The 144,179-nt window shown below is 41.0% G+C and overlaps 2 protein-coding genes across 5 annotated transcripts; one reads left to right on the plus strand and one right to left on the minus strand.

Annotated features, from left to right (window-relative positions):
- Positions 1-6,182: 6,182 nt before the first annotated feature.
- TAF4B (TATA-box binding protein associated factor 4b) lies at positions 6,183-75,946 on the minus strand. 2 transcript variants are annotated; one of them, XM_068671838.1, is made up of 15 exons: positions 75,485-75,945; positions 61,188-61,336; positions 60,333-60,440; positions 56,117-56,284; positions 55,892-56,014; positions 53,703-53,792; positions 50,471-51,043; positions 45,653-45,788; positions 45,005-45,110; positions 39,880-40,049; positions 37,085-37,215; positions 31,355-31,480; positions 30,269-30,325; positions 18,783-18,902; positions 6,183-8,105 (listed from the first exon to the last, which is right to left on the minus strand). In XM_068671838.1, the coding sequence occupies exons 1-15, from the start codon at positions 75,750-75,752 to the stop codon at positions 7,938-7,940; spliced, it is 2,493 nt and encodes an 830-aa protein (XP_068527939.1). In that variant the 5' UTR covers positions 75,753-75,945; the 3' UTR covers positions 6,183-7,937. The 2 variants fall into 2 exon arrangements, with proteins under 2 accessions (XP_068527939.1, XP_068527940.1); XM_068671839.1 differs by lacking the exons at positions 6,183-8,105; positions 18,783-18,902 and adding an exon at positions 25,949-26,861 and having other exon boundaries at positions 75,485-75,946.
- A 25,557-nt stretch (positions 75,947-101,503) lies between these two features.
- SS18 (SS18 subunit of BAF chromatin remodeling complex) lies at positions 101,504-140,169 on the plus strand. 3 transcript variants are annotated; one of them, XM_068671840.1, is made up of 11 exons: positions 101,504-101,662; positions 102,246-102,322; positions 103,501-103,585; positions 115,543-115,696; positions 121,032-121,253; positions 129,749-129,916; positions 130,609-130,713; positions 132,852-132,944; positions 133,663-133,785; positions 136,253-136,386; positions 138,494-140,169. In XM_068671840.1, exons 1-11 carry the CDS (start codon positions 101,594-101,596, stop codon positions 138,518-138,520), a joined length of 1,257 nt encoding a protein of 418 aa, XP_068527941.1. In that variant the 5' UTR covers positions 101,504-101,593; the 3' UTR covers positions 138,521-140,169. The 3 variants fall into 3 exon arrangements, with proteins under 3 accessions (XP_068527941.1, XP_068527942.1, XP_068527943.1); XM_068671841.1 differs by lacking the exon at positions 132,852-132,944 and having other exon boundaries at positions 101,505-101,662; XM_068671842.1 differs by lacking the exons at positions 130,609-130,713; positions 132,852-132,944 and having other exon boundaries at positions 101,505-101,662.
- Positions 140,170-144,179: the final 4,010 nt, after the last annotated feature.

The raw sequence follows: 144,179 nt of genomic DNA on the forward strand, positions 1-144,179 counted from the left end.
CCGCTACCGCTAGCCATGTGCTAAGGAGATCCCCAAAACGTGGCACACTGGGAGGTGAAACTACCAAAACTACCTGCGGGGAAATCCCCGACGTAGGGACGTAGGTGCCGGGCTGCTGAGAAGTGCTTCCTTCTTGCGGTGTTCATTGCAATGCCGCAGAAGCCTAACAATAGCAAGTTTTTGTTGGCAGTACAGCAAAGCACAACTTGAAGGAGACATCCGAGAGAAAACAGCTCGACAGCTTAAAATAGCTACAGCCGCGTGAGACAGCCTTCCTCCTGCTCCTTGCTTTTTATCCATAGAGGGGTCTGGGGAAGGAAAACTGTTCCACCCGTGTTGTCCTCCTCGGGGGGGAAAGGGAGTCCACGTCCCTGACACCTCGGGAGGGCTGGAGGGTGGGGGACACCGAGCTGATGGCGCAGAACATTGCAGCCTCAAGGCCCTCCAGATGTCACATCCCAGATTTGTAAGCTCTCGAGAGGGAAAGTGTGACAGGAGCAACACCGCCTAATAATTAACAAGGATCATGGGAAGAGGAAGTAACTGAAGCCTGGTTTAGCTCTGTTGAATCTTAGTTACCGTTTCAACACATATGGAGGGTATCCAAGAGCTCGCTGTTTCTGTCTGCACAGAGGACATCAGGCCTGCCGTAGAGATCTGTGGTCCTGCAACCCAGGCAACTGGCAGCTGAAGAGTTGTGTGTGCAGATGTCCTCCTATGGAAGGAAACCCAAGTGCTGAGCCTAAAGAAAGCTGGGATAGGATGGTCGTCATCCAAAGGAAACAAATAATTTCAGGGATGGGGAGGTGAACGAGAGCAGCTGTGGAGGTTGGAGGGGAAGACAAGGTTTTGGGAAGAGCAGAAGTGCAAGAAGTGCCTGTAAAGCTGCGCAAGATGAGGGTGGGAACACCCATTCCAGCAATTGCATGGCCCTGAGAGCATCGTTTGGGTCACTGCACCCCGACCTCAGCCACATCTAGGGCTCTTAGCTCAAAAAGCCACAGAGTATTTGTGCCACATCTCCAAATCCCCCAGGGCTCAAGCCCCTTACGTGTTGCTTAATGCCCACAAGAGAACCTGGCTCATCCAGGAGACCTCTTCAATGTCCAGAAGCCAAGGGGCAGGGCAGTCCTGTGGCCCCAGGCTGGCTGTGCTAGGCTGGGCTATCATCAGAAACTCAGCTTTTAATTCCCAAAACTTCATCCTGTTACAGAGAAAAAGCCCCAAAAGGCAGCCATCTACCCCAGGAGGTGAAGAAGCCTCACCCACATGTAGCAAGATCTGGAAGAGTTGGATCCCTGTAAACTTTTCGTAAGTTTTGACTTGATCAAGACTATAGAGACATTTAAAAGAAAAAAAAAAAAAAAAAAAAAAAAAGCTTCTTGACTCACCCTCTTCCCAAGACTGCCCTAGCCCAGGGCATTCTCCCTGCCTTGGGAAGTGTTGCAAAATTTGAGCTTGCCCTGGAGGTATCTCACTAATTACTGGATATCCTGGTTTTGTGTAAGGACACAGTCAGAACCTTCCCACAGGTTCTTCTTTACGGCATGGGAAAAAAAACTAGAAACACTGATTTCTGTTTCAGCATCCACAGCAGACTACTGTGAAGGGCTGATTAAACACTCAAGGGGATCTCTTTCTGGAGCCATCCTCCCCAGCTCCAGGGCATCACTCACCAGCAGTCTCTAAGAAGCAAGGAATTTCAAAGGGAAAAACCACCTCGCTTTTAATACTTGCCCTCTGTGCCTGAAGTTTGGGTCACTTTCAAATTTTTTCCTCTGTAATAAAGGCGGCTAAAACTTTCAGATGAGAAGCAAGGACTGAGAGCACTGTGAGACGAGGCCCGACTGCGTTTGCACCACCTTCCAGCCGTGTTGCAAAGGGATAATGAACCGGCTGGTGAAAGGCAGAGTGCAGACAATTACAGCCCCAGCCCTGACAAGAGGCAGCACGGCCCTGATTACTGTGTCAGCTCCATGCTTAGGCAGATGCTTACATGGGCTGCAAGCCTCTGTCCGTGTTTTCTTTTCACGTCGGTACAGGAAAACTGCTTCACCTTCAAGACGTTGAATAGATCGTGCCGTATCTACACGTCTCCTGCAAGTTCCAGCCTCTCTTTCAGCATCAGTCAGGCCACCGTGTCCTGTGAAGAGAGCACGTTCCCCACATCTGGCAGTGTTCCAGCCGTGCGGCTGGAGCGCGGCACCGGGCTGAAGCTGGAGATCATCTCTCTTGCTGCTCCTAATAGCAGCAGTAAGAGGATTACACGGGATCTCGCCAATTTTTAAGAAACACCAAGTTAAAGAGTGAAAGCCGCATTGGACAGGAAGTAACAATTTAAGGATTTCTTCCCAAGTAATAATTATGCAATATGTTTGCTTCACTAAATACACAGCCTGCGTACACATACCCACCTACTTTGATGCATCCTTTTCCTTCTTTTTTTTTTTTTTTTTTTTTTTCATTCTTCTTCCCCTACCTTCCTCCTTGAGGACTCCAGCTGATTAGCTCTTCAAGGGAGTCTTTATTCTCTGCCCAATTTTGCACCAAGGTATCAGAGGACTTTTAAGGATTACCTCTTGCAACCTCTTCAAGAATTCATCTCCTTCCCCTCCTGCTCCTTGCTGCTGGAGCTTCAGACCTGGGAGCTGTTACAACGCAGTCCCTACAAGTTGTAGGGTATTTCTTTTGAAAAGTTACTTACCCATCCTTGTACACACAATACATGTATATTTGCACATAATTACTTGAAAAAAAAATACTCCTCCTTCCAGCCTCTAAAGACATAAATAAAGAAACACCTTCAAATAACTGTAAATAATAAACCCGGTCACGCTGAACACTTCAAAGTATAAGTGCAAATATTTCAGCGAGCTTGGGGAACTACACATAATTACGAATTAGCTCTCAAAACCAGATGCAGAAGATCTGTCAGATAATTTTTCACTCCAGATAAACTTTGGAGTGCTATTCTCTGTGACCTGCTAGGGAGAATTGTTTACCGATAACTGCAGTTCTTCAAAGGAAAGCCTGCAGAGCATGAGTCCCCATGCCAAGCTGTTGAGGCGAGGGTGACTTTTCAGTGTTGGGACTACCCACTCCCACAGTGTGGGGAAGAGAACGGGTGAGCAGCTCTGGTGGGTTCGTAAGCATGAACTTTAGGTGGCTCTGAAGAAAGATATCCACCAGGGAAGAACAGCCTTTGAAAGGGGAGCAGTACCTACTGCTACAAGGACCTGTAGAAAACCCTTGACCAACGCAGGGACTAATGGTAGTTCTTGGCCACCATGAAACATACAAGAATGAAAAGAAGGCTCCAGGGAGACCTTACAGCAGCTTTACAGTACTTGAATGGGGCCTAAAGAAAAGATGGGGAGGGACTTTTTACAGGGGCATAGGATAAGTTTGAAACTGAAAGAGGTTTGATTTAGATTTAACATAAGGAAGAAATTACTTAGAGTGTGATGAGGCATTAGAATATGTTCCACACAGAAGCTGTGGATGCCCCATCCCTGGAGGTGCTCAAGGCCAGGCTGGATGGGGCTTTGGGCAACCTGGTCTGGGGGGAGGTGTCCCTGCCCATGGCAGGGGGTTGGAACAAGGTGAGCTTTAAGGTCCCTTCCAACCCAGACCATCCTACAATTCTACAGACACTGCAAAGAAAGGAGCAGACTCAGGGCTGATGTGAGCTGATCCACACCACCACCTCCTTCCACTTCAGAGCAGTCATCGACTTTAAAGTCTAGAATAGAAACCAGCCTTTTCCTTCCTCCCTCCCTGCAAAAACCCTTTCAAAAGCAGGTTTCCTGGGAGTGACCTGGGAACTGGGAAGCAGAGGACCTTGAGAGTGGACAGGGTGGCAAAGTTAGTAGCTAACATGCCAGAATAGCTATAGATAGCACACAAGGAGCGATCAGCTCCTGCCTACCACAGAAAAGAAAAAGTGGTAGGAACAATGACTGATATAACTTGGAAGGAAAAGTCTGGGTTTTGTGCTTACACCTTCAAAATAAGGAAAAAAATCAAAATGGGCACTTGCCCAGCTTGCAAAGGGCCTGCACCAAGTGAAACACTGGCATTGGGACTTGCAGCCTGGCTGCCTTCCTACCAGGTGTAGGTGGGACAAACCACTGTGATACATTCTTCAACTTTTATGCTAAATTTTATGCCCACCAGAGTAAAGCCTGCGCTGCAGATTTCAGTTATCTCCAGAGCTGCAGGCTCCAGCCACGGGGCTGTGGGTAACAGCCTCAGAAGACGTGTGGGCATCACGTGTGGTGCGCGCAGAGATTGAGCGCGTGCAGCACTTGGCCTCAGAAAGCCAGCAGCCCTCATTTGGAAAGTTGAAAAGTTGCCGAGAGCGAGTCCAATCGCTTGGGCTGCCTGCCCCCCCTTAGGACAGCCTCATTTGCTTTTGTCTTTCCTTCTTAATCCCGGTGATCACAAATGAAGAGGAAAGCAAAGAACGCAGCAAACAGACGGACCTGGAGAAGAGCTGACGGCGTTTTTTCCCAAGCAAAGTGCACTCACGTGGCAGGGCGCAGGTGCCTACGAGAGAGCAGGCCTAGAACAACTCGATGCAAACAGTAGCCTTAAGCTACTCGTGTCAAAGTGTCCAAGAGAGCGCCATGGCTTTGAGGAATCATCTAGCCAAGCCTCACGGGCCCCCGCTACCTTCCTCATTAAACCTAGAACAAGGCTGCAGGGTGTGTTCGTGTACTTCAGCTCGTCCTTCCCAGGGGGAGACGGGAAGAGCTGCAGTCAAAGACAGTGCAAAGGGCTGGCAAGTGGATTCAGCGTTAAGACTCAAAAATGGCAGGAAAGGGAAAAAGCAACAGCAAGAGGAGAAAGTACAAGGTCCCTTTTGTTCCCACGTAACACACAAAATCCAGTGCAATGCTGTGTTGCTGAAACGGTATCAGTCAAGAGCCAGCAACAACAGCTTTCCCCTCCACACAACCAGACACGCTGTTTTCTCTGAAGGCAAAATACTTGAATGCCACAGATAGTTCCCTGGACAGCTCGGTGCATCAGAAATAGGCACTAGACTGACAGACCATCTGGACAGCAAGAAGTGCCTGCAGTAAGCTTTAGACCCCTTGCAGCATCCGTGGCATAGATGGCTCTGCTGCTAAGTGCTGGAGCTTGAACACAAGCTTCCCAACAAGAAGCATGGGAGCACGATGGCACTGAGCTTTTTAGTATTTGCAAAAAGAGGGGACAAACCCGTGAATGCATGGTCACTCCTCCTTTCACTCCTGGTGTGGCTGGCCAAAGCTCAAGCGTCTCTTAAGTTCCACTTTGGAAGACACTTGGCTCTTCTCAGATGCTGACCTTGAATAAAGCACAGGCTGAATGCCTGGGAAGGAGACAAGTAATTCTGAACCTGCAAAAGGCTTTGTCTGCTCCTGTCTGAAATTAGGCCTAAGGACCGGCTGAAAAGCTTTTTGAAAATGCCTGCTCTTCCTCACAGCCTGAAATTTTGAGGTTTCTTTGGAGGTGGGAAGGGAGAAAGGAACTACCAAACAGAGCAAACTTGCTGTGACAGCAGTAATGAAAACATGTGACCTGCACTGCAGGCAGGCAAGCCCTAAAAGCAGTTGAATTACCTGTCATGCTTTATTACACATATCTATTAATCAATTCTTTTCTCTGGTATCTCTCATTTCAAGTGTCTCCTTGGTTTGAAGAAGAGGCAGAGCCCATATGCAGATGCTCATCTTTGTTTTCCAACCTGCGCTTAATTAGCTGCGAGTTGCTTCAAGAACAATTTAGGACAATGCTTCCACTGCACATTGTTGAGGTCTGAGAAGCTTCCCGTGTTGCTGCTTTCCCAGACACGTGCAAAGTGTTTACCTCTGCTCAGCTGTGAAAAAAAAAAAAAAAAAACAGCCTCTGTACCAACTGACAGGGGGAAATCAGACAAATGAGGGGTTGCTTTTACTCCCTGTCCCCCTCTCCGCCCCCCACCTTCGAGCAATTCCTTTCTCCGTCACCTAGTTCTGCTAAAAACCTTGGAAGACAGATGTTTATCGTTAACACTCCGAGTTGGGCAACCGTGCCAATCACTGTGATGGGCAGATAGCTGGGGCTTGCTCTCCGAACCACGCCATTAGTCACAGCGATGACAGCCTCAGACGCTGAGTATCTCAGGCTAGGAAACAGACAAAGGGAACTATTGCTTATTTTTAATAAAATAATTGCTTTAATGCAGTATTTAAAATAATTTTAAACATCTGATCAATAAGATACAGTACACAAATATGGAAAATGCTGCACTTTACATAAAAAGTAAAGCTAAGCATTTAATTATACAAAACAATTTTGCCTGACGCTATCAATATCTTGCAAACTATAGCTTAGTCAAAGTACTGCTTTTCTTTTATATATATATATATGCCATATATACATATATAAATAATTTACAGCATTCATTTGCTAGATTTATTATTCACTACTGTTTCAACACAAAAAACGTAACTGACTCAAAACTTACTGAATTTGGTAACTACCTGCAGTGGTTCTGATGGCAGAGGGCGTTTGAGTTATCTATCACTTTAAAGTTTTAAAGTTGCATGCCAAATAACCATAGGAAGCTTGTTCCTTAAAAGAAAAAAAGTTTTAGCAGGAAGCCATTCAATACAGTCAGTGCCTTTCCCACTGCTCCTGGGAAACAGCCATGCTATGCAGCACTGTGCCACGGGAGGCAAAATATTTGGAGGCTGGGGAGAAAGGTGACCAGGAGGCTTTCCCTTCTACCACAAGGCAGTCTTTACCAGCAGAGGAGATTTTTGAATCTATCCTAGCAGTCTTAATAATTTGGAGTCCTCCTCCTCATTGAACAGAAACCAGGCAACTGGCTGAACTAACTACTTTCTACTTGAAAAGTTTCCCTGTTATACCATATTAAGGTACTATAAACATTAAGATGACAACTAAATCAATACTCTCAATAAAGCAGTGAATCCTGTGCTTTCCAAATATTACTCTTCTCCTTAAGACTCTCCAGCTGTAAAGTTTCAGAACATTTACTAGATCTCAAGTTTTCATTTTTATATTTTTTTTTTCAGTCAGCACAGGTTGTTTTGGTTCATTTCTTTCTAAATCTATACTTAGGCTCATTGCTATTTTTTGATATCTACATAAAGAAAAACATAAGGGATCAGTTTAATGTGTTTTCTCTTCCTTTTTAGGCTCTATCACTCCCTGTATTCAAGTTTAGTAACTGCATATTTTCCCAAACATCCAAGTATGCCCTGCCTACACCATTTGATGTACTTTAACCACAGGAACGACCAATTTGTTCACCTTCCCTCAGTCACTTTGTCAGCGAAAAGGGGAGGGCAGTTGAGGTGATGTAGGGAAGAGAAAGTGTCCCTTGTTCCTTTCACTTGCTACTCTGCTCTCCACAAAGTAGCACTCAGTAGTAATTCTAAACCCAGAAAACCGAGGGAGATGCTGAGTCAGACAGGCAATACATTAGCATGTTGACTGACTGCTGGTTCATGAATAAATACAGTTGTCATGCTATGCAGTGCCTTTAAAATGTTACTTGTTTCCCTAGATAAGGTTGGATTAGAAGAAGGCACTACAGACAGAACAGATGTTGCAGACTCTGGAATACTGAAGCAAGTGACACACATAAACGAGGTACACATATCAAGCCCTCAGAGCCTGCAAGACAGTTAAATGCAAGCAGGTAGTCAGGTGCTTGTGTGTGCAGCTCAGTGTTTTCACTGGTTTACAGACTGGGTTAAACCAAGTATTATTAAAAACCCTACAGGTGCTAAGTTAGGTATTTAATAAAAATGTTTATCTGTAAACAAGAGTTATCCTTACAACGGATCATTTTCCAGAAATTGGAATTTCAAGACAGTGCAACAATGCTTCAGTGTTTTCTTTGGCAGTAGACAGCAAGTTGAAATGTAAAATTCAAATCACTTCAGAAGAGCACGGTACAAGGTAAGAGAGTGCTTCATCTCCCTCTCTTGCTCCATGCAGAATATCAAGTCCCTGAGACAGACACGGGTTATTCTTGGACGAAGCAACTGCTTTGTAAGGCTAAAATTTGACGATCCAGGAGCAACTCCATTGCCATTCAAACCCTAAAAGTGGGAAGAGAGAAAAAAAAAATCATGTCAACACAAGTTTTTAAATCAAACTGGTTGGGTTGTACTGCCTGCTTGCATCAAAGTAACCTGTTGATGTTCAGCTTTACATGTCAGAAACCAGCCATCCAGATGTCCTTGTACATTAGATACTTCAAAAGACAAAGCAAATACCTGCCAGTTAATGGTTTACTTTAGTCAAAGCAATGAAATGACTTATTAGAAAACAATCCTTCACTTTTTTTTTTAAACTATACTACTGTAAGATAAATCACTGCTGTTTCACCGAAGCCATACCACGAACACCTGCACTGAGAAAGGACAAGCTCACTGTGAAAGTCGTACCACCGCAGCTCCTGCGCAGAGCCCCAGGTTGTGCAAGGCTCTTGCTCCCAACTGCAAGCACCCAGGCTCCAGATGTTTGCACCTCTCCTTGAAGAAAACCACAGCTGAGAACAGGTACTAGCCTTGAAACATGGCCAGGAGACACTCTTATCCCAGCCATCACCTGTGAAACGTCCTTTAAGGAAGCAACAAATGCGCGCAGTCAAAGCGTCGGGTGTTCAGAGCGCTGTATCTAAGCCTATCCATCTCAGTCAGCTGCCTCACTTGGTTATGAAAGCACAGTCGGTGTGGAGATGATGTTTAGTAGTTGTACATTCAGGCTATTGGAATGAGCAACCCCCATGCATTCCAAAATGCCCCGAGATTTATTATTAGGGGTGGGGACGAGGAAGATTACCATGAGCTGCACAATAGACTGGCTACTTATCTTGGAGCCAATCTATGCTACACAGCCAGTCTCTTATCACTACTGGAGGGTTCTTGGTAATGAATGCAATTTGTACAAATACAAGTGCTCAGTCTCTGTAACTTCAGCAAGGCGATGCCTGCCAGCATCAACACCGCTTGGAGATGGTGCTGCTTGGATGCTGTGTTAACTATATCAATTCTTACCCTAACACTCTCTGCAAGACTTCAGCAAAATGACTTTGCCCACTTTGCTTAGAGAAATCTGGTTAAAAAAATATATATTAAAAACAAATACCAGTGGTGGTCTATCTATAGTAGCGAACGCTACTGTTGTTAGGGGGAAAGCATTGAAATTTATTAAAAAAATAAAGATTCACCAGAGAGCACATACTAACCACAGAAAACCCAGGGCATATTGCAGAAATGGAAGCTGTATTTCTTACTAGCAGCATGCAGGGTATTCAGCACCATTTCATTTGCTTTACAGTCGATACTATTAAACACTATGAAATGCCATCATTTGAAGCTTTCAGTTTGTTAAATGGCTTGGAACAAATGCTTGTGTGGGGAAGACTGCTGGCCACGCAGCACAGAGAGGGCACTGCTGTCCTGGTAAGACACAAAAGGGTCACAGTTCAAGTTTGTCATATGACAACCCCGAAGGATCCAGGGAAAAGATAGCTCTGCAATGCAGCTGCCAGCACGGGTTGAAAAGGAGGTCAATCCAACAGGATGCAGCAGAAGGCCTCAGGCAATGTTATAAATGAAACAAACCCCAAGGGTTTTCAGTAACCCAACAGCAATGTCCTTTATAATTCAAAGAACTTTATGGAGGTGAAAGTATTTTCTCTCTAAATAGTCATTAGACCAGAAGCCTTACCTTTAAAAATATGCAAAACAAAGCCACCTCGATCCACTTATCTCCCTTACAAAAAAGGAGGCAGACATCACAGATCCCCGAGCCTGCCCGGGAAGCTATCAGAGCTGCAAGATGTTACAGCAGAGCAGAAGCTCCGAGCCACCCATGTTTGAGACAGAGCTATGGATTTATTTATTCTTAAATTCTTACCCATCATACCAGGGCAGAGCCACGGAGCCACATTGTGCTGTAAAATCACCTCCAAGGCCAAAGCTTATGTGGGACTTCTGTTTGCTGGACGCAGCGCGTATTTGCAGCTCGTATTTTTATATTTCATGCAGCAAATGGGCTGATCAGAGCCGAGTACAGCATTTCAAAGGCTCTTCAACTAGTTACTGAGCACATCCAAAGCAATGGCAACCACATCCAAGCCAAAAGAAAAGACCCTTCTCTCGAGGTACGGGATGGTTTAAAAATCAAACAAGTCTGGCAGCATAGCCAACTCCAGTCCAGACTGGGACTGCAACTGGGCTTTGCCTGGTCAGGAAATTCACCCAACACGTTATGATAGGTTGCACAAAGCCTCCTGCACGTCTCTGAACACAGCTTACACAGGGATGATCACTAACCAACTGCATCAAAGTTCTGGCCTTTCATGGTTTTGTTCTGAACAAATGGCAGAGGGTGATATACCTGTCTCTATAACAAATCATTTAAAGAACCTAATGGAAAAACATTTGAAGCTATGGTGCCATCTGCACACCAAAATGAACCATCACACGTGCTTCAGTGTCCAGGACTTTAAGAAGTGCCCAGCTCTGAGCTCTTCAGCTGACACAAGGGAGGAGGCTTCAGGAGAGGGCCCTCTGCAGCTGCATGCTCAGAAGCCTCCTCTTCAGCAAGATCTGGCTGGGCAGCAGGTCAACAGCCCTGGGGTGCTATCAGTCCTTAAAAGAAAGGACTTATCTGGAGCATTAGCAGCCCTCCCCTTTCCATTTCACGTACTCCTTGCCCAGAAGCTGCCCCATGCTGCTGTTCAGACCTTAGGACCTGCGCTAGAACACCAGCCCATGCCTTGCTCCCAGATCTCTATTACATTCCTCCAGTCGGGCAGCAAACATCTTGCTAAGAAAAAAAATAAATATCTGCAGTCCTGTGTTTTGCTTATCCTCAGAGTCCAGTCAGATCAGCAACTCTGTCAGAGCAATACACTTTCATGATCCTCACAGCCTTCTGTATATTCCTAGCAGAGATGAGTGACTGTCACCAATTCTGGCAAAAGAAAGCACCAAGGAGCTCCTGCAGTCGCATACGTGTTTTGCAGCTAGCGTCAGGAGGTTGCTCCCAAAACGTGCCTTTAAGATCTTTAGAGCTCTCTCCAGTGGCTGGATGAAGAATTAAATACTGAATCTCTCTGGAAAGGCAAGAGTGAACCTGATTCAGAGCCACAGCTGTCATGAAAGGCAGCGAGACTTGCAGGACAGGAGTCGTCTTCCACCTGAGCTACCATCGTAGCCTGAATTCCTAGACTCCAAGGTATCTGGAGCACACGATCCAGAAGCCTGCATCTTGAGTACTGGCAGGAATATCAAAGTTGCTTGGAGATATCGGTTAGGACCTGAAACAACGCTCACGGAGGTCAGTAGAAACCTGCCTTCCCACCCACCTGGGCCAGGCCCAGTGACCTGTTCCTGGCAGAGCACACGTTTCCTTCTCAAGTTTCGTGGCTGCACACAAACTGCATGAAGAATTTCAGACTCTTACAGCAGAATTAGAGAGGGGCACTTTAAGGAAGCAAACTTCAGTCAGATGTTAAAAGTGAAGTTGAGAGCTCTCCTTTTAATTTCTGGTGAGGCATAAATACTTTTAAGTCTCCAAGCTAAGATCCCAAACAAGTGCATAACTGAGGCCAGAGAAAACAAAGTGAAAGAATTACTCCAGTGACAAGCCAAGTGCACCGATGCCGCCTATTCTACCAAGCCTCAGCTCAGTCTGCGAGAAATACTCCCACATTCATAATGCTAAAATACTGCATTAAACAGTGTTTATAAAAACATGAGTTGTTTTTTAAAAAGCTGTTGCATCTTTTTTTAAAATCTTATAGGCCATTAGGATAGATCAAGCTGATGTCAAGAAGGCTTAGATCTCTATTTCCAGGCTGCTTCTCACGCAGCTGAAAACAAACATGTATATTTATGATGTTAACTGTAGCCTACAAAGAAGCCTCCCTGAGCTGTCAGATCCATACCACAGAGGATGCCGTTCGACTGCACGTTTTTCCTCAGATTTCAGTGCAACATTCCTGCAAGTCCCTTCAAACTTAGGCAGCAGCACGCTTTACATACTGAAACAAATTCCTGCGAGTGCGCCGTCAGTTTGTTCACCGTTGTGCCCAAGATTCATGTCCGCACGTCACCGCGCATGGCTACATCAGATGCTTAATCTGTACCTGGAGGTAATGACTACTATACAAATATGTCATGTTAGTTAATAGACAATTATTAAGCTGAAATTTTCTGGCTCTTTGCCACATCATTTTAAGCAACGTATTGTCAACTAAATTATAAATCTCTTGACCCTTCACATGTCATCAACGTTTGCGCGTTACCAATATGTTCAGCCTAGAGCTACAACGCAATTAGTCATTTAAATTGCAGATATCCTTCACACATAAGAAGAATTAAGTTCATATCTAGCACAGAGAGAGCACGACACGGGCCGATGAACTGTACTTCTGAAGCTTATGACTGGCAGTCGAGAATATCTGTGCCTGTTTAAGAGGGGAAAGAATTCACGTCAAGTGTATGGCCTAGACTGACAGCAGCCAGGAAATTCGGAGCTGAAATTGAAACTCTCTAGCTGACAGGGGTGCGTGTGCTTAGGTCTTGCAGCACGTAAGATGCTGAATCCATATGTTATAATTAGAGCATGCTTTCAGCTCCCCTCTTCCCCAAAGGTACGACGATCCTTGTAGACTCTTCAGTTGTCCAACAGCTTGAATAAGAACTAGGAAGTGAAATCAAGGGTCTGCATACATGAAGTAGAAAAAAAGAAAAAAACTCTCCTGTATCACTTCAGACTGAAGTCTCAAAATGAGATGGGGAGGGGATAGTAGGGAGAGGAAGGCAGACACGTAAGAGAGAAAGAGAGAACAAAATCCCTCAAGTGTAGAAACAGATTTTGTAGCCTGGCTCCGAAGACCTACTTACATTCAAGTAGCCCAGGTCCAATTTAAAGTAATTGATTTCAAATTCATTTTCTGTACCTTTTAAGAAAATACCTTAGTAGACTATCAAGTACCAATGCCAAGCACCAGTCAGAAGCCTCTCTGTACCCCATGGATACACACAGGGCAGCAAGACCATCCTCATCCACTGTAGAGCCAAGTTTAAGTTCAATTAATTCATTCTGAGTCACTTCCTTTACACCAATAACAAAGCAGATGAATTATGCTAATGTATCCTCATTAGAGGAACTTAAGGTCAGAAGGGTGGCAGTAACTCCTAAAGCTACCACTTCCAGAAGTGCAAAGCCACTTATGTCCCTTCCCTTGACTATCATGCATCCCTCCCTCAAACATCAAAAAAAAAACCAGTGATTTGATTGTCACACAGTGGGAGAACAAAACGCTTCTCTTGCTCAATCATCTGTAAGGTGCAGGGTTTGCTTTCAGTTTGCAAAAAAAGGACTTGTTGCTCAATGGCTTAGTTCTTCCTGGGTCAGGGCCTTAAGATCATTCCCAGAAGCTTAAACCCACACCATACACAGAGTGTGTTTGATCCACACACATACTGGCATCCCCATCCATAAAACAAGCAGGATAAATTTAAGTTCTACTAAGAATGATGAGGTGTGGCACAGAGCTAGCCCTAAAAGAGAAGGTGACCAGCTTGCTTTCTCCACACACAACGGATATTAAAAGTAGAGCAATGACTAGCACAGAAAACAAGGTATTTCTTCCATTTCTTCTTGCCAAACTTTCCACTAGGAAAACACAAGCTTATTTGTGGCCCGCTGTATCGGAAGATGTGCATCACCCTGCAAGCATCACCTTATTTTATGCTTGTTGACTGGGATTTGAATGCTCAGAAAGCATTTGAGCAGCTAGGCGCTGACCCCAGGATACTACCTGCACCATTTACCAGAGCAGCGTGGAGGACCACAGGGCCTGCGGATCAGCTGAGGGCAACATTTTGAGAAATACCTGCACACCTGCCTCCCCAAGGCTGCCACTACAGCCAGATAGAGTGTCAGCATCTGGATACAGCTGCTTGGTGCACCTCTGCTTCCCATCCTTTCCACCAAGCAACTCAGCACAGCCACATTTACCCCAGAGAAACCTCCGGGACTCCCCAGGGGAAGGCTAAAAGATTATTTGTAAAATCATACTGATGACAGCCTACCGTATGGCAAGACCTACACTTATGGAGAGAGTAGCAGGCTGCAGACTGAAGAGCCACCCACAGTATCTGGAGGAAGAACACTTCCTTTGCCATTGGCTCATGCAAGAAGTAAGAAGAGACAGAAGATTTACCTGTGATTCTGTCAACACGAGCAACCTGGGAGAATGTAAATGAAGGATACAACACCAAGGGCACTTTGGGGCATGGCAGACTGCATCTCTTCCAATTGTTTAGGGTGTTATCGTTGAGCCAGGAAACAGGTGAGAAAAAGCACTTCCCCAAAAAGTCAGACTGACTGGGAGGCATCCAAGTAAGTTTTCCCTTAGAAAGTGAAAGAATGGTCCTACCACAGCCTTTAGGTGCTGACCACAAGAGTAACATTCGTCCTCCTAACTCAACTTTCAAAAATGTAGGTAGAGCTTTTTCCTCCCTACTGAGTGGTAACACACAAAAACACTGCTCTCTGCTCAAGGCGGATGACAAGCTGGGAAACAGAATACCTTCAGTTGAGGAAGAAAGTTTACACTCAGAGCTGCAGCCTGTTTCCTCACAGGAAAAAAAAAAAAAAAAAGAAAAAAAAAGCTGTAGATCATTTGCATGAGTTTTCAAACTTCTAAGACTCCAGTTATAGTGAGAACTAGACAAAGACATTCTGAAAATGGCTTTGTCATCAGAAAAGCAGAGAAACTTAAATCAAAAATAATCCTCAAATATTTCTCAATATTGGGAAGTGTTTAGGGGCATTGTACCAACCAATAAAGAATGATGAAACAGAATACAGAATCAGAAAAACCAATCTGTGGCTTCAAATTTACTTTTTCTGATTGTTTTTACAAGAAGCATTCTCCCTTTTCTTCAAGATGAGTTATGTTTGAAGTCTCCCCACCCTTTCATTCATTAGTATTCCCCACATGCACCCAAAATGGGGGAGATAACAAAGTGGGTAACAAATACACATACCCCAAAACACAAATTAATCAGATCTAAAAGACTGACTCATTTGTATCCAAAAGTGTCCAGAGGGACCAGAATGAGAGGGATGAAGATATTACCACCTCTGGAATACAAGTAGCACCAATTAGCACATTTTCACAATAGATGGATTTTCTTAGCAGGGTTCTTCTTAAATTATTCTCTCTGAACAATGCCATTCAAATGTTAAGTTGCAATAAAGTCAACAGGCAAAATAAAGACAATATGCAAAACTACCCCAACTAGTGTTTCAAGCAAGAAAGGCACAGGAATTCCCATTATAGTGTGGGTTTTTTTGTTTGTTTGCTTGCTTGCTTTCTAGGCTTACAGCAAGCCTTATTTTTTCTATTCCATGATCTTCATGGATTTGCCTCTACTGCTGTTTTAAGTGTAGCAATACATAGGCAATAACAAGGGCAGGATACATTTTACCCTTTTTTAGCCTTTTTTTTTTAATGCTTTAGGTCCAAAATAGTTGACAAACAAAGTCTCCTGGGCAAGAGCCTCTTTCTTCATTTGTCATCTGCCACTCTACAAAACGATGTGGCAGCTGGTAAGCAGGGTCTCAGTTGTAAAGCACATGTTTGTGCTATACCACATTTTAGTTCCCAGATTAAAATAATTTTTAACAGGTCATCTTAAGGGGCTACGTAAATAAACCATAATTTAAGAGAAGAAAGTGGGGTGACTGTGTAGGAATTAGATATTCAAATATGTGAGGAAAAAGACTTTCCAGAAGAGGTGCGAATCCAAGTGGTTGAGCGTGGAGGGAGCGGATACCTGAGGTGGGAAGAACCATTCCAAATAGACAATTGTTTGTGGAGAAAAGAAAGAGTATGCTAACAAAATGCTGGTTTTCCACCCTTCACACTTACTGTTACTGCAAGAGAAGGCATCAGATCCATTCTGACCCAGTCTGTTGAGCTGCAGTCTTCCAGTACCCATTACTTTTTGGTACTGGGCAAACACATATATGAAATAAATTTGCTTTCAGCATCTCGCTTTTTCAATACATAGTGTAACTGGTTATTTCTTCCCCGTCTCCCCAAATACCTTAGGGGTTCCAGTTTACATCAATAATGGCTTGAAACCATTCATTTCCTTTAATTATTATGGTAGGCAATTACAAAAAGCTGAACACACAACTTCGTTCTAACACAGACTTAAGAAATACAAACACTATACAAAGAACATTAGGTTAAGGCAAGCTGAAGAAGTCTTAGATTAAAAAAACTAATATGGGTAACATCAGTGATTTCATTCAATACTATCAAAGGATCCTTCACATTCAGGAATAATTCCTTCCATCACACCTGTCTGCCCAGATATTAGGCTTTAAAAAATGGTCACAGGAGTATTATGCACAGATTTACTCTTTGACATTGCACAGTCAGGAAGTTCTGACATTTAAGATTGCTTGTGAGTAAAGCTGTCTGTATTTGCAATTTGAAATGAGAAAGTACATCCTGCCTGCTTAAATTATTCTCAGACAGGTTGCCCAAAAAGATGATTTTAAAGATGCCCAAATGTGCATCAGCCTAAGGCCATATCGTACTTGCTTTCAGTTTCAAAGACCTCCTTTCATCTCTGAAGAATGGAATGTTGTTTACTGCTCAGAATGTTTTGCCATGTTATCATGAACGTATTACAAATGTTCTGCTTCTTGAAATATAGTGTTTGTCTAAACCATTTTTTATCCTACATGAGAAGTCTTAAGCCTTTTATAAATCTTGTTCAGATATATTGGGACACTTAAATGCTTAAGTCCAAACAGCCTTCACAAGTTTGTTATCCTGCATAATTTCACAAAATAAAAAAAAAAGAAAAAAAAGAAAGGTCCACAGAGAAGCAGAGAATTGCTTTCTGGTAGCACGAAGCCTAAGCACTAGGCACCGGAATGCAAAACGGCATGTGAGAAAAAGTAGTTTCACTAGCAGAATTACTTTCACCTACTGCCCTTACAACTCAGCCTAGTAAGGCAACCTATGGGAGAAGCATCTTAAAACACAGCAGGTAAATTTGTGACAACGAAGTGCTATCAAGGTTTACGGTCAGTTTTACAGATGTGGTCTAAAAACATGCTTTTTTAAATTGGCAGTGTAAATAATGGATCACCACCTTACCGTGTCAACACTGTTATGTTTCACTTTATTAAAGCTTTACAGACTTGTGCCAAAGTAGACACGTTGCAAATGATGAGAAATAACTGAAAAGCACCTAACAGGCTGCCTTGTTAAATATTCAGAAACAAACCCGGCATAATTACAGAAAACCACTACGAAGAACAGGAATAGTTACTCGATAGATGCTTATGGGAAGAAGAGAAAAGGACAAGGAAAACTGTTCTCATGATGAATTATTATTTTTTTTAATTTTCCAAGGGTATTACAAAAAAAAAAAATAACTGCACTTTCAGCTTCATGTGACAGTGCATTAAAAACATCAAAGTGAAGAGCAGCTACCGAAAAGCCTGGCATGCTGCTTTCTGTAGCTTGTTTAGATACTGATTCCTTCACTTCACTTGCTGTAAACAGTGAGCATTCAAGGAGTTGTTTGTGTCTGTGTCCATGTCAGAACAAAAATCAAAGAAACAAGTTGACCTTCTCTCCTCAGAGAGGAGTCTTGACACAGCCCAGGCTGAGGGGAAGCCTAAAGGCCAGGTGCCATTACTGTCCCTGTTATGTTACAGGCATTAGCTGAGCTTTATTAAAGGTCTTTACGGACTCCACCATGCAAAAATGCTAGAGTACTTTCATTTATATATATAGGCTTCCTAGGACACAGGGAGGGGGAAGGAAGCCTTAAGTTTTATTGGACAGGGAAACTTCACCACCATTTCCACCACTTCCCAAGGCTTTTCTGCTCGTTGTGCCTAGGTCACACACCAAGCACCCATTTGTTCACAGGCGTTGAGGCTTCCTGAGAAAGAATGGCAAAACTGGCAACAACACTTGTGGCAAGGCGTTTCTCCCATCTCCAGCCAAGATGATGATCTCCAACAGAAGCAGGCTGTCAGACTCCTTGTAAGGAACTTCTGCAGCCTCGTAAGCTACCCAGGTCCTGGAAACAGCTAATCTCCAGCACAACACTAAGAGGTTCAGAACAAAATTTGTTAAAAGCACCTTCAAGGCATTTTTGAAGTGCTGGATGAGCCAGAAAAGGAGAACTGACACACTGCAGGAACCGAATGGTCTAGCAGTATATACTTATTTATTTTTGGTGCTTTTTTGGCGATCCAGCCAAGGCGAACTCGCAGCATATTTGAAGAGTCCCTACACATTGCATGTGGAAAAAAGTACACAACCAAACGTGAAAGAGCTGTTTCAAAAAGCTATCCAAAACTTGCATCATGAGTTCAACTGCTGGTCCATTACAACCAGCTGCTGTGGAAGACCACCACAGCCATGTTACCCTTCCATCGCAGACAGAAGTTTTGAGCCACCATTTCATTTAATCCTTTACACACAGTGCTCTCACCCACAGTTCTTCATATAACACACAAACACACCCATTAAATTTACCAGAAATAACCTTTCCAAGCATCTAACCCATGGACCACTTCGCTTACAGCAGGTAACCGGTCATTTTGTCAAAAGTATTTTCATTTTTTCCTACAGGGAGGGATGAAAATAATTTTATATGAAGATACACCACCACCACGCAAGTCATTGCAAGACATCTCAGTACCTCCAGCCCAGATCCAGCATTTGATGAATCCAATGGCCTTTTCTTCCTCGGTCCAATGGCTGCCAAAGCTGTGAGGTTGGCTTCTCTTTGTTGCATTTGTGCTAACTCCAACTGTTGCATCTAGTTTAAAAAGAAAACACATTAATTACATTGCATAGTATCCTAAAGGGTTTGTTCTCTTTATCGCAGCTTCAGACAATTGCATTGTTGTACCAACACACTCAACAAAAAGAACCAGCCTCATTGCTGGTTCTTTAACTCCAAAGCCATTTCTGATTAATAGAAAATATTTCATCAGAACTGGTTTATGTAGCTGCATTAGTATTAAAAGTTGAAATCACCGAGCTCTGCAAACCAGTCATATTCTTAATTCACAACGTAAACTCACAACTGTACAAAAGCAAGACACTCTCAGCTTCTCCAAACTGTTTTATATGAACTCTGAAACTCAATATTACCGTTTTGAAACATATCCAACTGAACACTGCTGTCAGTTCACCAATGTTGTCCCCACATCTGCCCCAGAACATATTTGAATATTCAAATGCATCTGAAGTAAGTTAGAGATGCATTGCATACGCTTATTTTCACTCACCTCTAAAAATCCTCAACAAAAAGATATCCTCTTTGAGAGGCAGAGAACCTCTGCTTGGGTTAGGTAGACCTAAGGTGGGATTACTTACTTATTTATTTAAAGCCTGATAAATTAGCCAGCAAATCTCAACGATATTTTAATGAACTTCAAGTAGCACAACAAGGCTTCCTGTTCTTTTAAACATGTGGGGATAGGAAAAAGCCTCTAGATCAGAGGAGGAAAGAGAGAAATCCTTAGTCAAGAGCAAAAAATAAAGGTTTATATCTGTATTTTGAGATACATACTATGTCACTCTACTCAACTACAGATGCCAACCGCTCTGGAGGTTAACCCCAGGCAAGCCTGCTGAGAGTTACTGGCCTGGGCTGCCCTCTTGCTAACACAGCTACACTGCATTCAGATCCTTCATCTAGGAGCACAGGTGGAGGGGAGCGCTCCCTCTGTGCAAAAGGAAGCTTTTCTGTTTTGTCAGGCTGGGTTTGTCCTCCAGCACAACCTTTGGCTTTGATGTTAGTCCTTGGACGATCTGACACGCAACTGCACCAGCTCCTTGGCCAATGCTCTCCCCGCTCTCAGAACTTACAAAATGTATTTGGAGCGGAGCTCTCTGCATGCATGCACGTGTTTTTAGAAAAGAGCATATGGCCACATCATGGTAGTGAGTTATCCAATTCTCCTCCCTTCCTCCCCCCCAGTCATTAAAAACATTAATTGGAATTCCTCGTGCAGTCAGTACAGATACTTCACTTACTAAGCCTGCAATGCACCATGTCTTTGCTTGATTTTCTGCTGTCAGAGATCCTGCTTGAAGTAAAATTCAGCTTGTAAGAAGACCTTAGCTTGTAGCACCTACATACACATTGCACATCTTCTCTCCTTGCTGTTACTACTAAAATAAGAATCCACAATAAAGAAGTACTGCTGTTTGTTGGGGAGGAAGTTATCGCTGTGGTTTGTTGGTGGTGGTTGTGTTGTGTTTTTTTTTTTTTGTAAGTTGGCTAATTTTATTTGAGCAACCATTTTACTTCCGATAGGTAGGCTCATTCTTTCTTCAACCACACTGTCAGTTTCACATTGAGAATAGCATTAGCTAGGCTACTTTAAAAAAAAAAAAAAAAGTATTTCAGTGCAAGATCCCTAAAAGGACTTAATTCCATTTAAGACTCCATCAATATATATGCTTGGGATTTTTCAACAGAAACTGTGGAACGCAAGACTTTGATATACATATGTTATGAGGAGTTTTTCTTTTCTGATGATCAGACAAATCATTCAGTTACAAAATCACTACTTACAAGTCAGCTTTGATCACACTATGTAGGCTTTTGCTTAGAAAAACGTAGCAGCGATCCTGCAACGCTAGGCACCATCGTTCACCTACTGTACACACTACTCTTGCTATATATAAATATATAAATTGTTAGTTTAAAATGTATTGCATATTTATATGTGCAATAAACATACAGTGTATTTATTGTATTACAGCATACTTATTATTTACAGCATAATTATATTCAGCAACACATTGCAAATATGACTATGGGGGGATATGGGAGAAATACGATTAAAAATCGACTCTGGGGGCCGATTAAATTCCAAGCTTCAAGAAAAGGCTCCAGTGGAAAAGAAAACCAAGGGGAAAAGATGATTCCCTTTACTTCCAGGAATCACTGCACCTGAAGGACTTTAAGATGACTGAACTTAGACAAACAAAGCAGAAGCCTTCTATTAGCCCAAGCCTGTGCTTCCATCCTTGGGAGAGGCATTAGAAAGCACAGCACAGAACCATAGAATCACCCAGGTCAAAAGGGACCCACAAGGACCATTGAGTCCAACTCCTGGCTCCACACAGGACCACCCCAAAATCAGACCACGTGTCTGAGGAATTAGTTGAAGACTGGGTAAATGCCCAGGCATAAGCACTCCCCTGCCTTGCACGATTCCGGCTGAGAAAGAACACAGTCAACATGGGCTCCCTGAGGGGGCAAGTGCTGCTGCTGGAGGGCAGTGCTGGAAGAAAATCCAGCCCCACGAAGGGCAGGATGACGCTGGGAGGTATGAAAAGGATGCATTTTCTAGAAGCAGAACTGATGCATCTTTGACCACGTAATTCCCAAAACAATGCTGAAAACACATCAGAGCTATACCTACTCTTCCCAGCAAGTTTTCCACCTCGTAAAGAGTCAATTTTTTTCAAGTCAGTCAGAATCTGACCAAGGCTTCAGAGGAAAAGAAAAAAATAAAAATCACTCTTGTTCCATTCTAGACATCTCGGGGATTTTCTGAGAATATAATTAAGACAAATGAATTTAAACGCTCAATCTCTATAATGGACTCAACAGATCCCCATTAAGACACGTGGGCAGTCATCCAAATTACACTGCTGAAGCCAGCAAAATCATTTTTTCAACAAGTTTTGTTCCATTAAAAAGCATGGTATGAAGTGTCCAAACATCTTGTGAGCAGTTAAAGCAGAGAGGATAAGAAGAAGATAACATCAAGGGACACCTGGGGGATACTGGCTGGCTTGCTACTGTTGGATTTTCCTAAACAAGATTAGGAAAGAGTAAGAGGCAACTACACTGAGTCAAATCGGTTTTTAACAGGTATTTCTGTAGCACACAAGTTAGGGCAGAAAGATCATTGCAACAAGTGAGAGACATTAAAAGTAGTATATAAGCTGCATTGAAATATGAAGCAGAGAAGTTGTATCTAGCATTGTTTCCCTTCCAGGGGCTGCTTTTTTTAATATCAGTATCTGACTATAAAAAAGGGTATAAATAGAAACTATCACACTCAGGTATGTACCTTGAAAACAGATATTTTTTTTTCCCTCTTCAAGATAGAAGTGTTTAACAGCAATTCGAGAGGAGCAGGGCAAACCTGTCATACATTGACCCACAAACTAGCAGGTTTCCCCCTTCATCTCCCAACAGATGCTGTTGTTCCACCATGACACCGAAGTCGATTGCGTGTTCTGCCCCAAATTCATTCCTTGGGAACAGCACGAAGAGCAGACAGGCTACAGGCAAGAGGCAAATGAATGCTCCTGCTCTCGCTCCCCCTTTCTGATTTTTACATACACAAAGAACCACAGTACAAAGAGTTCTAAAAACCTGTGTATAAAGATCAAATTGCTATGGAAAACGTCTCAGAACTTGTAAAATAGTCTTTGTTGCTGCTGGCCTTTTTAATAATAAAAATAGGGTTTAAAGTCTGGTCTTGCAGCAAGCAGGAATCTCTAGGGTGACACAATAACCATTTTAGTTAATCTGACCTGCAGCATAAATCAAGAAGTAAGGTATGTTTGAAAGTCCTCCCTTATAGTCAAATGGCATTTGCAGCATGGCTGTAATCACACAAAATGAAAGGTTTTAAAATTGACCTCTCTGTTCTTCACTCAGTCCTCTACCGAGAAAAACATTGCCTTTTCTGCTCGCAGAAACTGTATCTCGCTTACGATGCCTCTCGTTCCACATTTCAGAAGATATGCATAATCTATTTTTACTATTACATCAATGGTGTTTTGGTGGCATTTTAATATTAAAAATTGAATTTCAAGTCGCATAAGGAAACAAGAAGAACTTCAGGTATGAGATGTGGAGACTTTTTAAAGCGATACTGCGTGTTGCTTTTGAGCTTTCTCAGTTAGTAAGTACATGATAAGCAATTGTTCAAGTAATCAGAGCTTCCTATCGAAGTCATGAAAATTTAGCAAGCTTTTCCCTAAACTCTGCAAGGAAGAATGCCTTAAACACAACAAATGAAGTCAACTCATTCACACTAACCAGTCTGTGAAGTGTATAGCAGCAGGTGACTGTAATATCAAGTGGGCCAAAGGGGTAACAAAAGCCCTTGTGCTTAGCCACAAAGCAGAACAGGACTGGTGTAAGACTTCACAGAAGGCAAAACACACAAAACCTTTACTCTCTAGGTCTTCAAGAACAGTTTTACCAGGAAAGGTTTCTGTAAAGCTAGAGACAAGATGTTAAGCATCACTATTAGTCAGCGTTCGTGAATCAATAACATGTCTGAGGTTAAAGAAAAGCCAAATAGATGGCACTTGTCCAGCATAATGCTGGCAAATGAGACGCACCTGAAGAAATTCATCCTGCTGCCCACATCTGCAGCAATTCCAATACACAAAGGTACTAGGAAAAACCTGGAGAAATATTTCTTTCATCCACTTCTCACGTTTAAGTGCTAGGAAGCTTTGTTTAGGAAAACAAAATAGTCTTAGCGATGCAATAGCAAATCAGTAGAGCCACGCAGATAGAAATGAGCTCACAAGAAATGCTTGTAAGACAGATACAGTGCTAAACACTGCAGTTGTGGATTTGGGTATAAATTATATAAAGGAAGAGACTGAAAAGCATACGTACATGATTCTGGGTTTAATATCAAGAAAAGAGAGCGGGGACTGGGATGTCTCCACATGTGATATTGTAGGCTGACAGAGTATGGGACAGATTAAATAAAATATTTAAAGTAACAGAAGAACTGGCAGGAGAGGAAAGCAGGGAAGGCTGCAGACAAGTTAATGTATGCCTAAGGGTTATGTGTGCTATCCAGCAATAAGTACATCAGGAGTAATAAAAGCACTAAAGTAGATGAACAAGAATTTGTATAAGACTTGCAGGGGGAATAAAGCAAGAACTGTAGGCATACAAAAGAGGTAGAAGCCCCCAATTCTTCCAGCTTCCACAGTGAAGAAATAATAAATTTATGAATATTGAAATATTACAGATAAATCAAAGCACCTGTCACATGTCAACATTTCCTTTTTACCAGCTTGCATCCACGAAAAGGGAACCTCAATGTGGGTATTTACTACAGCACTTTAGTATATATTTTAAAAGGTAACTTAACACTTAGTTCCTTAAAAGTGGGGCCACTTAGCACATGGAGTTCTCTCTCTCCTTTTTATCCATTCATTTTCCAACCACCTTCTTCAATTAAGTTTCACCATGTTTTAATGCATCCTCTATCTAATGTTCTGAAACTGTTCTCAGTTGCTTCTCTCCTCCTCTTCGTTGTCTTCTGAAGAAAGCACTCAATTTTTATTTTATTTTTTATTTTTTGCATTCCCTTTAAGCATTTTAAAGGAACTTGTGATGAAAATGAAAAATAAACCTTAACAATCTGTTTTCGGTTCTGAGCCTCTCACACTGGTTCTCATAAAGCTCAACGAGCACCACTGCCTCCAGCCTCTACCTTTTCCATAGGAAATTTTCTGCCCTACAGGTTGAGCGCGGCTGAATCGGAGTTCTCATATGGGGGGCATTCTCCGAGGAAAACTGACATTTGAAGGCTGCATATTTAAACACTTACCATCCTCTCCTCTTGCCTGTAATGCAATTTCTCTTCTCGCAATTGCTTCCTTTCAAACTGTTTTAATTAGCCATACGATTAGTTTCCAGTGACTTTTCCCTCCGTTGTAATTTAGATTTAAAACCAGAAAGGCAGAATAGCATGTGCCGAGCTGAAACGTAGCCTAACTCACAGAGTTGTACACCGTACTGTGGGTTTATTTCAGGTTGATATTCCCCACAGACGTTTCAGTGGGAGAAGTGCTTTTGTTTTATTTCTCCTTCAACCGATACTTGACATTTTCTAGTATATAAATAGCTAGGTAGCCACAAAACTTGAGAAAAAATCCAGGGTGTAGCAACTTCATGACTCCTGATTTTGCCCATTCTTGTAAGGATTTACTAGGTTTGGAGTGCATGTTTCCTTTTACCAGCTTTTTAACAATTACAGGTGCATTTTTGTGCACTCTAGATCAACTAGAGTGTGGTTTAGCCTGTACAGTCCCATCAGCTTGCCTTACTTGGAGGCCCAGAGAAGTTCCTGGGTGTCTAATATCCAGCACGAAGATCTCTTTATGCCTGTTTTTTTGACACAGCTTAGGCTACTTTTGTTGTGAAGCCAAGAAATAGGCTACAGCACCACATCAAAGCAATATATCCAGTAGTTTTTATCATTTCAGATGCTATCACTTTTGAGAAAACTGCTCCATCGCTGTCAGCAGACTTGCATTATCACAACAGGATTGTGTCCAGCCCTTGCAAGACATCACTTTAAAACCATCACAGCTCCGGCAAACCCACAATATCTTGAATGATTTTCAGCTGATGTAGCACTGTGTATTCTCCCATCCTCAAGGTCTCAAAACCAGAAAGTGCCTAAGACATCTTCCATGTGCAGGATCCTCCATATCACCACACTCTCCACCCAACATTTCTCGGTACAGAACTCTGGTTCTCAGCTCTCCATTATCGTATTTTTTTTTGTCATGTTTAGTGCTAACACATTTAGTGCTAACACTTCTTCTGTTAGCGTTTCTAATCCAAGGCCATAGACTTTCAGATGGCTACACGCTCATTACAGTTTCTTGGAGAAACTGCCAAAAGGCTATTTGAAAACCAAAGAACATGCTTAGTAGGGTGATGGGGGGCTTTTGTTTTTCAAAGATAAAGATAGTTGCTATCACTTCCCAGCCAGCTGGATTTAAAATATTATCTTCAAGGTACCCCAACTGTTCTTATCTTATCCTTCTTCATAATACCAGGATGAAGGCCACATAAATAGGGATTTGGTTCACTTTTCAGTTCATTTAATAATCTAACTTTTTACAGGATTTCCATTCTTAACGTTCTGGAAGACTCCTAACACGGCTTCTTAGGCCCTTTCTTATCAGTAGGACAACTCTGCAGAGTAACAAAACGTATGCCTGTTCAATGGTCATCTTTTTTTCAAATCATGCAGAAGCAGGTAAGAAACACTACAGAAAAACAAAGGTGATATAAATCAGTTAATTAAGCAGAAGCTCTCAGAATGTCACTGAAGGGTCATAAGAAGTCCATTGATCGTGATGAGAACTTCTTTACTTTTTTGGCAGGTTATGTTTCACGAGGGAGTTTCCTTTTTTCCCCTGCCACAGGAGTGGTCTTACAGAACTTGAACCATTAGGTTCAGAAGACTAAATACAGAAGCAGAAGAATTGGGGGCAGGAAAGGAAATAATTCAACAGCTTTAAAACTGAGGGCTGGGGACGGTAGGGAGAATTGGGTTACAGCTGCTTGTTACCCAAGAATGCATGTGGGAGAGAAGGGAAAGCTAGGATGGACACATGTAAAAGACTTCACTGTTTACTGAGAAGTTTTGTTGTAACAGAAAACTAAAGTTTTCATCCCAATCAGTTGATAAGTCTTCCTAACATCTCATCTGCTGCCATCTTGTGACATCCATGTCAAAAATCATAACAATAAAATGCACAAGTGTGTCCAGTATATACAAACAAGGGACTAAGAAGACCTGTGCAGTCATTAGTGACCTGCCAGAGCAGGAAGGGAGCAGGCAGGTTTGCTGCCTATCATCAAGTACTGCACATGCTCCTTCCCCTTCTTCAAGATGTGGCTGCTCGACTTTTTCGCTGATGAAGGCTGCAAGATGCATCAAGGTAAGAGCAGAGGTGAAGGCAGCTGTTAGGGAAATAAGCAAAGATACTATTGGTACAATACCTGTTTGCCTGCTCAACCCTGCAGGTATAATCTGAAAGGTACAAAAGATCAGAGTTTCTTTAAATTTACAGCACACTTGCATACTGCCGTTTTTACAGGTCCTCTTTGATGCACTGCTCACATCGCATGCTTGCTCATTTGATAGCATCCCACACCTATTCAATTTAAGTAAGCTCCTTTCAGGAAAGGAAGAAGTCTGCTGATAAGCTACAAATATAGCTGCAAGAATTATTGTATCAGCTTAACATTTTGTTTATAACTAGAGGTATAGGTGAAAGCAGAGCAGGACATAGCAGAAATCACCGAAGAAAATAAATTTTAAAAGGACAAGCATCAGGGACAACAGAGCAAGGACTGTATCCTCTCAGCCTGAAGTGGCAGATAAGGCTGAATGAAAAGCAGGGGCAATTTACCCAGGCTTTGGGAATGCTGCTACACAAAGAGCTGGCCTGTGAGGTGAGCAAGGACAAAATTCTTGAGTGGATAAAGGAGCAGCTTCGGGCAAGCCCAGCAGCTGTCTCAGAAGGAATGTGCACTTTCCGTAGGTATTAAAATTCGCTGAAACAGGTGAAAGGGGGAAGTAAGTACAGATTCAATTCATAGCAAACTACAGAGACTAAGAATATAGGGAAAACTGACTTATCACTGGGGAAGTATGAGGTAATAGGTTATGTGAAAAGGGACAAAAAAAGGTCACAGCAATTATGTACAGCCTGTTGGATAAAAGAATCCACTGCCACGTCTCTGGATGCACTTCCAGCAATTTCAAGAAGTTGCCTATGGCTACTGGATGACAGCACATCCTGGATTTGAAAGTATTCGTGGTCATCATGTACAGCTTGCATTCTGGGAAACAATCCTTTAGAACATGCTCGGGATGTCCAGTGGCATTACCCCACACCCTCTCCCTTCTCCTAGAAGGTTACCGTTAACATAGAGAAGACAGCTCTGAGGAAGAAAGACCCATATTTTTTAAGAACTATAAGGGGACAATCAGGTTAGGCTTTCCAGTGAATACTGGACCAGAATGGCCTGGAAGAGATCCATTTCCAGCTGACAGTGGTATCAAAATTCCCATCTCAGGTTTCTAGACGGTGAGCCTTTTCAGGCATTCACCCCAGTATACCCTGCACTTCTGAATTACCTGTTTCAGCCTCAGGATATTTGTTGATTTTTATTTTGATCTTATTCCAGTTCTACTCATGCTTGTACTTTTTTTATACAGATGTGAGCTGATCATTTACCTACAAACCACTGATGAAGTGTCAAGACTGACCAGCTGCATTTGGGCTCACTGCAACTCAGCCTTGAAGCAGACAGAAGAAAGCACTCATGGCACAGAAGGTGGGTGTCCTGCACATGAAACGTGGTGAGATTCTGGCTGCCTTGCGGTCAGGAAAGAAGAGGAAAAGGCAATACCAACACAAAGATCTGCATTGTCCAAAGAGGAAAATCTGCCTCCTTCTCTTCTGATGAAGCAGTTGGAGATGATCACTGTGAGCAGCACAGCACAGACAACAACGCAGGACAGATGTGAGGAAAGCTGTGATAACCTGGCACAAGATAAGGTATATGAAAGGATGCAAAGTAGAGAACTTAAAACAACACCGAGCACTAAGCTCAAGCAGCCTTCTCCATGCTGTTGGCTCCTTTTTTGTTTACCTGTAAGCCACTTTTAAAGAGATCTCATTAGCAGCACAAATCAGTCCAAAACCAAACCAAAACGCACACCTAGCTTTCTTCTATTCTGAATATCCACATCACAGAATATTTTTCAAGACCCTATACATTATTGTTCAGAGGAAAACAGGAAAGCAGCTGCAAAAATGAATGGCTTAAATGCAGAACTGCAGTGTTTTATTAAAAAGAAAAACACCTCCAGAAACAGTCAGATGATGCAGAGGTAAAGCCACCTACAAGACAAAACAAATCAGCGTTTACCCACTGATTGTTGATCCTGGTGGCACTAGAGGCAAACTGGAAAGGGCTTTAAGGCAACTTCTGTACTCACAGATTGGAAGCATGAAGGAGGAGTTGTAAGGAGGAAAAAGAAGTAAAAGACAGATAGTAAAAAGCAAGTTCCTTCTCTCCTCTTCTTTTACAAATTTCTTCTACTTTGGTATAAATCCAGAGCATTGATTTTAATACTATTTTACTGGATTTCCATTTGTTTTGCCTCAGCTCCTACATTAATCCAAACAATAAGGGCCTTTAAAGCATTCATAAATAACCTGCTGCTGCTGCTGGCACCTAGGAGCCAAGTGCAGCAATGTTAAGCAGCAACAAATTTCATAGTTCAAGAGGCACAGTTAAGGAAAAAGGTTGCTCAGAAAATCACTCTCATTTAGCACAAAGATCCTTAAAAATTGCATGAAATCAGTCAAGTAACTATAGAAACCAATTTCTTCAGCTCTGTATCACACGTCTCACACCTCAATTGTCTTTATTATCGTCTGCTGTCAGATCCTTAATCAGAAATGTGAACAGGCTTGATGATTTATTCAGCAGGGAAAAGAATCTGTAGGTCAAGTGAAAAATTTCACACACACATACACACGCACACACATCTTCAACCTTAGGTACTTTCATTTCATTCTGTTCCCAGTAGCTCTGGGGGCAACTCCAGTGAGATCCAATATTAAGGCTCAATTAAAATAAGCTCCAATTAGTGGAGCTTTTTTCTCTCGGGCTAGAAAAGTCAGGAAATGGATATTGGGAAATGTAAAAAGTCAGCTACTGAGAGAAGGCTGCAGACATAAATGAACTTATTTGTTGATTTCTACAGTTGCTATGCAGAGGCCTCTGGGAGTAAAAGCTTAACCAGTCTAAGCTATAAACTAAAACCCCTGCAGCTAAACATGAACTGTGTGAAACAAGGGCTCCATTCCAGAACAGAAAACTGCTGGGCCCAGAAAATTAAAAGCCAGAGGCATTTTCCATTTAAAACTAAATCCCAGTACCGCCTCCCAGCCAAAGAATTATAAGCAGTATCAGATTTACAAAACGAACAATTACCCTGGAAAAATGTAGCCTATTGTACAGTCCCAGATGCTAAATCTCAAAGTTTCTTTTTTTTTTTTTTTTTTTCTAATCCCACATTATATTCCTACCAAGTGTACTGCTGTAAGTTTACAAAGAGCCATTTCTAGACAGGACTGAAACTATGAAAATAAAATGTTAAAAAAGAGAGCTCATAACTCATTGACCTCATTTGAAGCACTGCCCTTGCCTGTAGCAGTTCCTGTCCTTCCCCAAGGCCTCGGCAAATGGTATGCAACAGCAAAATAAACCCTGACCTAATTGCCAGGACAGGGCTGCCAACCTTCTCTCAACACACAAAGGCAAGCATGGTAACTTGAAAGTCCTACCTCTTTTGCTTTCTGCTTCAAACGCAGATGCTCTGGATCTTCTTTATTGGAACGGCTCTACCAAAGGAAGAGGAAAAAGATTGAACAGAAATTACCAGCATCCAAACACTGCTGCATCCGTTAAATATTTAATAAATGACAATTTTCTCTTGTGATTGAAAGATTTCGCTCCAGGGGTGAATGCCTCCATCCAGACTGGCTCCCCTCCCCCTCCACACACATAACTCCCCCCTCCCTCATCTGGGCCGGCTGCCTCTGCTCTCGCCCGAAGCAAGATTAAGCTGAAAATGATGCTAACGCTGTCAGTCAGGTCCAGTCTAGGCATGATGCTGTTCATGTCAGCAGCAGACACTTACAAAGGACAGGAAGTGCAGGAAAGAAAAGGAGTCCTACTTGTGCAAGTACAACTCGATTCTTTCGAGTCTAGATTACACTTCCACCCAAGGGGCTCCAGAATCCAGCTCGAAACAGAAACAACAACAGGAAAGGATCAACTCCCGTCTGATGTTGCAACAGCTACAGATCTGTTATTTACTCCTCTGTTCTTCAGGGGAGGTATTGAGGAAGGATACTTATTCTGTACTGTCAGTGTCTTGAGCAGGGATTCTCAGATGCAGGGGTACCAGGCTTGAAGGTAAACACTCCGATCTGACTACAGCAAAGAAATACACCTGGCAGAGCAGTGGATCTCACCAGACACCAGCCTGGACAAGTATAGAGAATCTGTATTTTCTAACGATGCCAAGCGCAGCTATGGAGAAAGACAACAGTTTTGGAACCAAAAACTGAGCCAGAAATTAAGTTTATGGCTACGTAAATACTTATTTCATTTTGTCCAGTAGGAATAATCTTAAAAGAAGATTGAGATCTTCCCCTACCACTTATCTAGAAGAAGTCCTGTGATCTCTAGAAGGTAAAAAGCTAAAATCCTTTTCTGCACAGCCCAAGCTGTCCTAACCATTAAATTTCTCCAGTTATAAGGTTACTGGTTATTGTATCTAAAGCAGAAACTGGAGAAACCTATGGATGTTCACCAGTCTGAAGGACAATGCTACTTCCATGGAAAGCAAGGAATGATGTTCTTACCTTGGCTGCTCGTAGTAACATCTCACGTTCTTCTTCATCCTTTCTCTGTTTTTCTAGGTGATCAAGCTTCTCGAGAAATCTCAGCTGTGCTCTGGTATCACTAGATACGATGTACTTATCGCTCCCCTGGAAAGAGAATGTTGTTATAGACAATCAGATTTTTTTTTTATACACTACTAGAGATAACAAATGGAAACAGCCTGAAAAGAAGAATATTCTTTTTTATCAAAGCTGAAAAATTTAGGCTGTTCTAGGAAGATTTCAGGTGGCAAGTAGCCATTCACATATCTCCTCCCCACAGATCCATGCTTCTTTGGATCCATGACTAGTAAGAGGTTACGGAACAAGTGCCATTATCAAGATTTAGTTCTATTGTCGATTGATTATAACAACAATATTAGAATTGTAGTCTTTACTAAAAGGCTATGATAAATAGCATTTTCATATGCAGTAAACATATACACAAGATTGTGTTCTTGATGGGTTATTAGGAGGAGAAAAAGAAAGTAGACCATCATATCCTTTCTCCTTTAAGGAGAAAAAAAGATTCAAAATTTAAAAGTTTCTGACATTTAATCCTGAATTTGAAACAAGCCTCACCTGGTGGGGAACAGAACTAGTAACGATGAATCTTGGGGTAAGTAAAGTGAGGTGATTAATTACATATGGTTTACTGTAGCTTCAGGAATACACTATTCTGCATCAGTGTATGTTCTCAAGTCAGAGTGGTTTATTTTGGAAGGTAACCTGTGGAAGTCATCTGGTCCAACACTGTCCAAAGCTGGGCCAGAGAATACTAGCAACTGGTTCCAGCACTAACTGAACATGCATGCACTGAAGCAAGCCTGCAGTCATTTTAGTTTAGATTGAAAAAAGCAGCCATCAGTAGTTTGATTTTCTGATCATCATCGCCCTCTCTGGAACATCTGAGTGAAGTGTAACCTTAGTTTGCCTAGATAGGAACTAAGATGGCAAAAGGGAAGTTCTCAAGTGGTGTCAGCTGGCAGTGAAAACCTAGCTTTTAGTGCTTCTGCTCTTCCAGACAGGCCACTGAAGCCATAAATTAGTCAAACAGCACCAGACAAGACAAGGAGTCCATTCGAGAAGAGGCACATCTGTGCCACCTAGCTGAACCACTCTTTCAAATGCACATCACTCTTCTGCCTCTGTTACTTCGTCAACTTCTCTCTTCCTAAGAAATTTACCTTTAGGCTTTTACCAGCCAAACACACTGCACATTTTCAGCAACCCTTTTTCCTTCTACACTATCCCAGTCTCACACTTCAATGAAACAGCCCTGACATGCAATTATTCTGGAACAAGCACAACACGTTTTACAATCACATTTTAGGCAAGAATATATTTTACATATATAAACTATCAATGAATTCCATTTCCAAACAGTTTTCAAACACAGCATACTCGAACTGTTGTTCCCACACCAGTCATATATTTTTTAGAAGCTGGAAGGAAAGTAAAAGTCCTGTTGTGGGGTACTGCTGTTTCCCAAGCTGAATTCTCACAACGCAGCCAAAGCATGAAATCAATCCCTCTTCTTGTATGAAGTTTGGTCTTTTCAGTGAGCCACCACATTGTCACGTATCGCCAATTGTGGCTCAGACCACACCATGTGTTGCAACTAAGGAGACTTTGTCCTTCCCAAGAAGAGGCTGTGGTTCTGCAGAAGTCTGACAAGCCTTTTGCCCCGTCTTTTGTTACTGCTCTTGACTTTTTACTGCTCCCCACAAAACATACATTACTTCATGAGTCAGCCTCAGCACACCAGTACAATTTGTTTTGCAGGAGCAGTTTATAATGCACCACCATGCTGCAACACTTTTAATGGGACAAAGAAGAAAGCTGTATTACCAGAAGATTATTTTTCAAAGTTTAAAAGTGCTTCTCTAGAATACTGAAAGTCAGAGTTAGGTAATTAAGTTTTTAACATCAAATCAAAGAACCTATGCTAATTAGCAAAGCAAGTTGCCCAAACAGAAGCACCCCAAGGCTTCTTGTCCCCAACTTGTATGGGACAAAAGATATGAGCATTCTTTACACTATTTCCACTCAGGAAATACAGGTGTTTAAGATACCTGATTTCAGGTCTCCTAAGAACATCTGCAGTTACATTTTGTCCTACCTACCCACCTAACTTGCTCTCCCTGATCTTTTAGCACCGTAATTGCTCAGACAGAAAGTACCGTGTTGTGTGCCTGTGCATAACCCATTACCATTATGGTTACGAGGAAGCAAGCTGCATTCAGTTTTTGTTCATGTAACAGCTTAAATTTCTTCATGTAAGGCCAGGCGGTCCCCAGATACAACAGCACAACCGCCACAAAAACCAGAGTTACACAGTTAGTGATAGGTAATGCAGGTAACCCTAACACTAAGCATGGTTAGATTTGTACATGTCAAAGCTGAGCTTGCATATCTGACACTTTAGAAGTTGCTTTTACTTCAACAGAGCTAATTTAATCTGGAGTTCACTGTAAGTGAAAGTTTTCCCACTGTCCTGCAACAAGTTACTCCTTTCATACAATAGCACATCAGTGCATCTGTAGACTTACAAAATTAATTCCTCCACACCTTTTTCTTCAAGAGAAATGAATATATTTGAGACTTCTCCACAGATGTGCTTTAAAGTGCTGCCAACTTGTCCCAGAATTTGTACCTTAGGTTTTCACGTATTTGAAACACGCAGCATTGAGGCAAAACGTTCCCAGGTATGTCTTCAGTGAGAAGACCTGGCAACATTTTTGAAAAGAAGCTCTATGCCATGTTCATGATTTGCAGGTTCCTTCCTAGATTGTCATGTACTTGACAATGAATCTGAAAATCTAAGGCATTGGCAGTTTAGCACCAAGAATATACTGTATGCCATGGGGCACAGAAAAAATAACAGGTGTGAGAACTGCATGCTACTTCAGTCCACCTGGAAAGAAATTGGAAGAATCCCATACAGAACAGCTCTCCTACAAGAGCTCAACAACTTTAGTCATGCTGAAAAGCCTTGCTGAAGACAGAGTGTGGACACCAGATGGTACAGAGGCGAAGCTATTACATGGGAACCTACACAGCTTTGGCTTTCTACAAGCAGTTCCTGAACCAAGGTACAAACAGAAGTCTCTTAACCTCTGATGAGTTACTTTTGCACTCTACAGTTTGATGGCTTTGAGAAGAGAGCAGGCAGGAGGACAAGGGGAGGACGAGAAGAAAGGGAAGGCTGTTGGCTTTCACATCTAGGAGCATTTGCCCCTAAGCTATACTACAGTTTATTCCTTATGCCAATGGAGCTGCCACGTCATGTTGCCAGTACTGACAGTACAGTGCAGGGTTGCCTTGTTTTACTGCTACTGCACACTAGGAAAACATTGTCTTTGAGCCCTGTTGACAACACAGCACAGGATGCTCAAAGACAGGAGCTGAAGCCCCCAAGTACAGGGGCATATAACAGTAATCTCACGCTCTGCTGAGCCCAACCACAATAAGAATGTTTTTAATCACTGTACTGTGTAATTGTCACGGCTAATTCAGGTCTTGACCATCACATGATGTCCCAAGTCTCCAGATTATAGGAGAGGAGCAACTGAATCAGCTAGCTGATCGTCTTCATGGTCTTACCTGGCCTCTATACAGGCACTGCAACTAGGAGCTGCAGCACAGGCAGCAGCTCACAGCAATTTGCAAGGCTGTTCACTGCTTGGGATAGAAAGGCCATTGTAACAATTCTACCCTAATTAATATAGTAACGTCTAATTACATACATACCCATGTGTGCACATATATATATTTATTTATTTAACGAAAAAGGGCAAAAGTGAAAAAGTGTACATGGCAGCAAGCTATGACATAAAGCTTTTACCCTGCCCACTCTCTCTGAAGGGCCAGCCACCAGATGGAAGCTTCTAGGCAACAGCTGAACAAACTGGGAAAAGTTTTCTGAGCAATAGCCTATGAATTACTGGCTGCTTACACCAACTCCTACTTTTACAATAGCTACCTCAGTTGCACAACACTTGCCATACTGCTATCTTTTTGTAATGAAGGCACCCCCATGAAAAGCCTTGCAGGGCAACTAACCAATCCTCTTGGAAGGTCTCTGGATAATTCTCCAAAACATGAGTCCACACCACACACTGGTACCTGCTGATAGCCATGTGGTAAAAGAGCAGTAGCAAACACTGTGGGAGATGGAATACAGGAACACACAGATACGTAGCAGGGGGCTAAAAACCTGAAGTGTTCTGTTCTTGAAGACAGGTTTCCAAAAACCTGTTGGCATGCTTTGCAGTATTATTCATGTGGGAGTGTTCACCCATGTCATCTTCTAGAGCACTCCCCTGCACTGTAATACATCTTCCTGCCAAACGAGGGTACCTGTGCCTCTGAGATTATTATGTCCAGTACAGCCTTTTCCTCTCTCTCTTTTTGAGGAAAGGAAAAGCAAATAAGTGTATTGCAGCCTTACTATCTTATCTTGGCTTCTGGCAACTCAATCAGACCAAAACCTATCAGATTTCCCATCATTTTAGTTCAATGAGGAAAGTTAGCTGTAGCCATATCAAGCCCACTGTCCCAAAACACCCCCTTGCCACCTCTGGTGTTTGCAAGATGTTAAGTCCTACCAGTTCCTTAAGACTTCAGCTTCTACCTCATTTCTGTTCACAAACTTCAACAGATCTCCCACTTCAGAGAAAACGCAGAACACGCAGATTTCTGAAGACTTCTCATAGAAATTGTACGCTTCTGCATTTTTTTAAACTCTTCTGGCAAGGAACAGCATACTCCTGCTGCTCTAGACATCACTATAAATACTTCAAAGTTTCTAAATAGTTCCTGCCCTTTAATATTGCTTCTCCTCTGTTTAGAAGCCTATAAAAAACATTCTGTTCAAAAATAACTCCCACCCCATCAGTTGTTTATACTTTAATATATAACAAGAGCAAAGCTCCTATTAATCACAAAAATTCAAAGTTGACTGATTTATAACTTTTCTTTTCCTAATACAGTTTGATACTGAAAAAAAAAAAGATTCGTATTAACTTAGGTAGACAAAAAAAAAGGCTTTGATGCACTTCTTTGGCCACTATTAAGTTAGTGTTTCCCATTTGTACCACACAAACACCTTAAGGAAACCTGGCTCACTAGCACCTGATCTAGCTTATACTGAGTGGAGCTAATACCGCAGGGAGGGAGGTAAGTAGCATTGGTGGGACTAAAAATCTGGAGACTGTGATCAAAAGGGTCTCTGCCTTCACCATTCACATGAAGCACTATAAAAATAAACTGCTTGATTCAGTTTCTCAAGGCCTTTAATGGAGACAATACTGCAGTTCCACCCACAGGACATGCATAAAACAAATACAAGCCCCTAGAACAACCCAACCACCAACAACAGCTTTGTTGGTGTTTACCAACTTACACTGGAGGTTACCAATTTAACGTTACCATGTAAGAGAGATTTTATATGACAACCACCATCTCTACAGAACAAGAGAAATGCATTTACTCTTATGTTGGGTTTTAAAGAGCGCTTATCCAACAAGTCGAATAGCAAGCGTAAGGCATAGTTAGAGGCTATAAACAGTTAAAACAAAAATCAGCCTTTGGTAGATACTGGAAATGCACATATTGCGTGTGATGTACCTATGCTTGGAAGAGGTTTAGCTTCAAGGCTGTAAAGCAGGAAAACTTTGGTGCAAAACTTGCTTAATGATTTCCTTTTACCTTGTGGGTTGATACTCTGTGCTGAGCAATTACAGTTAGTTTTTCTAGGAGCCCTCGTAATCTCTCCTGTGTAGCATGGGAGATCAAGTTCACAACATCAGAGTTAAGTTCCATAATGTCATGCCTTTTACCTGTGGAAGCAGAGAAAATCCATTACGTGTTTTAGTAGTAGCTGATAATTGAAATAATTAGCACAGCAGGTATTCTGTTCCCCCTGGAAGTCATACCCATTATGAATAAAGGTTTGGAGATTATGATTTTCCTGGTAAAGTCACAACTTCAAAGATCTTAGACATTACATTAATAAAACTTAGCCCGGAGCTTCAGAAAATATAGACATTGTTTCACTTAGCCTCTAGAATCACTCTCCTTGCAAGGTCATTTATAGGACAAAGTTAATAAGAACACAAATCAAGCTTCATGTTCGGGGATGGGGAGAAGTGGTAGCTGTAGAAATTAGTGCCATATTCTGTTAATTTCAGTAATTAAAAAAAATAGAGAATTACATTTTGCCCTGCTTGACACCGTGCTTGTTAACAACTCATGACATTTATTCAATGAATAGGGATATTTTTCGCAGCGCTCTCTGGGTGTGCAAGACTCAGCCCTCCTCCCACCTACCTCGACCAAGCGGCACATGGCAGACTGACCCAAGCTGGCAACTTGGAAAATAAGAGATCTGATCCCATCGGGGCCATCATGCCATCGCCTCCAACCCATTCCCTGGCTGCCACTCTGCAACCTTCCTGCAGACTGCTGATGGAGAAGTGCTCCTGTGCTTGACGTGGTTGGTCACTCAACGTGGCTCCACCAGGACACCTGGACAGTGCTGACTTCTCCCTTATGGGCAAGGCAGGAGGCTGTTTCACCCACTTTATACGTAGCACCCATCAAAAGCTCTTTCCCTTGCCCCTCACTGCATTTACAGTGGCTGTAAGACTTTATGATGCAGTTCATAGCATGCATTCAAAATCCATTTTGGTATTTATTGCCCAGTGAAGTGTTCAGAATGGATAAACAGCACACTGTAAAAAACTAATCACCTATTTCATTTGCCTTTATTATACATTTTTAGTTGGCACAGCAATCTCACCAGACAGGGAAAATCTACAATGTTTTTCCAGATAAAATCAAAACGTTCTCGCTGTTTGATCTTGGCTGGTAAATATTAGGCTGCACTTTAGCTGAATGCAAAGTGCATTTTGCTCAAGCACCTTTCAACGCTTCCTCTGTAATTCACCACTAGACAATCAGGATACCTGAAACCTGAAACATCAACTTAAAAGCAAAATTAAGCCTCCCCAAACCTCAAGACCACCCTTCCACATGCAATTCCTGAACAGAAGAGGGCTCTCCGTTCAAGAACAGAAGCATTTGTTTTCTAAATTGGTGCACTCCCAGACAGCATTCGTTTCCTTGCTATCAAAACATTCTTTCAATAATAATAGTTTATGTCATAAATGTGGAACAGCTATCATGCAAGCCTTCAAAGAGCTCTGCCTGTATTTCCTATTTTTAAATAAACTGTCCAAACACCACAAAACAGTTATTCTAGAAGTACTTTCTCCTTCCACTTTTTTAGAGATCCATTATTTCCTTATACCTGCCTCCCATAGATGACTGGTTAACCATCTATCAAACTTTGAAAAAAGCTTCTAAGGACCAGGTCCAAGATGTCTTTTTCCCCTTTCAACTGGTGAGGGGGCACCGACGCCACTGAACCATGCCCTGTGCAGCCCAGATGGCACATCAACCAGGCTAACTAGTGTGGGGTGTGCAGAGGGAGCAGCTTACATACTCCTCACAAGCTAGCTGCTTTCCTTGGACTAGGAACAAGCTGCATGTAGAAACAGGAGGACTTTGTGATCGTGTGATTAGACCACTGCAAAAGAATTAGGGCTGCACACATGAACTTTCTTGAATGCTCAGCTGTGAGCTCACTGTTGCAGTGTGACACTGTACCAAGCAGTGAACATGAGCAAAGGATTGAGCAACATCCATCCAGCTTGCAGGAGATGGCAACGTGATGCTGCACCAATGCACACTCCCTGCTCAGACATCACACACCTTGCCAAGCAAGGGTTACAGTTTTGCTCAGAAACTAATGGCTGAAGCAACATATACAAAAAAAAAAAAACAAAAACCTTCCTATTACGTTTTAGGCTCAGACATTCAACGCTCATCCCACAGTAGTATTCACTGATACAGACAGATACCTTTAACATCTCTTTTGTATAAAATCAATGAAAGATTCTTCCGCAGAGGGAGTCATTAACAGAAGTCTACCCTGTGCATATTGGCAGTATGAAATTTCTTTCTAACCACATGTGCAGGATGTGAAACATTGGGTAGGAGAGTACATATACCTAAACGGGCTGGGGAATGCAAAAGCTGTTAAAAAAGCAAATTTAATATATCCAATCAGGAGCTGCAGGAATAGAAAAGCACAGTTTAGTGTTTGAAATTAACATCTCTTGTTTTTTATGTGTTCCAGTAAGTGTAAAAGTAGTCAAGTTGCTCACTTCATCGAATTCTTACATGTAGAAGTGGCACCATGGCACCAGCTTCTTTTTCCCCTATTGGGCTTCAGACTACTTTCACATAAAAAAAAAAAATGCTTATTTCTTGATTAGAGGGGAAGTAAAAACTCCGTATAGTTTGGTAGAAACTTGAATGGAGATAGCGGATCTTGGAGTTCCAGCTCCTTCTTCAAAGATCAGAGGTTGGCTGATAAAGGATGCAAGAATACAACATTATATCCACACACACGTTAGTTACATGTGCTTTGTTCTCACCAATGTTCAAGATCTTCTTCTGAAGTGCTTCTGAAGAGAGAAAAGGTTCATCTGCACAAGAGCGGATCACTGTACCAATGAGTTCAGAATTTGTTGCCAGAATGCACTCGCTCTCCTCACTCAGGTTGACCCCAGCCATAGAAGTCACATCATTTATGTCATCTTCATCTCTACCAAAGAGAAAACCAAAAATGTTTTATGTTTCATTCAGAATGCATACAAAGACAAAACCTCTTCTATCAACAAACAGCCATGTTCACGTATTTTGGAGGCTACCTCTACACAATACATTTTTGGTACGGGAGTGGACCCGGAAAAACAACTCCTATAAAGCTTTCACAATTCTCTCAAGTACCTCAAACATTAGCTTGATCGATGCCTCAGTTGCTAGGTACGCAAGTTGTGTAGAAGAAAGTCAAATTTTGAACAATCTTAGAAACAATGAGCGGAGGTAAACCTGGGTTAAAAACCCCCACAAGCTTCCCCTCCACCACTGATCTTCTAGCAGTGGAATTTATTAGCAATAGTATTCAGAAAGCAAAGTCAAAGTTACTGCTGGAGTCACAAAGTTAAAGTCACAAGTAAACTGAGAGTTGTTCTAGAAATCCAATTCACTGGGCAGCACCAAGTATAGAACAAAGTTGAAGATCGCCTCATGAAACTATGAACAACTCCATTTTCTAACAATGCCTATTCTATCAGCTGAAGCTTACCACAGAAGCATATTAACAGAAATGTGGTTAACTTTTCTTTCAGTGAGTTCCCTTAAAAATACGACCAATACTTCTTGTCTGTACACTACAACCAACCCAGACCTTACTCTTTGAATTGGTTGTGTTGTACAATACTTCTGCACATAGCAGGGAAGATGCTGTGCATCTGCAGAACAGCAGCAGAGGTCTAATTCTCAACATTCCTTCGTTAGCTGGATTCTGTTGCAGCAGCTTTGGACTACATGCTCAAAAATAAAAATCCAAGTCTGGCACAGCTTGTACTAGCAGTAACAGCCAGCTACCACCATTGCAAAGCTCATGTTAAGCAAATTCTGCTAGAATACTTAATAAATCTTGTATGGGAAGTTTTTGGAGGAATTTTACAATGAAACAGTTATTTTCAGAAAAGCTTAGATCACCAACAGAAAGCCTTTTTGCTTCATGAAGTGACAAAGGTCCTAATGTTGGCTTCAAGGGCTTAGGACCGATCCATAATAATAGAGGTCTGCAGTATTAGTACAGACAAGTGGAAGCACTCAATCTGAAAGTATTTTGATCTGGAATAAAAAAAAAGTCTTTGAAAAGGTGCTCTCTGGCAAGGTTCAACTATAGGAGTCACTGTATGGCCTAAATAACTCTTGAACAAGGGGCAGGTCAGAAACTTCCCATTCTCGGGTTAAATAGGATCTCTTGGAGGCTGTTTCCTGACTGGCATTAAGAAGCTAAAGTTATCAGAAGATGGCTTGGGCTTGAGAGATGCTCAAAAGACACAAGAAAGCACTGTGTTTTTGTGTGTGTGTGTTGTTTTTTTTTCCTTTAAGCTATAAATGGATTTTCTCCTTCAGACTTCAGTAGGTTTCCTTGGTGTAAAGACTTCTACCATAGCATTCTGAACAGGAGTCTGGCTAGGAAAGGAATCCAGGCATTCCCTACCCCTCCTGCCTTTTGTTTGTGTACTCTCATAGCAGGCAGCTTCTATATAATTTGTTTAGGGGAAAAGGAGACCCAATGGATTCTCAAACTGGCTTCGTTCATTATGTCTAACTAGACATAGCTTCCTGACTGTGCTTGTGCCCCAGATTTATCACATTAAGGAAAGCACTAAGTCCCAGCATTGTCAGAACAGTTGTATGATCACCCTTACAACTTAAAGTCACCACTGTCAGATTTTCCCACCATTTAACCCTTCAAAACTAGCAATTCAACTATTCCATGAGTACAGTCGTACTCTATCAGCTTCAGTTCTCTAAATTTATCCTTTATCGAGTTACTATTTTCTTTTATCTTTCCAACCACAGTCTCTCTTGTGAGTGCACACATAAGAACTTACAGGTAAGCACGTTTTTGCCAGTACTGGTTTTGAAGACCAATTCCAACTTCTTCACTGCTGGACATAAGATTGCATTAAGTCACAAAGTCACTAGCCTTGATGAAAGATTAATTTGCACAACAGTAAACAGTTCTGCTCTTATTTTATTTAACCCAAAGAACCTACCCCTAAATGTTCTTAATAGTAGTGCTGACTAGAGATTAACATAACTTTCAAAGGACCTGTGAAGTTTGCACTCTTCACTATTATTTTGTCCATGCTATTTGAATAAACCTCAATCATTGTAAGTATCACATTACGTATTTACAGTAAGTTATTAAAATCATTCTATTAAAGTGATACATTAAAAATATTCCCTGTATTTTGGCTGGATACTGACGTGCTTTCATTTTCAAACTCTCCACGAAGTCCCTCTTCTGCACTACCTCCATTAATACATTTTGCACGTTCCTATCACACCCAGAAACCAACAAGAAATACTCTCCTAGCTGTTACAAGCCTCCAGCAATTGAAGTTGTCAGTACAAAGGGGAAAACAGTGCACAGTTCTCTATGTTACCCTGTACAGAGTCAGATTTGACATGCAAATTGAATATTCAACTGGAAAAAGCAGCTCAAGCAATGCAGATGCACCTCGCATCTACGAATTTGGTTGTAGTGGCTGAAAAGCGAGTCTGTGGCACCCTCTGGTGTTGGAACAATGCACATGTTTGCTTCTCAACCCATTTATATTTACTACGTTTTAATCGTAGAACTGATAAAACTACATAGGTATCCTTAACCCAAAACTCTGTGCATTGTCACAAACAATGACACGGGACAGAACAATTTCAGCAGAGCAAGAGCCACCAGAGCTCTGCTCCCAGGCACCACAGGGCAGGAGACACAGCTGCCCAGATGTTCTCCACGCTGTCTCACTCCCGACTTGTCCGGTAGTTGTGATTTCTGGCACCTCCCAGACTAAATGCACTTTTGAAAATAAAAGTATTAAACAGAATAGATGCAAAAAATACGTCAGTATTTTAAGATGCAAATATGCGTCTTATTTTTTCCAGGGTGCTCTGGCATACACTTTACTTTTAGGTATATAAAGCCATTTACAAAAAATCTTGATGCTTTTACAGCAGACCGCCCTTTACAATGCATGCCATAGGACAACCAAATGCCAGCAATGCACAAACTTATGTTACCTTCCTATTTCTGGGAGGATTCCTTTTAACTGGAACAAGAAAATCATCTTCCCCCCCGCCCCATTCCTTATCTCTAGCAACAACAACAAAAAACATTAAAGAGCAAAAACAAGATCAAATTGCAGCTTAAGTAGAGTTTGGCAAGTATTATACTCCCAAATCCTAACCTAAATTAGGCATACAATGGCAAAGGGATTCAGGATTGACATTACGCTGCAGTGAGAGGCCACAGTTGTACATGGACACAAAATCACTTCAGGTATGAAGACATGCTCTCTGCCCATAACAAATTCCATCACAAAACCTGAAAGGGAGCCACAGTGTTCTCTGCCTCATACACGATCAGCTAGTTGACAGATCATAGGTCACAAAGAATAGCTTTGGTGAGAATATTAAAAGTTGGGATAGAAGAAAGAAAAACACTTCACAGTTTACTGGGGAATGTCTATTGCCCAGGCCAGAACAACACTACGTGGAGCTAGACCTCTTTGGTCACACTGGAATGTGGAAGCATCAGGGATGTATAAAGAGAAGTTCTTCAGAGACTAGAGACTTATAGAAAAACGTTAGGTAAGCTAGAGATTTCACATCTGAATTATCATGGACTTGAGCAACTTCAAAATTCCTAGTCCAAAAGTAGGAAGAGAAATCTATTTTGCATCACACTGGAGAAGCAGAGTTTTTCCTAAATAACTCCCTACAAACTTGGTAAATTGAAGAAATAAGCTTAATTCAAACTTTTTCATCCAAGGCAGTTGATATATTCTGACTGGAAGAGCACAGAAAAATCTTGTTTCTAGCAAGGTTTTTGTTATTTTTTATTTTTTAAATGATGATATTTGTAAAGTAAAGCTTGGTTTGTGTTGGTTTTTTTTTTTGAGGGATGTGTTTTTTTTCCCCAAACATCACTACACAAAATTACATCCCAACTTATATTCTGAAGTATATTTCATAAGAGCTTGAGGGAGCTAAACAGAGCAATTGCTTTAACATCTTTTTCTTTCAATTTCTGACTACCAATGCTTTAAGTATTTTGTACGAACTGTATGTTACTATAAATAACAACAGGTGTCTGTATCTGTGCACACCAAGCTGCAGCTTTCAAGAGAGAAGTCAATTGGTCAAAAAGAAACAGGTATAATAACTGCTTTTATCCCTGGAAGACTAACTTCAAGTCTGCCTTAAGGTCTTAAGACCAGTAACGCATACTCATGACAGTTTGCACTTCTGTCCTAACGTTAGATTTTAGAGCTACAAAAATCATTTCTCCTTTTGGAAAGTGAATCAGTTATCAGAACTATAAGTTTTCAGTGTTCTTCTAATCTGAAGGTCTAGAGAATATGCCAGAAGCTACAATTAGAGATGTAGTCAAAGACTTTTACCTCTACATACAGAAATGAGCTTGTACGAAGAACTAATAAAGATATTGTAATACAGCACACAGCTTTAAACAGGTTACTAGCCAGCCCAAATTACAGCTCAATGCTATCTGGCTGTCTGTTAAAAGCAGAAGTTGTATCTGATTCAATCCTGTGGAGAGCTTTTAATACAAGGTAACTTTATATTAGTTAATCGTATTCACAGGATCGAGATCAATATGCCTCCTCCACAAGTGAGAGACTGATAAATACCGATGCACACTGTTTGTGGAATTACATTTGTGTAAAATCACATGATGAAAACCCTAACTCATCAGGACAGTTTTCCTATACTAAGAGTAATTAAGATCTGCTATGAGGTCATAGTTTTTAGGTCCCCCTTGCCAATTCATATTATACATCAATTGTAAGTCTCTAGAGAAAGCTGCTTTCATCTGGGCTCTGTTCCCACCTCTACATGTGCTGTCTGTTTCTTTTGTTCCTTCCAACAGTAAACTATATTGTTCATTTTTACCTGAAGGATGTTGTTCCATTCTCTTTTATTTTAGTTTTCTGAACAGGAGATGCTTGAAGCGACAGAATTTTATTTCCTGGCAGGGTAACTTGTTTCAGGATGGAACCTAGAACAAAACAAAGAGCACACCATAATAGAACGCAAAATGCTCAGGCAACTGTTTAATCAGTTCATACATCTAACAAAGGCTACTGCAGACTCAGTAACAACTAATTAGGTCCATTTGAAAACCAGACACTCTAGAGTACTATGTTCTACATGTTCTGTATAGCCCAAACTCCTACACTCTCAAACACCCTCTGTGCTGATCAGCAGAAGGCTTTAGTGAGAACTGGCTGTTGAAGGAAAAAGTAAAGTCTGACGAAGTGATGCTCAAAAGCATGACAGTTCAAATAAAGTTTATTGCAAGGAGCAATAGTACTTTAAAATACCACAGTATTTTAAAAAGTAACAATACCATGGAGTGACATGTTCTTAACAGGCAATGGAGGCAGACATGGCACTGAGCTTACTCATCTGTACATCAGTAAATCACAATCTAAGTAAAATTAGTATAGAAATGTTTCTCTCGACAGACAGCCACCTTCCTACAATCTACCAAGAGCCTGTACTTATTTCTGCACCTCCATAATAAAGGCACCACCATACCTGCAGGAAATTTGTTGGTTTGAACAAGCGTATTCAGTGGCATCCTCTTCTCAGCAGATGTCTGGAGAGTCAGCGTTGAGGGCTGTGGGAGTGTGGATACTTGCTTTACAATGGCTCCTGACGGTTGTTGGACTACCTGCAAGTGGAATATCCAATATCAAGAGTGAGAAGAGCTAAATATACAGAGAAGAAAATAGTATCAACATGTTCATTCAGCCAGAAGTGCTGCAGGGCAGGCATGCATGTCTAGCTTTCAGTTTATAACAAACAGCATGCTCAAAAAAAAAAAAAAAAAAAAAAAAATCAACCATCACTGCTTCTGACTTTAGTGACAAGAAACAAAATCTTAGCAACTGGTGGTGAGCTAAAAGCTCCAGCTCATTCAGCAAACTCTAAGAGACATTTCACCCCTACTCTCTATTTATAGCTATACCAGAAAATTTTCACTGAATACTACGCGATCTGTTACACTAAGAGACTTTCCTCTCTAGGCCTCGTTTAACAGACTGCCAATTGAATATTGTGTCTGCCTGCCAACGAGTTCAAAAGGGTAGGTATCACATACATCTAGTTTAAAGAAAAATAAAATAATAATAAAAAAAGAAACAGCTAAAAGTCTTGCAATAAATTCTTTTCTTGTCATGAGGAATCCACCCTACGAAGTTCCTAATGCATTCGTGGAGCTGCAAGGTCAATCGTAAATTGAGATGCTGAGCTTCAAAGTGCTAAACAACAGAACACCGAGCATACCAGTCAGAGGGCGCACCAAGTGCTAACCAGCAGCACCTACACTGTGTAGAGCCTCTACACAAAAAGTGGTACACTGCTGAAGGGTGAAAAGGAAGAGGGTCGATAGTTTTGTTTAAAGAGGCTGTGGAGAGAAACAACACCAGCCAGCAGGGTGTCATCACAACAGACCTATAGGCACAGCCTGTAAGTACTGATTCTTCCTCTTCAGGGGCAGCCATTAAAATGCACGGAAGGAATAAAAATGCAGTATCCCCAAAAGCTTCATGCTCTAAGCCTCCTTGGAAAAGCAGAACGCGGACTGCAGCTTCTGATACCTCCTTTGCAAAATTCTTGATTACAAGGAGTAAAAAGACTTTTTACCAAACGCACAAAATTTATCAACATCTCCAGATTGAAACCCAGCTGGTTAGGGGCAAAAAAGCCAATACAATGAGTTTAAATGGTTGAGGAAAAGTTTTTCTCTAAAGTCTTGTAGTCTAACTTCAGGAAGTCAGAATATGCCCCCACAGTTATTACTGCTCACAGCATTATGGCTTGGCATCGCGGTGGTAATGCAGAACAGCCGAGCTGAAGGTGGTGTTCGAAAACCAGACAAAGAACAGACAACTCTTGAAGGGAAGAAAAAAAAAAGCACAGACAAGATCCATCTCTCCGAGTTTGCAGGCAGATGGAAGAACCACAGGAATACAGGCACTGATAGGGGACAGGGTCAGGTCTCACACATACAGCACTTCATCACAAACGAGTACAGGCACTAACATTTGCTTCTACTGGGATTTTAACCAAGACACAACTTGATCTTTCTGAAAGATCCAGCTTCCACAGGCTGGAAGTCCATGAACAACGTGGGGAGCACAGTTTGTACGTTCGGGTAAGTACTGAACCACCAAGCAGCTTGGACAAACTACTCACAGGATCTGCCAGCATCCATGCTGGCATGCACCTAGAGATCTTCCCTACTGCCAGTGAGAATGAGGCTTCATCTTCAGCACACAAAAAACTGAAACAGCACAGGAGGAAACGTAAGCATTCGAGAGCACTGAGTGGCAGACAAAAGAACAAGAGATAGGCAATGTAAAGTCAATAGCCTAGGTGGAGACTGGGAAATACGTCAAGTAACCAAGGACACCAGATCAAACAGGCGCAGAAAGGCAGATCAACCAGTAGCAGAAAGGAAGGGCTGGCAGTAAGGCTGATTTCTCTTTGCCATTCTAGCTGCTAGACTTACTAAAGCTGGACATCCCTGGTACTGGCAAAGGGCACGGTCCTAGCAATTTCAACAGGGGCCTAATGCCCCGAGAAATATTACAAAAACAGTATCTATGAGCGTTAGTTTCTATTACTTCTTGCTGCTAACCTGAAGAAGAAAGAAGAGGGACTGTTCCTTCAACCCCCTTGAGTAAGCTCATAAAGACATCAGCATAAAAAGCAGCAACACTTGAGCAAAAAAAGCACAGTGCAACGTCCAGCTGACAGCATGAAAGGCAGCTGCCTGGTGGAGATGTTGAATAGTGTGAATCTGTTGTACCTTCATAAAGCAAAGCTTGGAGATCAGCTGCGAGGTGTTAAAGTATCAGTGCGCACCAGAAGTGAAGCTTTATGAAGCCCTGGGAGCAAAAGCATGCACCCAGGACAAAGCACAGGCTTTTTCCTCTTGGTCTTCATGCTCAGCAAAACTAGAGCTTTGTAGCAGCATTATCACCATCAGAGACAGGGGCTGGTAATGTCATTTTTAATTTTATTATGCTTTACTACGGCAAGACACGCTTTATTTCTAAGGAGAAACTTCTCTGGAAGCCAATGCCCTTAAAGGAGTCCGTGTTAACAGTCACAGGGGGCACCCCACAGAATGTGCAGCTGCCAGGGAAGCCACGAGCAATGCTCACAACCCAAAACAGACCCCTCAGTGCCCACCACACAGACCCAGAGTTCCAATAACAGTGCCATAAAAAGAAATGGGTCACATGCAGCATCTCTCCCATCACATCACTTTTCATCCAAGACTGCTGCAGTGTTGCATTCTTAAGCATCACGGATAGAGCTAGCACATGAAAGCACAAAAGATGCTTCCTTTCCACTCCTCAAGCACAAGAGACAAATTAGGAACAGGCATGCAGAGGGAGTGTGTGGCATCAGGCAACCCCAAGGGCTGGAAAGGGAAAAAAAATTGCTGGCAGCACTGTACGGACAGATTTGCACAGCTGGCGTGTGCTTCCTTTCAGCTGGCAGCAGCACCCTGCTATTTAGGGAGGTGAGGTCCTGCTTTGTTTCCGTGTGGGAGCGGACAGGCCCCCTGTGCTTTTAAAAGGAAAGTCATTGGGGAAGCCCTAGAAGATGCAGCCTCTCCTACCAACTTGCTAACAGGCTGCCTGAACAAACACCAAGCCCCTGATACAGCTGAGCTGCCGGTGGTCAGCTCCGTCCCGCGACTACATCCAAGACCAAAATTAAACAGCAGCTCTGAAGAGCAAGAATTATAATCACTACGCCTGGGATCCACCCAAACGAGGATAAGACATGCTTTGTATGCAGGTCAATGTTTGTAACACACAGTAAAGAAAAGCATTGGGCTGCCACGCTGCCGTACTGGAGGAGGCAGAGGTCATTTCTTGAGCTCACCAAAATGCTATTCAAGAAGCATCTTGACTCCACAGCATAGAGTTAAGCTTCCTCATCTATTTGTACAGATGGTCAGTCTTTCCCCTGGATTACAAGGTTCGCTGTGGAGCCAACAAGCCGCTCTCCAGCTCTTGTACAACCTAAGCAGCCCTCATTTTCTTCTGGCTAGAAACTCAGATTTAGTCCTTGAAGGCAACAAGGGTGGCAACTCTTTTTCCAATTTGGCTGTAGCAACTACTATCAAAGTTTTAGTACATACGCAACAGCAGTTGTTTAAAAACCAAACCAAAACACAACAACAAACCCACTCATAAAAAGAAATCTCCCCATATAGTTCAGTGCTTTCTTTGTTTTAAAGAAGTCTGAAAAGGTGAAAAGCTGGCAGAATAAGCTCTTCACTTAGAAGACATTATTCTTGTACTACATCCACCTTATGTGCTTTGAAAAAAAAAACAAAAAAGGAAAAATGTGGAACACTGGTTGGTCTGAATACTGTTAAATCAAGTATACAAATAAAATACAAATGGAAGTTCACACACTCCAATAGCTGTGGAAAATGAATCTAGCTTCAGAGGAAGTCTCACATTTTCCCCTTGTTGGAAGGAACAAATCTTTACAACTCCACAAGTCTTTACAAGTCCTATTCAAGAAGAGTCATCTGCCAAAGGAGATAACTCTCCTGATAGTCCTGAGAGCACTACATACAGGTAGACACAGCACACCGCTCAGTACCTCAAACACCCATAAACCAAACCTAACTTATTTTACAGTGTTGCTCTGCTGGGTAACACTAGCATCAGTGAGAGATTAACCTGTGCCAAGACAAGAATGTTAACGCGATGCTTCTGAGGGTATTGTTTTAATGCAGCATTTATTCCTTCTGAAATCTGTTAGCTAATGAGGCCTGATAGAAAAAATTGACTTTTTGATGACTTCATAATTAACAGGTCTTTTTAAATCTGGAGGTCTGAGCTCTCCTCGAGCTCGTTAATACATTCCAGTTAGCGTATCACTACAGATCATCACACTACCTGTTCCTGCAAAGCATCCAGTGCGGGATCTATGAAGGTAAGGAGGCTGGAACCCCTGGGGGCCAGCTGAGGCACAGCCCTCACAGGGCATCTAACAGTCATTAACGTGAGCATCCCATCATCAATTTCTGACACAGGCATTTCCTGCCTTTTCCTTCACATACCAACCGAGCCCAGCTGCACACGCACCAGGAGTCCATGCACGTTCCCTCCTGTCTCTATCTGGGTGTTCAGGCTGGTTGAATGGTGGTCAGCTCATCTTGCAAGAGACCTAGCTTAATGTAACTGGTTAACTCATGATAGGGAGCTTCATATGACAAAAACACACCTAAGATGCAAACTGGTATCACCCTGACAAAATGTTTAGAGTCAAAGCAAAAGAAGCCCAGTTCCAGAGAAGGAGAGAAATTCATCTTACCAACTGTTTCACTTTTACCACCTGCTGAGCGCCCGCTGACTGCGCGACGATGGAGTTTGGCTGGGAGATTTTAATACTGATGGGGGTGCCGATGACTGGTTTCAAAGGCTGGAGAGGGGTTGCTGCTGAGGACGCCACCGCGGAGACGAGCACGGGCTTTACAGGCTGCAGAGAGGACGTTGCTACAGCAGAGGTGAAGACCGGCTTCACAGTTTGGATAGCAGTCAGCCCCGATGTCACTGTCGTCGTGGTGAGGACTGACGCTGCAGGACGGAGAGAGGCTGTCACCACTGCAGAGGCAGGAACAGGCTTCACAGCCTGCAGAGAGGCTGTCACCGGGGCACTGGGAAGGACTGGTTTTGTAACTGGAGAGGCTGTGACAGTTGCAGAGGCAGACGCTGGTTTTATAACTGGAAGAGAATTTGTTGCTACAGCTGAGGCTGCCACCGCTGCAGGAGTTGGTGCAGAGGTACAAGTTGAAACAGCTTCTTGGGTTGGGGCTGGCTGCTGCATACACTGCTGGATAAAGCTTTGGGCATTTGGCATCAGCTGCCGTAAGGCAAGCATGCTTTTCTAGAAGACAAGAAGAAAAAAAAGTAAGAAAAAGTGGCTGTAGCACCAGAACAGTCTCCCACAATACTAGATCTTATATTAGCAACTGAACCTTCTTCCTCAGGTTTTAATTCTTTTTTTTTTTTTTTTCCCATGAGGCAATAAGCTGGTCACTCCAAACAAGAAGTTCTGCTACAATTCAGGTAGCACGAATACAAGTGCTCTTAAACTGATGAAGGTTTAAGTTACGAATCACCAACACAGGCTGAGCAAAGATCAACAGTCACTGTGTCTTCCCTCCCTGGAGCAAACCCTATCTGTAGGGAAATTTACCCCAAAATTTGTTCTTTCATTTAGATTGTTTCAATGTGGAACTTATGCACCCAAGCAAGATCAGCTTAACTATGCTACTATCTCAATTTTTTTTTTTGTTTTGCCAAAAAAAACTGCTCTCTCATAACAGCTGTGTTTATTCCATTGAGCTCCTCCAACAGAGAACTACAAATTATCCAATAAAATCAGAAACAAGCTCTAAAGACGCATGCACTTGTACACCAATACAGCTGTACCTACACTAGGGGGGGATACCACTTTACTAATGTCTGAATCGCTGCAGCAGCACAGCTTAAGCCGGAGAAGTTCCCTGCAACAGGAGAACATTAGTAAAAGTATCTGGCAACATCTCATTTTTAGTACAGCTATGTTTGAGAAGGTTAATGGACAGAATAATCTTCAAGCCCTCTACAGATTTCCTCCTTGACTATTTGCAATCTGTTATGGCTCAGAACCAGGGGAAATCATTTCTGCAGCTACCAGTATATTCTCACAAAACTTTTTTCCCCTGACAGTTTTTGAAGTCTGTAAGAGCCTCCAGCATAGTGCTGTTGCTCTGGGCTTCATATGAAAAGGAACACGTTATCTCACTTGCTAATATATCGAGTGAACAAATCGTTTGTACATCTGGACTTGCCATGGCACTTCTATCTTTAATGTTACCTTCCCTTTCTTTCAAAAGGCTGCTTAGCTTTCCTCATGCTCTTGATGCAGTTTATTCACCAAAAGCATCCAGCAGATTTGAAAATAAAGTTGGCTTTACAGTGTGTGGGTTTTTTTTCCAATTTTTCTGTTGTTTTTTAGAATGTGTTTTGTTTTTTTTTTTTTTCAAGTTATTGGAATAGGCAAAACCAAAAACATGCAACAGCTCTGTCAAAAACCTGAAGCGCAAGAGATAAGAGCCAACTCCACCGAGAATCCTCCCTAAAACTCCACTTTACTAGCTAGAAATGTGTTGCTGCTTCAGGGTCTTTGCACCAAATCTACCAATTCTCTGTGTTGGGGGCCAACTTACGAACCCAGGCAGAGCACTTTCGCAACTTCTGAAGCCAAACTTGTCCTGGCAGCTAGCAGAGCTCGAAGACAAGCTCTGCCCATCGTGCTGACCCTGTGTGCACAGCATGGTCACTCTGCAGCCAGGATGAAACTGCCCACGAGTAACAGAGCTGCCCGTGCTGTGGTTGTTGCACAGGCTACTCTAGGAAGTAACATGAGAACTCTGAACTGCAATAGGCTGTAATAGGGCAGATTGGTTTTATTTTATTATTTTTTACTATTTTTTTTTCAGAGGCTTTTAAAAAACACCAGGAATTACATTTTCGAAAATACAACAAATACTGACATCTCAAGCCCTGCAGAGAAGACCCTGGTCTCCTGACAAACTTACTAGCAAAGCATTTAAAGGCTGTCACTGTAACAGAAATATTCATCCCATACTTGAAGGGATTAGCACCAGCTATCTAAAGCAATACCAGCATTATCAGATGTATTGTTACGTGGACTGTCAAATACAACGAAAGAGGGCAAACGCCCGGAAAACCTCTATCACAGCTTTACCACGTAACCATTCTTCCTTGATTCTCTGCTGTGCCTTTAACGAATGTCAGAGGAAAGTACAGATCTATCAGGTCTAACAACGCTGTGTGCATTGCAGTTAAGCAAATACAGCCAAGTTTTCCAAGTTTGCACTGGGATTTGGCGGTCGCTATATGACAAAGATGTTCATTTTTATTTTGACTGCCAATAAATTCTATTCTACAATATGCTTTCAAGAAAAAATTAAAGACAGCACTTTCTTATTTTCATGATTACTTCCTTGAACAGCGTGGAGTTATCCCGGGTTACTCTTCTTAAGTGGCAGGAGTCCCGTGGGACATTTTCTGGGGAAAGGGGTGGTTTTTAACCCTGCCTCCCGTTAAACAGAAGCCAGCAGATGAGTGAATATGAGCATTATGCAAATTCTTTAAGGTCAAGTACTGCATAAGCTGGGCACAGCCTCTGTTGTCACTCTTCTGTATTAGAATTCAAACCAGCTACAGTTTTGCTAAGGAAGTAAAAGGTCATCTTCGCGTAGCTGCTCTACAGTAGATGTACCAGCTTCCAAAAGATTTGTCTCCAGTAGTTACTGGAGAGTAATTATGCTCCAACATGAGAATACAACTGAAGTTAACTCCTCTGAAATCCCCCACAAAAGTCTCTCCCTCCATCCTTCCAAGAGCAGTAGTCAGACAGGGTCAGGCTAAGCACCATTTCCTCAACTGATCTGAGCAAACAACTACTTGAAAACTCTTTTCTGGTCCTTCTTCCCCCCATTAAATACCATATATATATACAATCAGACACTTACCTTAAGAAAAGGAACTAAATACGGCTGTGGAGAAGACTTGAGCTCTATGTACAGCTTCTTTGTAAATTCTTCTGGTTCAATTTTTGCTTCCTAAGAGGAAAATACAATTACAACAGCAATTTATAACTGAACCTATCTCCCTCCCTCCCCCCAGTATGTGTATTAACAATTCATGGAAGTTTACATTATCACGGTGTTATTCAATTTCAGTATTCTCAAATGCTTTTTTCCTCCTGTATATTTAAAGAACACGTTTTAGGATAGAATGATGTTATAATTTAGATACACTATTTTAAAATTAAACTCCTTTGTTCAACTACAGGCAGTTAATACACTTAAGGATATCTGTTCAAACACCCATTCACTGAAGTGAACTGATAGAAACAAATTTATAAGTAACACTGATCCTTTTGAATATCTCTTTTATGCAGAAATATTTTAAATCCATCAAGAGTACTTTATGCCGTAAAGGTAGTTTATCTGCATAAGGATCAAAATTTCAATAGATCGGAGACAAAAGACAACTCAGTGCTGTTTTTGTTAAACAATTCCAGTCTAATGCTCACTAAAGCATAATAAAGCAGCATACTTAACGCCTTCTTTCTAAAGCGGGAGAAGCCAAACATCAGAACATCACTTTTGCATGCCATCAGGGCAACACTCCTCTGGCTCACAGAGCACAGTCTCCTTGAAGGTTTTTGCTCTGCCCCACCACAAACACCTGTTTCAGGGGCCCGAGAGGGTTAGGAAGCCACAGCAGCCTTCTAGGACCTCCTTGCATCAGTGCCACAGCAGTGGGGCTGAGGGAGTGGGTAGCCCCAGACACTGCTGCCACTTCTCACCCTCCCAGGTGAGACCGTACCTTCTTCGGGAAGGTACAGAAACACATGAAGAACAGGGACCCTAGTGCCAGTCTCTCAATCAGCAGAAAAATGATGCCTTTCAACCTTATCCCCCCTGAGGACAGCTGTTCCAAAGAGCTCCGTGGTGAGAGGAGGGGGTTTAAGGACCAGATATTTCTTAGAAGAGAACTTTGGGCAGCTCTCCTTTTCAGTGGGAGCTGCAGATACCGGTTCCCCCTCACACAAAGGCAATGATTTGGTACACCACATCTCAGTGCAAATAAGGTGCTTGACACCCACTCCATGAAATGCTGCCTTAAGGACCACTTTGCTTCACAGCTGGTGTTTACTTGTTTCCCTCATGCATATGAAACATTAATTTATTTTGCATTTACATCATACACACACACTGAATGGCAGAAGAACAGCATTTTAAAAATACTGTAAAAAAAAGCAAAGAAATGCACAGTTAAACAATTTATTAATGGCTGTTAATTACTGTTCTTTTAAAAAAGCACTGTAAGCACAAGAAGGATTCATTCTCATATGTTCCCACGGAAGCATGGTGTATAGTCCAGCAGGGACACACAGGCAATAGAAGAGAAGGGGAATCAAGTATTTTTGCAAGCCTGCATCTTAAAACAATCTGTTCCCTGAAAGGATCCTGCTTTCTACACCTTGCTTTTCCAGACTAAAACATTCCTTTAGTAACACAAAGCTGTCCCCCTTCTGGCTGCACACAGCCTTCTGCTGAAGTGGAACAAAACTGCAGCAGTGGTCAAATGCCAAGACCAGGAGTGGCAGAAGAAACTATTACCAAGAAAACCCAGCTGTGCTGAGGTACACCACAAGGCAAGGAGAGAGACATTGGCAAGCCACCACATTATTTTCTCCATCCTGTTGTCTAACGACAGATAATTTCATGCTTGCTTCACTGGAGCTTCACCACCAACGTGCAACTTGGGAGTGAAGAAGTAAAATGGACTCAGTACTGTACTACAACCTCCAGAGTAAAACCCTTGCCACTGAGGACCCAAAACTACGCTAGCGTGAAAAAGCAGCTCAGACCCAAAAGCTATGTAAAACATATCAATGCCTCCTGTCATCAGATACCTGTGTGCATGAAATGAAATGGGAATGCGAGGGAGAAAATACAGTATGGGATCCAGCTAAAATGAGTGTTATAACGTAAGACTTAAGAGGCTCAGATGTATTCTGCCATAAATCCAGCTCTTTAGCTGCTAAAAAGAAAAAAAGCAGAAAGAAAAGGAACAGGTTTACAAGTCAATGTCAAAAACAATATACAAATGACAGGCACTGCTTTAAAAAAAAAAAAAAAAGTCTCACCAAAAGATTTTGCACCAGATTCTTCACATTCTGCCCCATCTCAGGAGCTTGAGGTCCACTAGATGCCAATTTTATCAGCGTAGCAAGGAAATTCTTGCATTTCTTCACATTCTCTAACATCTCCTAGCGCAGAAATAAAGAGAAGACTGTTAGGTGTTGCATTGGCTCTCCAACCTCTGATGAATATAGAGAATGTTAATTTTTAATTAATTTTTTTTTCCTTACTGCAGAAGCGCTGGTCTGTGCTACTGTTGTGCCCTCTGCTTTCACAGAGACTGCCTTCTGGGAGATGGATTGTGCAGGTGGTCCTGTAACTGGAAGTTTTACAGGTGTTCCAGTACTCGAAGGCTTTACAGCAGTAACTGTAGTAACACTAGCTGTTGCAGCTGCTGGCTGAATAGAAAAATTAACACTTTTTAAACCAAAGATTAATATGACAAACACATACTGTATTCTGCTAGCATACTAAGTAGCATCTTTCCTCCACACTCGAGATTACTATTTAAAACATAAATGAGCAAGTCTTCCGATTGTTTTTACAACTTCTGATTCATTTCCTTTGAGAGGCTCTATTTAATGCAGTAAGTGACAAAACCAGCACAGCCATCATTCTGTTTTTGAGTCAGTGGGTGATGGGGAAGGACAGAGGCTCACACAGTCCGAAGTCACTGCCTACAACTTCAAGTGAAAAGAGAAATGTAAAGCTGTCTTGAAGAAACCTGGGCCTTCACTTTGTCAAGCTTCTACAGTTTAAGACTAATCAATTTAATTCTAAGCCAAGTTATACTACTGTGAAGATCAAATATGACTTCAAGTGACTATTTATCTCACTTTTTTCCCCTGCAGCTCCTCTCTCAGTTGCAATACCCCTTACATTTTCCTATCCTGCATGCACCAGGTTAAAGATGTCTTCTGTCCACTCTACAAGGATGAATGTGCCAGTGAAAGCAGCCAGTCAAGCAGAAATACCCAAGTTGTTCCTGCTTTTTCCTTGTGGACACCGATTTGGATCTCTCTCAAATCAGCCCAGACACATAACCTTTCAAAATTCATTTATGGGACTTTCAGGTCTTTTTCAAACCTCTTTATCTATCAACAGATTCAGAAACTCCAGCAGCACAAGAGTTGTGAAGGTTTACAGAAAAAAACTAAACTACAATTACCCTGTGCAAAGCAGGATGAAAAATATTAGTTGCCAAAGAAAACCTACTAAACATGAGCATTAGTATTTCAGATACATTAAAAAACCGAACTGTTCTTCTGATATAATGGTACAAGTAGGAGATTTTGTCTCTAAAGAAAATGAAAAATATGTTTTTAAAAAAAAATAAAAAAGTGTTAACTAAAAAGCCATAGATTGACCCAACAGAAACAAGTAAAAATTCCAGTTCAGATTTGAAGCCTGAAAGTAGGTAGTTTTTTCCCCTCGCCCATTACTCATAAGGTGGTAATGCAAGAGCCCAGCTTACCCTGTCACAGATAAAACAATAACAAATCAGAACTGGATAGAGTTCATGTAGAATATCAAAGTGCTTTTAAATCCGTCAGAACAGAGAAAATTATCGAGCCAACCTTTAAAGCCAGAGCAAAACACTGGCACTTCTGTCAGGCTCTTTTTCCTGGGTGGATCCTTCTCCCCCACTACACCTCCCCAGGCTGCTGCCAGCTTGACATGAAAGAAGCAGGCAGCTACCAGAAAGCTTTCCAGCTTCAGCTCCCACTGTTGGTAACACTTTAATAGCTCTCTGCAGGATCTTTGCCACCACCACTGCCTCTTCCAAGGATGAGGCTCAACAGCTCGAAGACCACAGGGAGGCAAACTGGGCACGAGAATCCCACAAACAGATGGGAGGGAGGAAGACGGAAGGGGACAGAGTACAGAACTGTCAAGCTGCAATGCCTTGGGCTTTTAAAAACCGAAAGCATGAGGTTTGCTGGAGCTGCTCTCTTGCAAATTCCAGTGTGTTTACACATCAAGACCAGAACAGTATTTTATCAGCTGAGGGAGGGAACAACGGGAAGTCTGCTGGACCCTTTTCCCAGAAAGATGAATATATGGGAATTAACTTCTGTCATCTGCCCTCAACCTTTCTCGCTACTGACAATTCTCATTCTCACTTTGAGCAACAGAGAAACAGTCACCACACAAAAAAAAATGGCATTAATCCTGCATATTTTGAAGTCATTTCAAGAGAAGTGCTCTGCATCTAAATGAAAGCGCCCCAGCATGATGCTAATTAGATACTTTGCAACTCTGTTATCCCATCTGGGAAGAAGGTAAAAAGATTTTTTTAAAAAAGAAGTACAGGTATTTTGTCCAAGCTCTGAGCTCAAACACTCAGGAATGATGACTAACATATGCTTTTGTGGATGAGAAGAATAACCCTGCAGTCAGTGAAAGGAGAGAGTTTTGCATGCGGTAGTGTACCAAGTTACACTCAGCACAGGATAAGAGACACAATCAAGCCAAGTACTTTTTCCTCTCCACTGTCTCCCACTTTTTGTCATGACATTGTATCTCTACACCAACACTACTCTTCTGTTATCTCAAAAACCCTCAAGCCTAACACCATCAAGTTCTTTTAGGACTGACGAATGAGACAGCTGCCAAGGAAGCCAGGCCCAAGGGTTCTTCCTTTTCTTCCCCAGGCAGTTCCTGCAACCTGCCACATGGGCTCCCTTGTCAGACCTCTTTCATCTCACCTGCCCCAGGATGAGGACTGAAGCAGCCCTGTGCTAGCAGTACATATCCATACGAACCTATTTACTCTTTATTGTAAAAGAGACTTGTACAGAGGGGCTTGCAATAGTCTGCAAACAGGCAGGCTCAGAGGAAGCTGTTATGAACAAAACAGCAGTGTGCATTTTTCCTAGAGTCATCCTTCTGGCTACTCAAATCCAGCCCCACACTCATTAGAAGTGTTTAGGTTTTTACAGCCAAAAAAATAATTTTAAAAAATTGCCAAACAATACCCTACCTCTTTAAGTATCTCAGAAAAATCACAAGTTGAACTGATTATATCAAAACTGAACTAAGAAAGTACAGAAGAACCAAGTCAAAAATGAAAGTTAAAAACAGATGTTAATAGCATGATGATCCTCAACATTGATTCATATTAGACTGTGAGGATGCAGGCAGCTTCATCCATCAGATGAAAGAAAACTCTTTTTCCCAGGTAGTACAATAGATGACTATTATTTTTGTATCCTAAAAACTTCTTTCTATGTAGAGACCATGAACACATGGTTTGCAAGCTAGTAATCCAAAATAAAAATAGGTCAGGAATACATGCTACTGTTCTTGTTAGACAAGAAGCATGTGTTGTTTCCACTCTAAGTAAAACAGAAAAGGTATTAAGACATCTCTGGGTTTCCCCCTTTAAGCCCAACATTATCCATTTGTGGTGAGAAGGAAGAAAGAAAAGATCACAGACAGAGCTGCAAGTAATTTTCAGTTACTAATACAGAAAAACAGCAGGAGGACAAATCTGTAAGTCAAACTGTTAGTTACTGCTGTCAGCAAACTTATCTCCCCATCTTTCAAATACACTCAAGGTCAAGAACATGCATCCAACATGAGTTTGTTCGTTTTTTTTTGATCATTTTCTGAACGACTGGTCAACCACAACAGACCAGTCCCCTTCAAGCAATTCTATAAGGAAAAAAAAAAAAAGGTGAGTACAAGGAAAAAATTTTCCAGGGATAACAGTATACTTGAGCTGCAAAAAGAAGCATTTTCATCACACTGTGCATACCCAGAAATCTGGTGCCCAAGAACAGAGAAAGAACTGGACCTAGAACTCTCATGCTGTATAGGTAGAAAGGGCCTCTCCAGAAGAGTCCTACAGCATTTTCCTCTGGTAAAAAGAAATAAGTTGGAAAAAAAAAAAGAAAATAACGCGGCATTTCCAATCACTATCTACAGTCATATCTTTGGAATGTCTCCCAAATTCACGTAGAGAACAGAGGTTTTCAGCTATAATCTTCCTTCAGCCTTTAGTAAGAAAAACAAAAAGTATCAAAAGTGCAAACTTGAAAAACAGTGTGACTGGTGCAGCCAGCTCATCTTCCCCTCAGCAACATCTAAGTATACTTTTTCCCCCTAAGAAATTAGGGAACCTAAACAAGAAAGCGTTAGGAAGCCTCCATCCCCCAGAAAAAGCCTCATCTAGAGCTTGAAGGAGCTCAATCACAAGGCACAAATGCATTGAAAATAGTTCTTTGAACTATTTATTTTACACATTGTTCACTGACATTCTGCAAGTGTTTTCTACTGCAATAAGGGAAGACCTGATATGTGCTGGCAGAAGCATCATTAAATTAAGAACAAATGTTACAAGGTTAGTGAAAACCACAGAGTTAGAAATAACAAGAACATATCCATCCTTTTTCCAGTTCTCTCCATTACTTATTCCTTTGTGCAATGAAGCTTGCTACCTACCTGTATTACAGCAGGTGGCTGAACAGTAGAAACCACAGCATTTGTTGTTTGAGATAACGTTTTCACAGGAGTAACTACTGCTTTCTTTAGTAACTGGGTGCCAGAGTTCTTAAAAAAGAATAAATACATAAATAACAATTATGCACATGCAGAAAACACAGGCACTGAAGTTACTACCTGCTCTTGTTCGATATGAACCAAGACACCTGTTCTTACAGTAATGAGACAAGTATCATTCATATAACCCATATTGTGAAAACACTTTTCAACAAAGCTATTTGCCTAATAGTTTATGTGAGAACATACTCAGGGACATTTAGCCACAATGCCTAATCAGAATAAAATGGTTAAAGGATAAGCTTTTGGGGAGTATTATGCAGATGGTTACTTTCTGAACCTTTTACTTTGTGTGCTGACTACATAACAAAAGATGGAAGCAAAAAGCCAGCAGAGTTTAGGGAAGGAGAAGGAAAATCCTGGGGACCTGGGAAAGGTTCTCAACTTCATTTTGCTTCAGAGAAGTATCCCATAAGAAGATTGGAAGGTTGCAGTTATACTAGCTGTAACCATATAGGTAGTGTGGGTGTTTTTTTTTGTTTCATTTTGTTTTTTTTTTAAACAAACATCTTCTTTCTCATAATAGGGGAAATCCTTAAGTTGAACTATACCTTATGCAATGACTAGCAATTCGAAAAACCTAAAAAGCAAAGCACAATTATTATGTGCAAAACCCACCAACCATGATGCTCAGGAAACATTCAAATGCTTAGTTAACTCATAATAGCATATTTGCAAACCCAGTTATGACCATGTAATATACAGCTACATTAAATGTTTAATTAAGAGACACTTTACCTGTACAGCACATATTCTGACTGTAGGTGTGCTGCTAGGTACAGACGGTTGTATGCTTGTGTTATTTTGTGGCTGAGTCTGTGCTCGTGCTATTGCTTGTTGAGATACCAGCATTAGTTGACCGCTACTGCTTCTGATAAGAACAGTTCCTGTTGGAGAAAACATCCGCACTGTTAGAAATTCAGCGATATTATGGCTTTGCTATACATCTGTGGAAGAAATAGCTAGACCGCACTGATAAGCTAATGTAATATTTAGTTTCTTACTCCAAGGAACAATTGCCAAGAAATATAAGAACTAGAAAGCCTACATCAGCTTTACGCTGCATTTTATCATAGAAAGCAACTTCCGAAGTCAAGTGACAAACTTGACTAGACAGCCATATCAAAACGTTATGTGTGTACAAGATACAAATTGCAAAGCAATTCATTATTTGAGTCAAAAGATGTTTGGAACATGGGAAAAAAAAAAAAGACATTTCCCCAACCAGGACACACACGCTCTGGAATTATTTTAACTGTAGCCTCTTCACGCAGTCCTTCAGCGTGCAAAAAAACTTATTACCATTATTGCATGGACTTAGGCGTCTCTATGAACATTTTCCCTTTATGAGCATTCAGGCACAAGCTTAAAAGTGAAGATGCAGTTTAGAGGAAACCTGCAATGGGAACTGCAACCTGAGTAATACCAGCCTACACCAAGACCATGCCCCTCAGAGGGCAGTGTTCCCCACCAAAAGTCATTTCAGACATTTCCAGCTGTCCCTCTGTCAAGGATCTGTCCACAATCATTTGAATTCATGGATACAAGCAAAGTTGCTTACAGCCAAATAGGAAGATCCCCATGAAAAAGTAACTCTCCTGCCTTGTTTCCTTGGGTTTCATTTTTCTTTTTAAACATACAGCAATGTCAGCCCAGCACGATTGCTCCTACAGCCCTCCTCCTGACCCATCAGCTATAACGACTGACAATTAAACAGTTAACAAACAATGAGGTATTTTTACTCAAGCTTTCAAATTACAAGCACTCTGAGGGGAATCAGATACCACAACAGAGTCCCAGCTGCTTTGCATTTGGGAGCCATTCAGCTACCAGTGCCACCTCCTTCCTCCCCGTCCCCCCAAGGGCTGGACTCTGGAAATCCAGAAATTTCAGCACGGTCACAACTACAAAAAGCCAGCTGGGTTCCTGGCCTGGTCCCCTGCAGATCTTCCACAGGAGCTACAGATACAGAGCACCTTCCCTTCGGCCTCACCTCCTTTACCTTCAACAGCCACCAAGTCCACTGCTACCAGGCCCACCACTGCCCCTTGCACGCAGCTGGTTAATGAGGGCCTCATGCAGGAAAGGAGGAAATGTACAGAAGAATGCTAGATACGTAAATAAGAGTACTTCATTTTAAAATATATATTTTTTATTTATTTATTCTGAGGACCACACAGATCTGTCTTGCAGGTTAGCCAAGGTTTGAAGAACCCCAGTTCTTCTGCCACACTCGTGGCATTTGCCCGTGTGTAACAACTCTGTATCATGGAGTGGTCTTCACTGGCTGGTTCGTCTGGAAGCTCTCAAAATGTGCCACACAATCCAACCTAAGCCAATTTTAACCTGAGTTGAAATTAATAGAGGAGTTAGAGCCACCAGCTGTTAAAAAAAAAAAACAAGTTGATAAATGTGAAACTATAGCAAGGTGCTTAGAGGAAGCTTTTCATCCTTCACATCTAAAAGCATAAGGCAAGAAAAAACTTCATATAAAATCCTGTAAGACCAGCATCCTGCCATTTACACAGCACAAACCAAGGCTGCCAGGGCTGCATCTAGATGATTCCCCCCATTCTCAACCAGCCTTTACTTGGTGGGGTTGCATATCCAGAAAAACACTGATACTACATCCAGCAACTCAGCTTTCCCCTAATTCACTGAAATCTTGACTATAGTTACATTTAGGTACAGATGGATCTTTTAAATTAATCAGTGAATGCCTGGAATCACAGAAGATTTTCAGTTTTCTTCTCGTGATGTCTTATTTTGACAGCAATTCATAGCGTGCAACTTCTCATCAGTCAAAAAAATGCCCTTTTTTCCTTGTTCACATCACATGCTGATCATGCCACACATTTAGATAGCAAAAGCCTCTCTCTTTGCTCTACGTCTACAGTCAGGATTGGAGAAGCATTGCTGCTGGAGGTGTTGGGTTTACCTTTCTCAGCTTGCTGAAAAACATCATTGCTACCTCTACTCTTATAAGTTTATCATTTAATTCCTTTAGGTAACTGGAATGCGTTACATTTGTTTTCAAGTATTTGGGTATTTTTGTCACTACCCATTGTATTTGAGGTTGGTTTGTTTTTTAAGGTAACTGAGAGAAGCACAAATTGTACTTCACTGAATCATACTGTATACAAGACACGGGTTCATTACCAGCCAACCTAATAAATTATAAGGGTGGTTTTCATACTACTGTCCTGAAATTTCAGTAAAGCTCTGCCAGAAACAAAGACCATGCCTGAAGAACATTCCTTCTGCCAGTCACTTGAACAGGGAGGGCTTCCAGCAGGCTCCACTTGGTGGGAAATTAACTCAGATACAACACAGCTGGAGAGCTCGTGCAAATACAACAGGTTAATACTATTCAGGTTAATAGCTTTTTGTGACAGCTAGTGAAAGCAGAACTGTGAAACCAGCAAACCCAACATGATGGTAATCTGCTACAACTGCTCTTGCAGGAGCAACACTAGAAAAGACTGATACCAGCACAAATAAAGATGAAGACAAACTTGAAGCAGCCACTACTACAAATCGGTACAGTGAAAAGCCACAAGACATCACCTCAAAGCCTCAAACACAGAGTTCAGGCAGTTACAACCAGATATTGTGAAGTGACAGCAAACACATGGATAGTCTGAAATGATTTGAAAGCTGCTGAGAAGGGCATTTTCCACTTCTGGTTGTGGTAAGCTACACTTTTTCATAGCTGAAAACAAAAAAACACGAACTTTTCATACTTCCTTTCTGCCTCGAAAGGAATGCAATGGCCCAGTGACGAAGTCAATAGTGAAGGCTCCAAGAGACATAGGAGATAACTTCTGCCAGGGAAAAATTGCACAGCGCTCAGATCTTTGTGCACTGCATACAGCTGCAGGAGTGTGAAATGAAAGAAGAGCAGGCAATGGTATCCCTGAGGTTCTCCAGGGAAACTCACTACAGGCTTGTGCAGCTACCAAGATAATACTATTGGAACTGACAAGAAAAATATTGCTTATCAGGAGCTGTTTTCACATTCACTAGAAAGCAATTTCTTGCCAAACTACACAGATCAACTCTTGCAGTCAGTCACTACAATGTAACTCCACAGAAATAGAGGGGAAAAAAACTCTGAAGAGGTGAAACTCAGGTTTCAGTCTACCACCACCCAGAACTTTTAAAATCTGAAGAGGTACCTGTGATCTCTGCCCAAAATATTGAACGTACTTACTGGACAGTGCCAGGCATCTTCCTAACACCAAAAGGTGCCTCTTTTGGGCAGCACTGCCAAGACAGCAATGCTTACAAGAGATGCAGCTTGATAGTTTTACACAAGTTGCTTCAGTGAAGAGAGCTAAGACGTTCCTACACTTTAGTAGCCAGCCCAAGGCACAATCCCTTCAGGGTTGCAAGGCTGTTGTTCCTATTTTCAGATCCAAGGCAGAAAATGTAAGTGACCAGGTTACTGGCAGGGATGAGTTGTTCACGGGCTTCCTTGGAAGGCTCTGGTTCCTCTCTCAGATGAGAGGCCCTTTTTACAATTCACTGACTTCTGTCACTAGGAATGCTGCTTGCCCCTGCCAAAAACACCTTTTGGGAAGCTACTTATTTTTCCTGCCTGTCATTGAACCCGTCTGAAATAAGATCAGCCACTTCATGTAAACCTTGTGCTCCCTGCACACCCACCTTCAGCCGCAGTCCTGCGGGAAGGAGCTGACCATGGAAACCCACCTCAGCTTCCCTCAGAGCTAACCTGAAGGAGCCAGGCTACAGCTTCACAACTTGGGGTCTCACTGGGAGCTCTGTCCTTCGTCCCCAGCCAGCTGCCTTCTCCTGAAGAGGAGCTGCTCCTTCAGAAAGAGCAGCCGGGGTCACTCTGACAGGGCCTAGACCACCACCACCCACAGCACCCTCTACACATAGGCACACCAGCAGCATGTGCCCTGGAAAACCATAAAATAAGCCTGAGGCCGTTTCAGAAGGAGGACATCCACAAGGAGTTTCTTTGATTTTGTTTCTCAGGTTTCACCTGAGGTGAACTAGCTAGCAGGGGTGCTCCTATGGAGAGGCACCGGTCCCTCCTTACGTGGGAAGCTCAAATTGTCACGTTAAATCACCACTTTGCTCACACAATTTCCAACACAACCGCTTAACACAACAGCTCTTTAGCACTGCTTTGCCACGGCACACTGCAGCACACAAGAAAGCAAAAACCAGTCTCCTACTTAGGAAATCATACCTTTCACGCCTGCCCCCTCAAATAACACACAGGCAAGAACCAACAAAATCTGACCCACCTCGTTTAAGAGTTACCACAGCTGCTTTCAAACAAGGGCGAGTTGTTTATGTTGAAACCAGGGGTGCATGCATCAGATTTGTTCCCAATGTTAGCAAAGTTCCCTTCAGGAGTGCATTGAAATTCAGAATATAGGTAAAAAAACAGGAATTATAAAAAATGCGGGGTTTAAATGAGACTTGCAGATCCCAAATCGATGAGTGAATAGTTTAACAACAAAAACATTACTGCTGTTTTCAAACACGTAAGCGCTCTCTGTTCCTAAACAAGTATCCTATTTTCACTGAGCTTCTCAAAACAAAAGGACAGCTTTAAAGGCAATTACAAGGTACAAACAAGTTTTCAAGGGGATGTTTTTAGCAGGAGCTGAACGTCAGCTTGAAAGGAAAATTAGTTTTAAGTTTATTAGCCTGCCTGTTTAGCATGAATCGAAATCCACAAAATAAAGGGCTAAATATTGATAATCCATGCAGCCGCTCTGAAAAAAGTTTCTCCCCCTAAATGCATCCTTAAAAAAAAAAAAAAAAAAAAAGAGGCAGTTTTTCTTCTTCAAACCTACTTGAGTAATTTAAAAGTTTTTAAAAAAAACAAAAAAAAAAAACGCATTAGAGGTCTAAGACCTATCTAAAACAGGCCTTATTAGAGACTAACTCTAAATGGTGACCATACCAAGGTGCATTGTGTTGTGGACTGGCTGTAAAAGACTGCTAGACAGGTAGGAAGTGTTAATGAAATACTGCTAAAGACCCGGCAGGTGAGTTAGATACCATTTCTGCACAACTCATATAACCACTAATACATAGAGTCCTATGTTTTCAGGTGAAGTATGGATTGTGCTGCATGCAAGCTAACTGCTTATTCCCCATAACCCTCACCTGCTACTTGAGTTTTCCTCGATGTTGCCTGCAAATCCCTGTACTGAAGACGAAAAAAGGATGAAAGCCCAATCTGGGGGCAACATCAGTGACAAGCACAGCCTCTCGCTACCTTAACAATGATGCTGCGACAGTGGTTTGGCTGCCACCTGAGGCAACCCAGACACAAGCTCCCAGTGACGAGCACCATCTTCTATTCTGAAATCGAATACAACTGATCTTCTGGGGAGGCCGTGAATATTTCCTGCTCAGGGACTTCTTGAGGGAAAACGTGATTGCTCTTAGATTTCCTAGACAAGCAGGACAGAGGGCTTGTCTACACATGGCCCACACTGAGTTGCTCAGCTTGCAGTGCACTCCGTTCACAAAGCACTTTATTGCACATGACAGATCAACACCAACCTCTGGAAGTCAATGTTTGTAGAGGCAAAAGGAATTCAGCCATGGTCAACCAATAATCACACCGGCCTGGTAGCAACCACAACCACTCACCACAGACCCAGGCCTCCAAGCAGTTGATTCTCTTCGTATGTCATTTCACTGACTGCATAATTACATATCTTGGAAGTCACTCTTTGCATTCTTTCCTTGTTCCTTTGTATACTAATAGGTCTTTGTACCAGTGGCTCAGAAACTGTGACTAGCATGGGGATGCTGTGGTACCACCGTGAAGCATCCAATTTTTAGTTCTAATTCAAGACACCTTGTTTTGCCCATAGGTATGGAAGTACGTGAATTTCCAGGTCAGGAAAAGCATTCAAAGGTTGTAATTCCCGCTTGCTCTCATGCTACAACAGAATAGAGAGAGGCTCAACAACATGCAAGGGTGCAGAGAAATGCCAAATCCCACAAGTACTTTAGAGGAGCTGACTGCATCTTTGCCAATCACACGAACGCTGCACCATGGATCTGTGCAGCTTTTAATGTTGCACCAGCTGTGGATGTCTGGTTGCATCTCAAAGCATTTCAAAGCCAGCCTTACCCGCACACATCACTGCCCAGGTGATAACAGTACTGTTTTACTAGAGGCACGGTTTCCCAGATTACCTGTATTATTGTGAGCAGGTTTTTGAAGCATCATGCACCCACAGCTCTGTCACACTAATGGCTCGAGGGCTGCACAGCCCAAACCTCCTGAAACACCAACCTTTCTCCACTAAGCTTCTGTACTGACGCTAGGCACCAGCTCCTGAGATGCCCTGCACAGGCACAGCCTTCTCAAGCATACAGAGCCAACAAAAGGATGAAGAAATCTAGCGTGTGCAGGACAGAGCAGAGTCAGGTAACCTATTATATTATTTCAAGTAATTTGGCACAACAGATATTGTGCATCTTTCTGAAGAGTAAAAAGCCCCCTCTCCCTCCCCTACTCCAGGAATTAGACTGAAAATGCAAATGCTTGAAGCCAAGTTTCACAAGTTTCCTAAGTCTTATCCAAAGTGCTGGAGGCCTAGCTGCTCACCAGTGCATTTTTGGGGATATCCGTTCCATGGACTAGCAGTGGGGTCCCCCAATAGCATCGATGCCTTTTCAAGGAATACAGGCCCATGCTCCCATCAAGAGTTCTCCTAGGCTCACACACAGTTGAGCTTCATTATTTGAAAGTACACATTACTGAGTTACAGTAGAACTCCTATGTAAAAACATGACTGTCCCAGATGCAAGGTAGAGTACCTTTTATTTATAGCAAACAACAGATGTCCATACCAAACATCTGAAGAAAATCTGGACATTGCATTGATTCTTGGAGGGGCTGTAAATAACTGAGATCATAGATGTTTTCTGGGCATAGTTCCAAGATGGCACTACTGTTTCTGTTCAAATTCAAAGTGTATTTATTACACTTGAATCCCAAGAGTTTCTGTTTTTATTACGGGTAGGCATATGGGATTCCAGGCCAACTCTGCGTTCCACGAGGCAGTCTTATTTGATACCGTGAGAACATCCAGCTTTTGTCCTTGAGCCACAGCTTTCATCCTCTGGGATTGTTTCCCATCAGCGTTTCCCCATCTCATCCTTGTGGCTTGCAACTCTCCTACTTGAGGCTTGGTTGCTTTCCTGCCTAAGTAACCAGGCAGTTCCAGGACTGTCTACAGATAAGATAAACTGACTTCGAGTTCTCATGGACCCAAGTTACTTCATGAAGCAGCTCTGCGTGTTTGCAGAGAACTCAGCTGATGGCAACGATACAGTCTCTCAAAGGAGCTAAAGTGACATTTCCTTACCTTCAAGGGAACTCCTACTGCAACAAGCCACTGAATCCATACACCACACCCTCCTCCAGCTTGCTGCAACTTCCTGATATTCGCTGGAGTCAAATTCCTTAAATAAGGAGTTTGAAGTCTGACAAATGGCAGCACACAGCTCTATAAGAGGCACAAGATATGCCAATACCCCGCACTTAGCACTTCTATAACACCAGGAGGCAATAAGCTGTTACAGAGAAATCTGAAAATTATGGTGTGTTTAATTATGAATTTTAATTTTAGATCAAGAGATGCTAAAATCTGAACCAGTGCCTTGACGGAGTTCTAATAAAAGGCAGTATCACCCCGCCCCCCCTTTAAATCTCTGTCTCCATTAAATAAGAGGAGAATTAACTCAATTAATCCAGACTAAGCTTGCAATGAGACACTTGTTCCCTTGATGTTCACATGTGGACCAACAGCAGGTTGAATTTCACTTGATTTCCCCTAAATGCACTCATTTACCCCTTTGTTGCATGGATTTCCACGTATTTCAGAAAGGCAAGCATGGAGATCAACACAGAATTTTTTTTTTTTTAACACTGGTTATCCCCTTCTCCTTAATGGGATAGGACTAACAAAAATCCTTGCAGAAGACAGCAAATCTTTCACAGAAGTATTAGGTCCTGTCTACGTGGATACTGTTGGAACTGTCACCAAAACTGTGTGATATTTGTGATTAGGATACAAGCCCTATACAGGTGTTTTGAATACATGCACCATCAGCTGCCCCGAGAGGACTCCCTCCTGATACACCAAACAGCAGGACCTGACTTCCAGAAGGCTCCGCTGTAGCTAAAAGGCACCTGCCACATGGCAAGCTGCAAACAAAAAGCCTTCAAGAGCTTTGCCAACCAGGACACCCTGTATCACCCACTTCTTAATCCTGCCTGAACATCCACACAAGGAACCTAAATTTTCCAGGCATCACCTAGGAGCAGCCAGTACCAACAAACCCATCTCCTCTGCCTCCACCCAACTGGGGGCGTGCACTAGATCGTACCTGCAGACATAAGCCATGAAAAAATGAAAAACAACTGTTCTTAGTTCAACAACTTACCCAGAAAGATCACTGGGCTCCATGAGTTCTGCAGTCTTTAACAGAAATTAGACCTGCTCATGTGTAACAAGGGTTTTCCATCTGCCATCGGGTGTTCCCTACTTCAGTTCTGATCAGAGTATTTCCCTGAGACAAGACCTGCTAGTGGACTTCATTCGAAAGGTGACAAGAAATAGCAGCACAGACCTGAATCATCTCAATCTGGATAACAAGCAGCTTGCCTACATCTACTGAGATCTTTTCTGCTTTGCAAATTAAACACGGTTTTCTTGTAAGATCAACAGGATTTTCAGAGAAGTAGCTTCATGCAAAAAACACTTAAGATAACAAAAACACACAAATACTTCAAGTGCATAGGACAGGACGTATTACCCATTTTTGATACACGCCAGAAGCTTTGCAACTTACAGCCAGACTTGCACAAACAACTCCATGGTACAGTCCTACCCAATAAACAGCACAGATTTCCATCACATGACAGGACAAATACTTGGTGCTCTAAGAGAACTTAAAAAAGGCTGGTATTGCAAACTGCTCGATATAACAACTCAGGAGCTTACCTACTTTCTCAGCAACTTTGAAAAAATAATTTTGAAATATATTTAGTATTTTTTCAGCTGTCTCTTGTGCAAGGATGATGCTATTTTTACTGCTATCAGCATCCTCTAAATACTGCAAAAGCAACAGAAGTCAGGCTTGAGTTCTCTCTTCTAATGATTAAAAAAAAGTTTAACATTCACCAATCATTAGTTGATTGTAAAATCTGAATAGCAGATAACATTAATTTTACTGAGCATCATATTTCAGTGCTCCAGTATTCACAATGCATCTGCTTTTATGTGAAAACCATAAATACAGAAATCAGCTTTATATCCACTGCCAAGATTTAAATCATAATTCCCATAGGGCAGTGCCTTTAACGATATGAAGGCATTGTTTCACCAGACACATTCAGTCACAGAAATAAAACCAAACCCTACAGACCAGCTGAAGTTTCTACTGGTTGCAGCTGAAGACATTTACTCACTGTCTTTTAAGTGTGTTTTAGTTCCACAGATCTGCCACAGCTTTGCTGACCCCTCCTCAGAAAAAAGGTGACTGGTGTTGCCTCTTGTGAAGAGAGGAGTTGACAAACAATCCATCCTGATAAAACTACTAAACAGAGGACACTACCGGGATAAAAAAAAGTTAAAACCATGACCATTTAGCAGCTACCGGTCATCCTACAGTGTAAGTGTTATGCTTGGGCTTCAGGAAATTATCTACATTGAGAAACAGAAGACTTTGAAGCAAAGCCTCTAGTTTCTTGACATGTTGAAACAAGAACGCTTTGGATATCCTCCTCCTACACAATCAAAGTAGAAAATAAGAACTTATTTTTAAAATCAGCACTTCCTTCTATTCCAAAATGAAGGACCTGATGCAAATATGAAAACATCAAATTCCTCCCACAGTTTTACAACCAAGAGACAACAAATAGGACAGGAGGAGCGAGACGGGATGCTGTACTTGAGAGCCCCTCAGCCAGCTTAAGGAGGCAGCAGCGTGCAGAGTTTTGCTCGCCCTCACCTTCGCAGATGACCTTAGAGCTACACAATTAAGAGAAACCTGAAGAGATTGAGCCCTGTGCCAGACAGCAGCAGAGCTGGGACACTGCATAACCTTCCTCCCTCCCTCCCACCCACAGGTGCCTGCTCGCTGGCTGCCTGCCTTCTGCCAGAAAGCAGAACCGTGCTTCCCAGTTACTCCCTATCAGCCCAGATAAGCTGTAGGCAGAAGAGAACTCACCAGGGACAGGCCAAAATACACAAGTGAAGACAACTGAGCTGCAAACAGGAGCCACGGACCTGTACTTTCTGCTGTTTTGCCTCTGAGGAGGATGGAAGGGAACAATTATACAGCAGCTGAGCCTTGCACCAGCCTGCCAGCCTAGAGCAAGGCACGGCATGGACCCTGCCAGTGGATGTCTTCAGCTTGATTTGGACGTCTTCAGCTTCAGTTTGATTAACAACATGGACCTGAGCCAGGTGAACCAGCACTCTAAGGTGACAACAGAGGACGCTCAGCATCCAACTGAGTTCTGCATTTTGTTGTCCCATCACAAGAGCAGGTCCAGAGGAGGGCCACGAGGATGATCAGAGAGCTGGATATAAGGACAGGCTGAGGGAGTTGGGGTTGTTCAGCCTGGAGAAGAGAAGGCTCCAGGGAGACCTTATAGCAGCCTTCCAGTACCTAAAGGGTGCCTACAGGAAAGCTGGGGAAGGACTCTGTGTCAGGGTATTTAGTGACAGGACAAGGGGGAATGCCTTCAAACTAAAAGAGGGGCAAATTTAGATTAGGCATCAGGAAGAAATTCTTCACTCAGAGGGTGGTGAGGCCCTGGCACAGGCTGCCCAGAGAAGCTGTGGATGTCCCATCCCTGTAGGTGCTCAAGGCCAGGCTGGATGGGGCTTTGGGCAGCCTGGTCTGGTGGGAGGTGTCCCTGCCCAGGGCAGGGGGGTGGAATTAGATGTGCTTTAAGGTCCCTTCCAACCCCAACCCTTCTGTGATGCTACATCTAACTGTCCTTTCAACACCTGCCTGTTATCAATGCTGTTACACTGCCCACAGCAAGTGAGGCCAGGGAATAACTTAAAACCCACATGGGCAGACACAGAAGGGACAGATATTCAAGAACAGTTAAGAAGGAAACCAAGGAACAACAATCCCTCATTGTTTTTATGCTCCTTCTCAACCTTCCACCTGTCCAAAGTGGCGTCAGGCCCAAACACACTAAGGTGAGCTATGAACACACCTCATGGCCCTTCAAAACATTTAAAATTACTTCATTAACATAATTTGTCCTACTCGGCTATGACAGAGAAGAACCAGAAATGCAGTAAGTGTAAGAGAAACCTCGCCACTCCTTCCCCTTCCCCAGCCTTTAGCTATTTCCTCCTGTCAGCAGCACAGCCCAACCATTTCCCCCCCACAACAGTAAGCTTCACTTAACCGAGGGTATTATAAAGCCCTGTTGAAAAGCCCCACCATCCAGTCTGAGAGTATTTAAGGCCAAAACACCACAACCAAAGCTCTAACTTGTCCTGTTGGAGGCACATAAAAGACAGCCCCCAGCTGAAAACACAGCACAGACCTGCATGGTCTCCCACCTCATCACTACTGGTACACGAGATACCCTTAAGGGCAAAGGAGGAAGGCCCTGAGTACACAGCACTAGTCCTACAGCTGGCTACTCAGCCCCAAACCTGCATTTCACAGAAGAACATGCTGGAAAACCCTTGTTACTCATGAGCAAGTCCGGGTGCTGTATGCACTAGAGAACTTGTGAAGTTCAGTGATCTTCCCTGGGAAGCTTGGTAAACTTTGGCAGGAGGATAATCTGTGCTCAGAGAAGTGAAGAGCCGTATCTGCTCATCAGCCAGTAACTCCCCCACCTCCTGGCTCTGCTGTGGGCGAGGGAGAGAAAAGTAGAAGCTGAAAAAGAAAAAAACAGCCTAAATCCATGACTTTCAAGAGCCCTCGCTGCCCCCTGAACAACGTGGTTGAACACAGCTATCCTGGGTGCCTCACTTTTCCCCACACTGCAGCCCTCTGCAAGCACAGGTGCAACACCTGCTCCAGGCTGCACTAAGTTCCCAAGTACTGCAAAATGCCTGCTAAGAGCACTCCCGTCCACACTTTCTCAAAACAAACCGATGCAAACATCCCTGCCTGCAGCTTAGAGCAAGCCTACTGCCTGCGTGCATTTCTCATTACAGCTTCCACAAGTACCACAGGTTGAATGCCATGGTTTTAAAGCCAGCTGAATTATCCCCTGCCAATTTTAGTCTGCGTGGCTAGATTTTATCATTTCTTTGAAACAAACTTATCAGGATTCGGTGGTTTTATTCCACTGTCTTTTCTAAGCAGATCAGTACTTGCAGCTCTCATGCTATACATCTTGCAGTTAAGTATCTGGATGATGTTTATATGGATTCCATATTTAACAAGTAATAAAGACAAGAGGTGGAACATTAACACTTTATCAAGCAAGAATGCATTTCTAAGTTGTCTGTAGCATGATTATTTCGAGAAATCTCCCTGATCCACATGAAATCTGACAACAACTGTGCTCCTTCTGCAGCATTAAACTCCCTGCAGTTACTTACAGTTCACAGTGCTGCACTGCACTGGCACCTCTCAACTTCAACACAAAGTCTGCTTTCTTCATTTCTTGTCCCACAAGCAAGGAAAACAAGCTGATGCAACAGAAAGGTAATGCTCCTCCTGCTGCATCTGCCTACCGTCACAAACACAAGTCAGGTTACACGCAGAGTGCCCTCACATCACGAAACCGAGATCACAGGAAAACAACGACGAGAAGTATTGCAGAGCTGTACTTCCCAAATACCAGCGCCTCGCACGTGCCTTCCTTCACCTGCACGGAAAGACGTTGAACTGAACATCTGCCAGTTAAACCAGTACGTTCCGAGGGTCAGAATACCATGTAGAAAACCCAAAGATACAGGGGCCCATACTATTAAATAACAGTATTTCCACTGGGGTTTGTTTCTGAGGAAAGCTGGCAAGGAGTTAAGACTCATCCTTGATGGCTGAATCCTCAGGCGCTATAGCATAATGCGAGTGCTGGGAAATCTGATGGAAAACTTACTTAATGAAGACTTATTTTTCCTTATTAACTTCTTAAAGTTCTGGAGAGGCATATGTCTTTGATACAGACGCGTGAAAAGAAAAATGAAAAAGAAACGAAAAAGAGGAAACGCACACATGCAGCAGCAGCAGAGGAATTAATGTTAAGTCATCCATCTAGGCAACATCCCACCTGAAAGTAATTGCAAGAGATGCTCCAACAAAGGAACTGTCCTGGCAGAAAGTACTTACAGAAACAGCAGCACGGAGCGGGCACATAGCTCGGGGTGTCAATCTAGTAAGAATAAGGTTAGTGGAACCTGTCACTGTATTTAAATGCTTAAAATAAAGGAGTCTGGCAGTGAGGAGGAGGAAGATCGGAACCAACAGCATGATCCTCTTGGGACAAAGCGCAGGTAGGAGCACCTGGCTAAGCTCTGTTAGCATCCGAATCACTAAGCCATCTTTAGCACCACTGCATGCTTCCTACCCTAACCTTTCCTTTGCTGCTCTAGGAAGCATGCCCATAAACGTGGTGCTTCTCTGAACTCTGTGTCTGTGTTTCCCACCGATGCTTTATGGAAAAGGGAAGTGTTTCAGGCTTCATCGCAGACCTCATGCGGAGCAATGCTTCGCCTCGGCGATGGTCCGTGGTGGCCTGGCTGGCTGTAACAGCAAAAACAGCTCCTCCAGAACCGCCTGATAAGAGCAACTCCTCCGAAACAGCCTGCTTGGAGTAAAAGTAGCGGGAGACTTGCATGCTGAGGGCAGGTCACTTCCACAGCTGCTGACACAAGTCCACGCTTCGCATTATTCATCCCTCCATGCAAGCCTCAGCCCTCAAGTCCCAAACTACCCCATAACTCAGCCGGAGGGCAAGGCTCCTGCCCCAACCCCCCCCCAAAACCAGCAGCAGCGCGTCCCACGCAGCCCCCCGAGCGACTCACCTGGGGGCAGCTGCAGGCTGGCGGGCAGCTGGATGGTGGCGCCGGGCGGCCCCTTGGGAGCCACCGCCGGCCGCGGAGCCCCCCCGGCGGCCACCCGCAGCACCGCGGCGGGCGGCGGGGCGGAGGGCGCCTTGGACGAGGAGGAGGAGGAGGAGGAGGAGGAGGAGGAAGAGGAGGAGGAGGAGGAGGAGGCGGCCGCGGTGCTCGCCGCCTGCTCCGGGTGGCCGGCGGGCAGCAGCCCGGCTGGGGCGGCCGCCGGGGCGCTCATGGAGGAGGAGGAGGCGGCGCTGGGGGACGGGAGAGCGGGGGCGGCCCGGCGGCGCCCCGCAGCATCGCTCAGGCGCTGCCCCGGCGGCGGGCACACATGGCCGGCTCGGTCACCCCGCCGCTCACCGCTGCTGGCGGTGGCGCACACGTGGGCCCGGCCTCCCCTGCCGGCGGCGAGAAGGAGGGGAAGGGAAAGGAAGGCGGGCGGAGGGCGGGTTGGGGCCGCCCAGCTCGCCCTACTGCGGCGGCGCCTTCCCCGCCGCCCCGCGGGGCGCTGTGGCGGGGTGTCGGAGTGACCTTGGGGTGCTGGAGGGGTTGGGGGCTCGCCCCGAGCACCTGCTGTGAGGTGGTTGTGGGGTGGGGGCTCGCTGCCCCTCTGGGTTAACGGGGAGAGCAGGAGTCGAGGCCTGGTGTGCAGCGCGGTGCTGCAGAGCAAGCCCCGCTGAAGCCAGCCGAAAAGTTTCGTTTCAGCGCCCCTGAGGTTGCCTGCCCATCGCAACCGGCTGGAAATGTGCACAAGAAACGCATATTTGGGGATGGAGTGGGTGTGAACCCAATACAGTGTGAACCCAGTACAGTGCAGCACTGCTCCGTGCCCTGGCAGATAGCTCCGAGCGCTGCTGCTCATCGCCTTGTCACGCTGCAGCAGGAGGAGAAACGCTCCTTCCCTTGCCCATTGCCACCACAACCTTGCTCGGTTTCAGTGTTACTGCTTTAAAATGCTGTCAGCAGCAGCTGGAATGGCAACAGAGCAGAAATTGCTTGAGGACCACCAGCACATGGCCGCAGCGCAGGTAGCCAGACCCTCCCAAACTTCGCCGGTACGGACAGCAACAGGCTCGAGGACACGTCGCAGGGGCTACCTGGGGACGTGCCTCAATGTTTATATGCACATCCAGCTCAATCTGCCACACTTTCACCACTTACACCAGTGGCTGGAACAGGCTGCAGAAAGTCCTGCTATCCCACCTTCATTTCAACATACCAGCTAAGAGAAATGGCACCAGAGACACATATTCCTAAATCCAGGAACCTAGCAGAACTATTTAGGATCCAAACTTACTGCTCGCTCGCTCACACAGCATCCCCTCACCCTCATCACCACAGCTCTCCTTTCCCTTGCCTCAGGCATTCTGCCCTTCCAGAACAAACTTGGTCCAAAATCGCAGAGAGGCAGCAGCAATACCTAGTTTCAAAGTGTAGGAGTGGAGTAGAAAGTCTCTGGAAGAGGATGCCATGGGGTATGGCAGGGAGGAGACAGTCTCTGCACCCCTTTCAGATCTGCCAAGTCTGAGCTAATTAAATTACAATTACATGCATGAGCCGATGTTACACGCCCAAGGTAACAACCAGGGTATTAGTTACCTCCCATGTGCCTAAGGATGCTCAGAGAACAGAAAGGGAAACCTCTTCCAGCAAAAAAAGAATGACAGTGACTGATGACAGAAGGAGTTGGATGCACAGGCAGGCACGCTGTCCTCAGAATAAGCTCTGCTCTTCTGGGACTTGAGAGCAGAATGGAGTTGGCTCATTACTTAAGACCAAGTTTCCTCTTCTTGAGGCCATTCAATTTCTGAAGGAATCTTTGAGACCACTATGAGAGTCCTCAGAAGGGAAAGCATACCTGAAAGAGAAGAAGAAGGAACTGAAGTAACAGGGTATGCACTAAAGCTGGAAGGAACCACAGTGTGAAAAGAGAAAGGGGAAAATACAGCACAGTGAAAGAAAACATCCTGCAAAGCAGCAAAGGGAGTGGTATGAAAGACCACACAAGAGACGGTATAGCACATTGGTAATAAAGAGGAAAAAACAAAAGAAACACTGAACAAATCCCAGAAGATTTAGAAATATACACATCTTTAAAATAGTTTTAAAAATTACTGGGCTAAGTTAAGTGCCATAAACGTCCTCTCCAAACAAAGCAGGCCTACCTGTTGTTCTACGAAACTGCACAGGAAATAAAAGGAAGAGTTCTTTCTCCATGCTGGAAAAATGTGTTATAATAAAGGAACTAATATTCCACAATTCCTGTTCAGACAGCAGTCCTTAACTCTTTCAGAAACAGACCTTTATAAAGTCTGTAGATCTGAAGGCAGTTTCACATCCAACACTTTGTTTTAGTTTCCTACAACACTATAATCCATCTAATATGCTTCAGGGTTTTTAATCTGTCAGTAATCCTCTTTACAAAAGTTTTATTTTCTCTCTGATTGATAAATCATCAATGAAATACAACCAGCAAATTAGCTGGAATGAGAAACTTGTAATATTTGCCTTAAGCTTTTCTTAAATGACAGAGACTTGGCAGCACTATAGAACTAACTTACACATGTAACTGTGACACGAAGGGAAGAAATGTGTGAAGATTTAATCTCATTAGTTAAAATAGACAATTTTAATGGGACAAATGGAAGGGTCATAACTAGGTTTACCATGAAATGTGTTAAATAGCAACACAGAACATGAGCTTTTCTGGAAAAGATGCTGAAAGAAGTGAGATACTGTAGATAAGAGTAATAAACATCAGGGAAGAGAAAATTTCACACCAAATAAAAAGAAAAAAGAAAAAAAAAAAAAAAGAGAATTAGTTGGTTGGAAATGAAGAAATAGAAGGTATAACCAAAAACATTAAACAAGGGAAATGCATTTGCAAATGTGAATTTATTTGCTAATGAAAATGGCCAAGTAAAATGCATGGCTATTTAATATCTTCAGGAACTACACCTCTACATTAAGTTTGTGATTTGAGTAGACCTTTTTTTTTTTTTTAATTTATAGTCAGTGTCACAATCTGCCTTGTTTTTTCATGACTGATGATCTTTTATGGAGGAGACTTTTTCTCTTTGGACATTCAGGCTGATAGATGCCAAAGCAAATATTGCACTTCCATGCAGTTACACACAAACACATAAGTCAAACTCTTTGTTGTAAGAGGTACACTACACTGCAGCTTTAAACCTTACAAAACATTCACAAGTAGAACAATCAGGTAGAACAAAAGGATTGGGCTTATACTTTTATTTTGTTCTAGGCTATAAAGCTTGCTTGACTATCCTGAGCTACTAATAACGAGCGAGGTTCCTGAACACGGAGCTTAGCCATTAGGTGAGCCACATTAAGCAGAAGAAAGCCTACCTGGATGTGCACCTGCTGGTTTGGGAAACCCAAAGCTATGTTATGAAGCTACAGAAGTGATCTGATGCAGCATGAAGGTCAGGCAAGCATATGCATCTCAGAAGCTAGATTTTAAATGAGGAAAATGGATCAGAAAGCTAAACAAAAGGAGAGAAGGGAGGGATGAGCACAAGCAATAGAAATGAGTAACTAAAAATATGCAGAAGCAAGGAATAGGTACAATTAAAATGCCTCTGAAAGAAAGATCCACAGAATTAAAGTCTGAGTTATAGGCAGAAATATATACTTAATGGAATGCCAAGATAGATCAGTGTTACTGTTCTTTTGCTAAGGCTTAGCACTGTAAGAATTATATAACTGTATTAAGGAATCAGACAGGATACCACTTGCTTTCCGCTAAAATTCACTAAGAGAAAGCAATTTCCATCAGCTCCTGGAAAACATGTTAGTAAATTTTTGTGGCAAATAACATGTGGAGGCAAAAAAAGAACAGGTGAATGAATGCCTCTTTGCACAGCGAACAGTGAACAAGCATCTTAGGTTTAGCACAACTGTAGCTCCATCAAGTTTCAGGAAAACTACAGAGTTCAGTTTAGGAAGAAACAAGTCCGTTCCGCAGCTATAGGCCCTGTAGACAATTACTGCCTATGAGAATTTCAGAAACATTGTAATAGCCATCACAACTGTTCTGTGACTTGGGTATTTTTCTTCTGTTTCTTTTCAGATTCTTTTTCACCTCGCTATTTCTGAAATTTGCATTTCAGCATCTGTTGTACTAAAAACTTGAAATGAGACAAAAAAAAAACAAACAACAGTATCACTGATTTTCATATGTGATGCTATAATCTATTTATTCAGTTATGTTCCTTAGCAAAAACTGTGCTGCTAAATATTTGTGAAACATTTCAAAGAAAAACCAACCGTCAGAATCAGATTTCATAGAATCATAAATCATTAATGCTGGAGAAGACCTCCAAGATCATCTAGTCCAATTGTTCCCCTGCTGCCAATATTGCCCATTTGCTTGATTCTGACATGAGAATTGGATGATGGTCAATGAAGAGACTACCTGCAAAGAGCAGTAGGGTCACCAGAGGGACTGAATGGGACCTTTCCACCCTTTATCGCTGTGCAGCAAGCATAGTCTGTGTTACGAAGCAAACCAGCAGCTGAGGATCATCCTACCCACAATAAGGCTGAGCAAAAGCTCTGACACAAGTGCTATCTATCAGATGCAGACAAATCAAAACTGGCATTGTCAATCACCTACATCCTTGAGCAGACACTGGAATTCTGTTGCAGTAGATAGGGCATCTTCCTGTGCCCTAGTATGAAACAAGTTCAGATGTCAGGTGGAACTGTACTCTACTGGTCACTATCCAAAACTTAAAAACATGTACTCTATTTAATTGTGTCAATCAGCATTTTATAAGCACAAAGGCAGCCATCCCAGCTATTAGAAATTTTTATTTCTAAATGAAAACAGAACCCTCAAGAATTAACATTCTAATGAATATTCCACCTTTTCTGGGAAAATAAGTCTACAGTACAAAGTTATTTTTCTATGGAAAAAAAATTGATTAAAATAAGGACATCGCAAATCAGTTTCATCAGGGTACGTCATGAATTCTCCTTCAAAAGACGTTTGTCTCCTTTCTTTACTGGATCCTCAGAAGTCTCATGTTGTAGGAAACCACTGCTGGAGTGCTGCACTCATTTAATTTCCACCTTCTCATGCTTGAATATTGTCTCGGATTAAGTATGTGCATGGTTTTTAGCTGAACGTGTTTTTTTAGCTGGCCTTCTGCTGGCAATTCGTAATTTGATTCACCCTTAATACATACAATACACAAAAGCATGGAAATACCCGATTTCTTAATCTGAACTGTGATCTTTCTTCCTCCTTTCAGTTCCATGGATGTTTCACACAAGTTGGTTTACTTGGTCAGAAATAAAAAGAACACCTGGATTTACCTTACCTAATTGTTTTGGTGAATAATAAAAATACAGATTTTTTTCTTCTCTCTTCTTCTTCACCTTCCCCCACACACATACTTCTCATATTTGGAGGGACAGAGAGGGATTATTAGCTCATTTTAAACTTAGAAAAACTAAAAAACAAAAACAAACAAAAAAAACCACTAATATCAAAAGCATTAATGCAGAGCAAATTAATTAACTTTTTTTGCATACTTGGGAAAGTGTGTCTACTTACTGCTCCTTCTCACTTTTTCTTTGTTTTTTTTTTTTTTTTTTAACAATGAACACAGTTTCAAAGATTGTGCTTTTTAATATTTTATTTTATTTTATTTTATTTTATTTTATTTTATTTTATTTTATTTTATTTTATTTTATTTTATTTTATTTTATTTTATTTTATTTTATTTTATTTTCACTGACAGAATCACAGAGTGGCTGAGGTGGGAAGGGACCTCTGGAGGCCAACTGCTCCAACCCTTTGCTCCAGCAGGGCCGCCCAGAGCAGGGTGCTCAGGACACTGTTCAGGCAGCATTTGAAGATCTCCAAGGAGGAGACTCTACAGCCTCTCTGGGCAGCCTGTGCCAGTGCTTGGTCACCTGCACAACACAGAAGTGCTGCCTGATGTTCACAGGGACCCTCCTGTGTTCTTGTTTGTGCCCATCACCTCTTGCCTTGGCCTTGGCACCACTGAAAAGAGCCCAACTCTGACCTCTCCGCTCCCTCCCTTCAGGTCTTTATACACACTGATTAGATCCTCCCGAGCCTCTCTTCTCCAGGCTGGACAGTCCCAGCTCTCTCAGCCTCTCCTCAGAGGAGAGATGCTCCAGTCCCTTCATTATCTTGTTGGCCTTTGTCGGACGGTCTCCAGGAGCTCCAGGTCTGTGTTGTACTGGGGAGCCCCAAACTGGACCCAGCACTCCAGGCATGGCCTCGCCAGTTCTGCTGGCAGCACTTTGCCTGATGCAGCCCAGGATAACTCCAGCTTTCCTTGCTACCAGAACACATCGGTGGCTAATATGCCTTTCTCTTAAATAGTCAAAATATTTTGTTTATCAAGACCCATCTCTAGAGCTGGACTCTTTAAGATGCAGAATAAATAATTGCAAGCTACAACATTAATTTTTTCCTTTGAGACTGCGTTGTTTGGTAGCTTAATAAAGTCCTGGGTAGCTCAGCTCAGTATTTTATGTATTCTCTTTTTGTAACACAGTTTTGAGAACACAGCTGTTTGAAAAAGGCAAATAAAACAGAGCAAAAAAGCCCTACTGCATTCTGATCACACTTTTAATGTGAATTTGTGTATATACTTTAAAGCCTGTATTTTCTACTTGTGAGGGAAATGGAAGCTATTAAGCTATGAAGGGACCACAGCATGTCAGAAATACGGTGATAAGGATCGCTACAGGATAAAACATTCCTAGCACTTTCATCATTTTCAAAAATAATGATAATGTCTTATAACCAATGCAAATAGCATGTTGCCATACACCTTCCTACACGGCTTTTCGGATGAAATGTTCCCAGCAGTGTCTTACACTATTATAAATTAGCAGCAATCACTATAGCTCCCAGCACTATCAATCTACAGAGACACTACAAAAGTTACCTAACATTGTACCACCAGATGTTAGGGGAGATTTCATACATCAGGCTGAATGAACAGGTGTCACCTGGAATAATTTGTGAGATTTTGTGTAAAGTTTTATACTTATTTCCTACAAAGTCATTACCACATACCTGTGGTGACTCGTTTCTCCTTATTAGAGGAAGCTCAATTTTTTTTCAACCAGATTTCAGAGTGCAGTGTACAACAGAATCATTAAAACAAGTATCTTTACCAAGCATTTTACATTTTCACAAAGGAAAGAAACCCAAGCTTTTCCTGAAGCATTTATCACATGCTTTGAACTGTATCGTTTACTTCTAGCAAGGATGATGGTGTCCTTTACAGCTTTCTTTTCCAAAAAAAAACTATTACACAATTTTAGCATCGCATTGGCCTATTGAGTACAGAAGGGAAGTCATATATCTCACCACAACATTAACTAATTTACCTGCTGGAATCAATCTTATAAAGGCCTGTATACATTTCACACTGGGATTCCCCGAATATCACTATGCAATACGCAGATCAGAAATTGCCTCTCTGCCAGGCAAGATTTCCCCTTGCAACTTCTACTTGGAGTCTGATAATGTTTCAAGATTTGATCGTATGTTTATGTTCCCAGATACTCTATTGGAACAGCAGTTCTCCATCTTTTCATGCCACACAACTTTGTCTTTACATTTACTACACTAGCATCTCTGTGCTTGCTAAGACAACTTCTGATACAGAGCTAGTGGAAGGGCATGAATTTCAAAACCCTTCAACACTGTCCTCTGAGCAACAGCTGAAGAAACTCAGTCTGTCTAAGAGAAAAGCATTCTGAGTAAGCACAACGTAGAATATGTCACTAACCAATGTAGATCCATATTCAGCATTTTACAAACACCTTTTTTGTGTGTGTGCAAAAAGAATTTCTGTTCTGAAGAACAGTCAAAATTTGGTACCTATTTCTTTACATCTGATAGGAGGGGAAAAAAATAATAACAGGGTTTCCCTCAAATGGAATTCAAAACTTACTGACTTCTGAATTACTATCATAGTTTCCTGGTGAATAGTGTGGACATCTAAATCACTATCATAGTCTCATGTGTTTTGTGTGCAAGATTGGCTTCTAGTGCTGAAGCTATAGTCTTTTCTTGCAATATCTAGGGAATAAATATTTGTAGCAATTCAAGAGTTATCTTTCCCACTCTAAAGGTTAATAAAATCATAACAAGAATAGTAAAACCCTAGCACTTGTTCTTTTAAAGGAAAAGCAGAAGGTGGGCAGAAGTTTCACCTGGGTTTACTGAGGAGCTGATTACAACCACCCTGTCACATGGCATTGTCAACTAACCATATCCCTGTTGGCCCAGGTGCTAACGCACCACTGCCAATCCTGTGGTCAAGGATCCATCAACATTTCCTCAAATGATAAAGAAAAGGGCAAAATTGGGCTTTGCACTGTTTACAGTGAAACAAATACATTCAGAAGGGATCTTTTTTCATGTTTACAACACAGTCATTAGTAAAACAGTTGTCAGATTCTGTAAATCCTCAGCTTTTCAGAGGCTTGTTGCTTGATCTATCTAATGTCTATCTGTAGGCCCCAGAATTCTTGCCCAGCTAGCTCAAAAGCTCCTTTGAAGTATTATGGTAGCTCATGAGTACTGTGGTCTGTGTTTTGGTCCGAGTTCATTAAAGATGAAAGAAATCCACAGGACAAGGGAAAAGCAGATGGTGGCTAGAACTTTCCTGCTTTCTGGCTCTTGGGAATCAAGCAGAGAACATGAGCTGTAATCCAATTAACTACACCCTTGAGGCAAAAAAATAGGGAATAAGAAGCAACTACAGGCAGGTCCTGGCAGGAGAGGGAACCAAAAGAAAGTGTGATGGGCATATCACAGTAAAGAACAATAGAAGACTGCAAAGGAAAAACACTGCCACTTGCATCAGTACATTTACTTGGATACTCTACACCCACCTTTGGAAAAATAATAATTAGAAAAAAATGCAAGAAGAAAGTAGGAAACAAGGAATTAGGACTTCTCCTTACCTTGTGATTGTAACATCCAAGGAGATAACAGTAACGGGAGGAATAGCTAATACCTGGCATATTAAAAATATTGGGAGGAGGGAGATACCTTTTATGTTTCTTAAACAATGGAAACACAAAATGTTTATTTACTTGCCAATACTAGCAGCTATGTTAAAGCCATCAAAGGCATTAAGATGTGTTACGAAAGGACAAAAATATCAAATTGATAAAACTAGCATTTACAGTATCAACACAATAATGAGAAAAAAAATACAGCATTAAGACTATCCACTTGGAAACAAAGACAGGCCAATACAGAAGTGATATTCACATTTCAACTTTCTCGTTTGTTTTTTTATTCCATTGGTAGCAAGAAATTCATAAAATACACAGAAACATATGTACAACTAGCATAAGACTATAAAAAGAAACGTTATGCCTTTCAGTCCTTTGCCTCAAAGCAAACACAATCTCTGATTTTCCCTTCACTAAGGCATTTACAGTTCTAATCCACTCTGAAAAAAAATTGTTCTGATTTACAAGTAACCAAAACATGGAAGGTATTAAAATGTGTTGGCTTACTATCTTTCTCCCTCCTCTTCTACTAAGTGTAGAAGGTCCCTGTATCTTCCTACCACAGAAAATTAAACTAAGCCATTCTGAATGGTAAAGGTGGACACTGCTCCTGTCTGCGCTGGAGAGATCAATCAGCTGCAGCAGCTAAGCTGCAGCCACCTCAGCTGTGCCTATGCCAGAAAAGAGTTGTGAGTGCATGGGCCCAGACACCGGGACTGGATTATCTCTATTGCTACAAGGGTCTGTGGCAGTCTTTCAATATTTAAAGGGGTCTTACAAAAAAAAAAGATGGAGAAGGACTCTTACTTGGGTAGATAAGGATAGGACAAAGGGGAATGGTGGTGGTTTTACTTGGGTGGACAGCCAAGCTCCACCTCAGCCACTCTCACTCCCTCTCCTCAAAGAGGAAGGGGGAGAAAATACAACACAAAAGGCTCAAGGATTGAGATAAGGACAGGGAGATCGCTCAACAATTATCATGTTGGGCAAAACAGACACAGAGTAGGGAGACAGTAAGATTTATTGCCTATTACTAACAAGCTAGATAAGTGAGAAACAAAGGAAAGAAACCAAAAACACCTCCTCCACATCCACCCTCTTCCACTTCCTCCCCCTGAGCAGCGCAGGGGAAGGGGCAATGAGGGCTGCGGCCAGGCCCTGACGCTTCATCTCCGCTGCTCCTTCACGGTCCCTCTCTGCCCCTGCTCCCTGTGGGGTCCCTCCCACGGGATGCCGTCCTTCCCCAGCTGAGCCTGCAGGGGCTGCCCACAGGCAGCAGCTCTTCAAGAACTGCTCCCACATGGCTTGGTTTGTCTGTCATGAGCAAACTGCTCCAAAATGGGTCCTCCACAGGCTGCAGCTCCAGCCCAGGGCCTGCTCCTGCGAGGCCCTCCATGGGCCGCAGCCTCCTCCAGGCCACATCTACCTGCTCCACCGGGGGCTTCTCCACCCATGGGGGGGCTGCAGCGTGGAGATCTGCTCCATGTGGGACCCATGGGCTGCAGGGGGACAGCCACCAGGGGCCTCTCCACAGGCTGCAGGGGAACTGCTGCTGCCTGCCTGGAGCACCTCCTGCCCTCCTGCTGCCCTCGCCGTGGTGGCTGCAGGGCTGCTTCTCACTCCTCTCTCTCCCAGCTGCTCTGTAGCAGCATTTTTTTTTCCCTTTCTTAAATCTGCTCTCCCAGAGGCACAAACAACATCACTTATTGGCTCAGCTCTGGCCAGCAGCAGAGCCCTTATCTAACATGGGACAGCTTCTAGATTCTTCTCACAGAAGCCACCCCTATGCCCCCCTGCTACCAAAACCTTGCCTCGTAAACCCACTACAGCCTTAAACTAAAAGAGGATAGATTTAGATTAGACATCAGGTGGAAATTCTTCACTGTAAGGGTAGTAAGGCCCTGGCACAGGCTGCCCAGAGAAGCTGTGGATGCCTCATCCCTGGAGGTGCTCAAGGCCAGGCTGGATGGGGCCCAGGGCAACCTGATCTAGAGGGTGGCATCCCTGCATATGGCAGGGGGGTTGGAACCAGGTGATCTTTAAGGTCCCTTCCAACCCGAGCCATTTGATGACCCTTTGTTTCAGCTTAGCCAGTGCTCTCCCAGACAATTTCCCAGCAGCATTCAGGAACAGCATGTGTTGAATGCTCAGCCAGGATACAGGTTGTCCATTTCAGAAACAAGGTACAACCATGGTGTTGGGGACACAACTTCGCCTTTGGCAGTCTTGTTCACTAAAAGAGATGTACCCCATGAGCTCATGCACTGGAAGAGCCTTCAGCAACCACTAGGCACAAAGCCAGCAATGAATTTACTCCAGTAAGTTAAGGTGGTAAATAGCCAAGTACAAAGTACAGACTGAAACAAGTGAAAACACTTCTTCAGCCAGGGTACTTCCCCAGCCCTGCCTCAGTGTGTCTTCCTTTAGTAATAATAATAAATACAATAGATACTCTTGGTCATAGCTTTTATGATCAACCAACATATTCAACAATTTCTCTGCAGTTGGACTGGAAACCTAAGTGTAATCATACAGATGAGTTCTCTCACTGCTGCTTCCAGTGGCACAGCTGCACCACCAATAAGGAAATCTTTTAGTTTAATCAAGCACTACACACAAGGGAACCCACAGCATGTGTGTTCCAGGCCATCGTGAGTCAATTATGAAGCCCATGATCAAGAGCAAGATGTAACTCAAAATCCACTACCACAAAACTTCCTGTAATGTTGTCCACTACCACAAAACTTCTTGTAATGTCCTCTTAGTTGCTGTTGGTGTCCCTTCAAATACAGTTAATGTGAGTTTTCAATATCTATAAAGAAAAGTTTCTATAAAAAACAACAAGTAAACAAAAGAACCATAAAGAAACACAAGACAAATTTCAGATTGAATCCACTTATTTTTTGGTGTATGAACAGGCTACCATTTCTTGAGGCAAGTATCAAGAAAAGCTTGGTAAAGTTTTTATATCTATTCATGTATCTTTGTTGTAGCTTATAAATGTGTTTCCCAAACCTAGTATGCTTCCACAGCTTGCTCCACTTGAACTTTCTTTCTAATCCTGCTGGTGTTAGGTTCAGAATTCAACATCCAATTTTTGAGAAATGCACTGACTATGCAAATACTTTTGTTGCATAGAAGTGATTGTTCATATGGTCCATACATGCAGTATGTACTTACTATACATACATACATTAAGTTGACGCTAACCTTCCAAAACTGTTAGCTACCCAACAAATCTGCCCAGTACAGCCCAGGACTCCCACTGATATCAAAACCCATAATCAAAGCAGATGCACTAAAAAGTCTACAGCCATTGTTTCGTGTCCAGCATTGTGAAGAGGCCAACCAGTAGTGGCATTCCAGAAAAGTAAGATTTTTACACAGGAAAACCACAAAACTGAAAAAGCTGGGTACAGGTATACACCACAGAGCTACTCATTTCTGATAGATTATTTTGGGTCTTCAGAGGTTGGTTTATGGTCAGCATTCCAGTTTTGCCCTTACACTCAAGGCACACAGAAATAACTAGTGAAAAACTGGTTTTGTAGTGCACTGTGCATTCATTACCTGTTAAAATCACACAGACCTCAGAAATTACAGTTTAGTCACATTATCCTTTAACGTGACCTCAGGCACAGTCGTGAACAGATTCAAAGGAATATCTCTGATGGTTGTGATCAATCCGCTCACTAACAGGTCTTCAGCATTTGAAATTAAGAATCCATATCTACTAGTTTTCCTTTCAGCTTGGCTGTTCACACTGCTCTCTTTTGAAAGAGATTTTATCATTGTTTTCTTTTTAAGTTTACAAGTTTAGCTCAACTCTTTTATATAGTAATATTGTTTGGTGTCTCTCTGCATTATTATTTCCAAATTACACAAGAAAGTTGTTCATCAGATCTGTATACAAGGAACAGATATGTTTGCTGATGCTCCTTAAAAGAGCTAATAATAAAAAAAATATATATTTTATTGTGAAAAACAGTTGTTCTTCTCAAGGGATATTCACATTTTTAAAGAAGTCATGCAAAGAAAACTTAACCTGACTTCCTCTTTTTACAGGTAAAAATAGAAGCAACTGGTTTGTTTTCGATGCAAAGGATCATCTGAGGCTTTTACACAAAAGTCTAAAAATGTCAGACTGCTTACCTGCTACAGTTGCAATGCTGTGTAGGATGTATTTGACTATTTCTGGACCCTCAAGAGCCCATTAATGGTTCTGTTAATCATTACTCTGGCATCAGCAGTCAGGTCTGCATAAGCATAATGCTAAAGAAATCGCAATGACTCTTCTGTTAGCTAACAACAAATTAATATTCACGAAGGAGCAAACTATTGCAAGGATTTATTTAAGTCAGAAACTGCTGAAACGGCAACGTAGGTGAAGTCAGAAACACAAATTTAAAGCAGTGCATGGAAGTAACTTTCCTATTCTAACTGAAAACCTGCAATTTTTAATAAATTTCAGGCCATAAAAGATTTTTAAATTTACTGAAAGTTAACGTATGGATTTAGAGCCTCCAAAGCCATCTTAAAAATAGGCAGCTCCCTACCATACCACACGTCGTGGCTGTGGCATTGTACCACTCCCTGCACCCCACAGCACCAGGAAATTGGGGTGACAGGACCAAGAAGAGAAGGAGACAAGGTTGCCAAGGTGCATCCTGGTTCTTCTTCACTACGAGGTGCTGTAGAAAATCCAAGACACAGTTTCAGATTATAACTTTCCTGAGAGTAAGGCCAGTTGAATAGGTTTCTGATTTTCCAATTTTTTAGTCAGTTATCCACTCTGACTGTGCTAGCTCTCACCTGGTCTGGGTGAGACACTGCGCGAAACATTTCTGCCTGGCTTATCTGTCCATCAGCCAGACTTCTAGCCTGGCTTATGCCTCAGCCAGGCAGCAAAGCCACCCCAAACATGACAATGGTAGAGGACAACCTTCGTCTTGTAGTGGCAGAGAGCCATGACCAGTCAGTTCAGAGGTCACACCAAGATGAGGTGTACACTCCAGGCAGATGTGCTAATGAATCTGTTGAGTTTCCATGCTATCCCCCCTTCATTCAATCCTCATCTGAAGACAGATATTGTTTGGGGAGACAGATATTCACAGGGGTTAGTTCATATATGGTACAGGGGTCTCATAAATGAAACGGCCCTGTCAAGAGGTAGGTTGGAGGGCAGAGGAGGAGGACAACAGCACAGGTTGAAGCCCAGAGTTCTCTTCCAACTCTCCAGGAATATTTCCAATATCATCCTGATTTGTTCTGCTTAATTTATTCTCTGGATTTGCCTTTCTTCACCCCTTCAGTCTGCTTACTGGGGTTGCAACCAGTCCAGAGCAGCTTATGCTCTCCAAAGGGCTTATCCCAGCTGATGACATGCAAACAGCCCAGTGTAAGATGTTTTAAAAAAATAATAAGATATCAACAAGTGTTAAAGATCAAAATATTTCCCACTGGCCCCATAAGAATCCTTCTGCTATATTCAAATCTGTTATGTAGGAACCCAAGCTTTCATTTCCTAATACCAAGCTCCAAAATCACTGTGTCTGTCTCCACAATGTATTTCATAAATGCAGCCCTTAAAGCCCTTTTTCATACCCCATACCCACAGAACATATCATGGAGCCATAACACTAGGAACAATACCTGCACAGGCCAAACAGACATGACCATCAAGTGTATAAAGTTTACAGTTCTTTCCTCCTGAAAGCTGGTGACAGATTTTTCTCTACGTACCCAACACAGCTGTATACAGCCCTCAAATTCCAAACTGCTAGATGAGGATGAAGAAATTCTTCTTATTTCCAGTATTAACTTTATTTATATTACGCAGAGGAGGTGTGATAATACTAAGCCTTTTTACAATGACGTGGACAAACAGCTCTGTGAAGGCCATGTCATCCTTCCTAGCCAGTAACTAATAATGTCTGACAACTGTTAGGAAGGAAAGATGATACGGTGCGGTAAACATCACAGCAAAAATTTCACAGTTTCAAAATTTGTGGTTTACATATACGCTACAGAGAGGCAACCCCTGAACAAAATGCTTACAACTAAAGTAGCAGACAAAGGAAATAAGGTGGTTACAGGCACATGGGCCCAGGGAGATAGCAGATCAATGTGATAAGCAGCATTCTCGGTATACTAGCTATTTATAGTTGCAATCATGGCTAAGCTGATCTAAAAGCTAACTTCTGACAAAGAAGGGTGATTCTGCTCCACTTTTCTGCCCCAGTAATTGCCTTCGTTTGCTTTGACACTGAAACTCATCTGCTCCCAATTTGTGAAATTCAACGGGCAGAAATCTACTTGTATAGAAAAGCAATTGTTTTTCTGCTCATTTAGCTTGCTTACCCATCTCACTGCAAGATCAGATGAGTAACAGTGATGGCACAGGAGGCAAAGTGGGAACGTGCAGCCACAAGTGAGCATGGAGGGGGCTGAAGGGAAAAACATGGCCTTTGGAAACAGCTAGCTGTGAGGTTTTACTTGGCTGTACGATAATGCCAGACTGCGACTTATATGCTGTCACTGGTTTCATGGGTATTTCAGTGGGGAAAAGTTTTAAAGGTGACAGTGATATAATGTGGACATTTATGAGAAGCTCCTTCCATATTATACTGGTAGAAGGAAAGAAACATGAAAACCACTGGTTGGAAAACTTCTAAGAAAAGCTAATGGAGAGGATGCTAGAGTCAATACCATAAGAGCTGATAAGAACCTTGTTTCTTTAGTGGTTGGTACGAACTTCAGTATTTCCCCTCACGAAACCTTTTTCTTAGAACACATAAATCAATCTATGTTGAAAAAGAAAGGAAATTTTGTTCTGTGCTTTGTCAGATCCAGCAATGGGCAGAAGAAAATAAATGAATGATGTGAGTGAACAGTGATAATTTAAACGAGGATTTTAAGCTGAAAGTCTCAGGCTTTACTGAGATAGCACATAAGCATCTCTTCCTTCACTTTCTCAAAGTCTTCCTAAAAGATTCTCTCCTACCAACACTTATGAATTGCTGAAAAACAGGACTTACAGGAACAAAGGAGTAGCCCTTTCCTTACAGAAATTTATCTTCTGGTCCAGCACTCAAGAAAGAAAATCTCGTTGAGTACCTTATGTACAAAACTCATCCCTTTTTCACGTGGCTTCCTCGTGATAAATATTACCTGTATCACTTGACTAAGACCAAAGCTTGGCTACATCGCAATGTTAAACTTCTCACCATTTCTATTTTATATAGAAAACACACCATGTAAAACACTATGCAAATAAATGCAGAAAACCGTACATTACTTTGAAAGATATAAGCTGGTATCTTTGCACATTTGGGAAAAATGCAGATTGTAGTTTCATACTATAACATCTTCGCTCTTAAAAAAGTCCAAACCAACAGGTACTTAAAATCTACCCAAAAATTCCATGTTTTAGAGCTCATACAACTGCCATTTTAAATAGGCCAGCAAAAGTTTCCACAGGCAATTTCTTGTTACGTTTTCAATCCATTACAATATTTCTCCTCTGTTCTAGCCCTGCAATGCATTACTTTGCTCCCTAACCAATAAATGCCAGTAAACACTCATCTGCTTCTCTTCACCAGATGCAAACACTGTCTCTTCCACTTGTCTCTCCTGGTCATAATTTCTGATGAATTTCCATCTTTTATTTCCTATTCTCAGAGAGTAAAATTACCCTTTCATGGTAATTATTCATTCATGGTAATTATTCATTAACCAATATTCATGGGTTATAATTTATTGTCTGTGTAAGCGTCTAGTAAATTTTTCAAGTTGATATTGACCAAACACTACAAGAAAGTCTGGGAAAGACAAGCATCAACCAAAAATAAAATATGTATTTAAATTTTTCAATAAATATATAAACCCTGAATCCTACAAACCAGACTTGCTCCAAACTGAATTGTTCCCCGTGGCTAAATCACCAACGTAAAGCTATGCATCACACGTGGCAGAATGAAGACCCACTTGGAATGAGTAGGAAAGAATGGGGTGTTTAGAAAACTGCATAATGAACTTATGTGAGCTGCACTACCTCATTCCTGCAAAAATATGTGCATAGTAATAGCCAAGCTGTGAATGTATTTAGAAAGTTATGCAAAATCATATTTTATCATTATCAGAAGACTAGTAGTCTTTAATAATAATGTTTAAATTATGTTATTGAACAAAAGGCTCCTTTTTAATGCTATAGAATCAATACAAGAGAGGCACAGGTGTTATTATTGCCCTCTTTCCCCTCAGCAAGGCTTCTAATTAGTCTTTTAATCTACAATTTTTCTTACTGATAACCAGAGCAAACTCAACTTGATTTTCCAACAGATTCAATAGTAAGATAAATTGCTATTTCACTTGCAAAAGAATATACAGCAATTATGGAATAACACCATGATACTTTTCTAGAGTATCTTTTTAGACTACAGTCATGCTTTCAAATTTCATGCAAAATAAAAGGAAAAGGTGGGGAGTGGTAAAAAGCACTGCTACATACTTGAAGCACAGTAAATATTAGAAATCAACACAGTTACTATATTTTTTTTGCCATTTTTGTATGTTGCTTAGAGAAAATTACAGTTAATTCCTGACTGTATAGTAGTTCAAAGGGCATTTACCTCTTTCTAGCATGCATCCCTTATTGCCTTTATTTAAGACAAGGCAACACCGAGGCCTATAATAATTATTTTGCAATTTTCCACCTTGATGCAAGCACCAGCTATTGACATTGGAATTAAAGTCTGTTTGTGTGTGCTCCCTGCTTCTTGCAGAGCTCAACCTTCCCACCACCTTTTGGTGTGCCTCCTCCTATGAGCACGCAGGGAATTTCTCCTGGGCAGGCTGGAGGACACCTCACATGCCAGGGGAATGCCTGAAGAGTTTGTTATTATTAGGATGCGAGGAAATGGCCCCAGGTTGCCCCAGGAGAGTTTTGGATTAGATGTCAGGAAGATTTTCTTAATGGAAAGAGTAAAGAGTGAAGAGAGGCACTGGAACAGATTGCCAAGGGAAGCAGTGGAGAAACCATCCCTGGAGGTATTTAAGAGACCCGTGGATGCGGTGCTTAGGGGCATGGTTTAGGAGTGGACTTGGTAGTGTTAGGTGATGGTTGACTTGATGATCTTATGGGCCTTTTCCAACCTAAACGATTCTATGATTACACATGCCAGGACTGGTTGCACATCTGCTTTCCTCAGTGGCTTAAGGGGAAAGGGCAGCGTTCCGGTAGCCCCATGGTCCCCATGGTCCAGACTTCACCCCAGGAATGCAATCTTCTGCTTGCAGCAGGCCTCCTGTACTCTGGGACCCTCCTCTCACAGACTGCACACGCAACACAAAGTATCTTCCTTCTCCTCTCTTTTGCTTCTGCTTGAAAAGAAATGCACCTGTATAGATGCATATTTTATACATATATCTGTGTAACACAGGTTAGAGACACTACCAGTTCAAGCGACCGTTCCCTGTACCTCCACAGTCTATGTTAGAAATTTGGAGGAAGGGAAACATTTCAAAATATCTTAGTTGTTTTTCCTAGTGGTTTTTTTTTTTTTTGACTCTTGAAAACACATACCACCTCTGTTTTCACTGATGTTGGGACTGCTCAGGACAGAAAGGTATAAATGAATAAAATTTCACAGGAGAGCAGTTTTGGCCTTCAGTGAGTCAGGTGCCTTATGAAGTCCTGGTGGCTAAATTACTGCACAAATGTTGAAAACATTTGGAAGGCAGAAAAAAGCAAGCAAGAAGCAAAAATCCCACAGACATTGAAAGTGGAAAACAATAAATGTACATTCAGTACAACAAGATTTCAGTTAGCGTATATTTTCCCAAATTGGTTTCAAGCACAGTAATACTCACAGATCTTATTTACAGGAATCTGAGTATATTGTTTCTTTGCTGTGTTTTGTTGTCACTAAGGTGCTGTATAAGAGAAATGGCACCACTGGTTATTAACAGTGACAAGACTCTTTCTGTAATCTATTTTTGAACAGATATAACTGTATTCCCTGATTTATATTTCATTTCATAATTTATTATTTTTTATTTATCAAGAGAATAAATTTCAAAGACCTTCTGATAAAATATACAGTGACTTTGAGATATCCTATGTATAGAAAGTTAAGGAACACAGTGTTAAATGGCAATGTTATTCTTCTGTGATTTAAAAAGCAATACATAGAGTACATAAAGAATCAGCAGACAGAAGAGAACAAAAACAAATGCCATTTATGTGTGACAACAGCAGAAATGGTGCGTGGGGCTCTGCCTTGGGATGGATGAGGCATCAACTCAGTTCGATTTGTCCAAAAAGTAGATTACAGAGAGAATCTTGTCACTGACAATGACCACTAATGCCATTTCTCATACAGCACCTCAGTGAAAATGAGAGGTGCAGAACAACATTGGTGAAGTTGTTCCTTCTGATCAGGAAGAAGAAGTAGATGAGGCCTTCTTCAGACAGATGGAAGAAGCCTCATGTTTGCAGGCTCTGATCCTCATGGAGAACTTTATCTGTCTTGGTACCCACTAGTGGAGCACCACAACAAGGCATGAGCAATGCCTTGGAGAGTGCATAGATGACAAATTCCTAAGAAAAATGAGCCAACAAGGAGAGGTGCTCAGATGGACCTCACACTTACAAACAAGGAAGGATTTGTCAGGGATGGGGAGGTCCAGGAGATTTCAGGAGAGCAGAATTTGGCAGAGCCCCATGGGATATGGCCCTGGAGAGAAGAGGGATCCATGAGAGATGGTCAGTTTTCAAAGATCATCTTCTCCAAACTCAATCATGGTCCAGCCCTACATGTGGGAAGTTGAGCAAGGAGACCTGAACAAGGAGCCTCCTTGAATGAACAAGGAGCTCCTGACAAAACCCAGACATAAAAAGGGTGGAAGCAAGGACAGAGGAGAAGTCCTGGAGGAACACAAAGACACTGCAGGGATGGGGTTAGGAAAGCCAAAGCCAGTCTAGCATTGAATCTGCTGAGGGATGTGAAGCACAAGAAAGGCTTCCATGAGTTTATCAGCTTCAAAAGGAAGGCTGTAGAAAATGTGGGCCCACTGCTGACTGTGGCAGGGACCTGGTGACAAAGGACACTCTAGAAGCTGAGGTACTAGATACCTTTTGCCCCTTGATCCTTAGAGTAAGACCAGCTTCCAAAAATCTCCACTCCTTGTAGCACATGGGAAACTCGGGAGCAAGAACAACATGGTGGAAGAGGATCAGATCAGGGAATACTTAAACTAAGTGGACTTACACAGGTCCATGGGATCTGAAGCACTCACAAATGCTGAGGTAGTTGGTTGATGTTGTTGTAAGGCCACTTGATTATCTCTGAAAGTTCAAGAGAGGTTCCTGAGGATTAGCAGAAAGGAAGTGTCACTCCTATCTTCATGAAGAGCAAGAGGGAGGACCCAGGGAACTACAGGCCATTCAAACTCACCTTGTTCCCCAGGAACGTGATGGAGCAAGTCATTTTTCTAAGAATATTAAGAACAAGAAGGTGGTGGGGAGTAGTCTGCATGGATTTATGAATGGGAAATTGCTCTTGGCCAACTCGATAGCCTTTTGGTTTGGTGGATAAGGGCAGTGTCATGTTTTTTTTTAATCTCCCATAGCATCCTCATAGACAAACTGCTGCAATACAGGCTAGGTAAGAGTACATTAAGGTGTACTGAAAGTTAGCAGAACTGCCATGCTCATAGGGTTTTGATCAGTGGCATGGAGTCCAGCTGAAGAAATGCCAGATATGAACCTCCTGAAGCTCAGGAAAGGGCAGTGCAAAGTCCTGCACCTGGGTAAGAATAACCACACACACCAGTATACGCTGGGGGCAGGCAGCCTGGAAAGCAGCTTGGCAGAAAAGGACGTGGGGGCTCTTGGTGGACAAAGTGAGCGTGAGTCAGCAGTGTGCCCTCATGGCAAAGGATAACAGCATCCCGGGCAGCACTGGAAATAGCACTGCCAGAGGAATGAGGGAGGCCTTCTTCAGGTCATGGGATCAGGCCGTCTGAAAGCAAACTGCACTTGATATAATTATCTTTCTGTATTCCCTCAGCAAGGTGTTGATTAGAATTCTGATGATGAGGTAGAAGTGCTGTCCTGCAGCTGCCCAGTCATTTCCTCTGTCCTTCACATGGCCACGAGTCTTCAAAAGGCAGAACGGAGATGATGCAGAAGTGAGAGCCCCCAGAAGCATCTCCACAATACTACACCTCTCCATTGCAACTCCTAACGTTGCCTTTAACAGACAAGAATATTACGTTATATTCAAGATCATCCATACCTTTGCTTCAGCACTGCTTGGCAGTGCTTTCTCAGGTTTATCTTTTCTGCTTTGCTTTTGACATTCAAAAAAAAAAAAATAAAAAATCAGTAAGCTACAGTACTTTGCTTCTGTGTCCTACAATAAAATATTAACCTCCAAGAATTCTCGAAGAATTTTCAGCCCCACGGAGGCTTAGATTAGATTTTCTGCTATTCTTTATTTATTGCATACATTTCTTCTAGCTTCAGATTCCCCTTTGAAGAATAAAATCAGGACACAGAAAGATTTTCTCACTGCAGCTGCTGCACTTACTCCCATTAGTGCAAACTGCTGAACACGGTGTGAGTGCCTTTATTCTAAATATTTGTATTTTCACACTAAAATGACAGATACAAGAATAAAAATTTACCATCACGTTGACTTTTTCTGGTTTTGTTATTGCCCCTCTGGAATATGGCAGAGCCACCAATTTCCGTGTAGTGTGCAATGCTGTTTGAGTACTTCACTTTATATCAGAACATATAGGCTTGCTTTTTAGGTGCTACTTCTTATTAATATTCTATACTATAGCCAGTGCAACATATGCATGGCAAAATTGAAAGAACCAGACAAGAAGCTGACAGAATAAATTCAAGACAAATTCAAGCAACAAGCATAATTTATCCTAACACCAGTTTGATATTGTCACGTAATTTGATAACGAATTACTGTTTATTAAATAGACTCTGAATCATTTTTTGAGGCTGCCTGCTAGCAGGCAGATGCTAGCTCCATTTTCACAAAATCACACAATCACAGAATGGTAGAGGTTGGAAGGGACATCTGGAGATGATCTGGTCCAAACTAGAGCATGTTGCCCACAGATTTTTGGAACAGCCCAAACATCCATGAAGACAGGGCATGTAGGAAATCCCACTGAAGTTACGAGATCAGTAACTGATCATCAAGATAAGTTGGAAAGACAGACTAAACCAAAAATAGCAGTTCTTCCTTTTGCTAACTTCCTTCTTCGTCTACCAAAAGAAGTGACTTCCTTGGGATTTGCTGTAACTGTCACCTGGTTGTATTGCTGATGTTTCCGAACACATGCAGAAATGCCCTTCTTTTTAAATTGCAAGATGAAATGGTCCGTGTTGGAAAAAAAGAGCCTGCAATTTGCTCTTGCATCCTACTAGCAGAAGATCCTGAGCTATCATGCTTCCTAGACTAACGAAAGTGATTTTATTTTATTTTATTTTATTTTATTTTATTTTATTTTATTTTATTTTATTTTATTTTATTTTATTTTATTTTATTTATTTAGTCAATTGGAAATGCATACAGAAAATTACGTGCTGTCACCAGCATGTTAAAGGCTTTATTCAAGAAACATCTAACTCTTAGGGTCATTCTTAGAAAACATTCTCAAATGAGACCTTTTAGTCAAGCAGTTGTAAACAGAGAAAACTACCATAACATTATATGTTATTGTCTTTCCTGCATATAGCTTGGTAAATACCAATTCTGACATTTGAAATTTAAATCTATGTTTGAAAATAAAGATGAATCAGCATTCTGTATTTGTCTGCTTGTGGAAGGGAATGGTTGCCAATTCCTTCTTGTTACCATCTCTTCCAGAGAATTTATGGAAACTCAGGTAATGACAGAAAACACAAGCAGAGACCAATGAGGGCTTACAATTTTTTCTTCAGATTGTTGGAAGACGGGGTCATTCCAAATATTACAGGTTTCTCAGGAACTAGCTGAAATATAGCCCTCTGCAATGAGGAATTTTGAGACAATCCCAAGAAGACTAAAATCACTCTACTTTTACGCACTTCCTTTCAGCTAGTTATATCAAGGAATCAATTGTTAAAGCTTTCTAGACCCTAGTCTCAGGGACTTTATCTTTACCTACTACTTGTCATTAAAATATGTGAGTTGGAAGCATGGGAAACAATCTCTCAGAAAAGGGCCCATCCTTCTCTACGCATGTTCATCTCTCTCCAGAAGATACAACATGCTCAAATGCACATTAACAAAAAAGACACTATGCTGATAAAGTCAGAACAGAGGTGAAAGAAAGATCAGGATGGAACATATTTGTGTTTGAAACTCTTGGTGATGACCTAGATTTATGCATCTAAATTACAATTAAATAATGTTAAGGTTGCGAGTGACTCACAAGAGCAAAGAAATGTGCAATTAAAGAGAAAATACACCATATGTCCTTTGAAATCTAGGCATATTGCTGTGCATTAAGAAAGTCATAAAAGAGACACCCTGTTGTGGTTATGTGTTCTGAGACATGTGGCACATTTCCATTGTAGCTATCTATTTCCCTGCTTGTACGCATCTGTGCCATTATTTACATGTTGGTTTTAAAATGGAGCTGTGGAGTCTTTTTCCAGTATTTCTTTAGAACTGTTGCTATTTATGAATGTGTAAGTCCAACATTTTAAACATATGAATGAAAAAACATCACAAAGGAAAGGGAAATAAAGGGATTTCATTTAATTGTCAGACAAAGCCAGGCAAAAGAGATGGGTTTAGTTATTACAAATGAATGAACTTATGTGTCTGTGTTCTGCTAAAATCAGATATAGTTGAATTCCAAATACCATTCTCCCATATTTTGCATAGAAATAGGAAGGAATGAAAAAGTTTCTCACATTCAGTTTGGACCACCTTGGTGAAATTTGACAGGCAATTACTCCTTTCATTTTAAGGTTCCTCACCTGTGGAACCCCACGAGCCTATTTTTTCCTCTGCTCATCGTCAACCAGAAAATGTGGGGGAACATAAAGCAACGTTCAGGTCTTAAAAGCAGTATTTATGTGGCTGACATCTGAGTGTCCAGACTACTTCGTGAGAGCGTTTGCCTTGTGGTTACTGAAGGTGCCTGCAGCTTTAGGACACTTTCAGACACCTCAGCAGTTCTCAAGAGCCAGGTGCTCTTCTTCTGCTGCTTCTGCTGAAGAATTAAGTCCTTGTTTTTGCAAGTGGCTAGGAGATAGCACCTCCTCGTTACACTCTGATTTGGTCACAGTTGTCTTGGGGGGCCCAGATACCACGGTGATGAGTGAAATGGTTAGCAACAAACAGCCTAATGGATGTGCTGGCATCACTCCTCCTCCTTAGAATGACCTACAGGGAAAGGACTGGGCCAGAGACGTTTTGTGGAGAGGACAGCAAGCCAGATTACTGGCACATCGAGCCAGGGTGCTGTGTAATCAGGGCATGGCGAGGAACAGGCCTAAACAAGGGGCCTTGGGGAGGGGGATGCAGTGGGAGTGCAGCAGCTTGGGGACGGCAGTCTGGGAACAGGGGAATGAGCTGAAGACTTGGCAAATCTCCACAGGAGGATCCGCGGTGAGGCCAGAGCCCCCCCAGCAGCAGCAGTGGACAAGCGGGGCTGCAGTGGGCGACCTGACCCTCGGCAGCGAGCTTCTCCTCGCCCACTTCGCTTGGTAAGGGGGAAGCCGCAGAGGCCGGTGCTGAAACCAGCCCCACACCGAGCAGTTGGGGGCACGGGCTGCCCACTGCTGCTCCCCCAAAACTTTTATTTTATTTTATTTTATTTTATTTTATTTTATTTTATTTTATTTTATTTTATTTTATTTTATTTTATTTTATTTTATTTTATTTTACCTTATTTTAATTTATTTTTACCTTACTTTATTTTACCTTACTTTATATTATTTTACCTTACTTTATTTTTTTACCTATTTTAATTTAATTTAATTTAATTTAATTTAATTTTATTTTATTTTACCTTATTTTGCCTTATTTTACATTATTTTATTTTACTACTTTTATTTCTTATTTTATTTTACCTTATTTTAATTTATTTTTACCTCGCTTTATTTTACCTTACTTTCTTTTTTCCTTTCCTTTCCTTTCCTTTCCTTTCCTTTCCTTTCCTTTCCTTTCCTTTCCTTTCCTTTCCTTTCCTTTCCTTTCCTTTCCTTTCCTTTCCTTTCCTTTCCTTTCCTTTCCTTTCCTTTCCTTTCCTTTTTCTTTTACCGTATTTCACTTATTTTGTTTCTTATTTTATTTTACTTATTTTATTTTATTTTATTTTATTTTATTTTATTTTATTTTATTTTATTTTATTTTATTTTATTTTATTTTATTTTACTTATTTTATTTCTTATTTCCTTTTATTTTATTTCTTATTTCCTTTTATTTCCTTTTATTTTATTTATGTCTCCACCTGTCAGTGTTGGCAGCCGTTCGGGCGGGCTCTGCCCTTCCCCGCCCCCTCCCCTCCCGCCCCGCCCCTCTCCTCCCCCCTCCCCGCCCCTCTCCCCGTCGCGGGCTGCCCGGGCGCGACCAAGTGCCGCGAAGGGCGGGGGGGGGAGCAGCGCGGCCCTCGTAACATCAGCGCCTCAGAGCTCCCATCCACCCTCCCCCCTCCCCCCCCCCGCTGGCCGTACCACTTCGCCGCCCGTCCGGCGCTAGGGAGACTTGGGACGGAACGTACCATTAGCGCACGGGGGGGAAGGGGTGTCCGGGCAGGCGGCGTGACAAATAGCGGTGGCATTCAAACAGCGCACCGCCAGCCCAACTTCCTACTCCTTTACAGAGTATTTCTGAACAGACCGAGTCCTCTTCGCTCCCCTCCTCCCTGCTCCAAAGCGCGAGAAATCCCCCTCTTGTTTCTAACCCCCCCCCTCGGCGGGCTGGCGATGGTGCGTCCCGCCGTGTCAGGGCGCCTTAAGGGGCGGGGGCGGGCGGGGGCCGTGCTGCCAGCGGCGCCGCCGCCATGTCGGTGGCCTTCGCGGCCCCCCGGCAGCGGGGCAAGGGCGAGATCACGCCGGCCGCCATACAGAAGGTGGGCGGGGGGCAATGGGGCACACGGAGGGGTTGTGGGGCCGCGCTGCCGGCCCCGCTTGGGCGGGTGGGGGCTGGGTGCAGCCCGCGGGGGGCTGCGGAGGCCTCGGGCCCGCTGCGCGGGGAGGGTGCGCGGCTGAGGGGGAGTCGGGGCCTGCCAACGGCCGTCTCGGGGCCTCTTGTAACTGAATTTAATTCACGGCTGTGCTCTGGGGAAGGGGGGGAATGAACTCGGGGTGTGCGCTTTTAAGTAGGTTTCTTGGCAGAGGTTAAGTGAAGAAACTGAAGAACTGCTGTGAGGTGCTTGTGGATCGAGCACAGGTGGCTGAATGGGGAACTGCACAAACATAACAGGGGCTTAAAACCTTTACACTTCAGTCTCTAACTTCAATCACTTCAATCCCTAAAGCTAAGGGGGAAGTCTAACAGTGCTGTATATCTAACTGGTAAAATTAGAGCTTTCTGCAATGCTAACTTTTCTTAAAGGAAAAAAAAACTCTCTAAGGATAGGAGCAAGACCCACATTTATCTTCAGTATCCTCTAAACAAACCTAAACTTAATTCATGCTTCTTTATTGTTTCAGATGTTGGATGAGAATAACCACCTTATTCAGTGCATAATGGACTATCAGAACAAAGGAAAGACATCCGAATGCTCGCAGTAAGATACTGATCCAAATCCTGCGGACAGGATAAATTTTCGTCCAGATCACAATTGTTGATTTGTTTAGCTCACGTTGAAGGAAAACTGCCAGGAGGAATAGAAGAGTATTGCTGCAGATACTGCACTTTGGTTTTTTTTTGCTGTGTGGTTATTGCTTCTGTCAATTAAATGTTGCAAATTGATGATTGCAAGTTGGTAGTATGATGATGCTAATAAAAATGGGGGCTGTATAACTGAGATAATCTCCTGTATCATACTTAAGGTTTGGGAAGGAGGTACTCCTGCCTAAGAACAAACAAGATTTATCTTAAAAGTGTGGCTTGCTAAAGTATCCCCTGCAGATCTGTTGTCTAGTGGGCTTTCTGGGGAGTGATCAGGGAGACAGCTGCTGAAGGAGGGAATTATTTTCCCATTACTTGAACAAATATTCCGTCATGTGATGACAGTGGAGTACCACAGTATGGCTCTTGAGGCCCTTCTTAAGAGAACTGGTAGTCTGGGGGGAAGATGGGGTTGTCCATCAGTGTTTTGGCTTTATGGGAATGCTTTTGTTGATACGAGCAGGGTGTAGCACAGTTCATATATTAAGCTGCATGCAAGCGTGTAGCTACATATTTGTAATCTGTTCCTGCTTCAAAGTTATTCATGTGACTGTGGGCTGGATGTTGAGACTCTGGAATGTGGTTCTGTCGTAAAAAAATAAAAATCCCACAGCGAACTTCCAAAGTTCAGGGTCCTGGTGGAATGTTTGCACTGTTCATGGTTGTGATTCATATTTAAGTGATACCTTGCATCTGGGGACATAGCAAAAGCAGCTCCCTTTCCCTAGTGTTTCTGATAGAAATGACACCAAACAGCCATGCTTACTCTAGATGTCTCCTGGTGACTTGGTTTGAGGCAGGAAGTGAAACAGTTGAGAGCAGCATCGCCATGTTCTAGACTTGCACTACCAAGACAGCTGTAGAGAACAGGCACAGATGTCCCAGAAGATCTGGGAAAGGTGAGGCAATAGGGAAGTGTGGGACAAAGGTGTAGGATTCCTGGTAATGGTACCCTTGTCTCTTTAATTTTACTTTACATAAGTAGCTTTTTTGACATGCATGGAGTTGAAATAAAAGAGGCAACATTGTCTTCCTGACTTAATGTCTTTTTTTTCCTGTTGTTCTCTGTGGTAGGTACCAGCAGATGCTGCACACAAACTTGGTTTACCTAGCCACTATAGCTGACTCCAACCAGAACATGCAGTCTCTACTACCAGCAGTAAGTATGGAATGGTGTAAAACTGAGGGAAGAGATTTTATTTGGGCTACTGGGGTGGGTAAGAAGGTATTTAAGCTATTCTACAGTGAATACAAGCTGCAGTGTCTCTTTGTGCCATGTTTGGAGTCTGATGTTCTCACTGCTTCAGTCAAGCTCACAATCTGACCGGTTTAGCTGAAGACTGATATTCTGGGATGCAGCATGCAAAGGCTAGCTAATAAGGCAAGCCAGACAACCTGTGTGTACTGCATTTTCTCACCTGAGTTTTCTTTGTGTCTCATCATCACCTCACGTAACAGTACTGTATTTTTCCCTTGCTACTGTAGGGAAAGGTTGGGAGTTTAGGGGATTTTCCACTTTTTTTTGGTGGAATATCATCCATTCTTCTGCCTCCATGGAGCGAGGTGGTTGGATAAATGTCTGCTTTGCAGGATTTTAGGGATGTCTTAAATGTTTTGCTTCTCTCCTTTATCTGAAAGTGACCTTTGTGGTAGATAGTAATGTGTAAGAAATAAGGTCATGCAGACTCATTCTGAGAAACTGCATAGCTTTACAAATGAAACGTTTGCTGGATTTGCCTTTTCTTTAATCAATAGTTTCTCTGAATTGGTATTTCTGAACTTGTATTTCATATCATACCACCAATTTTTACTTCTTTTCCCCTCCTTTCCATTGTTTATGGAATGGTATGGAAAGATACAACAAACATGAAAATAGCTTGCTGTCTTTTTGTGTGTGTTAATCAGAAAGCTTGGGGAGTTCATTGTGAGTAGCACGAGAAAGTTCTTTGTTTTTTTGGTAATAAGACTTTTCTTGAATTAATATAGTCTTGATTCATTTCTGTAATATGAAGCTAAAAAGAATGTCTATAAAACAGCCATTCCTAGATACTAGTTCTCACCAACTGAAATTGAATTACTTTTTCTTTGGTCTCTGGAGGAGTGTTCTCCAGTCATTGCTACTAGCAAAGCATCTTTTCAAGTTGGTACCTAGAGGACTATAGAAACCAGTGCTTCATTACGTCCAACCTGTTGTGCCTGCAGAGGCTTCTCTTTTTATAAATCCAAGCTTGTAGCTGTGGGGGAAGGGAAAGAAACCTTTAAGAGGGTTGTGCATTACTCAGCTAATGTTTTTTTGGAGGCTTAATTCATATCCTTGTTCTGATGACAACTGGAAATGAATTTGACCTTATTGTAGTCCCTGGTGCACAGCCGTGTTCTCACAGTTGAATGTGGTGACATTCTCTTAAGAAAAAAATGAAGATAGGGCTGGGAAAGACTCTTGCAGATCAGGACTGAAGTACGCTTCTGATCTTGAATGTGAAGTGTAGTCTGTAGTAGTGACAAAATTAGCTTTTTCTTCTTTGGATTACTGTGTGGGGGATAGAAAGGCAGCTTCCTAGTTTTTCTTCTAAGATAAAATACAAAATGAGATTTCAGGGTTCAGCCTTACTGAAATGTAAAAGCAGTGACCTACCAAGTCAAATCTTTGAAGATCTGCCTGAGATGTGGTAATTTCATCAGATAAGCATGGCTTTTAGCTGAGGCATTTGGAAAATCATTCTTTATGGTAACTATCTTCCCAATGTATTTTAGCCAGGGAAATTCGGGAACATGCAAGCTACAGCTTTTTTCAATATAAGAAACATGTTCAGACTTCATTTGTTATCCACTTCAGACCTGAGGAAGCTTAAACTGACTTGGAAGTCACTTGGCACATGCTTCTGTGCCAGCTGTTGAACAGTCTTACTAAATTCAAGGGTTGTGGCAGGCAGCAATGCAATGTGGAGTAGGATACTGGGTGTGTAAACACCTATGTTTTTAATAGAATACATAAACTTTATGTGGAAAGCTACTGCAATGGTAGTAACAGTGTAGTGAACCGACTGTGTTGCGCAGAGAAATGCTTTGATGAAGGTCTTAGAGGTGAGGAAGAGGTGAAACTAAAGTAAGTGTTGCAGGCTGTGGTTGAAGAGATATAGAAAGACTTGAAGCTCCAACAAAGTTCTTGTCTTTGTATGCACAGTAGATGTTGAATATTATATTTACTCATGATAAGAGGCCTTCTTCACATCAGAAGACAAAGGAAATGTTCATCTCCTTGAGCTGACCAGTCTATTTGCTGAGTTGACCAGGGCTATTTTGTCCTGTCTTCTGGACAGGATGGGAGCAGTGGCTAAGTCTGCAGTTGATGCAGCTTTTGGTGCCTCTTAATGAGTTATGACAGTTGTTTTCTTGGACAGCAGTGGAAAGTCTATTTACTGTCACTGTATAGGGTCAGTTTCCCAAAAAGAGTTTAATTGAGAAACTCAACACACGTGTTTGACTTCCATTTGTCTGCTTTTAAGGGAGGCAACAGCAAAATGCCAGTCTCCTTGAAGTGTAGAGAACAAAGATGCAGTTAAAAGGTGGTTACTGGGACTTCCAAGACCAACCCCCCAAAAATAGCAGTGTGCACAGAAGCAGTATGCACACAGTGTGTGTTCCTAACTATGTGGTGTCTCAAACTGCAAAGTAGGCATCTTGTCCTTCCCAACTTTTAATTCTTATGCTTTCTTGAGACAATGCTTTAGTGACATTAAAAACCTATTGCTAACTACTGAATGAAAACAACCTTATCTCCTCAGGCCTTCTCCCTTCCCCATGCTGCTTCTTTTTACCAAGTATTTATAAGAAAACAACTCATGGCTGTCACATTTCTGGAAGAAATAGAAGGAAGTTTTTATACTGCACTTGAATGTGTTCTTTTTGGCATATTTATAATAGGCAAATATGGAAGTTTGCAGGAATTACGTGATAGGAAAGGTTTTTTCTTTTTAAACACAGAAAAACTTAATTCTTCAGACTTGCTCATGCAATGCTGCTTGCCTTCTTCCAGTATGTGGAGCAATTGATTTCAGTGTGTATTTCAAGAATGATGAAGATAAAGGGTTATGATTATTATTCACTTCTGTAACATACTATCTTAACTATCTTATAAAAAGTGCCAGTTTATTCCACCAGCAAGGTAAATTCTGTATGTGAAGTGACTTGTAAGAAAACTCACTGAGTTGCAAAAAAAAAAAGTATGCATTCATTAAACATTTCATTAATTTTTTAATAACCTTTCCAATATTACTAAATTGAAGACATTGAAGTGACTTCTTGAGAATTTTCTCTCAGAAGTGAATCCTTTTTATAGGGCTAGTCATCCCTTCTGTGTTCTTCACAATCTAGTCTCAATCTTGTCACAGGCTGTCATTATAGTTACAAAACACATTATACAGTGATGATGGATGTTTATAAAAAACAAATGTCAACAAAATGAAATATTGGTTACTTCCAAAGAACCTGATTCAAGAGGTAACAATCATTTCAACATCTTCAAAGTACTTCAGTACTTTTCAAATAGGTACTGTTCCCTCTGTGCTTCTAATGTACTTGTGAAATGATTAGCTTATAGGAAAAAAAATTGTCTTAGGAACTGAAGAACATACTTTATTTTTAGTCCTTCATTCTGAATATAAAATTTTTAAAAATATCCTAATTGGAAAAAAAAGCACCCAGGAAATCCAACTGTGACTGATGTTCAATAACTTAAAATTTACAAATTCCTCATTCTTGGTAAGAATGAGGGATCCTAAATTAATGAAGTTCATGTCCAAATGTATGCTGAGTGCTTGGTAAAGTCTGGTCTCTGTGACACCACACTAGAAAATCTGTTAGTGGTGTCTTTCCTAATGATCACAGTTGGCATCGGTCTTTGAACCTCTGGCTTAATTCTTTATATAGTGAGGAGTAGGGTAAGTGTTGATAACATTATTTTTAAAACAGATGCAGAAAGCACTACGGTATATTGTTCTGGATTAGCCTTTCAGAACACAAGTCCATGCCAAACTCAAGTTCAAGTGTAAATTGAACTAATAACGAATGGCATAAAAAATGTTGAATGTTTCCTGCCATAAGGCAAGTGAGCTATTAGTCAGAAGTGGAACGTGAATTTTGAAGAATAATTGCTCTAATTAAAGGTTTGATAAACAGTTTTTGAAAACTAATTTCTAGAACACTTTTTGAAAGGCAAACACTCCATAGGAGGTGATGACAGGAGCACGAAACCAGCTAATGTTCCTGAGAAAAGGAGGAATGGTGTTGGTGTTCATACCTATCATGTTATGCAGGTACACTCCAAGGAGGATTTCTTCCACTGTCAGCAACTGTGCTCTTTAAAAAAAATTAAATAATTTAGATACTCTAACATGAAACTCCACATTGAAAAGTAACTTTAACAAAAGAGCAATTTTCCATCTGCTCTTTGAATGAGGCAAGTGGAGCAACTCTAGGATAGGGAAAAGAAATTAAGCTTTGTGTTTCTGTACTGTTACTAGGAACGCTCAAGCTGGTGTAAATCCTTATTTGATAAGAAGTAACTTCTTTGCAGAGACTGCAGACACAAATAATATAGTTTCTTCCATTATTTCTTCTTTAGATTCTTTTTTCATTCTACTTTATTTGCTGTTTTGTGCACCCAAGTCAGAAGGGGTAAGGCTCCAACAGTAATAATGTCTCCAGTAGACAGTTTTAGGCCATCTTTGTTGTTACTGAATGAGAAATGTAGGAACATTTAGGTTCCTTTTGTAGTACTACAGTTCTGATAATTTAGCATTAACATTGAGTATCTCAGTCTAAACACTTCTAATGAAATGGTAAAGAAGATTTTTTTTTTCCTTGAAGTTTTACGGTTCTGTTAGAGATGAGATGTAATTACTTCTGTCAGCAGATTAGTTCCTAGTTAGGACTAATAACCAGTCCTAAAATCAATGCATCATTGTGGAGCTGTGTAAGTCCTTACAGAGGTATAGCATGTCTGTATCAATTCTTTGCTCTATGGATCTGCTGTACCTGTTTCCTTTGCTTGAGGCTGTGGGTGCTATTTGAGTTGACCTCTGAACACTGATTTCTACGTAAGATGAACGTGGAGGCAATGTGGTTATGGCGTATTAACCAAATGAACTAGTTTTACAAATAACTAGTCAGATTTTCTTTATTTACTTGCTTTAAGCAGAGCATGGAAGGCATCTGTCACCATGGAACTGAGAAACTTCTATTAGAAGGATAGAAGGAGATCTTGTAGAATTGTTAATGTGGTGTGTTTTTTTTTTTTTGGAAAACTTAAGGGCAAAATAACTAAATTGCCTATAAGATAGGGTTTGTGAGTTGCTACTTACCTAGTCTTTTTCTGAGTCTCTTTAACAACACTAGTACATACATTGCTTTGTACCTTTTGGGGCTAGTAGAGTCATCCTGCTTTAGCAAAAGGGAATTAGATATGATGCATTTTTAAAAAGTTTTCAGATTGTGGACCCTCGGGTTACCCATGTGTGTTGTAATCTTGTAATAAAAATTGCTTTTCCAGGTTGATTGTTTTGCTCCGGAGAGGCTTTTAAATGTTGGAAAGAAGTCTGGCTGTTTGACAAATTTCCTGTTCCCTGTCCCTGGTTAAGCTGACATAACCAGTGCTGTTCTCTCATCAGCTGTGGTTCTGCTGTTTGATGTTTTAGTGTTTGTGTGATGAACCAATCTGGAGAATCAGTCCAGGTTAATTACGAGGGAAGGTGGATGTTCTCCATCTGGGTTAGTTCAGATTAACTGCAGGGCTGTGTTGGTAAGACTGAAAGGGAGATGGTGAGCAGCTGCAGGGAGCTGCTTAAGCCAGAACTTTGACTAAAGGAAATTCTTACCAGAACATGGGGTTGAAGATGTTACCATGTAAAGGGTGAGTTCACAGACAGTGTACTACTGCAGGTGAAATAGGAGAATCACTCCAACTTCTGAGAACTATTGTGCCTATATTGCTAATCAAGTGTCCACATGGGGAGCTAGTGCACTGTGCGCAAGAAACTATGTTGCCTGCTAACTTCTGAAGCTGTTTCAGAAATCACTAAAAGCTAACAGCCAATTTCATTAAGGATTATGCTCCAAAATGTAATTCTCCTGTACTTGAAGATGTGATTTGCCTCTGTCCAGTAGTGTCTGTACAGTATGCATCTGTTTCAGCCCTAGACAGTTTGCTGAGGGTGGTACCAGGCACTCTGGTAGCATCCATGTCATATGGATACCAGTCCTGGCTGCACCATTTTGCTGTTTCCCCAATAAAATGTACCTCAGCTTCTGCAGGATTTCTTGTGCCTTAATTGTGTTTGCTGAAGGTCTTCTGCCTGGAATAGAGGCGGAATTCTTCTCCAGGGTTATTGAATGCAAGCAAAACTTGTAAATATTGGACCAGATATTAAAGCATCTTAAAAGCCAAAGAGGCAGGGTGTAAATGGCTGTGGAACAGAAAGTTCCTGCTTTTGAAGTCTGATACAAACTGTGTTTTATGGAGCTGTGGAGTACCTTTAATTTGCGTAGTTCCTATAGCTGAGGGTTCCCCAAGCGAATGCCTACAGTTAACTTATTCCTAGTCTCTCACAACAAAATCTGAATTTGTACCAGATCATTTAACTTGATTTAAATAACTTCCAGTTGTAATGAGAGTTAAGAATTGTGTGATGACTTTAAGTAAGAGAAGAGCTATTGCTATGGAGACATTAAGTAACTTAGGGTTAAAGTTTTCTGTTCCTTAAAATGATAAGGAATATTTGTACAGTGAGATATTTTTGTGAAGCCATTTGTGCAGTTTGAAACAACTAAAGATTGCAGTTTCTTTGAGTAAAATGCTTAATTACTATGCCACAAAATACTGTAACATTTTGTTCAAATATCAAGTCAAGAATTTTTCTGGTTATCGGAGGTAGTGATGTAAATCAAGACTTAAGAACTGGCTGTTAAATTACAATTCCTTGCTGCTGCTGTCACAACTCATACTTCTGATAATGGTAGCACAAATTACATTTGTAGTTAACAGTGGTACATTAATTAGTAGAGGCCATTGTAAATGTTTTCCACATAGAAATCCCCTCTCCAAGTATTACTGAGAGGTGATTCATTTTTTTCATTTTTAGAGGTGGTTCATTTTTTTATTTAAGATGTTCTCAGTACAAGGTACCCTGCACCTGATAAAAAAGAGTCACAGCCCAATTACGTGTATCTTGGTGCTTTTGAATCTCAGAAATGTATCCCTTTATGATCTTATTTCCCACTCTGACACCTCAGGAAGTGCTCTGCAGGTGCCATCACTGTCTGTCAACAGGGTACTGTTCTCTGAGACTGGGACAGGTGCTGTGATACTAGCAATGTGATATTCACAGGGCAAGATATCTCTTGGGATGGGATATTTTGCTTTGTAGGACAGGATATTTGAGGACTGAAAATAAAGATGACTGATTAAATTCTGAGTTAGGGCTTCTCTTAGATTAGAAAGCTTTTATGCTTGCACTGCATGTAGTTCTTAATTGCTATTCTAAGACAATTTCAAGAAAATTGTATTTGTGGTAGTGTACTTTCAGTATTTCGTTAGATGTATTGATTAGTGATACTTTTTTTTTAGTGTGCTGAACACTATTTCTTGTATTTTACATTTTTACTGCTTTAGGAATGTTGACTACTGAATTGGTATTCGGCCTCAGTTGATATAACAATAAATTTTCCATAAACAAATCTTTCAACCTGCTATTGATGGTAAGAGAAATCTGATAATTTGACAGAGGGCAGGGAAGACATGATAGATAAAAGTTCCAGATGTACCATTCCACTATAATAGATTTTTATTGTTTGCTGTTGTGCATTTGATCTATTTTATAGCTTATTCTTAAAAGTTTATGCTTTCAAATAACTTTGGGGATTTGTAGGATTTTGCTGAAAATTGTCAGTTAAAATCTAATGTTTATTTTTCTTGTCTCAGTTTTTATTAATTTATAATTGCAGGCAAATTTAATTCTTTATCTAGTTTAGCTTACCAGAATTAGGCGGAACAGTTTATTTTTTTCATGCTCTGATAAATTTTAAATGCTTGTAGCAATAAATTGTAATTGGTATGCTTGGGGAAGTGAGCCAGAAAGTAGTGTTTAACAAGTTAAGCTATGTCTGACACTACCTTACTTCTAAGTCTTTAATTTATTCTTGTAGTAAAATTTCAAATTTTCTACTAAATAACTGGAATAAAATTAGTAGAGATCTTAACTTGCTTTCTGTCACTTAGCCAGCAAAATAAGAAGTGGCCTTTCCTCTGGTTCTGTCAACCCACCTACAAGCGGATGTAATCTCATCCGAATGGAGTATGTAGGATTCATGTTGGGTCACTTTGCTTTCACAAACTGTGTGGGTTTTCTTTTTTATTTTTTAACGTAAAAAAAAAATTGGCTTTTGAATATTACATGGTCATTTTGGACTTCAAAAGGTCTTCATTGTGCCTAGTGCATATTACCCGGAATAATCAATTTCCTCAACTTCTGTGAAGAACAAAAAAGGCTAGATGACCCAAGGTTATACTCCTTTAATTAAAGGTGATTTAAAAGAAGTTTACCTCTAGAAGTGTGGAATAACTGATAGAAATAGGGAAATTATCATTTTAAAATATTTTCCTTGTTTTCTTCTGGGTGTAGCCAGTAGAAAAATGCTCTGGCAGAATTTCACTGGGGAATAATTATATCTGCAGCAGACACTTCTTTTTAATTACTATTGGGTAGTGATTGGTTTATGACCCTGACATAAAGGCTTATATCATGCTTAAAAATATTCTATATAATCTAACCCTGTTTCTATTGCATATATGTATGTGTAATTATCTCCAAATCCTATTTAAACCTTGCTCTCATGTCCTGTGTTGATGAATTCCTCAGGTTTATGTGATTTATGTGGTGTCTTATATGTTTAATGTTATTCCTCAATTTATTGACTGTTCTCCTGGGGTTTTCTTTGTTGTTAAAGCATAAATTGGATGATCTACTTTTTCTGTGGATCATACATTAAATTGTATTTCTGTCATATCCTTTTACGTTCATTTCCTTTCTGCTTAAAAAAAAAAATTGTCCTTTTTGACTTGTTTTGCGTAAAAGGCATTCAGTCTTTAATCACTAGTTGCCTGTCTTTGTAGTCCTTCTACTTTTATAGTATTTTTTTTGTGATTGCTTTCCCCAAACCAAAAATGTACCACAGTCACCAATACCATGGCATTTTGTTCCTTGTGTTTGCCTCACTGTTATCTCAAGTGGTGCAGACTTGCAGCTTTGAGAACAAGGTTCACAATCTGAGAGCTCTGTGATTCCCAGAATCAATCCTGCTACTTTAAAAAAGGGTACAGGGTTTGCTACCTCCTGGTTTTCTTATGGGATAGCTTATATTAATGAAAGATTAAATTTATTAGCATCTTGGACCTTTTTCTTAACATTATTTTCAATGCTCTCAAATGGATTCACACAGGTCTTTGCCCCTTTCTGTATATAGAAACTTCTGTTGCTAAATTATCTCGTAGTACCTTTTTGGGTGCTTTAATTACTCCTACTCCCAGTTCCCTGTGGTTTGAAGCCTTTTGAAGGGCTTTGCACCTATTGGGATTTTAAAAATCCTCAGTGGTGGTGTTTTTTTCCCCCTTGTCCTTGAATGTTCTCTGAACACCATTTCTTATCCCTGCAACATCTGTCTTAGTATTTAACAATAGCTGACTTCAAGTTAGAGTAGATTTCAGAGTTGGAATATATAGTTTTGTCTCAAACAAGCTTTGGAGGCTTTTAGTCCATCTTTCTATGCATAAGGGCATGCATGTGTCTGTGCAGTGGCATTTGCAGAATAAAACCCAACTATGAGGTTTATTTTTTTTGGACTTCCCAGTATTTTTCAGTATCAACATGTTGTATGAACATTAGATTTAGTTATGATTTATAGTTGGAATCTAAGAAGTTCATCTTAGTTTTGACAAGTGCTAACAGGACATGCTAGCATTCAGCTGGGATGCTTTTCTGGTTTTGATCTGCTTCCTAGTACTGGGTTGTTTTTACTCCCTGAGCTCCAGCTCCTCATGCAGAACCACCAAGTATTGGTTTTCCTTGTATGCCAAAAAATACTTCCTAAATAAAACCTAAAACGTGTATGTTCTCATCTGTTTTTCTGTACGTTGGTTTTAGATAACTGGTAGATGCAAAGGTAGGATGATAGCGGACTTTAAAAGGTGAAGGAAAGGAAAACTTAACTCATGTGGCCTTACTCATCCCTTCTGCTGCTCACTAGTGGAGGAAGATGAAGCAAAACAGAGCTGCATTTCACTCACTGTTCACAGCTGCCTTTCACTTCCACCTTCCCCTTCTGCTTCTAAAATGGGTTGAGGAAGAAGCTCACTCATGAAAGGTCATTCTCTTCATTGTGGAGGAGTGGAAGGAATTTAATAAGAGAAGTCATCTGCTTGCACTTTTCTTTATCTCCTTCCTTCCGCCTCCTGAGAAAAAGTCTTTTACTAATTTCTTGAGGTATTTTTAAGACTATTGCAGGGTAAATAATACCTGCTTGAGCCCTCTGAAAGAATGTTGAGAGAATAAACCAGCACTGCTCCCTCCTCCCCTCTCCCTAAGAAGTGAATACATGTCTCTATTGCACACACGTCTTAAAACCATCAAATATCCTGAGTTGGGAGGGACCAACAAGGACCATTGACTCCAACTCCTGGCTCCACACAGAACCACCTAATAATCAGACTGTGTCTGAGAGTGTCTGAACACTTCTTGAGCTCCAGCAGGCTTGGTGCTGTGCCCACTGCCCTGGGAGCCTGTCCCAGTGCCCGACCCCCCTCTGGGTGCAGAACCTTTCCCTAACCCCCAGCCTGACCCTCCCCTGTCCCAGCTCCATGCTGTTCCCTCGGGTCCTGTCCCTGTCTCCAGAGAGCAGAGCTCAGCGCCTGCCCCTCCTGCTTAGCACTCCCACTGCATGTGTGTTACACATTGCTATTAAGAGCTTTGTAATGAGATGTAGTGGTATGGGGAGCTGTGCTAGACAAGAATTTAGTTCACCCCCTCTGTTCTTTCTATGAAGAGTTTCTGAAAAATACACCCATCCCTCTCTCACGGGAAGGGCTTTTGCATGAATAGTTACGGCTTTTTAGACGGGGTCCTCAAAGGCCAGAAACCCATGCTTTCTCTATCACAGAGATTTTTATTCCCCTGAAAGCGTTTGGCTAGGATTCGTGAGGAGGCTAGTGTGCTCTCACAGGGGTTTTTAATAGGAAAATGAAGCTGGCTACTGGCCGTTCCTTTGCCTCCTTCCATCGCCGAGCGTAGAACCTAATAGCGAATTCCCCCTTGTGTTTGTTGTTTTTCTTGCTCTCCCTCTTTGAACTCTCAAGGTTATTCAGTTATTTTCCTCACAATTTCATTAGGAAATTTGCCAAAAACATCCTTTCTAGGCAGCTGTCTCTGGACCTTTGGAGGCCAGCACTAATGTGCTTCCAGTCTGTAGGGGGTGTTTGGCACAAAATTATGAACTAGGCCTTCGGTGCTTCAGGGGAGAGAGGAGCGATCTCAAACATTTTACCACACCCAGGTGCAAATTTTTTTTGCTGGTCTACGAGCATTTAGAGGCTTTCATCTCTTGTTGTACCTGTTTTGTCCTGGTGCGAGGTCTGTTCACGGCCACAAAGCGGTGATAGGAGAGGGTTGTGACGGAGGAGTTATTTTTCCATTGAACAAACGTTGCCTTGAAGGAGAGCTGCCGTGTGGGAGGGAGCAGTTCTGGCAGTCTCGAACTGTTCAGGTATAATTTTTTAATGAGGCATTGATCTGTGTTTTTTTTAATTCTGAAGCAATGCTCGAAGGTGCGGTAGCGCTGTCTGCCTGTAATACCTCATGTAAAATTGATAGAAATATTAAATGTTCGGCGAAAATTAATACTGAGTTAAGTGTACGGGGGGGGGGAAAAAGCCGGAACGGCTTCCCCGTGCCTCCTCCTTGCCCGCCGCCTGACAATATAGGCACGCAAGCAGCCGCCGTGCCATATGTAGGTATAATATATTTGTCAGCCTAACTGCTTCCCGTGTTTGACTAAACTGTCTCCTTTCAGCCACCCACACAGAATATGCCTATGGGTCCGGGAGGGATGAGTCAGAGCGGCCCTCCCCCGCCGCCGCGCTCGCACAACATGTCTTCCGACGGGCTGGTAGGTGGGGGCCCTCCTGCACCACACATGCAGAACCAGATGAACGGCCAGATGCCTGGTAAGTTTTTCTCCTCCAAGACATTAACACCAGCGTCGCTTAGCAACGGGAACGACATGGGGGCTCAGGGGATACTAGATTGTTGATGACAAAACTGCTTTGAATGCCCCCGAGTACGAGCTCTCTTAGAGTTTGTTAGCTACAGAGCTACGTGACCTGTATTCAGTGTTTATCAGGCTGCCCTTGGGCTTTGATGTAGCTGACACACAGCATTCCTCTGATGAACAGAACTGGCTAAATTTAGTCTGTTTGAAACCATGCAGTACAGCTGGCTTTAGGAGGCTTATTGGGGAAAGGTATTGGCCTGTGGCTGAGTGAATGCAAATCCTTCCGTAAAAAGGTGATGTGAAATGGTCATGGCTAAATAATTAGATAATAAAATACATCTTAAAGCGTGAATTTTGGACATGGGTAAATATTTAAAAATAAAAAGTAAAAAAAAGATTAGATCACTACTTTACAGAAAGTCATCCAGTTACCGCTAATCCTCTGTGTTCTTTATTATGGAAGATGCGTTGAATGGTAAGGGATTTGTAGAGAAATGGCCTCCAGATTATTGTGCTAGATATAAATTTTGTCGGTTTTTATACCATCCTATTTTGCAATAAAAAGAAAAGTGCTTGAGAAGTCAAAAACAAAGCAGTGAAACAAGACGGTAAAATTCCACATCGTGCCTACTGGTACTGGCTTTGGAGTAACTACTCCCTCCAGCAGTCAGATCAGAAAGAAGGGAGCCCTGGAAAAGCATGCCTCTTTATAGAGAGGCTGTTTTCCAGGATTTCCACTCATAAAGTCAAACTGCCTATTTTGTGTGAATTGGCTTTCAACTTAAAATTGCATTCACAGGATTCCTTTTGTTCAGGACTCCTTCGTTGTTCTGTATGGAAGAACTTGTCATACAAAAGCTCTTCAGGGTATTGATTCTTCCAGGAAAGGAATCTGTGGTCAAAGGATCTTTGAAAATGTCACCTCTCAGTGGTCACGAGGATAAGTCCCATGATAATAAACACAGTAAACAACTATGCAAAACTTAAGTAAAAATTGTAGCAATTGCTATAGTCTCTAATTTGTGGTCAAATCTTGATAAAATGGACTTGATAGTGACAGCTTTTCTAAGAGAGTAGCTGAATAAAGTCCATAGGTTTTTTGTAAGTATAGTAAAAGATCTAGAGATGTTAGTTTCATCATACGTGTTGGTCATGGTCTGCATTTGGAAGTAGAAAGAGCAATATATACTGCTCCCTAAGTAGGGCAGAGATACTCTGGTTGAGGAGTCCTCTATCCATCTAAGATCCATCAGCTCCCATGGAGAATAGCATTGCTTCTCACAAATCAGTCTCTTTGACCCTCCAGTGTAATCATATTATTGTTATTATAATGATCTTTTCCAAGGAGAAGGATTACTAAGTCACAATGTGAGCATAATGACTTCACTGCAGAGCCACAGGGGAGAAAAGTCACTCCTTAAACATACATATTTTGTAATTAGATGGAATAAGAAGAGTGCTTATGAAGATATGTGAAAGGTAAATAGATTTGTTTGGGTATTCACCTAGACAGATACTTAAACAGGGTTTCCAACAAAGCTTTAATTTAGCCTTTCTTCCAACATACACCTCTTTTGAATGTCTGTTCCTTCCCTTCTCTGTTTAAGGTTGTCTCTGAGGATGTGAAGATAAACAGCTTAGGATGAGGGCATCTCTAATATCAGGAAGGCATGCTAAAAATCATTTCAGAGTTACACTCTGGAGAAGGGGAAAGAGAATCGTCTTGTTAAGTGGATAGCTGAATAATTTTTCTTAAGTGTTTGTTAGCTTGCTTCTATGTGAGCCTTTCCATATTTCATGCATATTTGCAATTTATTCAATCTGTGTAGTTTTCTCTTTATAGTTTTCTCTTTATAGGGTACTTAATGTAAAACTGCACAGATACTTTGTCACAGACACCAGACACAAAACTTGAAATATCTGAAGAGATGATCTGTCCAAAAGGAGTTAGGTTGCTAGTGGGTAAGCAAAGAGAACCCAGGGTCAACAAGTGCAATTTGACTAGCCTAGAAGTAAAACGTGTTCTCTTAAAAATGCTAGCTAAGGATTTCTGGAAGGCCTTATCCAAGTAGGGGCTTCCACAGGCCTGAGTGTTGTTGGAAGGGCTGTAACTAGACAGTTCCTCCTCAGCTGATCAGAAGAGCTGTCCAGTAACACTCAGTGCATGAGTTGCTAGAAGGTTTTGCCATAGCCCTCTCCCCTTACGTGAAGGGCAAAGAGTGATTTTTCTCAACGTTTGTTCTGGTTAATAGAGAGCCTGAACTACTGTTGAGACCCTTAATTGCACCTAATGACAGGTGAGTGTCTGTATCCTCTCGCTGGGGAAGACAGCCATGATGAGCGTTGTTCAGGCTGTAGTGCAATTCAGTGTTATCTGTACCTGTGACAGATAATGGGTTTTACCTTAAAATTTAAAAACAAATATTGTTTGAAGAGATATATTCACTGAGTTTGTGTGATGTCAAGTATAAGGGTGGTCTAGATTTGGAAGGAGATGATGAATAGCGTTTTTCTGGTGTGAAGTTACCTTCCTGATTTCTTCAGCTTGTTCAATAATCTTCAGAAAGCCAAAAGGTAAGCCTAGCTGTAGGATTCTGTGATCTTTGTCTTGGCAGTGGTAGGTGTCCATCCTGAGCAGTAGATTCTTGGGTAGTTCAAGTGAGTTCTCCCAGATTCTTCTTTGCTTCTTGCATGTGTAGTCTCAAATGCACTTAGGTTGACTTGCAACTTAGTCTCAGGGCTACTATACTGACCACTAGTAGTTGGGAGGAAAAAGGACTTCCTGTTATCCATAGGTAAGGTTCTTATTCCACTAACTTGAGGATAACACAATCTAATTAATACAGCATTTAAAGCAGTTACTTTAATGACGGTTCTGCACTTCATGTGTCATTGATACTACGTTCTTCATTCATATAAAAAAAAAAATTGTGTTCTTATGTAGAACCTCCTGTTGTCAAACTGTATTAAAAAGTTGTTTTTTAGATAAGATATGTTCATGCTATTTTTCATTTGCAAGTGTTTTTATTTTCATACTGCGGTATTAGCTTTACCTCTGTCCTTGTCTCTAGCTAACCACTAACAAACTTCCTGCTCTAGATCCCAGAACAAGTCTGATATTTCCTCTGCCCGCTTGTTCTTATGAGTGCTTTCTCCTATTTTGGCTTATGCTTCATGGCTAGGGTAGCACCAGCCCATTAGGGAAATGATTTTATGATTTCAGCAATTTCTTTCTTGTGGTGCTTTGTATCTTCCCCATTTTGCTTCACATATTATTGGTTTTCAAAAACTTAGTCCAGTGTATGGTTGGTGAGCTCTCTTAATACCTGTTACAGACAACTTCAAAAAAAAAAAAAAAAAAAAACCCACTCCCAGATCCTGACTTTCTGGTACTGATCCTGTGTCTTCCTTCCTTTTCTTAGGAAAGAAATTGAGCGAGTAGTCTTCTCTCAGTCCTGTAATAGTTGCTTGGCACCATGGTCTGGAGATTTCTTCACCTTAGCTTTGCTTCAGCACATTAATGATCACATCGTTAGAGATGAGCTCATTTTTCCTAATTGAACAGTCTCCCTGTTCTCTCTATTACAGGGTTAGACTGTGTTAAATTGAAGAAGGCACAGTACTGGCAACTGTACTTCTCTGTCATGGTCATAGTTCTATTCACTGTCTCTTTTTCCTGTATTTTGATTATCTGCCTCTGTACAATTCAGCTATCTCTGCTTACCTTGTTTTGCAGGAATGGTGAACTGCACATATGATACCTTTTATTTTCCTTTTCACTTTCCTCAATATAATCCTATCCATTTCAGTGAAGTGTCTTGAAAAGGTCAAGTGGATAAACATATTCTTAAATGTATTTTCTTTCTTGGTGTTTGCTTTTAGTAGCTGTGCTCCTTAATTTGTTACCTTTTGTTACCTTTTTATTCTGTGTTTTTGTTTACAGGTCAGTTGGTATTGCCTCTGTGACCTTGTGTACAGCTTTTAGCTTAAGTCTTTATTTTTGCCTTCATTCTGTTCTAGATTAGCCCTGCTATTTCCTTAGTCGGGGCAGAACACAGGAGCTGTTTACATGTGAAGGCAGATGCTTTCTGTGCGTGTGGAGATGCATAACCAGATCACTGTCCTCCTGCAGCTCTACTGGAATAATTTTTTATGTTCTTTAAGTTTTCTGTATTCCTTCTCTCTTTGTTAATAAGAGAAGCCTATGGCATGTTTGGCAACAATGGTGTCTTTTTGGTGAACTCTGTGTCAATGCTTGCCTTGTTTACAGTTGACCTCCTCTCTGTCACATACTCCATTTATACATGTCTTCATAAACTCTTCATGTGATGCTTGTCATATGCATAATCCTTGCCTTTCATTTACTTTTCTCACTTCTTGTATTTATATCTAGTCATGCCTCTTACTAATTTTACTCCTAATAGCTGTTCACTTCTCCCAGATGAAGTAATGAGAAAATGGCTCAGATGGTACTGTAGCATGATGTAATTAATGTTTGTACTTCTTGAAATATCCATTTAGAGTAGATCCAAGTCAGAAAACAGTCCAGTTCCAAGCTGGGTTTCAGAAAGAGGGGGGTTAAATTAAAATACGTAGATGGCCTTGTGGATATAAGAACAGGTTGCTCTTCCTCTGTTGGCATGAGAAGTGAGCTGATAAATTGTTGGCTGTCCTTTTAGTCATCTCCCACCCTAATAAACTGTACGTACAGTTGCAGAATATGGACTGTAGTTTTTATGTTCAAACAATGTTAAGTATGACTACAACCCTTTTTGTTCTACATTTATTTGTACCATATCAGTGTTAACACTGTCTGACCTTAGAAAAAATGTTACCTTTCAGAAATACCTAGTATATTCATTCAAATAAACAAATGTTATAGTAGTTGTAACAATTAAGCTTTAATAGAGCTACTGAGCTGGCTATTAAACTGATCCTGTGCTTGATCTTGTGCTGTTAAGGTTGAAATCTTGGGTGTCTTGTGCGAGTACTAAAAAGACAAGTTTTGTATATGGTATGGTTGTAAGATGAGCTGTAAGATAGTTCACACCTTTGTTTTAGTAGCTTCAGCTGCTCTACAAAATAAAACATATTGTATAGTAGAACTGCACTTTGATATTGTTTTTAAGTTAAAAAGCTTGGGACATTGTGAGCAAGCACTTAGTTCTGTTTTAAAGTAATTGTATTTAATAACTTCTGTTTAGTTCTGTGATTCAGTGTTTATATTTGCTTGTTGTATAGTGCTTAATGTAGAACCTTCCCTCCTCTCCCCACTTTTCTTTCTGAAGGACCTAACCATATGCCTATGCAAGGACCTGGCCCTAACCAACTCAACATGACGAACAGTTCCATGAACATGCCTTCGAGTAGCCATGGGTCGATGGGTGGCTATAATCACTCGGTGCCATCCTCGCAGAGTGTGCCCGTGCAGAATCAGATGACTATGAGCCAGGGGCAGCCGATGGGCAACTATGGTCCCAGACCAAACATGAACATGCAACCAAACCAAGGTAAATCAGGTGCCTGTTTGCTTCCACAGAAGTGCCTTGTTCAAACTTTATTAGTTGGTCTTTTTCTTGTGGATTTCCTACTCTAAATACCCTTGTCCTATGTTTGTAGGACCCTGTGTTTCTGTTCTCCAATGTGCCAGTGACTTTTTATTTATTTACAGACACTGAACTGTGTTCAGGTGTTATGCGAGAATCTGGGACTGCATCTGCTTTCAGGAGTTGTAAATTTGAACTGCTGTTTATTTTTCTCAGACTTTATGCTTTTAAGTGTAATTATTGCTTGGGTTGATAAAATACATCTCTGTATTCTTCAGTCTCTTGAGTGAATTGAAAAATTAAAGTCAGGTAGCCCTCAGATTTTTGTACCTAATTAATCTTTGTTCTTTGCTGCATGCTGGTTTAGCTTGGAATGTCTGTTAATCTTCAGAAATAAAATTCAGTTCCAGGACCAAATCTGGTACTCCCTACTGTTTTCAGTAGATGTCCTTGTGTATATAGTAAAATTCAAAACTAATTTTGTTTCTAGGATATTTACATAGCACAAACAGATGATGTATCCTGTTGACAGTCTGGTCCTTACTGAAGTGCAAGGACATCACAGAATTAAAATATTGTATTAGAGTCACAACAGATCAAATTATTAAATTGCATCTATACTGTCTATTCTTATAAGTGTCCTTTACAAGTCAGCAAACGGTATTTTCTGCTTAACTGTTGAATCTGGACACACCACCCACTAGAACACACAATATAGATTTTTATGCAAGGCTTCCGCTTATGGCAAAGTTTTGGTTTTGTTCTTCAGTCTGTGTGAACTTAAGCATGCTTACTAGCTGAAGGGTATGACTTGAGTCAAGGTTTTAGTCTTTTTTTTTTCTGATGCTGTGGAACATGGTCTTTTCTTCTTCAAGGCTATCTTTCTGGTCATGGGGGGGAACATCTAGTGGCATTGTCTTGATGAGTCTTCTGTTGTCCACATAATTAATAGCATTTTTCTTGAAATGTAACAGTAAAGGAAACAAACAATAGGCACATAGCAGAGGAAACCATTACAAATATGAATATTTTTGACTCTGAACTCACAAGTTAGCTGTGGCAATCCACAATAGAGTAATTTTCTACGCATTATAGGATGCAGTAGAAAAGCCCCGTGCATGTTCAGTTGAAACTTACTGATTGCAGAGAGTTAACAAATAGCAGTATGCATGAGGGAGCAATCAACTGAGTTGCTCCACCAAAACCAACTTAACTTTGTATGACTGGCTTACAATTTAGGACCAGTGATTATTCCATCTCAAAACAATGTTCTTTACTATTCCTCATAATATTCCCATGCTGCATTTTCAGTACTCTGTGAAACTTGAAAATTGTTCATTAGAAATTACGCAGAAAGATACTAAAAAGGTTTCTGTTCTGAACAAATAATAGCGTGGGCTTTGGGGAATAAAGAATAAAAAATAGGTTTGGGGGAATAAAGAATCAAGTGGTATCTAACCAAATTATAGGCTCAAGAACAAGATTAAAATCTCCTGTTAAAGCAAGAGCTAGCACCACTGCCTGCATGTAAGGTCACAGTAAGCTTTCCCATTAAGGTTCAGGTTCTTTCAATCTCAAATGTCTGCTTCAAGGTTGAATACTTCATGGAAGCTTCACAGAAGTGGACAATCAGATTAATTTCAGATAGCGGGATGAAAAATTACATTTTAAAGATATTTTAGTGTGGCACAGAAACACTAGTAAATAGAGGACTTCCTATGTAAATCATAGGATGATTTGGGTTGTGAGGGACCTTCAAAGATCAGCTAATCCAGCTCCATTGCCTTAGAACAAGGCTTTGAAGCTGGTCCATTATGCCGTTAAAGTGCTGTTTGCTTTTGCTGGTTCAATTAAAATGTTGTCCAAAATTAGTCAGTTTTCAACTGTTGGGGTAGGGAATGTCCTTCTAAAGATGTGCATGGCTGTTAGGTATTGATAGTGAAGATTTTTGACCTAGAAGTATTCCAAGATACATTTACGTAATACCTTTCTGCCACTTTCTACTCTTGCTTGTTGTATTTGTTTTGAGATTTGTTAGCAAATTAGTGGAAATGTAGGTCTATCTTCCCTCTCTTGTGACTCCGAATGGCAGTTAAGTCTGTGGTAAGTCTGCTGAGACCATGATAGATATAAGTAGGTGGCCAAGACTTCTTAATCAGTTGTGTGTGCTGCCATCCAGAATGAAACAGTTCTCAGAACTTCAGTATTGCTGTCAGGAAGCATTTGTGAACCCCTAGGCATGCTTTGTTTCTTTGCTTTATGAAGAGGTGATCCATATTAAGAATGAGAGATTCTATTATTTCTGTCAGTTAATAATGGCACCAGCTTAATATAATGTTGCATACTCTGAAAGGTAAGGTCTTAGCATCTCAAGTTGGCTGTTAACATGTTTTTACCTTGATCTTTCCCTGCATGGCTTCCCCATCTGCAAAGGAGTGAGTTGGATGGTGAGGTTATAATGCCATCTGATTTCACGGGAGTGTTGTGAAAGCATATTCTTTGCGAAGATTTGGGCTTTTTAGTTATGAGTGCCATAAGAAAGCCCATGAGTAAATTAATAATTCTGTCCTCAAAGCTGTGTTTGAATAGGCATGGCATCTCACATTGAACAGTTAGGAGGAAAAATGCTGAGTAACTTTTTAGTGAATAATATCTGTTACTGGATGAGGCCAGGACTTGTAGAAAAAGTGTGCTATTACATAACAGAAGACACCATAACATGCAAAAAGGTTTGATCTAACTTTGAGTGTTTTTAACATAACATTTTATGTGCAGATTCTAGCAAAATGTCTTACTGCATATGTACTTCTTGAGGTAGATGCAATTGGTAGGAGGAAAATTAGAACTTAAGGAATATAATGCATAGTAACAAAACCCATTGTTGGATTTATTTTTGGTCTTCTCCATACGAAGAATTTGTATTCGATTTGTCTCGATTTGTCTCTCGATTTGTCTCTCAATAAAAAAGCTACTGTAGCAGCCAGAAAAAGATAGGAAGCAGCAGCAGCTGATTGGATGTAGAAGCTCTTTTTTATGGGTGCATTTCTTCTTTTGTATGGTAAGGTTTAGTTGCACGAAGTCAAAAATTCTTGCCAGTGTTTGACTTCTCAGATGGGAGGGGTAACCGTAATTTTCTGGAACCTGAAGGAACCTGAAGCTTGTATGGAAATTCCTCCTATTTATACTGAACAGGTCTCTTACAGGGATAGATTTATAATTCAAATGCTTTAAGAGTAAGAACCAAGAAAGTAATGCCTTTGCCATCTCAAATTTTTTCTCATATTCTCTTGCTAGAGTCAATTCCCTTGCCAGAAGTGCTTGAAGCAAGTTGCCCAACTCCCTCAGTAATGATTTAATAAGCATTACACATTTCTTTGAAGGAGGAGCAGAACAGGTTTCCTTCTAACAGCTGAAGTCTACATGGAAATGGGTTGTTGACTTGGTCACTTGAAGAAGACTAATCTTGTAGTCTGAAATTTTTTTCATGACAGTCTCATTTATATTAGCTTATGAAACTTCCACTGAAGTTTTAGGGGTCTTCTGATGATAAGTTAATAGGAAGAGATCACAAAGATGGGAAGGAACATCCAAAGTTATATGAAATGCAAACACATTCAGGGTATGAGAGATCAGGATGAACTGTTTTCTGAGGCTGAGGATCTCTGGTGATTGTCTTTCCATCTGTTCATTCCCATGTAAGCGAAGTCTTAGTTTCAGTATCTCATCTGCTTACAGCAGCAGTGGTGCCATGAACAAAGCAGAGTAATCTAATATTTTTTGACATCTAATCTCTTCAGGAAAAATAAAATTGCTTTCACACTCTGAAGTGCAAGTGTGCTATTGCTGGCTTTGTAGGGATGTCTAGCTAGAGAAGACACTGTAGTTCTAATGTCTTGGAAAAACAGGTGTAAAGAGGTGTCATGGTTCTGTTGTCTTCCTAAAGAGACATAAAAAGCAATAATGGTAACTAACGGATTTCTTTTTTATTATATGCTTTTAATCTTTATATATTTTTCCCTTAAGTGGCACCTTAGGTAATGGTTCAGTTTGAGGAAAAACTTTGTGGGGTAAGCAGTGTTTCAACGACCTTTAATTTGCAGCCTAATTCATAGGAGTAGCAAAAAATTACATATCCTGCAGGTCTTTCTCAAAAGTGTTTAAACTTCTTCTAATGTTAAAACAATGTTGGGATTGTGGTTTGACAAGGGCTTCTGAATTCTAGCTTCTCTCAAGAATCTTGAGAAAATTGAAACTTAAATTTATCCTTTAGTAGAGTTTCTAAAGCTAGCTCTTGAAAGTATTATCATCAGTGTCTGTTTGAAAATAAGTATTTATTGTATATTTTTGTAACCCTAAAGGAAAACACTGACAATAAAGGTTTTGTTGAGGGTTGGTGTATTTCTAGGCTTACACTTCATTCTTTTTATACAACAGGGGATACAAAGGTGAGATTTAGCACTTAGCAGGGTGCATTTTGCTGATACTCTAGATGTGAATACCTGATTGCTTTATTGTTACCTGTGCACATTGTGAAACACCGTAAGAATAGACTTTTTTTTTAAGCAGTAAGACCTACACATTTAAGACTGAAGAAACAACAGTTTACTTTGCTTCTTGGTTATAGCCAGCCTTTCCTTCAGCTTTTCAGTCCTAACAGCAGAGCTGTTCATGAATATGGTTCCTCATTGCCTTTCTCCCCTTCCAGAAGCTTCAACCATGTCTGTTTTTCCTGTCCTCCATTATCTGTTTCAACAGAAGAGACAAGGCTAAGGAAGCATTTTGAACACCTAAGCTTTCCTACAGCTTGTTCATCCTTAGTGCTCTTCACAGATTTGTCAGATTTATTGGGGCCGATTTCTAGTTTAAATTTGTTACACCCCTTTTGCTTGACGTATGACTATATTGACAGGTTCCCCAAGTAATTTCTTGCCACAAGATTAGCTGGAATTATAAGATCGATTACGCAACTTATTGTTACTTAAATCCTCATATCAAATCCTCACACCTTTTCCTCCCTATATGCTTGTTCTACTTACGAGACACTTGGCTGGAGCAAGGACAGGCTTTTCACATTTACTAGGTGTAGAAGACTTCTTGAATTGAACAGTTGAGGAGAATATTGTGCATTTTTGATAACGCAGACTTAAACTTAACATTGAATAGTTCATTTTTCACTTGTATGGCTTTCTTTATACACTCACTTACTTTGCAAGCATGGTTTGGGTTTACATTGTGCATTTTTCATATGCCTCTTTAATGTCTGTGAAAAATACCTGTACTCTTCACAGGCCATACTCTATGAATTCCTGCCATCTTTTTCAGACTTTTATCCCAAGAATGATTCCAATATATTGACATGTGAAGGCAGCTTCCTTAATGTAAAGAATCATTTGTAGGGCATATCTGGGTTTGCACTACCAAAGTTAGAGTTGTTCCTTGGAAGTGCAGCAGTGTGTCTCTGTACCTGCATATTCACTGTGACAGCCCTACACAATATTTTCTTAAACCCAGAAACCCTATGCAAATCAGGTATTTTGTCCCCTCTCCAATAAAAGTACTAAAGTTTGATGAAGAACAATTGTCTGTGAAAGGAGTTTCTGAGATCAGTGACCGTTCTGTCACAGTATGTGTTTTTTTTGAACTTCTTTGTGATATCTCCAATTCTGCAAGAAATCGTGAAATGACTTCTACTGACTATAGCTTGATTTGACCTGGCTGGAATTTCAAGAGGCTATATTTTAAGTGGAATGTAAAAATGTACTGTAAATCACAGAATCACAATCATCTAGGTTGGGGGAGACCTCCCAGATCACCTAATCCAACCTCTGACCTAACACTAACAGTCCTCCACTAAACCATATCGCTAAGTTCAACATCTAAACGCCTTTTAAAGACCTCCAGGGATGGTGACTCAACTGCTTCCCTGGGCAGCTCATTCCAATGCCTCACAACCCTCTCAGTAAAGAAGTTTTTCCTAATATCCAACCTAAACTTCTCCTGGTGCAACTTCAGCCCATTCCCCCTCGTCCTGTCACCAGCCACATGGGAGAATAGACCAACCCCCACCTCTCTACAGCCTCCTTTAAGGTACCTGTAGAGAGCAATAAGGTCACCCCTGAGCCTCCTTTTCTCCAGGCTGAACAAGCCCAGCTCCCTCCGCTGCTCCTCATAAGACTTGTTCTCCAGACCCATCACCGGCTTTGTCGCCCTTCTCTGGACTTGCTCGAGCACCTCGATGTCCTTCTTGTAGTGAGGGGCCCAAAACTGAGCACAGTACTCGAGGTGCGGCCTCACCAGAGCTGAGTACAGGGGGACAGTCACTTCCGTAGCCCTACTGGCCACACTGCTTCCTAGAAACTCTTAGATCATGAACTAATGATCTTACATTTTTGACCTAAGCTTCGCAAAGGGGTTTTCTTGGTTACAGACCTGTCATACAAGCATTAAATGATGAATATAGGTAGTTTTATTGTAGGCTTTTTCAAAACAAAAAGCAAATACAAAGTTCCCTCACCCCACAGAAGTACTGTTGTGGGTTCTGTTGTGTGAGCTGATGGAGCCCACGCTCCTCTGCGAGGCATCTTCATAGTAGGAGAGAGCTGTTGAACCAAACTGGAAGGAGGCCAGGCGCGCAGTTATTAACACAATGCACAGTCTGATACAGGGAAGTGAATTCTCATTGTGGCTCTACAAAGCGTTAATGAAGTTCTAATTTAAAAAGCAAACAGAAAACCTCTACATAGCACCGTGGGGACCCAACACATTTTATCACATTGTATTGTGACTAATATTAATATTGTTAATTAACAAGCTTTCTTGAGATCTAGGAATATTACGGCAACAAGTTCTTATTTTTTTTTTTTCAAGGCTGCCTAATCTTTCTCAGTACCTCTAAACAGGAAATCAGTGAAACAGAATGATCTAAATTACCTACTTGTTCAGAAGATTGAAAAAAATAACTATATTTTAAGTGAAAAATAATTACGGCGTCTCAATTTAAACTGCTTTTTTAACTTTAATATTGGCATGCGGAAACTGTCGTGCTGAAGAATAGAAGCAGAACTAGATCATCTTAAGAGCGGCCAATATTTATCTTCAGAGGAAAATTAAGCTTAACGTAGCTAAGGCCACTTCACTTCTCACTGAGAGATTCCACACAGGGGTTTAATGGGATTTAACTAACGCACTTTGAATTCATACCATTAATTAATTTGGCTTAACTTTCTCTTGTAACCCCACACAGAGAGGGCCTAAGTGCCTCTGTTCCATTCCTTACGTGAATCCATTGCTACTGACTACACCTAGCCAATTTGCTAGTGCTGCAGTTTCGATATAGGACCTTCTGCTTGTGCTCCAGCACCTAGTTAATAAAAAATAAAAATAAAAAATGCAATGGCAGAACTTACCTAGTTTTACTCTGTGCTATCTTCATTTTTGTCTTGATACGGAGGGACAAGGAGTGGCTGAACTAGTTTAATATTTTGATTTGTTCTGATTTTTAGTGTGACTACTTAATTTTTTGCTTTGTGATGTATTTTAAAAAGAGCTTAGGGTTTCACCGATATAAAATGTGTAATGTGCATTAATTTGTTTGAATTAGCACTTTATAAAAATGTTGTTTAAAAAGTATAGCTCATTGTTACACCTTCCCATGTTTTTAATACTGAAATAACTCCTGTGAAGTGGTGCTTCAGAGGAAGTGAGGAGGCTATACTTCTTAAAAGTTATGTCAACATAACCTGCAATCACATAATAAAATGGCTTAATCATCATTTTCATTGCTATGTGGTGTCAGCAAGACGCTCTTTAACAGTCTGCTTTCATTACTGGTTTGCGTTTCTCTAAGTCTGAACCAGATTTTCTTGGTTGATAAGACGTGGGCAGTGCTTCCTCTCTGCTGGTCTCTTCCTGTGGCTCGTAGAAACTTTCTGCAGCTTAGTATGGAAGATCTTTCTAACAGGCCTTGTGGGTCTGTCTTCGTAATGCATATCGTGTGATTGTCTGACTCGGTACAAGCGGTTTGTCTTTACAGGCTAGATAAAATTGTTTGCTTTGTGATAACAGCTAGGTGGTTTGTTCATGGACTATAACAACTACATGTGTATTAAAACTATGCCCTAAGGAATTTGTGATGTTAAATAACGTTTCTAAAACTTGTTGAGTTTTCACCACCAGGTATTCATCTATGCTTTCTTTTAAGATGATAAAAAAAAAAAAAAGTTCAGTTGAAAGCAGTTTTGCTTATGCTTAGTTCTATTTTGTAACTTGCTTACTGAGTTGATTGCCTGCATTCATTGCATGCCTGTCTGTCCAGAAACAAGCAATCCTTCTGAGAGCATTAGAAGCACAGAGTTTTTTGATCTGTTTGTCTTATGTTGAGCTTTCCTTAATAGATTTTTTTTAAAGATTTAGTCACGAATCACGTCTTACAGAAAACATTTGCTGTTTTTGTTCCATAGGTCCAATGATGCACCAGCAGCCTCCTTCCCAGCAATACAACATGCCACAAGCAGGTGGCCAGCATTACCAGGGACAGCAGCCACCCATGGGAATGATGGGCCAAGTTAACCAAGGAAATCACATGATGGGTCAGAGACAGATTCCTCCGTACAGACCACCACAGCAAGGTAGGACTTCACTTCAGTGTTCTTACATGGATTTTAAATAACCATTAAAATAATTATTTTGAATCATGTTCTTGCTTACACCAGATTTCAGTCAAATCATTGGGTGTCCAAGTTACAGACTGTTTGCATACTCTTTGTTATCTTCATAAGGGTGGTTCTTGAAGCAACGGGTTACTGGTATCACCATGAAACATGAAGATGAGTTTTTCTTTTGAATTCTTTCTGATAAAAAGCATCTAAAAACATGCATCTTGTATGCTGATGCAGAATTCTGTTTCGATATTAAAGTGAGAGGTATAGAAAAGGAACTAAGTACCTGTGTAGTTCTGAATTTGCTCAATTACAAAAAAGGAACAGTGTTGTGCAATATTGTTTTTTTTTTTCCAGTCCTTTTAGAAAAGGAGTAAATTTATTTTTAACACCTTGGTGATGTTAAATGCATGTTCCTAAAATGAGCTCAGAACTGGAGTTTGATACATATGTGCTTAATCTAGTGCAGCCAAACAACTGTGTGTGTATATAGATGTATTTTTTAAGAAAAAAGTCAATCAGATTACATGTTGTCTGAGATGCAGCAATATATGGGTGGGGAGTACATCTGAGAAATATTTCTCATAGTAAAATCAGAAAATAGCAGGTTTTATAATAGAGAAAACAAGTTATTTACGTATTGACTGGTTGTGGTTTTTCAGGCCCACCACAGCAGTACTCAGGCCAGGAAGACTATTATGGGGACCAATACAGTCATGGTGGACAAGGTCCTCCAGAAGGCATGAACCAGCAATATTACCCTGATGGTAATCTCTCATAAATGTTAACTTTCCCGTTTTCTATACCTGCCCAATATTAATGTAGACAAATGCCCAAAGTTAGGGAATGGGACAGCAGTAGTAATTGAGTATCGTATCTCACATTGACAAAAGCTTCCAAATTCAGAATTGTTACTGCAGTTTTAAGGTACTGTGACTAGTTAAATACTCTGAGGAAGTTGTAAAATTAATTTGTAGTAATTTTATTTGAAACTATAACAACAGTATTTCAAAATGAAATTTCTGTAATTGGTGTATCTAAGGAACCCTCTATACTTTTAGCATATCTAGTATAATGGAGATTAATTAAAGCAGCTACCATAACTCTATTATAAATAAGAAAGGGGGTGATATCCTTTTATTAAGGAGTCTATTGAAATGGAAAAACTTGCTTAAAAGAAGTTTTTTCTGTAAATGTTCTATTTTTTAACTTAGTGCTTAGTTCTAATGCTGCACAAATGTATTATTGCAGCTATTGGTATGGGCCTTTAGCGTAATTTTACAAAGGAATAAAATGGTCCCTGCCCTGAGGATGTTGTAATTGTGAATCCTCTTTCGAACTCCCCCCAGTGCTTTCAAGACAAGACCATAACTTTGAATGGCATAAATCTCTCCTACCTCATGGAATTTAGAGTTCTGAAAGCTACTGGATTGTGTTATAAGTTAGAAAAGTTGTGAATAACCTGTTTTTAGGCTGAGCAGAGGCTGGGAGAACAAAGGTGTTGACTCATGACTACTGTGAGAACCGTGTGCAACTTAATGGTATCTTATGAAGTTCAAGGAATGTGGTAGATGTTGATGTTTAAGGGGGGAAAAAAAAACACATACAAAGCAAAGTTAAGTAATTGCCAAAGCAACTACTCATTGCAAATAGAAGGACACAAGTTAGCTGTCTGAATTTTAAGTTCTATTAAATTGACTTTAAGATGCATCAAGCTATATCTATAGAAGTTTACAGGCGTTATTTTTGGAGCTAAATGTGCAGTTATTTTACAAGTTGCATAGCTTGTAATTATTCACCTTCTGTTTTGGAACTTGTGTTACACAAGAACGTGAAATGGTTATGATCAGTTTACTGTAGTAAGGGCAATTGGACATTACCATTGACAGCTCTGTGGCAGCACCTATGAATCCAAAAACCTATTCCTTCTAAAGATTCATTTCTAATCACTACCTCATTATTCCTCTTCAACAGAATAAAAAGAGCATATGTTTTAAGGCTTGTGTTAATGGTTATGTGTTTATATTAAATTCAGTCAATGAAGTATTGTAGAGTTCCAGAACTGATTACTCATTAGTTTCAGAACTGTTTTCTCCTAGACTACATTCTTGATATAATTTTATTCCAGCTTTAAACACAATTTTGGCTTGTTTTTTTGACCAGGGTAGCAATGCAATATATTTTATGTCATCTGTAAGACACATTTGTTCTTAAAGCAACAAAGAGGTAGGGTGCTTACTGAATGTATTGGTTTCGTAATCAGAGATGCCTGTAGCATCTGAAAAGGAAGGCTCACTTGTAATGATTTCTATTCAGGATTGGAATGTAAGAGGAAAAGTTTACTTCTAAGCCTTGTAGGAATCCTGTTTGTAGGGAAAAGTTGACCTTGAGAATGTTATTTTTCTGTCACTTCAAAGTTTAATGTAGACTGTGGTTCATAACTTCATCGAGCTTTATTTGTTATATTTCACACCGCTTTTAGCATATGCTTTTGAATTGGAGATCAGCAGAACAGGTGTTAGACAAAGTATGATAATTGCTTTCTTTGTTCATTCTAATTTAATTCAGGTTATTTACATGTGAAAGGCCTAAATGCTTTCATTTTTTTTGAGTGAAAGATAAAGTACTTTTTTTTTCCCCCAACAAGGATTATCAGAAGGTTAAGACCATCCCTTGCTGTGATGTTGCTAAAACTAGTGCTTTAAGCCTTTTTTTTCCTGTCACATGTTAATTCAGTATGAAAGGAAATCATATTAATAAATCTTTGGCTAATACAATTGAAAATTATTTTCCATGTATATCCAGTTGAAAACTTTTTTTCCTTTTTCTGAGAAATGAAATATTCTTAGGGTTTTCACTCAGAGGCCATTAACGTTTCTTCCTGTCTCTTGTCGAATTGATGTAGGTCATAATGATTACGGTTATCAGCAACCGTCGTATCCTGAACAAGGCTACGATAGGCCTTATGAGGATTCCTCACAACATTACTACGAAGGAGGTATCTATATACCTTCACACACATACGCACATACATTCCCTTTCCTCCCCCACCCGCAACGGGACCAAAAACTCCTGCACAACACAACTTATACCCATGCAAAGCTCTTGTAGAATACTAGTTGCTGGCTGTCTTGAAAATTGCAGGGAACTTGGAGCATTCAGAATAATTTCTTGCAAACACCTAAAATATATAACCACAATTTGCCATTTCTAACAACAGTAAAATGACTAAAACACTTTAGAGATTTTTTTAATCTCAATGGAAATTTTTATTTAAACATAAATTTGTTGGTTCAGTTGTATATCTTTTTGTGTGTGTATATATTTTGTATAATTATAGTGCTGTTAGGAAACAGCTTGCTGATCTTGTGTAGCTAGTCTGTGCTCTTGTAGCTGTCCTTAATTTTGTCTTTTTTTTTATTTTATTTAGCATAGTCATGATCTTATGACTGTGGTGTTCCAGTAAATGTAATGCTCGTTTGGCAGAGATGCTGAAAATGCTGCAGTTCAACTTTGCAAAATTGGCTTTAACTGCAGTTTGTTTGGCCGAATTCCTTCTGTTTGGTTTGAGTTTTCTTTGTTTCGTTCAGTTTTTGAAATCAATATTGCATTTTCATTTTGTTCTTGTGTTGTTGGCTGTGCATCTTAGAAGGAAAAATATTTGATGAAAGTAAGTATCTTCAGTTGTTCTTTTCTTTCTTGCAATCGTCTTACAGGAAACTCACAATATGGTCAGCAGCAAGATGCATATCAAGGACCACCCCAACAGCAGGGTTATCCACCACAACAGCAGCAATATCCAGGCCAACAAGGCTATCCTGGACAGCAGCAGGGTTATGGTAAGAGCCTGAGGATGCAGACAGTAATCGCAGGAAAGACTAACTGATCCTCATATGTTATTCTCTCCTTGTTTTACTGGGTTGAAAGGCCAAGCTTGTGCAAGAATCCTATTTCATTGGACCAAAACAAAGTGTAGAAGACAGTATCTGTTGGGAAGTAGGTCTCTTGGCAAGCTTGGATTATGTAGTTGCACATAAAGCTGAACAGTGGCCAGAGAATGTTTTCACAAGTGTGTGTAAGTTAGAAAGGGTTCGCTCTTTTGTGTCCTCTGTAGGTGAACATAGAATCCAGAGGGCACAGAGCCATGTATACCCCGTCACCTCTGGATTTGGCATTTAAAACAAGATTTTAAAAAACTATTTAAAAATTTCATCAAACATAAATGAATCATTCTACTAACATTCATTTCTCTACTGATGAGTACAAGAATAGCATTAGCTATGATGCTTTCTAAGAATTGGTCTTAGAATTGTTTGCACTGGTAGTGCAAACCTTGCAGTGTATATCAGGAACGAGAAACCACCTGCCACAAGTGAGACTATGTATCCTTTGGATTCAAGGAGAATCTCCCAAACAGGAAACTTAGAATAGTAGTATGGAATTTTTGTGCATTATTTTTGAAAGCTGTAAGTGAGAAAATCATACTGAAAATACTGATCGTAGGTTTTTGCTTGATTGCATATTGTAAAGCTGTACATATTTATCTTAAAAGGTACAGAATATGAGAAGGAATCTCTGAAATCTACTTCCATATATTCTGACTTTTAGGTTTGTGGTAGGTTTATACCCTAAGACTTCCAGCATTGTGGGTAAACTTGGAATTCCATCGCTGACTACTTTGCCATGGAGATAAAATCCCATGGCATTTCCAAGGTTTGCATTAAATCCAGTTATGTTGAGTTGAGTTTTAAGGGGATACACTGAGATTTTAAAAATTCCTCCTTTGGTATGTTATACATAAATTAATAGTTCTAAAATGTTGTATACTTAAATTTTGCTAAGCTTAACATAATAACAGACTGGAGATCTATCTAGCTTACTATTCTGAATGTCGTCAGAAAAGAAAAATTTTATTCTGAAAACTTAGGTTAAGAAATAGAAGAAAGGGATAAAGATATCTGTTGGAGCTACTTAGAGCATTTTTAACACAAACTTTTCAAATTTTTAAAGCAAAAACAGATATCAAAGTCCCAAATTAATAGTTTCCATTTTTATTTTATAAAATCTATCACTGAATATTTAGAATTCAACCATAAAGAATTACCATGAATAAATAAAGCTAAGTTTCATTTGTCAGATGAACACAGCACTTTTTAGGATATAGTACCCTTGCTCGATTTAATATTTAATTGCTTTCTAATTTGCAAAAATAAATCAGCATCTCAGTCATTATTATAAATCTTTAAGATTTTTGTCCCACTGTTCAAAGCTGAAACTGCATAGTTCAAGGAGACTTGAGACCTGAGGAGAATGGTAATAGGCTGTGGAGCTTTTCTTTGCTAGGTCATCTTTCTGACCATTTCATGGATCCAGAATTACTAAAAGTCACCAGCTCATGTGGTTTTGATTTTAAAGAAGGCACATGCATGGTGTCTCACCTCTTCCATACTATCTATGCCAGTTTTTAAGGCACGGTGTTGAAATAGCTAGTGGCACTGAAGTACTCTGTACTTCCTATCTCCCAAGGCAGGAAGGGATGAGGTTAATTTTATTTGGAATATGTCTGCTTTGCTTGATGGTAGCAACGTGCAGCTTCCCGTGGTAGACAGGCTGAGTCCCTGTGAACAGTGACAGTTTGTCCTGACAAAAGAGCTGCTGCTTCTTACAGCCAAAAAAGGCTGGAACCAAAGTTCTTTTCTATCCTATTCCTGGAAAGTTAAGATGACTAGAAGAGTAGGGAGTAGACGGTGCCCTTTTTTCATCCTACAATAGCATTTACCGGTTGTCACATCTCACATTTTATGCACGTAACTCGCTTGCCTGACATCCCATTTATGATTGCCTGCTGTGGTGTGAGAACTGACTTTTTGGCAGTGCAGCACTACTGATCTCTTCAGAGTCCAAATACTGAATGCAGTTGATCATATGGCTGCTCCTGGCATTAGGAAGTCCTGAACTGGAGTAGCACGCAGCAGGAGGAGAGTGTGCCCCCTAAATGGAGAGTGCCCATGTTTATAGTTTATCACTTCTTGCCTCGTTCTTCTCTGTTCTGTGACCTCATGTGTGGAACTATGTGCGCTGGGAATTAAAAATAAAAAATAAAAAAATCAATGGTTGGAGCACAGGCCATGTCAGGTAAGGTGCTTTTTTAAGGGTAGGAGAAGGACTGCTGATCCCTAACATGTTCTTAGATGGAAGACCTAGTTGCATGGTTGTGACACTTAGTCCTGCTCGGTTTTCCTGTTTGTTTCCTAACTACTTAAGCAATCTTTTTCTTCTTTTCATTTCCATGTTAACATTCTCCAGGCCCTTCCCAGAGTGGTCCTGGACCTCAGTATCCCAATTACCCACAAGGACAAGGCCAGCAGTATGGGGGATACAGACCCACACAGCCTGGGCCACCACAGCCACCACAGCAGAGGCCTTATGGATATGACCAGGTATTCCCTCATTCAGTCACAAAGTTATGATTCTTACACATTCCTTTGGTAACTTTAGTTTCTTGTGACATTTAAACTGACAAATCTGAGGACATGATCTCTGGTGTGTATGTGTAGTTCTCTTGGGTGTTGTTTCCAGGTGAGATATCCAGAAACATTTGTCTAGAGGTGTGTTCAGTCATTCTTCTCCGAGTTTGCAAAGTTTAATGCGATTTGGCAAAGTGAGACCCTCCAGACAATATTGGTGGGCTATAAAAATTAAGCTGATCCGTTTCATAGCCTGATACAGAGTGACAAATATGAAAATTAAGGTTGCTAAATCTCATGCTGGATCATAACTGCGTTGCAGTAAAAATGATTTAATTGATTTTTCCACAAACAGGAATCCAGTAATCCTTGTTTCCAGTTGCAGAAGCACCTCAGGTGTACAACTTCGTACTGTAGAGCTGTGTGAGGAGATAGCAAGCCTTTTTTTGAACAGGCTTCCTCTGAGCAGTATTAGAGGGACACTAAACATGGGAATGAAGTGACCAGAAAATCAACTTTCTTTTCCATTGCTTCTAAGATAAGTTTAAAACAAATAAAAATACCCCACCAAAACACTAGGCTGGAGTTGTACTGGAGGACTCCTGGGGGGAAGAAAAACAAGAAACACAATCTGTAGTCCTGAAGTATAAAATAGATGTTATTCCTGTAGGATGTACTGAACCCTAAAAAATCAAATCCTTGCAGTATAAATAGTTCAGGAATGTCACGGAAACATACAGTATTGTTTTCCCTGCCATAAATAACATTTTAGTTATCTTCATTTTAAGACACAGTTGAGATTTTAGTGTTTAAAAAATATCAATTCCTGATAATGTCAGTAGAAGATCAGTTTAATTTAAGAACTCTCCTTTAGAAGTTGGAGTAGCAACAATTACCTGCGTTTCTAAAGGAGAGCAGTTGGCTCCCTCTCTACAGAAATTAGAAAAGGCAAGGAAGAAGAAACAGACAAAGCTCTTTTAGTGTGGTAATTCAGAGATACATTTATAATTATTGAAATGAAAACAAGATGCTCATGCACTGACCTAATAGCTTCCTCATATAAAGAATGAGCTAAACGAAAGTGCTGAGGTGGTGGCACATGTAGAGTTAAGGAAACAATTTCAGTTTGAGTTTTTTCCAGCTTTCTTTGCAATAGAAGTTGATAACCCTCTGTAGGTATGCTCTAGTCCTTCAGGTTGTGCAATCTAAGTTCTACAGGGAAACAGAATTATAAAAGACCTCTCCACACTTTTGTGCTAGCCATTCCCAGAGGAATTGCACTGCTTAAGTTCTCATCTGGTCTGAATTTTTTCTTCCCGATTGGCATAATACACTGGAAAAAACTGACACTGTAACATAAAAATGAAATTTAAAGTATTGCCATATTGTGATGGTACTTAACGTGGAATAGTGCTGAGGCTGCGCTTTGGAGAATGTTTGCTTCGTAGCACTCTCCTTGTTGCTACAAACCTTGAACCCTGTGGTGAAGGATCATGATAAGCTTGTAGCACTGATGCTTTCACCTCTGCTCTCCTCTGCAGAATGTGATGTTATCAATGAAGGTAATAGTTCTGTGAAATGGATTTATGGAATAATTGATTCTACTAGGATAAGCTTACTAATTCTTTGTGTACCTTGGTGTTTGAGCTACATATCGGTCTATTCCGTGATGCTTGATAGATGAATTTTTTAGGTATCTCTGGAAGCAGGTTAGCCTTCTAAATTGCTTGAATTTAGGTGACCTTGTCTTTTTAAGAGAAGTTTTTGAAGTTTAGGGGGGAAATAATTACTGTCTTTCAGTTTCGGTGGTGTTCTGCAAATTTTACAGCGGTGTATTAAGTTTAAAGGCAAACCATTCTGATCAAATTAGATTCCTGGCTTTAAATCCATTTCATCTTGCATTAAAACGAATGATTTTTACTGAGCCGAAGCTCTATACTTAGTCAACTCAGTTTACCATTTGCTATCATTTGTGTCCACCTCTTAACATCATAGTTTCTTTAGAAGATGATCTGATTTCAGCTTTTAATACAGTATAACATACCTTGTGGTCTAATTATGTTTTGAATTTTCTTTTTAGGGTCAGTATGGAAATTACCAACAGTGAAAAGTATTCACATTCCGGTAGGCAATATCTATTAGCAGCCATATTGTCTTCTCAGCACTGTGGACACCTTCCTGAGATGAGAACCTCCCATTCCATCTAGTTTTTGGAAAAATCTTGTGGCTGTTTTATGGTATACAGTCTTTATGGGTTAATTGTTAAAGACTGTAGCTTCTCAGAAACTGATTTCACGTCTCTACTCTAGATGGCAATATTGGACAGAAAATATGTGACATAACAATTTGCAGTGAGTTGAGAACTGTATATCAAATAGACTGTTACAGACTGAAAGGTGCGAACAGCTTTGTATGTTTATGAAGGTTATGGGAATTTAATATTTTTTCCACAGATTTCTTTTGTAGGGGAAAAGGGGAAATGCACACTTTTTACAGCAGCAATATTTTGTATATTATGTTTTTCATGTGGTGAATATGCAAGACAGTACACTACTCGCTGGGCAGGATAAGAAATCCACAGTTAAAAATGGGTAGGGGCATAAGTGCTTGGTCGTGTAAGTCTCGAAATGGTGTACAATAAAGATAACAGTGAAAAAAGATGAAGAGCATCACACATCATTGATAGGTTCATGTACAAAGAATAAGAATCCCAGTTAACTAAATGGGAACATAATTAAGAACGGTATAGTCTTGTGCAAAGATTAATTTTTTAAGCTTTTCGATTTTTCTGAGTGAAGCATTTTTGTAAAAATGGTTTCTAACATAGTTTGACAATTTTCTGCGACATTTTTTGGGTAACAAGATAAACATTTGGGTTGTATTTCTCAAGTGTTTTGTCACAGCTTCACATAAGTAAGCTGTAATCCCTCTTAATAATTGCAATAACAAAGAATGAGAAGTGTTAATTTTACTTGGCTTGAATATGCAAAGAACTTGAAAAAGAATATGGAGGACAGGACTGTATTGTATAAGTGTATTTTAACCTTTAGTTGAATAATTTGTATGTATCAAAATAGCCTAGAAGACTTTGTAAAACCTATCTAAACTTTCCTGAGTGGGAGTTAATATCTTTAGAAAGGGGGCATTTTGTGTGTGTGTCCATTTTTCTTATTGGTTAACATGAGACCAAGGGACGTTTTACAACATCAAATATAAAACCTGTTGGTGAGGTAAATGCCAAATTTTGTTTTGAACTGCATTAATGCTTATAGTGTTGCATGTGAGATAGAGGCAGCACCTTGATCAGTAGCATAGTACACAAAAAAAAATGGGTTTGAGACTGTCCTGCAACAGTGTATCAGATAAATGAATATTCTTTTGTGCAGGGATGTGTATTCAAGAATTCCTGGCAATGTTTATAAAGGACAAAATTGAAGACTAGCCCAGGAGTAAAATCTTATTTTTTCAGTTGGTGATCATGGTAGGGGAAAAAAAATGGTGTCCATATTATGTGTGACAATATATATGGAAGACAAGATTTTCAATTTACTCACTTTTAAAGGGAAAGCATTTTTTTCTTAAAGTGGTTTGATAGAAAATACACATCAAGATTTGAACAGATACGGCATGAGGAACGTTATTATGAATGAAATGCTTGTAGGTTCTGTGCCAATTTTCCACCACTGTGTACTTCATTGCTATTTAAAACTGTACTCCATCAATTCTAACGGAAGAATAAATTATTTGTGATTTTAATTTTCTCATTTGTTTCTTTAAATTAGATCCCTATCACTCTGATGTCTCATCTGGAGACTCTGCTGTGGGTTTTTATTTTAGAGAAGTTTGGCCAGGATAGCCAAACTGTATTTGCATTCGAGGACTTTATCAAAATTCTCTTGCCATAGCCAAGTTAATTAGAATTAACTGTTCAGTAATCAGCATGTTGTGTTGGTTGTTTGTTACGAAATTCTTCCTCTGAAAATGAAGGTCCATGAGGCTATAATCAAGATGACTGAATTAGATAAATGAGTTGAGGAGGCAACAATGTGTTGAACCCAACCTGGTGTAGATATGTTATCTCATTTGAAATAAGCTCAACTGACATTAAGAAATAATTTGTCTTGCCAGCCCATCTTCTGTTGTCTTATTCTCCTTTTTAATGGAAACTAAAATTGCAATTTTAATAAGCAGAATTTCCTCCAGGGTTTCCCTCCTAGAGACTACTGCATTTTCAAGGTTTAATTGTTTTATAACGGTCCTGTTTCGTAAAACTTTTTAATTGGTGGTGACAAAAATTACCTTATTCCTCTGATACTATGCCAGCAGAACAACTCAAGAGGAAACGGCTCCACTCAAAAGTGAGTATTCCTACCAAAATTATATATTAAAAAAGAACCAATTTTCCCTAAGCAAAAAGAAGCTGGCATGCACAACAGGAGCATGATGATGAAACAGCAAGATACAAGGTTCATTTTAGTAATTATTATTTATTAACTAAAAACCAACCAATAGCAAACTTGTGAAAAAGGTGTTATATAAAAGGTGTTACATTTTACAGAGTGTAAAAAATAAGAGCTGCATGGGAGACTGACAAAGCATATGAAGTATGTGAACAGAAATGGTACAAATTTCCAAAGAGTAAAGAAGAGTAGTTAACAAATTAAATGATTTTTAATTATTGAAGTGCTGTGACTTCTGCCATCATATTTTGCTCTTACTTTGCAGACAGTTTTGTCATCTTTTCTGCTCTGTTAAGGAGTCAGAATAGGCAAAAAATGGTGAGCTGTTTGGAATTAAATTGACTTCACCATGTTCTAACATCTGTAAGCAAGCATGCTGTTTTATAAAGCAGAACAAGTGTATCTTTCTGCAAATAGACCCTCTTTTATTTTCCTAAAACCAGTTTTAAATGTTTAAAGTAATTGAGTTTTTAAGAAAATACTCCTGGTAAAGAAGGGCAAGAGACTTCAATGCAAAAATATCATTGTACTTGTGCAGCTCTTACCATAGAGAAAGCTGGAACATACTTTCATGTCGTTTTTAAAAATAAAAAGTATCTCAGATTCCAAAAAGGTGGCAATACTTAAATTTATAAAAATGAAGAGAAATTGTTACATCAGCAAGTCCAGGTGGAATTCAGCCAGAAGCCCTGAAGAAATTTAAAAAGTAAGTAGCTGATACTTCTATGCAGGCAACAGTTTCTGTAACATAAAATAAGAGGTGAAGTTGCTGTACTATAAAGTAACTTAAATCCTATGAAGTGAACCCAGATGCACCTTCTAAAGTGAAAAGAAAACTGAATAAAGTAGTAAGTTTAAAAAAAAAAAAAGTATAGATTTAAGCATTTGTTATCTTACAGTACTTTATATTAAAGAAATAGTATACTAGATGATAAATAAAAACAAGAAAACTATCTTAATTGATTAGGATTACTTTAAGAGATTTGTAATAAAATCCAGTGGAATTGCTCTTTTTACATTCACAGTTCTTGAAAACCTCTGAGAAGCTACCATAAAGATGGAATATCCAGTAGGGTGGACTCTGAAGAACTGGAAACCAGATGAAGTGGGAGGGGAGGAGAGTAGGAATAAATGTTAAATATAAAAAATGATGAAGATTGGTAACAATGCCAGAGATCTGTTGGGACCACTGATTAACACTTATTAAATGAAATGGAGAAAAGAATACATGTTCAGGTATTACAGTGAGGTGGAAATGGTGCTACTTAGATTATTCAGCACCTAAAACTTTGAGGAAATGCAGCTGACCACAGCAGAACTTACTAAATGGTTATGTGTACAAATACAACATAGTAACAACGTAGTAGGTACCGGGTGGGATAATTCCAGCTTAATCATACGGAGTTAATTAAATGTCAGGAGAAGTTCTGTGGCTAGTTCAGTGAACTTCTGTTCAGTGGGTATGGGGTTTCTTTATTTCAAAAATTAGTATGTGTAGAACAATTTATGTAATAAACAGTAGGTTTTGCAAGGGTGCAGCCAATATGATGAAAATTGAAGGTAACACCTTTAAATCTGTAATAAGAAACATTTTTTACAACATGCACAACTGCAAACTCAATACAGTGTATTCTTAGGGTTAGGGGTGTAGGATTTATAAAAAGGAAATTATATATACAAATATGTACAGTAGCATTAGATCTGATTAAATGGTTTCTTCTGAAATAACACGAAGTGTCGTGCTTCGCAGCTTTATGCAACGAGCAGCATGATAGAGTTTGGAAGAAATTTCTTCTAGTTCCTTCTTGACAGTCAGTATTGGGTGTATACTGAGATGTTGTTTTTTTTTTTTTTCTTCTGAATTTTCAGAATCTTACTCTGCCAAAGCAGGTAATGGGCATCATTAGCACCAGGCTGTTGCTTTAGGTTGCAGAACTAAAGTGAACTGAACTGAAGGTGCATTGCTCTTTTCAGAAAACGATTTTTTCCCAGTTACAATGTGTAACTGCTGGGATATAGTTAATTTTCTTCCTAGTAGCCAGAAAGGCTCTGTTTGGATTGAGGATGAGAATAATGCTGGTAACACAATGATGTTTTAGTTGCTACAGAGTGGCGCTTACACTAAGTCAAGGACTTCACAGCTCCTCACACCGCCCTGCCAGGAGGAGGCTGGGGGTGTGCACAGAGCTGGGAGTGGAGCTGACCCCAACTGGCCAAGGGATATCCCATAGCATATGGTGCTGTGTGAACAATAAAGCGGGGGGAGGTGGTCGGGGGGCGGCTGCTGCTCGGAGACTAGCTGGGCATCAGTTAGCTGCTGGTGAGCAATTGCATTGTGCATCACTTGTGTTTTGTTTTGTTTTGTTTTTTTTTCTCATTTATTTTTTTTTAAGCTGTCCTTATATTAACTGTTGTGTTCTCTCACACTTTACCTTACTCTGTTCTCCATTTCCAATGGGATGGGGAGTGAGTAAAAGGCTGTGTGGTGCTTAGCCAGGTTAAACCACAGCATGGTGGGATATATCACAAAACGTGTATGATCAGTGAGGTACTTCTATTTCAAACTTGCTGGATGCTTTCAGTCAATTCTCTTAATCCTTCTGTGATAGTTTTTCAAGTTCTTGACTGATTTAGCAGGATGTATGTATGTGTTTCCATGCCTATGTTTTACCATCTTCATTATTTTACAGATGTTTTCATTTTTCTATAGATAAGGTTTTCTAATTTTCCTTTACCATTCTTCATTTACCATTCTTCACTTCATCTTAAGAAATGAAGGTAGTTCAGTATTTAGGAGGCTTTGCATGTTCTCACATCAGGTTTCAGATGGGAAAGAGCTTGGGGATGGAAAGAAAGCTGCTAGAACACCAGTACTGTTAGTCTGAATCCTTCAGAACACAGCATTATACTCACTTGACACTTTTTAAACAAATGGGGTAGGTGAATTGCCATATAAATGCTTTTGCATTTTGGTTCATAATTTTCATTGCGTCTGAAAGTTAATTTTACACAGCATAAATTCTAATCACCTGCTGCAGTTGGTGTTGCCAGAAGTGTGCTGGCATCTTGACACAGGTCCATTACAGATGCATTTGTAGAAAAATGCCATTTGCTAGGGCAGGTTTGGTAGAAATACACGTTTTGTTTCCATGAAATTGTTATACCAGTTCTGTCTCCTGAACTGTTTTTCAGCAAACTTCAGGTCAAGTGAAGAATTTTCCATCTCCAGTAACAGCGCTGCTCACCCCAGAGCCTTCAGACTTGTTCTCTGCAGGGCTACAGTAAAAACAAGTGCCATCCTTCTTA

This window comes from Anas acuta, chromosome 2 (genome assembly GCF_963932015.1).
Source record: "Anas acuta chromosome 2, bAnaAcu1.1, whole genome shotgun sequence".
NCBI classification, from domain to species: domain Eukaryota; kingdom Metazoa; phylum Chordata; class Aves; order Anseriformes; family Anatidae; genus Anas; species Anas acuta.

Coding starts and splice junctions, on each gene's coding strand:
- TAF4B (XM_068671838.1), bottom strand. CDS start 75,752: ATGAGCGCCCCGGCGGCCGCCCCAGCCGGGCTGCTGCCCGCCGGCCAC. Junction 56,285..60,332: donor AGCCACCTGCTGTAATACAG/GTAGGTAGCAAG, acceptor TTTTCTATTCAG/CCAGCAGCTGCAACAGCTAG. Junction 37,216..39,879: donor GAAGAAGATCTTGAACATTG/GTGAGAACAAAG, acceptor CTGCTTCCACAG/GTAAAAGGCATGACATTATG.
- SS18 (XM_068671840.1), top strand. CDS start 101,594: ATGTCGGTGGCCTTCGCGGCCCCCCGGCAGCGGGGCAAGGGCGAGATC. Junction 102,323..103,500: donor AAGACATCCGAATGCTCGCA/GTAAGATACTGA, acceptor TCTCTGTGGTAG/GTACCAGCAGATGCTGCACA. Junction 130,714..132,851: donor CCAGCAATATTACCCTGATG/GTAATCTCTCAT, acceptor GAATTGATGTAG/GTCATAATGATTACGGTTAT.